Genomic DNA, 144179 nt, shown 5'->3' with positions numbered 1-144179 from the left:
CCTCTTGATAAAAGTGAAAGAGGAGGGTGAAAAAGTTGGCTTAAAGCTCAACATTCAGAAAACGAAGATCACGGCATCTTGTCCCATCACTTCATGGGAAATAGATGGGGAAACAGTGGGAAACAGTGTCAGACTTTATTTTTTGGGGCTCCAAAATCACTGCAGATGGTGATTGCAGCCATGAAATTAAAAGACGCTTACTCCTTGGAAGGAATGTTATGACCAACCTAGACAGCATATTCAGAAGGAGAGACACTACTTTGCCAACAAAGGTCCATTTAGTCAAAGCTATGGTTTTTCCAGTGGTCATGTATGGATGTGAGAGTTGGACTATAAAGAAAGCTGAGCACTGAAGAATTGATGCTTTTGAGGTGTGGTGTTGGAGAAGACTCTTGAGAGTCCCTTGGACTGCAAGGGGATCCAACCAGTCCATTCTAAAGCAATCAGTCCTGGGTGTTCTTTGGAAGGAATGATGCTAAAGCTGAAACTCCAGTACTTTGGCCACCTCATGCGAAGATTGACTCACTGGAAAAACTCTGCTGCTGGGAGGGATTGGGGGCAGGAGGAGAAGGGGACGACAGAGGATGAGATGGCTGGATGGCATCACCGACTCAATGGACATGAGTTTTAGTGAACTACAGGAGTTAATGATGGACAGGGAGGCCTGGCGTGCTGCAATTCATGGGGTCACAAAGTCGCACACGACTGAGCAACTGAACTGAACTGAACTGAACTGAACCGAATTGAAACAGGGGAGCAGAAAGCAGGGCTCAACCTTTGAAAAAATGACATAGTCCAATGATATGACATAAACTGGTGTGAACCAAGTAGGTCCAAGATGGTAGATGAGTCAACTTCCACTAGAACTTGAACTTCAGTACATGCTCATTGTTGTAACACATCCGCAAGCTAAATGACATGCCCACAGGCACCACGATAGTTCTAAGATCAACCATAGAGGTACAAAAGTGGGTGGTGGCCCAATTGCTGGAAGTCCCTACCCCTTCTCACAAATAGCTGGAATACTCCTCCCAATCATTCAGTTCAGTTCAGTTCAGTTGCTCAGTCAAGTCCGACTCTTTGCAACCCCATACACTGCAGCATGCCAGGCCTCCCTGTCCATCACTAACTCCTGGAGATTGCTCAAACTCATGTCCATTGATCAGTGATACCATCCAACCATCTCATCCTCTGCTGTCCCCTTCTCTGCCTGCCTTCAGTCTTGCCCAGCATCAGGGTCTTTTCAAATGAGTCAGCTGTTTGTATCAGGAGGCCAAAGCATTGGAGTTTCAGCTTCAGCATCAGTCCATCCAATGAACACCCAGGACTGATCTCCTTTAGGATGGATTTGGATCTCCTCGCAGTCCAAGGGACTCTCAAGAGTCTTCTCCAACACCACACCTCAAAAGCATCAATTCTTCAGTGCTCAGCTTTCTTTATAGTCCAACTCTCACATCCATACATGACTACTGGAAAAACCATAGCCTTGACTAGACGGGCCTTTGTTGGCAAAGTAATGTCTCTGCTTCTAAATATGCTGTCTAGTTTGGTTGTAGCTTATCTTCCAAGGAGCAAGCATCTTTTAATTTCATGGCTGCAGTCACCATCTGCAGTATTTTGGAGCCTCCAAAAATAAAGTCTGTCACTGTTTCCATTATTTCACCATCTATTTGCCATGAAGTGATGGGACCAGATGCCATGATCTTAGTTTTTTGAATGTTGAATTTTACACCAACTTTTTCACTCTCCTCTTCCACTTTCATCAAGAGGCTTTTTAGTTCTTCTTCAATTTCTGCCATAAGGGTAGTGTCATCTGTATATCTGACGTTATGGACATTTATTTTGGCAATCTTGATTTCAGCTTGTGCTTCATCCAGTCCAGTATTTCTCATGATGTACTCTGCATACAAGTTAAATAAGCAGGGTGACAATATACAGCCTTGATTGTCTCCTTTCCCAATTTGGAACCAGTCTGTTCTATGCTCAGTTCTAACTGTTGTTTCTTGGCATGCATACAGATTTCTCAGGGGGCAGGTCAGGTGATCTGGTATCCCCATCTCTTTAAGAATTTCCACAGTTTACTGTGATCCACACAGTCAAATGCTTTGGCATAGTCAATAAAGCAGAAGTGGATGTTTTCTGGAACTCTCTTGCTTTTTTGATGATCTAATGGATGTTGGCAATTTGATCTGTATAATCATAAGGGACTTGATTTAGGTCATACGCAAATGGTCCACTGGTTTTCCCTATTTCCTTCAATTTAAGTCTGAATTTTGCAATAAGGAGTTCATGATCTGAACTTGTTTTTGCTGACTGTAGCCTATAAAATTACCCACCCCGATAAAAACTGATAACTCCATACCATAGGGCTGCTCTTACCTTCTGAGATGCTCACACTCTGTCTGTGGAGTGTGTTTCTCTTCATACCTATCACTTTGTCTTTCACTGAATTCTTTCTGTAATGAGACATCAAGAACCTCCATCTCAGACTTCCCCAGTGGTACAGTGGATAAGAATCTGCCTGCCAATGCAGGGGACACAGGTTCGATCCCTGGTCCAGGAAGATTCCACATTCTGTGGGCAACTAAATCCCATGGCCAGAACTACTGAGCCCATGTGCCTAAAGCCTGTGCTCTGCAATAGAAGACACCACAGTGAGAAGCCTGCTCACTGCAAACTAAAGAAAGCCTATGCAAAGCAATGAAGACCCAGCAAGACTGAAAACAAACAAACAAAAAAGCAAAAAAACCCTGAGCTTCTTCAAGTCCTGAAAATCAGGTGTGATCTCAGTTAAAAGTCTGTGGGTTCAGTCTGGGTTTCGGCTGGGTTTGAGTCCTAATCTGAGTTGCACGGTTTCATAAGTGTCAGTGTTCCTTTCCTTAGCTTTTCCACAGATGTAGAATTTTAGCTCTGGCTCACACTCTTCAATTAAATGAAAACAAAAATATGACTGTGAATTAAGATTAGTTTGCAGGCAGCATGGTGAAATAGAATGATTTAAAATTTTTTGTGCATAATACAACTCATTTATCAAATAAGATACAAATTGGAAGCTTAACATGTGGAACAAATGCAGGTATTATAAATAGAGCTCCTTTGATAGAGGTATGGAGGGAAGAAAGCCTTTGCCTCCTCTCCTCCAAATAAAAGCAACTCAGCACAGCTTAAATGGTGTGGGGACTCCACATCCCAGTCTTCAGCAAGGTACAGAAACTCCACGGGCTTCTATTGTCTGTCTGTCAGACGAAGGGTTTGACCTGAAACTTCAAAGCCCCTTACTATTCTCAAAGTCTACAATAATGTGACCCTAAAACAACTAACACCAAGTCTAGTAGCTCTTGGTTTCTAGATGTTTACCAGTCACCCAAGAGCTTAAGGAATGAGATCAAAACAGGACTTAAGCTAAACAGACTTTTCCCAAACCTGTAAGGTAAATAGCAAACTCTGGATGAAAATAGCAGGGCTTATATCAAAGCCAGTGAAAACGTCTGAATAAAGGGCATCTGGTTTCCACTGATCTTTCTTATCTTTTAGATAAAAGTACTTAATGGGCCATAAATACAAACAAAGGATCTGCCTCTCCCAAGGAGGAAGGCAGTACAGACCTCCCTTCCAGGTGGCAGCATCTCACAGAAAAGCAGAACAATGGGGCTTCTTCGAAACAAAGAACTGGCTGCTAGTTGGAACCACATGGGACAGGCTAAGTACACACTACGCAAACTCTTAGTTGCAGCATAGGGCATCTAGGCTCCTAACCAGGGGTCAGACTCAGGCCCCCTGCATTAGGAGCATGGTTTTAGCCACCTGACTACCAGGGAAGTTCCTAAATTAAGCATAGGTTAATCTGAATTAATCCTGGCATGTGATAGGTAAAAGATGATATATGATTAACCAATGCTAAGAGTTCTCATCAAGGAAAAAATTCTCTTTTTCTTTGCTTTCTTCTTTTATTGTATCTACATGAGATAGCAGATACTAACTAACTGTGGTTATCTGCTATTCACCTTAAACGTATGCAGTGATATATGTCAGTATCTCAATAAAACTGGGAGAAAATTCAGTGTAAATGAAGAAGTGGAATTCTAGCATTCTTCAGTTCAGTTCAATCGCCCAGTCATGTCTGACTCTTTGCAACCCCATAGACTGCAGCACACCAGGCTTCCCTGTCCATGAACAACTCCTGGAGATTACTCAAACTCATGTCCATCAAGTCGGTGATGCCATCCAACCATCTTATCCTCTGTTGTTCCCTTCTCCACCTGCCTTCAATCCTTCAATTCTTACTATCTGGTAAATCTTACTTATAAGACTCCTGAGGGTTGGGTCTGTATCTATTTCACTTATCTAATACACTGCCTTACTGTAACTAGCACTAAATAAATAGTTGAATAAGTGAATGAAGACACAATTAGTACTTTAAAGATAAATTTTATGAAATGTGAATTATACTTCAAAAAAACCCCACCAAAAACCCTACAATTTAATTTCTAAGGGTGGCATGCCAGAAACACCAGACTTAAGCTCCATGAGGGCAGGGCCCATGTCTGGTTTTTTCACCACAATATCCCTAGTAGCATATGTCTAGCACATTGCTCAGAAATATAGGAATAAATGAATGGATGAGTACATGACTGGAAGACAAATTTTCCACGAATATACCTGAAAATGACATAGACAATTAGCTACCCTTTAGAGGAAACTTCCCCTTCTTTAATCCTTGGATTCTCATGAAATCAAAGATGAATTCACCTGACACTGAAAAGGAGCATTAATCTGATGTGTAGTGTGATATGATGCTTATCCTCACAACTCTGAGTTGAATTTAAACTTTACCATAAAAAGGGGTGAAGTTTAGCCTAAGATGAGTCTGTCTTACACATTCTAAAGTTTGTTTTAGAACACAACTTATATAGCAGCTTTATCTATAAAGAATTCCCTCTGCATGAATCCTGTCATGGCAGTCCTGGGCAATACTAGGAAAATAAGGAGTTTATATTTGACCCTTTCAGAATTTTTTAAACTTTAAAAAGTATTTTAGTGTGACATTTCACACATACAAAAAAATATGTGTTATAAGAATTTGTGTTCTGCTTAAAAACAAGAACATCATCAACATCAAGACTTACTTCCTTTGGGATCATATACTAATTTCTGAAGGAGTCTGGCTTCTGCTGCTGCTGCTGCTGCTGCTGCTGCTGCTGCTGCTGCTGCTAAGTCGCTTCAGTCGTGTCCGACTCTGTGTGACCCCATAGACGGCAGCCCACCAGGGTCCCCCCTCCCTGGGATACTCCAGGCAAGAACATTGGAGTGGGTTGCCATTTCCTTTTCCAATGCATGGAAGTGAGCTACCTAATATTAATGTAGAAGGTTTGAGAAATACATATTTAACTAGGTGCTACTTGATGAAAATAGTTTTACATTTTTACCATCCTTGGGTGCATAAACATTTTCATAGCATTTTTTCTGATAATAAAAGTATATGTATTCAATATAGAAATTTTGGGAAATAGGGAAACATATAAGGAAATAAAAATAGCCAATAATAATCCGACTGTCTCCAGGTAATTGTTCCAGGCAAGAAAACTGGAGTGGGTTGCCATTTCCTTCTCCAATGCATGAAAGTGGAAAGTGAAAGTGAAGTCGCTCAGTCGTGTCTGACCCTCAGTGACCTCATGGACTGTAGCCTTCCAGGCTCCTCTGAGAGGAGTCCATGGGATTCTCCAGGCAAGAATACTGGAGTAGGTTGCCATTACCTTCTCCAGGGGATCTTTCCGACCTAGGAATCGAACCCAGGTCTCCTAAATGAAGGCAGATTCTTTACTTTCTGAGCCACCAGAGAAGCCTGGCCCATGATATGGGTATTGATAATCTAATATTATAATTCAAACAAACTGGCAACAAATTCATAAACTCACAATAAGCTAAGAGTGTTCAGCCAAATTCATGTCAAGTAATCATGTACCTGATGCCATCTACACATTCACAGATACACGTTTATCTGGACTGATGGGCAGACTTTCAACAGTGAAATGATACCAGAATAGAACTAAGGTACAAGGTAACCTTAGCTCCTTCTAATAAACCATGTACCAGACAAGCTGTGTAGGCAAATGTGTCAACTGGGAGAGTAAATGAGCAGATGAGTATTGAATGTAAGACAGACAGGCTTCGAGTGTGTATCATAAATGTCTTTTCTAACAGAATGATGGCAACTAGTACAACAGGTCGTTCTTGTCCCCTTGGGAGAAAAGCCTGTACATACAGATAATTCTTGCACACTGCTTTTTGAATTAACAAATTTTTTTTTTTATGTGAGGACCCTCCACCTAAGAGGAGATCATATCTAGAGACTAAGAAAGATGCTTTTCAAGCTGAGTTAACATTTCCCCTGCGGTTTCAGTCTCAGTTTAAGAGATGTGTGGGTGGAACTTGTGGAGGGTGTCAGGAATTTGAATTACAGCTCAGGAAGAAACAAAAGTGAAAAAATATGGCAAAGGTAGGATCCAAAATATGAGCAGCCAAAAGAAACTCAAATCAGAATCTGAAGTTAAGGTCATAAATCACAGTGCCAAGACTAAAAACACCAACAGTAAGATTCAGACTACAAAGAAATCACAGGAAAACTGGTGTCAAATAGTAAGGTCTGTGTATTTTCCTAAAGAGGGTTAAAGATGTAAACAATTGCCCGTGTGAGTGGATCTGGCAAGCTTAGAGGGAGATGAGGTCACTTCATCTCTTATGAAGTTAAAGGTTCATATTTGATAGTCAACCTTGATAGCTGACTATGTTACGGATGTTATGGATTAAATCAACCAGTGTAGGTATCCAGGAAACAATGTTAAGCAAACAAATAAGTAGGGCTTACATTTGTCTACATTATTATACTGAGGAGGAAGTCTCAAGAATTAATTTTCAGTTGTGATATCGATAGATAGATAAGACTGTATAATTCACTTGAAAGAGGTCTTCCCTTCTAGATTTATCAGAGAGTTACCATTTGTATGCTATAAGCTACTGCCAAAACTCTAAACATAACAGCTCAATCTTGCAAAAGCCACTTGCCCACTAATCATGTATGTGCTTGATAGTTTTGCTGGGTTTGATGTTCCCACTACAGCTTTAGGTTTCAAATTCAGGATTCTGGTCATAGGTTGTTCCTGTGCTTCATGGCTATAAACTGATGTTTCATGTTATGTTGATTACATCAACATAGTCCAAAAGCTGGACTTCAGGAGCAGGGATGGTTAACCAAGAGGTAGATCAACACATTTTTTACATCCCTGTTCTCTCTGATATGAAAGTATTTAATACATAGAGGGCTCTTGTTAAACACTAAGCTTAGTCTAAATAATATCCCTATCAGGCAAGATTTTACTGAAAGCATACGCATAAGCTAAATGTAATACTTTTACCACATTTCAAAATATATCACATTTTGGTTTTATGCCCAGACCAAGTGGGAAGGCTTCTTTCTAACTGACCCTGAGTATGCTGCTGCTGCTAAGTCACTTCAGTCATGTCTGACTCTGTGTGACCCCATAGATGGCAGCCCACCAGGTTCCCCCATCCCTGGGATTCTCCAGGCAAGAACACTGAAGTGGGTTGCTATTTCCTTCTCCAATGCATGAAAGTGAAAAGTGAAAGTGAAGTCGCTCAGTCGTGTCCGACTCTTAGCGACCCCATGGACTGCAGCCCACCAGGCTCCTCCGTCCATGGGATTTTCCAGGCAAGAGTACTGGAGTGGGGTGCCATTGCCTTCTCCGACCTTGAGGATAAGTCTTATAAAAGGTCTCCTCCTGACAAGATGGTTCCCATACTTCAGGCCAAACTAGTCTCAAAATTCCTCTGGTAACAAGAGCTCAGTGGGTTTTTCCCCAGCTTAATCAAGTCCATACTATTTTCTTGCTACACAAAATTACTCCAAGAGTTAATTGAGGCTGAGTTCTCTTAGTACGCCTTGCCCTCCAAATCAGTTCAAGGTCCTTATCAGTTTCTTCCTACTGCTTTGTTCTCTTTTCATTTGGTTTGAGAATTAACAGTAAAGAGACGATAGTCTCAAAAATACAACCTTATATGGCAGAGAGTCATTCACTGTCCTCTTAAAAAGAGAGCATACCTCCCTTACCAATAGCAATCCAGATGTTTCCCGTTTGCTTTTATTTCCTTCATAGTCTAATTCTGATAGACTGTTTTATTTTTTAACATGTGCTTCATTTAAACATTTTTATAGCGTTTGTCAGATGATTGTAATATCTGTTCATTGAAAATACAGTTAAGTAAATTGAAGAAAATAAATTCTCCATGACCTCACTGATCTCAGTGGCAGTGTTTTTCTATATATACGTGTATGCATATGTATATTCACACTAATTTAAAAAGCAATCCTCTGTGCATTCTATTTTTTTGGCCTGCACTTTTCCATGTAAAAATATATTTTCAACATCATTTTTAATGTGATGCATAGGAGTCCATCTCATTGATGTTGTTCAGTTCAGTGGTTGAATATTTATTATTTTAAATTATTTTTAAGCTATTGGATTTAAACAATCTCATAATTACCTCAAGTAAAAGTAAGCTGTAGCCTTATTTTTTTCATTAAAATTCCTGCAAATAGACCCATTGGATAAAAGTGACACATGATTTGAAGCTATTTAATAAACACTGCCAAATTACCCTGCTAAAAATACTATGAACAAATACTTCTCTTTTAGCTTATAAAAGTGCCTTTTCCCTTGAAACCACCACTTCCCCCTTTTAAAACTCTTTTTACCCCCTATTCTTTGCTGATATGCTGGATGAAAGGCAATAGCTCACTCTTTTTTTTTTTTTTGGATTTTTAAAAAAATTTTTTATTTTATTTTACTTTACAATACTGTATTGGTTTTGCCATACATTGACATGAATCTGCCACGGATGTACATGAGCTCCCAATCTTGAACTCCCCTCCCACCACCCTCCCCGTATCATCTCTCTGGGTCATCCCAGTGCACCAGCCCCAAGCATCCTGTATCCTGTATTGAACCTAGACTGGCGATTTGTTTCTTACATGATAGTATACATGTTTCAATGCCATTCTCCCAAATCATCTATAGCTCACCGTTTTAATTTGTGTTTTCCCCTTTTACTAGGAAACACAAATATTTATTTGCCACATATTTGTATATATTGATTTGTCTTTTGTATTCCATCTGAATTGTCTTGCACTGCTTTTGTCCATTTTTCTCTATATAAATATATTTTATGTTATTTCTTATGTAAAATTGATGCTTATATTTTTTATTATTGATTTGAAAAAGTTGGTTATATTAAAATAGTTTACTTTCATATATTTATCAGAACTTTCTCTATAAGAAAGTTTCCCAGGCTAGAAAAATCCAAAATATACATTAGTAAGTGACTAAGTAAATACATTATCATTCATTCATATAATGGAATATACAAGGCAGATGTTAAAAACAGTAAAGTAGCTGTATATGCGTTGACGAGGAACGATGCCCAGATACAGTGCTCAGAGAGAAAGACTGGATGCAAAATATAACTAAGAATGATTCTTGTTTTGAAAAACTTACATATTTAGATACTCACACTATATGTGTATATATGTATTGATGAAAGTCTGGAAATATATAATACACATTATTAAAAGTAGTTACCCATGAAGTGAGGGATTGAAGAAAAGGAGATCCTAATTATCTTATACAACTCTGTATGTTCGATGTTTTTACATTTTACAGTGAATTCACCATGTTTTTACATTTTACACTGAATTAACAATGATACTTTCACAAGTGAAAAATGCTAAAGAAAAATGAAACACATTTTAAGTTTTGGGTAACCATATCTTTTCCTGTATGTTTTTTACCTTTGACATCAGGCCTAAAAAGATCTTTCTTGTGCCATGATTATAAAATTATTTTTCATTTTACCATTTTTATGGCTTTACTTTTTGACATTTACATCTTTAATCAATTACAATTTATTTTGCTGTGGTATGAGTCACAAAGCAACACTAACAAAAATTCATTGGTTTTTAACTTTATCTTAATGTAAATTACTTTGTATCCTTAACAAAATCTTGAGTTAAATATTCTGTTTCACTGATTCCTCTTCCTAGTTGAACACTGATATCACGCTTGGTTTAGTCTTCATAACCTTAAAGAGATTTTAATGTCTGACAGGTAAACAAACATAATCTATGGTCTAAAGTGAAACTATTTACAACATATATAATGAAAAGCAGTAAATATCCCTAACACGTCAAGAATTTCTTTAAGATGCCTTAGCTGCAAGTATCAGAAACTTATCTTAAAAGGCTTTAAAAAGAAGGAATTTTACTGACTCATACAAATGGAAGTCCAGAGGTAGACAGGGCTCTAGGTTCAGCTCAGTCACATGCTGGCTCTATTTGCCTGTGAATTTCTCTGCTTTTCCCCACGTAAGTCGGCTTTGTCTTCAGAGGTCAGCTTCTCTTATTATCACAAGATGGCTTCCAGCACATACTAGGGCATGTTTCCGCCCAAACCCTTCCCTTCAATCCACTGTACCAATTCTGGCAATTTGCCAGCCATGGGCCAAAACAGTGTCCAGGGTTAATACTCTATGATGATGGTTTGAGTAGGAATTACTCCCTGGCCCTTTATCCCCATCCCTACTTATTTCCCTATAGAATTCTCATATCTTGGACACTTAAGGCACAGCTCTTTTTTCATGCAGTGCTTTTGTGAGAATTCTTTTCTCTGAAGAAATCATCTCTTCATGGCTTACTTGATTTGGAACTCTATAGAAAAGAATACAGCTCAGTTTCATGATAGAGCTGCTTTATTTCACTGTGGTATTTTTGTAACACTTTTGTTTTTCTTGCTAAATTTTAGTAATGTGATCTACTGACATCAAGAAAGCTGATGTATTTATTGACAGTTTCCCTTTGTATACTGTGTGTGTTAGTCTCAGTCCTGTCCAACTCTTTGTGACTCTGGAGACTATAGTCCACCAGGCTCTTCTGTCCACGGGATTTCCCAGGCAAGAATACTGGAGTGGGTTGCCATTTCCTTCTCCAGGGGATCTTCCCGACCCAGGGATGGAACCCAGGTCTCCTGTGTTGCAGGCAGATTCTTTACCATCTAAGCCACCAGGGAAGCCCTTGTATACTGTAGTCAATGTTTAAAAACATATTTCTATTTAAAGGCTCAAGTTGAGGGAACATCAATTAATACTGGCCAACATACTACAGTTCTGAGCCATGAACGATTATCAAATGAAATATTCAGCATAACATTTGAAATTTAATTGGGGGTAAGAAAAAAAAACACTTCTTAGACTAACTGAAAATAACAGTGAAAAATTTTAACTGTAGAATATTTCATGCAATTTTGGAATTTTTGTCTGTGCTCAGTGACCTGAAATTAATAAACTGCTATTTAATAATTACCTGCAAGAGAAAAGATAAGTATCTTTATATATTAAAATATTCAGAGAAGGAAATGGCACCCCACTCCAGTACTCTTGCCTGGAAAATCCCATGGATGGAGGAGCCTGGAAGGCTGCAGTCCATGGGGTCGCTGAGGGTCAGACATGACTGAGCGACTTCACTTTCACTTTTCACTTTCATGCATTGGAGAAGGAAATGGCAACCCACTCCAGTGTTCTTGCCTGGAGAATCCCAGGGATGGGGGAGCCTGGTGGGCTGCTGTCTGTGGGGTCACACAGAGTCGGACACGACTGAAACGACTTAGCAACAGCAGTAGCAGCAGCATACTAAAATACTGATACATAAATCCAAATGAAATAAATTAGAATAGTGAGGGAATCCCAGGGACAGAGGAGCCTGTTGGGCTGCCGTCTATGGGGTCGCACAGAGTCGGACACGACTGACGCGACTTAGCAGCAGCAGCAGCAGTGTTGTCAAAAGTACTTTAGGCATAATACTCTTGGACAATATCATGAAGGCAAAAGCTATGTTACAATGAAGTTGAATTTTAGGTTTTTTTGACAGCAGTTTGCATATACTATTCAAATAGGCTTATAACAAATGACCTTCTGAGATGCTGCTGCTGCTGCTGCTGCTAAGTCGCTTCAGTCGTGTCCCACTGACTCTGTGCAACCCCATAGACGGCAGCCCATCAGGCTCCCCCGTCCCTGGGATTCTCCAGGCAAGAATACCGGAGTGGGTTGCCATTTCCTTCTCCGTTCTGAGATGAGAAGGACATATTGAGAACTCTCTTACGAACAAAAATACAATTGTTCAGGATTAATGAATATTCACTTGTTACATAAATTACAACTAATAATATTTTTAATTTAAGTAAGGCGTGGCAGCTCCAGGTGTACAAACCTTGGGATAGATGTGAGTCACCTGAGATAATCTGCTCAAGATCCTTGCTTTCACACAAAACATACCAAACTATCCCCAAATCTTTTGTCAGTTTCTTCTGTCAGTGTTTAGCCACCTCAAATGAGAACGTTCTTTCCTAAGAAAGCAATGATGATAATGTGCCAGGCAGAGTCAGTGAGACCTGAAATCAAATTTAGGCTCAAGGGCCACGCTCCAGACCCTGTGAGCCAGAACTACTAAGCCCGTGTGCCACAACTACTGAAGTCCATGAGCTTAAGGCCTGTGCTCTGCAGCAAGAGGAGCCACAGCAATGAGAAGCCTGAGCATAGCAACTAGAGTAGCTCCCACTAGCCAGCCACAACTATAGAAAGCCCATGAGCAGCAACGAAGACCCAGTACAAATGAAAAAAGACTGCATTAAATGTAAAAAAAAAAAAAAAAAACTCAGGCTAAAGTTATTTAATCTCTCTGAATTCCAGATTGGTGGTAGTTTAGTCCATAAGTCATGTCCAGCTCTTGCGACCCCACAGATTGTTGACCATCAGGCTCCTCTGTCGATGGGATTTTCCAGGCAGGAATACTGGAGTAGATTGCCACTTGCTTCTCCAAGGGAATCTTGGGGAACCCGACCTAGGAATCGGGTCTCTTGCATGGAAGGGCTTCCCTTGTAGCTCAGTTGGTAAAGAATTGCCTGCAATGTGGGAGACCTGAGTTCAATCCCTGGATTGGGAAGATCCCCTGGAGAAGCAAAAGGCTACGCACTCTAGCATTCTGGCCTGGAGAATTCCATGGACTATACAGTTCATGGGGTTGCAAAGAGTTGCATACAACTTTGACTTTTCACTTTCTTTCTCCTGCATTGCAGGTAGATTCTTTACTGTCTGAGCCACCAGGGAAGCCTGAATTCCAGATTCCCTGTCTATAAAATGAAGAAATAACAGTAGCTACTTCATGGGGTACTTATAAGTCTTAACTGGGTTAATGTAAATAAGGCATTTATCAAACCGCCTGGCAGCTATTATAATTAATTATCATCATTTACCAAGATTTTATTCATGTGTAATGCCATCATCAAAAGAAAGTTGCCCTAAACTGATCTTAAATAAATATTCTAGTTTTCTAAAGCTATTCCAATTTTAACCAAAATTGATATTATGCAAATTAATCTTTTCTACATTTAAAAATCCACTTTGATGTAAATTACAAATATATGCAAAGAATTTGACACATGCTCCTACTGAAAAACATTCTTGGAGACCAAAGAGCCATGGAACTCAGTCATAATATCCACATTCTGTTTATCATACATAAAACCCAGTTTAATAGTCTTAGCCACAAATATTTACTTCCTGAAAAAAAAGGGAAGCTATATTTCATCTAGGTTTATGTAATCAATGACTTGCATTGATTGAAAAGAATAAGAATCACAGCACTTTAGAGATTCTCAGCTGAGGACCTAATTCCAGTTGCCTAGGTTCAGTTCAGTTCAGTTCAGTCACTCAGTCGTGTCCAACTCTTTGCGACCCCATGAATCGCAGCACGCCAGGCCTCCCTGTCCATCACTAACTCCCGGAGTTCACTCAGACTCACGTCCATCAAGTCCATGATGCCATCCAGCCATCTCATCCTAGGTCGTCCCCTCCTCCTCCTGCCCCCAATCCCTCCCAGCATCAGAGTCTTTTCCAATGAGTCAACTCTTCGCATGAAGTGGCCAAAGTACTGGAGCTTCAGCTTTAGCATCATTTCTTCCAAAGAAATCCCAGGGTTGATCTCCTTCAGAATGGACTGGTTGGATCTCCTTGCAGTCCATGGGACTCTCAAGAGTCTTCTCCAACACCACAGTTCAAAAGCATCAATTCTTCGGTGCTCAGCCTTCTTCACAGTCCAACTCACCCAAAACTCTTGGCTTATTTCTTTCCAGGACACAGTGCTACACCTCAAATGGAAAGAAATTCTAGGGTGGATTCAATGATTAGTTTAACTGCAAAAGCAAAAGTTATGGGAATCTTGCTTTTATATGGCTTCCATTTCTGGATCTCATCAGAATATAAACTAAAAAAAAAAAAATCATCAGGCTCAACATGTAAGCAAAAATAGTTCTAACACTTCCCCCCTCTTTTCACTTTAATTGGGTAAATTAAAAGTAACTGGCAAGGGAGACGTGGTAGTAGAGGTTAAGAAGACAGGGAAGGCAAGGGATGAAATAATGTTCTCACTATGCCTAAGCTCCTAAGTAATCAGATAATTGGGCAAGCTACCACCAGTCCCAATTCCTGTCTCTCAGAACCTTCTTGAAACTTCCAGCTAAGTGTCCTGTAATCCCCAAAGCATTTTAAAGAACAATTAGGGTGTTCAAAGCTGACTGAGCCCTTGTTAGGAACTGTAAACACCCAGTCCCCAACAACCCCCTTTTCCATTTCCAGCATAATTTTTCTTCTTATATTTACAACTTCTATCATATTATGTATTTTCCTACTTACCTTGTTTATTGTCTGTCTTCCCCCACTTGAATATAAGCTCCTCTTTTGCAGGAATTTTTGTGAGTTTTGTCTTGCTGTATCCTCAGTGCCCAGTACAGTGGAGACATATAGATAGATATTCAGTAAATACTGAATGAATGAACAATTACAGCCCCATTGCTTTTCTTTTACTTACTATGAATGTCAAGTTAGATGGGTTTTCTGGCTGACTTACATACACAATTATGGGTCTTTCTCTAAAAGTAAAATCTTTTTCTAACATTTCAGCTCAAAAACCTTATTTTTAGCACACCAGAACATCATTACTAATAGTGCTGTGATTTTTTAGGTGCCTTCTGAGTAAACCGGTCTGTAAGTCCAGTTCTAAAATAACTTTCATATGCTTAAAAAATTAAAGAACTGAAGAAAATCAGAGTCAAACTGAAAAAGAAAATAAGAATTAATTGAACTTAATCTAAGTAGGTAGAGTTAAAAATGCTTCTTAGTTTCATCCCCAAATAGGATGGAATTTCAGAAGAGTTACCCTAAGATATCAACTCTGTCAATGTTAAGCTAGTTTGAACTCTGCTTAAAAATTCTGGAGATGCTATGACTGGCAAAATGCAGTTTTTAAAAAGGCTTATAAACACTGAATGATGAAAAACAGTAGAGATAAGAGTATATATTAATGAGTCACAACTCCCCTGAAACAACACTGCAGGTGGTTCCTTGTTTATTTTTTATACTTTCCAGAAATCTCAATCCTTTTACATCACTTTCCTGAAATTAAAAAAAAATTTTTGAAAGATGATGCTATCTAAAGAAAAAGCAAGAGCGTATCAAAAAACAAGATTAAGAACTTCTGACAGTATGGTTTCACTTTCTTTTTAACCACAGAAATATTTCAAATTACCTTTCTATAATCTGGCATTCTGACTGCTGCAATTCCAATAGGTTAAAGAATGAAAACAACTTGATTGATTAACATTGCTGACTACCTATAGTTAGAGGATTGATGTTGTAAGGCCTGCTCACTCCTGGCCTACAAAGTTTATAGCTCAGACCACCGTCTTCATCAGGCCACTGCCTCTCCTAGCACCTGAGCTTCTACTCAAGCTAGAGCAAGTGCACAATAAGAATCTTTTGGAAATTGTGAAGCCAGATGATTCTGCCAGGCTTATCATTCCTGTCATCATCGTCAATCACTGTTCAAAATCTAAGTTCTTTTTGTCATGGCTTTTTGCGCTGCCCACATTTTTGCTTCCTTTTCCCACTCCCAACCTCCTGATGGCGGAGAGCGCCTATGGGCGTTAGGGAGCAGCTTCAGATCTCCCAGAAGTTCCTTCAGTTACGCCCATTCTTCCGTATGGGTAAGTGACAGTTTCCTTAACCAGTGATACTCCTAGGTTCCTTCTGTGATAAACATTCTAGGGCCACCACTGCTCTTGCTCTTCCCTTATAAATCTTTCCACTCTGCCTCCTGAGACTTTCTAAGGTAAACAGATTTCTGCTTTGCATCCTTAATCTATTCATTGAGGACTTTCTACCTGGCTCTCTGCTGAGGAGTCTAATTCTTCCCTGAGCATGTTGCTTGCTACTTTCTGTATCAGAGGCTCCTCACTCTACACTATGCAATGTATCTGGAAGTCACAAATTAGGATCTCCGTTCACATCCATTTCTGCTATTCTTCCTTCTTCTTCTTCTTCTTTTTTGGTAAAAATCTTTGCATCTTTGAAAACTAGTCATTCATGACCCACTCTTTAGCCCTGCTTGTCTGCTTTATTTTTCTGGCCTCCTGCTTAAATAAAAAGTGTATCAGGGACTTCCCTGGTGGTCTAGTGGTTAAGACTCTGTGCTTCCAACGCAGGGGGCATGGGTTTGATCCCAGAGGAACTAAGATCCCATATGCTGCACAGCAAGATCAAAAGGAAAAAAAAAAGTACATCAAACTAACTTTAGGTGGTCTTCTAGCACAGGAGTTGGTGAACTTTTCTGTAAAGGATCAGATAGCAAGTAGTTTTGTCTTTGTGGGCCATATGGCCTCTGTCACAACTCGTCAATTCTGCCATTATAGTGCAAAAGCAGCCACAGACAGGAGTAAACAAATAGGCATGCCTGTTCCAACAAAACTTAATTCACAAAAACAGGCATCAGGCTGGATTTGGCCCACGGATTGTAGTATGCCAACCCTTGTCCAAGTATATGTCAGTTACTATGACAGAGGCTTTCCATATATTATATCATGAGAAACCACAATGACAATTCCCCTATAAGGTTAGAGAGTAGACAAGGAAAGTTAAGTGCTTAGCATAGTGACTGGCCTATGGTAGATGACTGATAAATAGTTGTTGCAAATGATAATTAATCTTATAGGACTCTGCAAGATGGATTATTTCATGCAATGGGAAATAAGGCCATTAAATAACTTGCCCAGGGAATAAGTGAAAATACTAGGAACTTATTTACAAAACAGAAATAGACTCACAGAGGGCCCAGAGGCATGTGTGGAGCCTTGGTTCTGCCCACTGAGAGGCCCAAGCAGCTTCTGGGCAGAAAACAGAGAGTGCTGGCAGAGATGACAGGGTCCCACCTCAGCAGAGAGGACCTGGGCCGGTCTGGGCAGGGTTGCAGTGACCCAGCTTACCATCAAAGCTCAGCCCATTCTCTCTGACCAGCCCCTCAAATTTATGCTTTCCATTTCAGGCAAAAAGGTTTTGGTTCTGCCTACCTCTACCCTCACAAAGAGTGTGCCTCCCTGAACTGCCCCCAAATGGGCCAGGGCAGACAGAGGTGGTAGGAGTTCTGGACAGGATGACTGCCCTGGGGCGAGTGGCCATGGATGGGCAAGGAACCTCAAATGCCAGCTCCCCCTTTGCCACTGAGACAGCCCCAGAGGGAGAGGGATCCAGGCTGCTGTCAGCGGGGGCAGTAATGAGCCTTGTTAGCAGTTATTAGCACATCAAAATAGTATTAAAATAGCAAAAACCCTTATGATTAAAGTAAACACAAATATGATTTTTCTTTTGACGTGCTCAAAATACTCTAAGTGTTACTAGAGCACTGTGCAGCTTGCAGGATCTTAGTTCCCTGACCAGAGATTGAACTTGGGACCACGGCAGTGGACGCGCAGAGTCCTAACCACTAGACCACCACAGAATTCATTCCAATAATTCTTGAAGGTAGCAGTCATCAGTAAATAAGCCATTTAGTTGAGAATTAACATGGCATTCAAGTCAGTTAAGACAGAATTTACTAGCTTGCTCTTCACTTTTAGGCATAAGTCAGTTAATGGTTATTGCTATTAGAGAATTGTTTACAATCATATTGAATGCTCTGGACCCAACTCGAAGAACCTTCTTACATAAATGGCGCACAGGGAAGAAATATGGATAGTAAGAGTCCCAGAGACTTCAGACATGCTCAGGCATATTTACAGGATTGGAGAGGGGAGGCCAGCTGGTGTTTACCTGTGCTAGGGTTTCAGCAATTTGAAGGACAGAAAGACAAACAGAAACACAAAGGCTGAAAATTGATGGAGAGAATAGACTCTGAAAAGGGTTGCTTAATTATGTGAACGATTCAGCATCAAATATTTAAGGAAAATTACTACTGCTTTAGGTAAAAAGATAACAAAAGTTTAATGAAGGAAAATAAAGTTCCTATCCTTAAGTAGCTTACATACTGGTAGGGAAGGTAGTAAACACATAGATAGATAGTAAATGTCATTGACCAGAGTATGAGGAATATTTAAAACAGGGCAGGATGGTATAACAAGATGGTATAACCCTGTTCTAAACGGGGTAGACAGAGAATACTGAATTAGCAAACACAGCCATTGTTCCTAGCAGAAATAACTGTTAGTTTTCTGAGAGCTTCTATTTGCAACATTTGTGTCAATTGACATTTTTATCAAACACTTGTGTTAGGTGTGTTTCTGCTTAAAAACACCACATGTAACATCATTGATTCATTAATATTGAACTCATAGTCAACAACACTGTAACTCCTGCTTATCTAACAAATGTTTTCTCTGTAAGGTGTTGGCTTTATCTTTGCCCAGTCCCTCCCAAGTGTTAGCTGTAAGGTTTTTCCTTCTGTACCACCACTGCTCCTGACCGTGTCAAGTCAGCCTGGCCTGTATCCTGAAAAACTAAAAAGGGGTAGTTGTTTACATGGACAATGTGGTTAGGGGTTCGTCTCAGGACACAGGCTTGTACTCCCTAACTCAAGAACCACAGTTATGAGCAGGCTGCTGTCAATGGAAGGACCATACCCTTCAATCACCAGCCACACAGGTAAGGTGACAACTTTACATGACTGCATGTTATGTACCCCTGAATGGCAATCAACGATCTGTAGACACTGGTCCTTGTGTGGCTCCCTGGCACTGTCCCTGAAAATGCTGGACAGTTTCATAGTGCTGACTCCTGCCCCATTTCTCTTCTAGCGTGGCAAATGATGTCCTCCTGAACCTCGGTTCAGCTGATCCACCTGTGAATCTGGTGATTAAGGAAGATATCATTTGGTAAGAGATGAGATGATGGTATCATTCAGTGAAATGAGATAGCTTGAAAAGGAATAGGTCTGGGGTGGGAGGTGATGCAAGACAGGAAGGGAAATAAGAACTGTATCTTGAACATGTACAGTGTGAGATGCCATTTGGACACTGGAGGTAGTTTGACAGTTAAATCTACAGCTTAGGGAAAACTGGAGCTAGAGCAGTAAATTTGGGAGTGAACAACACACAGATAATGCCACCGAGCCGAATGAGATCATTTAAGATGAAGAAGAGCTTAAACCTAGAACACAAAGGGGTTGAAATAATAATTTTCTATTGATCCTTTAAAGAGATGGCTTATAGAATTTAGTTCATTTTCTCCTTTTCTGTGTGAAAGGAACCATAAAACTACAGGGAAATTTGAATTGGTATTAAAGGGTATCAGCATCAGATCCCCAGTCTTTTTTGGGGTGGGTTAAATAGCAAGAAGAGATAAGACAGCCTTCTTCAGCAATCAATGCAAAGAAATAGAGGAAAAGAACAGAATGGGAAAGACTAGAGATCTCTTCAAGAAAATTAGAGATACCAAGGGAACATTTCATGCAAAGATGGGCTCGATAAAGGACAGAAATGGTATGGACCTAACAGAAGCAGAAGATATTAAGAAGAGGTGGCAAGAATACACAGAAAAACTGTACAAAAAAGATCTTCACAACCCAGATAATCATGATGATGTGATCACTAATCTAGAGCCAGACATCTGGGAAAGTGAAGTCAAGTGGGCCTTAGAAAGCATCACTACGAACAAAGCTAGTGGAGGTGATGGCATTCCAGTTGAGCTGTTTCAAATCCTGAAAGATGAGCTGTGAAAGTGCTGCACTCAATATGCCAGCACATTTGGAAAACTCAGCAGTGGCCACAAGACTGGAAAAGGTCAGTTTTCATTCCAATCCCAAAGAAAGGCAATGCCAAAGAATGCTCAAACTACCGCACAATTGCACTTATCTCACATGCTAGTAAAGTAATGCTCAAAATTCTCCAAGCCAGACTTCAGCAATACGTGAACCTGAACTCCCTGATGTTCAAGCTGGTTTTAGAAAAGGCAGAGGAACCAGAGATCAAATTGCCAACATCCACTGGATCATGGAAAAAGCAAGAGAGTTCCAGAAAAGCATCTATTTCTGCTTTCTTGACTATGCCAAAGCCTTTGACTGTGTGGATCACAATAAACTGGAAAATTCTGAAAGAGATGGGAATACCAGAGCACCTGACCTGCCTCTTGAGAAACCTGTATGCAGGTCAGGAAGCAACCGTTAGAACTGGACATGGAACAACAGACTGGTTCCAAATAGGAAGAGGAGTACGTCAAGGCTGTATATTGTCACCCTGCTTATTTAACTTGTATGCAGAGTACATCATGAGAAATGCTGGGCTGGAAGAAACACAAGCTGGAATCAAGAATGCCAGGAGAAGTATCAATAATCTCAGATATGCAGATGACATCACCCTTATGGCAGAAAGTGAAGAGGAGCTAAAAAGCCTCTTGAAAAAGTGAAAGAGGAGAGTGAAAAAGTTGGCTTAAAGCTCAACATTCAGAAAACGAAGATCATGGCATGCGGTCCCATCACTTCATGGGAAATAGATGGGGAAACAGTGGAAACAGTGTCAGACTTTATTTTTTGGGGCTCCAAAATCACTGCAGATGGTGACTGCAGCCATGAAATTAAAAGACACTTACTCCTTGGAAGAAAAGTTATGACCAACCTAGAGAGTATATTCAAAAGCAGAGACATCACTTTGCCGACTAAGGTCCGTCTAGTCAAGGCTATGGTTTTTCCTGTGGTCATGTATGGATGTGAGAGTTGGACTGTGAAGAAGGCTGAGCGCCGAAGAATTGATGCTTTTGAACTGTGGTGTTGGAGAAGACTCTTGAGAGTCCCTTGGACTGCAAGGAGATCCAACCAGTCCATTCTGAAGGAGATCAATCCTGGGATTTCTTTGGAAGGAATGATGCTAAAGCTGAAACTTCAGTATTTTGGCCACCTCATGCGAAGAGTTGACTCACTGGAAAAGACTCTGATGCTGGGAGGGATTGGGGGCAGGAGGAGAAGGGGACGACCGAGGATGAGATGGCTGGATGGCATCACTGACTCGATGGATGTGAGTCTGAGTGAACTCCGGGAGATGGTGATGGACAGGGAGGCCTGGCGTGCTGCGATTCATGGGGTTGCAAAGAGTCAGACACGACTGAGCAACTGAACTGAACTGAACTGAGGGCATGTCAAGCCTTACTTAGCCTATTACACTCAGATTAAACGTATATTGGAGATGATCATTTTTGAGATTTTTAGGTAATCTCTGATTCTTTAAGTATTACAGAGTTTTTGAACTGGATAATGAACCAACTTTGAAGGGAAAATCTAAAAAGAAAGAATCCCTACCCTATATTCTCTGAAGCATGGACAGAGCTAGAAAACAGCTGGGACTGGGAAGTTAACATTCTAGTGCACCAATCAAAAAGGAGTATGGCAAACTCAAACCCTCTGGGCAGGAGTTGTATCCAAGGGACTAGATCCACAAATAGGAAGGGGTGAGAGAAGGTGTAATATCAATATGATAAGGTTCTTGGCCATGAAAAACATTAACAAAATATTTACTAAAGTAAAATATCAATTAAAAAAATTTAGGGCTTCCTTGGTGATCCAGTGGTAAAGAATCCACCTCTCACTGCAGGGGATACAGCTTTGATCCCTGGTTGGGGAACTAAGATTACACATGCCATGGGGCAACTAAGCCCAAATGCTGCCACTACTATGCCCACACTCTAGAGCCTGTGCTCAGCAATAAGAGAAGCCACTGCAATGAGAAGGCCATGTACTGCTGCTAGAGAGAAGCCTCTGCTTCCTGCAACTAGAGAAAGCCCATGTATAGCAATGAAAACCAAGTGTAATCAAAAAAGAAAAAAGACAGAAAAAGTTAAAAAAAAATTTTTTAATGGCAAAAATGACCTTGTGGGTATGGTTTTTAAAAAGTCCTTACAGTTATCCTGAAATACTTACAGGTGAAACACAATGTTGAGTATTTGCTTCAAGATGATCAGAAGAAAGGAGTCAGAAGGGCATACATGATACAAGATTAATTATGAGTTGAGCCAGGCTTCAGCAATACATGAACCATGAACTTCCAGATGTTCAAGCTGGTTTTAGAAAAGGCAGAAGAACCAGAAATCAAATTGCCAACATCTGCTGGATCATTGAAAAAGCAAGAGAGTTCCAGAAAAGCATCTATTTCTGCTTTAATGACTATGCCAAAGCCTTTGACTGTGTGGATCACAATAAACTGTGGAAAATTCTGAAAGAGATGGGAATACCAGAGCACCTGACCTGCCTCTTGAGAAACCTGTATGCAGGTCAGGAAGCAACCGTTAGAACTGGACATGGAACAACAGACTGGTTCCAAATAGGAAAAGGAGTACGTCAAGGCTGTATATTGTCACCCTGTTTATTTAACTTATATATACAGAGTACATCATGAGAAATGCTGGGCTGGAGGAAGCACAAGCTGGAATCAAGAATGCTGGGAGAAATATCAATAACCTCAGATAGGCAAATGACACCACCCTTATGACAGAAAGTGAAGAGGAGCTAAAAAGCCTCTTGATGAAAGTGAAAGAGGAGAGTGAAAAAGTTGGTTTAAAGCTCAACATTCAGAAAACTAAGATCATGGCATCTGGTCCCATCACTTCATGGGAAATAGATGGGGAAACAGTGGCTGACTTTATTTTTTTGGGCTCCAAAATACTGCAGATGGTGACTGAAGCCATGAAATTAAAAGATGCTTACTCCTTGGAAGGAAAGTTATGACCAACCTAGACAGCATATTAAAAAGCAGAGACATTACTTTGTCAACAAAGGTCTGTCTAGTCAAGACTATGGTTTTTTCCAGCGGTCATGTATGGATGTGAGAGCTGGACTATAATGAAAGCTAAGTGCCGAAGAATTGATGCTTTTGAACTGTGGTGTTGGAGAAGACTCTTGAGAGTCCCTTGGACTGCAAGGAGATCCAACCAGTCCATCCTAAAGGAGATGAGTCCTGGGTGTTCATTGGAAGGACTGATGCTGAAGCTGAAACTGCAATACTTTGGCCACCTGATGCAAAGAGCTGACTTATTTGAAAAGACCCTGATGCTGGGAAAGATTGAAGGCAGGAGGAAAAGGGGATGACAGAGGATGAGATGGTTGAATGGCATTACCAACTCAATGAACATGGGTTTGGGTGGACTCCAGGAGTTGATGATGGACAGGGAAGCCTGGTGTGCTGAGGTTCATGGGGTCGCAAAGAGTTGGACACAGCTGAACGACTGAACTGAACTGAACCGATGGGTACAGAGGCTTCATTACACTCCTATTTTTTTTGTATTTTATCGTTTTGTTTTCTATAATAAAATGCTTTTTTAAATTAATCTTTGAAATAAAGAATACATCTATTTTTTTGATCAGTGGTCAGGACAATGGCACCCCACTCCAGTACTCTTGCCTGGAAAATCCCATGGACGGAGGAGCCTGGTAGGCTGCAGTCCATGGGGTTGCTAAGAGTCAGACATGACTGAGTGACGTCACTTTCACTTTTCACTTTCATGCATTGGAGAAGGAAATGGCAACCCACTCCAGTGTTCTTGCCTGGAGAATCCCAGGGATGAGGGAGCCTGGTGGGCTGCCGTCTATGGGGTCACACAGGGTTGGACAAGATTGAAGCGACTTAGCAGCAGCAGCAGCAGCAGCAGCAGGACAATTTGCTATGATGTTAGGAATTATCAGCCATGTTTGGGGAGAGTTGGATAAAGAATGTGCTGAGTAACTCCAAAAGACTCTAGATGAGCCTTTACTGATAAAGTTGAGACAGAGTCTCCAGCCAGATAAGATACTGGAATGGAGAACAAAGAGAAGAGTGTGCTGGAGCTCCCTGTGGAGAGTGGAATACACTGAGTCATTTAGATATCATATGAATAAAGCAGATCTAGTGTTTGCTGATGTCATACTTACTAAAAACTCTTTCTAAAACAATAAACTAAGAGTGCCTACAGTCACCAGGTCTTCAAACACTATGTTTTTGAGAATTCATTATGAGGGGCTGGAACGAAATAATTTGTTAATCTACAAGGTATGGATTATATGAAATCTGGAGCAAGTTATTCTGTTTGGGAAAATAAAGAGCCATGAATTTAGTACTGTTGACCCCTGAACAACATGTGGGTTAGTGGTGCCAATCCCCTTGTGCAGTCCAAAATCTGCATAAAACTTTACAGTCAGCCCTTCATATCTGCAACTCCACAACCGAGGATTCAACCAACTGCAGATCTTATAGTACTGTAGCAAGCACTTACTGGAAAAAATCCCCATATCAATAAATTTGCACAGTTCAAACCCACAGTTCAAACTGCAGTTGACTGCAGTTCCTACTCAACTATGAAATCACCAAAACTGAGTCTGGGAGACTTCTATTAATAAGTAAGTTAAGAATTTCCCCATCTATTAAATGAGGTAATTAGACAATCTCTATAGAGATTTCCTTCAGCTCTTTTCAGCTCTGAAATTCCATGAAACAATTAAAACAACTTTCTTTTTATATAAAATTTCAAAAACACATAAAATGCAGAGAACAACATAAGGAAACCTCAAGTACCAATCATTGCACTTCAACATAACGTCCAATTTTATTTTACCTCAACCCCTACTCACCTTCCTGCTCCCACTATTATTCTGAAGCAAATTCTAGACATCATGAGATATATTTTAATGATTCTCTTGAAGCAAAGATAGTTTATAAACAACATATCACACAAGTCAGTCTCTCCACTTTTCCAAGACGCCTTCTCTTACTGTAACTGTAAACACTGTCATTTAACTTGACATTGCAGAATGCTAAGGATCACATGCTGAACCCAGATAACACTCAGTAAAGGAGGAGTTACCTTTTTTTTTTTTTTTTTTTTGCCCTGCAGGTGTAGCTTAGGGGATCTTAGCTCCCCCAGCAGGGACTGAAGCCAGGCCCTTGGCAGTGAAAGCATGGATTTCCTAACCACAGATCCACCAGGTAAGCCCCTATTATGGAAGGACAAGAAGTTCACAAATTAATTCTCAAGTATTAGTTTCTTTGTAAACTTTTGACCAGATAGTCACTGTCAATGACTGGTTACCACTAGGCTGAAAATGACTCCAACCTAGTATTAAATAAGACATTTTTATTGCTGTGCATTTCTACTGAATCAACTCTTTACTGCTAACATGGTCAGGGAGATAGTTTCTGCACCCCATATAGGCAATAAAGTTGGAAATAAATTGTCAACAGGGCCCTCATGACCAAAGTTTAATCTCATACTTTTCATAAAAAAAAGTAAAAAACAGATTTAATAAGGAGAAAGTAATTTTCAGGAAAATGATCACTGTGTGTGTGAATACTTATTAGAGATGCACAAATTTTGTCAATTAATTCTGACCTGCCACGGAATCTACGAAGTCACTCGCCATTTTTTTTTTTTTTTGTCCAGAAGGTGAAAATGTTCTAATTTGTTTTAAACCATTTGCTTCTTCCTGAATAACTAGCTGCTATTTTTTCATGTATATATAATTGCATATATATAATTATTTCAGGACGTAGTCTAAAACATCTAATTTGTATTAAGGGAACTGATCATGCATGCAGCCGTATATTATATAAGGAGGCTACACTTTAAGGAGGCAGGAGCGGGCTGATTATTTAAATGAGAGATTTCCAAGTTCCGAGTTCTCATCCCCAAATCTCAGCCAAAGCAGCGACACCAAGCGCGATCTAAGACTCTCCAGGGGCGCTGCAGCCGGGAAGGGCTTCCGGAAGCCACAATAGGTGGGGCTCTCTCCTGTCGGTGAGGCCCCCAGTCATACGTGGGAATTCCAACTCCCACCCCGAGAAGGAAGCTTCTTGTCCAGAGACCCGTATCCCTTTCGACAGTGTTCTCAGTGACTTTGAGCGACTTGGCGTCACTTTCTCCGCCTATGAAAAGCCCGAAAGGAGCAGCCGCCACCTGCCCGAGGCCAAGGAAATAAAGCCACACCAAACTGCAAGTCTGAGCCCCGCAGGAAGGGTTGGAAAGCGGTGCCTTGAGCCTCTTCTCCCTGACTAGTTTCTGCTCGGGATCCGCAGGACGGACGCGGAGGAGGTGCTCTCTCAGGATGGCGGCACCGGGACCGGGCACCCCGCGGGGGTCGCGGATAGCGAGGGGAGGAGGGAGCGGTGGCCTTGCGGCCTCGGCCCTCTCCGGGGGCGGGGCTCAGGCGCTGCCCCGCCCCCCGCGCCCTCTTTTCTCCACCCCTCCCCCACGCCCTTTTCTACCGCCCCCGCAGTAGGAAAGGGAGCGGGAGTTCGGGGGAAGGAAAGTGCTGTTCTATGGAAAGAGGCGGAAGGAGGCGGAGGAAAAAAGAAAAAGAGAACAGAAACATGGCCGTCAGCTGTCGGGACGGCAGTGCAGCGCGCAGCTCCTAGGCAACCCGCCGCTAGCACGGCCGGCCTCCGGTGAGCCGAGGCGCCGGCGCGAGCTCGCGCTCCCGGCCGTTACCCCTCGCTGCAGGAGGCGCCCCTGGAGACCCAGCCCGGGAGCCGGCGCAGGCGCAGACCAGGCGGCGGTGGCCGCGGGAGCCAGTCCCCCGCCCTGCTCTGCCGAGAGAGACCAGGCCCGAAGCCGGCGCTTTCATGCCCCAGGAAGGGGCTGTGCCCGGGTGGCGCTGAAGGAAGATCGGGCAGCAGGTGAGTGTGCGGCAGAGGACCTTTGGCGGAGGAACCCTGCGCCGCGCCTCGAACGGCTTCCGGGCCGGGCGGGCGCTGGGCAGGTAGCGACTGGGAGGGCTGAGTTCCGACGGCCGGCCTGCGGGGGGTCGCCCGGGAGGCGGAGAGTGGAGGGGGCTGGCATTCCTGGCCTAGTTTCTCTGCGGTTTGCGGGGGCGGGGAGTCCCCAGGAGCCTGCAGGGTATGATGCCGGGAGAGGCCCCGCCGGGAAGGGCCTCCCCGCGCAGCCGCCCGGGCTTCGGAGAGCCACTGCTGTGGAAGGAAGCGCGAGGGGTCTGGGCCCTGGGGACCGCCAAGGGGACCCCGCGTGGGTGGGGATGGGGGGAAGGGGCGAGGACGAGGGTTCTCGAGGGCTTTGGGGCGGAGTGGGTGGAGAGCCGAGATCGGGGGTCTGGAGAGGGGTTTGGCGCCAGGGCGGGGGGAGAGCTCGGGACCTGGGCAGGTGTCGCCGGTGAATTGAGGACATCTCCTCCGCCTTACCGTGGCGGATCCTCAGGGCTTCTTTGTTGGCGGTGACTTTTAGGAAAGTGACTAAACACAAATAAAACCAACTAATGAGCCCCTAATGCTGACTCTTGTAAAGAGCTGTAACTTTTCTTCATTGAAGATGCTATCATCTGTCTGCCCTCCCATTCTCCCGGTTTTCTGCTTCATAGACATTTCCCTCTGAAAGATGGTGCCTCGTCAGGATAAATAAATGACCCAGTTTTTAAACAGTCCCCCCCCCCCCATTACCTGTTTGTTTAACACTGGAAAATTTAGGTCAGTTACCGAAGTTACTTGTGCAAACGCGAGGAAGAGTCATCTCCAGTAATAAGCCCTCAGCTGTCTGTGTGTTTTGCTTCTGAGAAATTGTCAAGCCTTGTAGTTGGGTAATTGATTTACTGAGCCCGCTTAATTGTGTGGGAACTCGCGTTAAGAAGTTCTCGCTAGACCCTAATTTAAGGTAGGGGTAGGTTTTCCCTTCCGGTCTCTTGGTTTAGAAGATGAAAGGTGTGGTAAGGAGAGAATGTTAGTGCTAAGGCGCTAAGTTTTCAATAAATGTTACATTTGAGGTGATCATGTGTATTAAGCTTTCCGAAATTGAGAGAATTGTATGATTTTTATGTGTACACGTGACACGAGCAAAACTGAAGGAAGACTTCATCTCAGCACTGAAGGATACCTATTCTTTTATCAGTATTACCATGACAAAAAAAAAAACAACCCTCGCTTTTATTTTTCGCCCTGTATTACTGTTGAAAATTTGATAAACTGCTTCTTAGTGTGAGACTGGAATTCAAAACTGAACTTAGATTTGTATTCATGAGGTTAATCTGCTTCTCATTTAAACTTGCTTTGACTCGTTTTTCTAGTAATGTCAAACTCAATCCACACCTTCCCCTCATTGGTATCTCCTGTGGCCATTTTGCTGAATAGTTGATTAGGATTATATTATTTACCGACAATGTGGCAGTTCACTTTGTGCGTAGTACCTCACTTACTTTACTGTTTAGACTTGCATGATGGAAAAGCTATGATGTTAGAAATTTTGATGTTGTAAGGTGGGAGTCATTTACTAGTGTGTAATTTGTAAATGAGTGCATTATGTTGCTGAGAGTAAATATAGTATTTTGTAGTTTAAACTTGAGCTTTCAGCTGGGGAAATTGGCAGTAGAGTTGGTGTGTGGAGACTGATTTTAAAACACAACATGTTTTAAACTACAAGGGACTGCAGTGGTGTGTGTAAGCTGTAACAATTCATAGTGCCAGATTTGGAAGGTTATTTGATTGAGGCAGCTCTGTAAGGAAACATGTTAAGTATCTGCAATAAAAGCTAGTTTGTAGCTATAGACAAGAGATTTTGCATGGTAAATAATAACCCAAGGAGGCATCTTTCCTCTGTCAATTGAGACCAAAACATTTCATGTTTTCACTGGAGTTTCCTGCTAAGACAGATACTGATTTTGCATTGAGTTTGCTGCTCAGTTTGAAAGTTAGGTTTCAGTCTTATTCTTGCGACTTAAATACAGGTTGTAAAGTAAAAAAAGAAAGCTGCTGAGTTAGGGGCAGGTTGTCTCATTTCGTCTTTTTGATTTGCAGATGGAATTTGTTTTAATTTGTATTTCCAATATAATCTATTTTCTGAAACTTAGATATTAAGGGTAAATAAGCTTTTATAGTACATGAATTAAAATTTTGACTTGTGTATGCTGGTACCACAAGTTTTAAAATTGTCAGTTTGACATACTTGCAGTAATAGGACACCTTGTTGGAACTGGAGAATCATTTGAAAGAATTAAAACTTGGGGAATGAGTTTGTATAGTATAGCTGGTACAAAATGGTAAGTCTGTAGCATCAGATTGTAGGAAATTCCAAAATCCAGTAACTTTGTATTTGAAATTTAAAACGTAAATTTTAATTAATAGATTTATTTATTTAGTGTGGGGGGGAAATTAGGCAGTGTTTAGTTTTTAAACTTAAAATTTTTTCTAAATTTATGTTATATGTAATACATATGAGTAAGTAAATGTAATAGAATTCTCTTTGTGTGGTATTTGAAAACTAACATGGTGCTACATATTGCTATATTTTATGGTTTTGTGTAGTAGTAGTCCAGAGTTTACTATCACAGTTTACTATGATAACAGTTTACTGGTTAAAAGCAGTATTCTGTCTTTTTAATATTTTAGTAATTCCATGTTTTGAGTCTTAAAATAATGCTATAATGAAATCTTTTTGCTAGTATGATGGTCCAACCTACATTAAACTTTTGAAAATGTTATCATTCTCTGTACTACCTTTGCAGTGGATCATGAGGGCTCTTACAATACAGTATTTGATTGAGGAATGAAAGCAAGGTGAAAACTGTAGATGTGCATCTGTGACTTGAATTCATTGGGTAGAGATCAAAATATAACTTCACAAGTCTCTGTTACTGATTTGCTGCAAGTTTTTCAATATAATAAAATTCTTAACTCTCATAGTAATATTGTGGGGCATAAATATTTCTAACTGGACCTCATTTCAGCCAAATTTAATATCTGCAAATACATGTTTATAATCATTTGACTTACAGAATAGTTATTTTATGTTTGTTTTTTTTATCTTTGAAATATTTTAAAGGATTCTTTGACTCTCATTTGTCATTGTATATGTGTGGTTCCTTTGTCTCTTAATTTAGGGATGCTTAGATTCTGAAAGCATAAATGTTAGGAGTCTCTGTTTAATTGTAGAAACAAGTCTCTATTAAATAGGTACTGTGCTATCTGCTAGGGATAAAAAGATGAATAACATACAGTCTGCCTGTTAAAGTCTAGCAGGATAAACATCCTAGTCTTGTAGACAAGCATCCACATCATGACAAACCTAGAATAGAGCAAACGGTGCTGTTGTAGCAGAAAGAAATACCTAGGTGCTTTTGGTGTGGATTAAATATAGTTTACATAGAAGACATTTGACTTAAAACTCAAAGATGTGAAAGGCACAAAGTAATGAAAGAATGTGATGGGCTTTATTAAAATGCAAGTAATTTAGTTTTGGGGCACAGGTAATTTTGAAGGGAAGTGGGGAGTAATCTAGAGGGGTAAATAGGGACTATGTCATGAAGAATCTTAAAAGTCAGATAGGAAATTAAGACCATAGACACTGTAGGGAGCAGGGAGTCATTTAATGATATTAAAGTGTTCAGTATCTGGCTCAATAGTGAAGGATGCATTTGGGAAAGCACCTTGAGTGAGGCTGCACATTCATCAGCTAGAAGCTCTTGTAGGCATCTTGTAGGCATCTGCACGAGAATTGAGAACACCAGTGGTAGGGATGAAAGAAAGTGGGTAGAACTGAAAACCGTGCAGACATTTTCCTCTGCTTGAAAAGCCCTACCTCTGTACTTGCCTTCTGGACACCTGTCGCACCAGCCTACTTTTAGATTCCTTCACTCAGAGCCTTTGTATGTACTATTCCATTTACCTGTTACTTTTCTGAGAGGTCTTTTCCATTTCTTTTCCTTTCTTTTTATTTGGCCACACAGCATGGCTTGTGGGATATTAGTTCCCTGATCCGGAGAAGGCAATAGCACCCCACTCCAGTACTCTTGCCTGGAAAATCCCATGGACGGAGGAGCCTGGTAGGCTGCAGTCCATGGGGTCACTGAGAGTTGGACACGACTCAGTGACTTCACTTTCACTTTCACGCATTGGAGAAGGAAATGGCAACCAACTTCAGTGTTCTTGCCTGGAGAATCCCAGGGACGGGGGAGCTTGGTGGGCTGCCATCTGTGGGGTTGCACAGACACAGAGTCGGACACGACTGAAGCAACTTAGCAGCAGCAGTTCCCTGATCAGGCATTGAATCTGGGCTCACGGCCGTGAAAGCGCTCAGTCTTAACCACTGGACTGCCAGGGCATTCTCCTGAAAGGTCTTTTCTGATTACACTGTCTAGTTAGATCAAGAGAGATCAGTTATTATCTTAGCACCTTGTTATTTTATTCTGTAGAGTTCAGTTTTTCTTCCTTCCCCCCTCCCTCCCTTGCTATTAGTCCCTCTTACTAGTTTGGAGGTTATGTGCAGTCTGATTCCTTTCTTTTTTATTTTATTTTTTTTTAAACTGTGGGTCTGTTTCTGGTCTTTTCTGTTCCTTTGGTCTAAATGTCTATCGTTATGCCAATACTGTATTGTCTTCATTGCTGTTTCTTTATAGTAAATCTTGCAATCAGTTAGTATTTATTTTTTTACCTTTTTTTTCCTTATCAAAATTGTTTTGGTTACTTATATCCTTAGCATTTTCTTATAAGTTGTAGAATAAACTTGTCACTGTCTACTGGTACTTTAATATGGCATAACTTTTCTTTATTTAAATATCTTTAGTTTTTTTTCCCAGTGTTTTATGATTTTCATTTTATAGGTCATGCTTATATTTTGTTCAATTTATCCCCAGGTATTTCTTGTTTTTTGATACTATTGTTAATGATACTGTATTTTAAAATTTCTTTTTCCAGTAGTTTGATAGTATATAAAAATGCAATACAAAGTTAACTTTGTAGTCTGTCTTACTAAATTAGCTTAAATTTTTTTTTTTTTGATTCGTTTTTGGCTATGCTGGGTCTTTGTTGCTTTGCGGGGGCTTTTCTCTAATTGCTGTGAGTGGGGGCTTGCTGCTCATTGTGTTGTGTGGGCTTCTCACTGTGGTGGCTTCTCTTGTTGTGGAGCACAGGCTCTAGGCACATGGGCTTCAGTAGTTGGCAGCACACAGGCTCAGTAGTCGTGGCTTGATGACCCTAGAGTGCACAGGCTTCGGTGGTTGTCACGCATGGGCTTAGTTGCTCTGAGGCAGGTGGAATCTTCCTGGACGAGGGATTGAACCCATGTCCCCTGCGTTGGCAGGCAGATTCTCATCCATTGCACTACCAGGGAAGTCCGTAAATTAACTTTTTAGTTCCAGTAGCTTTTGTGTGTATTCCTTAGGCTTTTCTTTTCTTAAAATAATGTTACTTATTTCATTTTTGGCTGTATTGGGTCTTCATTGTTGCACGGGCTTTCCTCCCATTGCAGAGAGTGGGGGCTACTCTTTGTTGCAGTGCGTGGCTTCTCTTGTTGTGGAGCAGGGGCCCTAGGGCATGTGGGTTTCAGTAGTTTCAGTTCCCAGGCTCGAGAGCACAGGCTCAATAGTTATGGTGCACAGGCTTAGTTGCTCCATGGCATGTGAGATCTTCCTGGATCAGGGATCGAACCTGTGTCTCCTGCATTGGCAGGCAGATTCTTTACCACTGAGCCACCAGGGAAGCCCCCTTAGGATTTTCTTAGTACAGAATCATAATGTCTGCAGAGAAAACCAGTTTTGCTTCTTCATTTCTAATCAGTATTCCTTTAGCTTTCTCTTGCCTTATTGTACTAGCTAAATTAGTGATGTTCACTAGAAATAATGTAAGCCATGAGTATAATTTTAAGTTTTCTAGTAGCTCCACACTAAGAAGTAACAAAAACTGTCATTAAATTTAATAACATTTTTTATTCCACTGTGTCCAGAATGTTAACATGTGTAGTAGTTTCCCTAGAGTAGCTATAACAAATAACCACAAACCATGTGATTTAATTAGCAGGTTTATTCTTTCACAGTTTTGGAAAATCTTAAGTCTAAAATCAAGGTGTTGGCAGGAACATGCTCCCTCTCAAGACTCAAGAAAGAATCCTTCCTTGCCTTTTACTACTTTGGTGGTTGTTGGCAAGTCATAGATATTGGACTGTTTGGATTTTCTGTTCTTATGTCAATTTTGTAATTTCTGTCTTTAAAAAATTGTCCTTTTCATCTATGTTGTTGAATTTATTGGCATGAAAGTGTTTATATCTTTCTCTTGTTATTTTTTAAATGTCTAATGATGTGCTTTCATTGTAATGATCATTTCTCATTGGTGATTTTTGCTTCCTGATTTTTTCCTAATTTAGAGGCATTGATATCTATTGCTTGTCCATTTTCAATTTTATGGATTTCTCCTCTTTATTTTTTCCTCTACATACTCTTGATTTGATTTGCTTTTCTTTTTCTAGCATCCTAATGTGGACACTTAGATTACTGATTGAAAACTTTTCCTCTTTTCTAATACAATTAGTAAAATAGGTAAAATTTAGAAATTTTTTCTTTTTATTTTTGATTAAAATTTTTATTCATTTATTTACTTATTTTTTGCTCTGCTGGGTCTTTGTTGCTGTGCATGGGTTTTCTCTAGCTTCGACAAGTGGGGGCTATCCTGTAGTTCGGTGCACAGGCTTCTCATTGCAGTGGCTTCTCTTGTGGAGCTTGAGCTCTAGGGTTTGGGAGATTCTGTAGTGGCAGCTCACAGGCTCAGAGTGCAGGCTCAGCGGTTGTGGCACACGGGGCTTAGTTCCCCTGTGACTTGTGGAATCTTCCCAAATCAGAGATGGAACCCATGTCCCCTACATTGGCAGGTGGATTTCTAACCATTGGACCACCAGAGAAGTCCAAGAATTTCCGTTTAAACACTGCTTTAGCTGCATCTCACAAATTGATTTCGGTTATTTTCATTTGGACTTCCCTGGTGGCGCTAGTGATAAAGAATCTGCCTGCCAGTTCAGGAGACACAAGGGATGTGGGTTCAGTCCCTGGATTGGGAAGAGCTCCTGCAGTAGGAAATGGTACCCCATTCCAGTATTCTTGCCTGGAAAATAGCATAGGCAGATAGCCTGGCAGGCTACAGTCTATACAGCAACAAAGAGTCAAACACAGCTAAGGGACTGAATACACATACATTTTCATTCAGTTCAAAATACTTTCTATTTTCTCTTACAGTTTCTTTTTTGATTCATCGATTTATTGATGACGTAGAAGACTGTTGTTTAGTTTTGAAATTTAATTCCATGTTCTGTGTGTTTTATATGGGCTGCCCTGGTAGCTCAGAGGCAAAGAACCTGCCCGCAATGCAGGAGATATGGGTTCAATTCCTGGGTCAGGAAGACCCCTGGAGGAGGAAATGGCAACCCACCTCAGTATTCTCCCCTGGAAGTTTCATGGACAGAGGAGCTATAGTCCATTAAGTCACAAAGAGCTGGGACACTACTGAGCAATGCCAGTGACTCTGTATGTTTTATAATATTTTCAGATTTATCCAGGATGTTTTATGGACCAGCATATGGTTTATCTTAGTGAATGTTCTGTATGGACTTGAAGCGATTTTGGATTTTGCTGTTGTTGGAGTATTCTATAAATACTAATTGTGTGAAGTTAAGTTGATAGTGTTCTTCAAATTTAAGTATCCTTCTGATTTTTTGTGTACCTGTTGTATGAATTACTGAATGAGGAATGTTGAATCCTCTTTAATTATGAATCTGTTTATTTCTTCTTTAATTTCTGTTAGTTTTTGCTCCATGTACTTTAATGCTCTCTTGGGAGACATGTACATGTTTAGGATTGTTATGTCTTGATGATTTAACTTGTAGTGTTATTATGAAATATTTCTTTTTATCTCTGCTCCCAAGTCTGCCTGTTATTAGTATGGCTACTCTGGCTTTCTTGTGATATGTATTTTTGCTTCCTTGAAAAAATACTTTATTTTTAAGAACAGTTCTACATTTACAGAGAGTTCTCTATATCCCAGACCCAGTTTCCTAAAATCTTATACCAGTATATTGTATTTGTTACAATTAAATGAACCAGTATTGACACATTATTATTCACTAAAGTCTCTAGTTTATTCAGATTTCCCGTTTTTAACTAATGTCCTTTTTTCTGTTCGAGAATTCCGCCCAAATACAACTTTGTTAGATTTAGCTGTGTCTCCAGACTACTTTTGAGCGTAGCAGTTTCTTAGATTTTCCCTGTTGTTGATGGCTATGACAAATTTGCCAAGTACTGGTCAAACATTTTGTAGGATGTCCCTCTATTGGAATTGTTCTGATTTATTTTTTTAAGGTTAGATTGAGGTTATATGTTTTTGTGAGGAAGGTTGCAGAGATAAAGCCCTATTACAACATCTCAAGAGTACATATCAACACGACTTCTTTCATTTTTTAGAGTTAACTTTTTTTTAATATTTTTATTGATTGATTTGGCTGTGCTGGTCTTAATTGTAGCACATGGACTTTGGTCTTCACTGCAGCGTGCATGATCTTTTAGCTGTGGCAGTTTTAGCTGTGGCACGCGAACTCTTGGTTGCTGCATGAGGAATCTAGTTTCCTGACCAGCCACTGAACCTGGGCCCCCTGCACTGGGAGCGTGGGGTCTCTCTCTCAGCCACTAGACCGTCCGGGAAGCACCTTGACGTGTGATTTTGATGTCGGTCATGACTACTTGGCTGATGTAGTGTTTGTCATGTTCTCCACTGTAAAATTAGTCTCTTCCCCACTTCCATTCTGTACTCTTTGAAGAAGTCGCTTAGCTCCTCCCACACATAAGGAGTAGAGGATTACTCACTCTTTGAGGACAGTATTTGCTTGAGTTATTTAGAATTTTTTTGCATTGAGAGAGTAGTCTCTTTTCCTTCATTTATTTATTCATACCAATTTGTATCAGGATGGACTTGGATACTTATTTTATACTTTGGGTTATAATGCAGTCTTACCTTATTTGCTCAAATTGTTCTGACCTTGGCAATTGGGAGCTCTCTTCGTTGACTTTAGTTGACTCCTATGCTCCTATGACACACACCCTTAAGTGTTGGTTTGCTGTTGCTCTTGTCTGTTTATATGTTTGTTAATTCTGGTGCTAAAAAAATGCTCCAGGTTCATTTTGAAACTTTGTTCCAGGTTTACTGGAACTTTGCTCCAGGTTCACTGTGTTTTTTAAAGTTTTTTCTCAAAAATTTTCAACTGAAATATAATTGATTTGTAGTGTTGTATTAGTTCTCGGTGTAGAGCAAAATGATTCAGTAGTGTGTGTGTGTATACACTGTATTCATTCATACATATATATATTCTTTTTCAGATTCTTTTATATAGGTTTTTACAAAATATTGATTATAGTTCCCTGTGCTATACAGTAGATCCGTGTTGGTTATCTATTTTATATATTGTTGTATATAAAGTCCTTTATTTTATATTTAGTAATGTGTATATATCGGGGCTTCCCTCGTAGCTCAGATGGTAAAGAATCTGCTGCAGTGTGTTTGATCCCTGGGTCAGGAATAGCCCCTGGAGAAGGGAACGGCTACCCACTCCAGTATTCTTGCCTAAAGAATTCCATGGACAGGGAGCCCTGGTGAGCTACAGATCATGGGTTTGCAAAGAACCGGACACAACTGAGTGACTAACACTTCATTTCACTTGAATTCAGTGTATATATGCTACTCCCAAACTCCTAATGTATCCCTCCACCCCCTCTGCCACCTTTGGTAACCATAAGTTTATTTTCTGTGTCTGTGCAGGCTCATTCTGTGTAGAGGTTTCCTCTGCTTTATGAAAGTAGAGTGTTCCTATGAAACTTTTCATAAACCAGTACGGTGTAAAACAAAGAAACAGTTACCTTAGGACACATCTTGCTAACGGTTGTGCACAGTAAATTTAGATGAAGCACAGATGCTTTTAGACACAGTTCAAAGCTGTGTCAGCTTGATGCTGATATGCTGAGTGTAGTACTGGAGAGGGAGTTTGGTTAGGCTTTTCTCCCTCCTCTGCTTGGGGTGCCTGCTGCCTTTAAAACTGCTTGCTGCAAAACAAATGCCATCCTATTTTTGCTTTTCACCTCTTTCCATAAAAGTGTGTCTTTTTTAAATTCAGATTTCTTTTGGATTTGCAAAAACCAGGTGCTTATATAGGTCTTTTGTAAAAGTGAAGTGGCATAAAGCAAACTTTTGAAAAGCAAGGGATACCTGTGTTTCCTGTTCCAATCATATAATCAATCATTTCTTCAAGAAGCCTTGGCTCCTTCTGTTGGAAAATAGCGTTAGAAATCAAGATCTAGGTGCTAGGTGTGCCGATTACAGTGGGGTGTCCTTACTTCTAGGCCTTTTTAATTGATTGAGTAAGGAAATATACTTGTGTATATTAACCTATTATATACCTATGTCTGTAACTCTACCTATATGTCACAATCTGTATTTATATTAGACTAGATGAGTTCATAGTGAGCTCCAACTTTAATCCACTCTCTGTAAATTTCTCCTTAGTGAAAAAATGTGGCTCCCACCATCTATCATCCATTTATGTAATTGTTCAGTACCAGTATACATGTATACCAGTATCAGAACTGTTAACTCATAACCCTGTGTGAAACCGTTTTATCAGCTAGAGTGCCTGTTTGCAGTTCCTGTTGCTTTTAGTTTTAAAGACTGTACTCATTTCTAAAGTTACTTTGGCTAGCATCTTGCCCTCCACACCCCCCAGCCCTAACTCCTTCAGTGAAATTGTTTCATACATTTGTAATGTTCTCATGACCTACTCCATATTCCTTCAGAGTATCCCATGAGGTCCTCACTGGATTTAATAATTTTGCATACATTAAAATTCACTCTCTGTGCTCTAAAGTTTTGTGAATTTTGACAAATGCTTAATGTCGGTATCTACCATTACCGTATCAGATTGAGTCGTTTTACATCTGTGAGAATCCCACACTTCAGCTCTTCAGCCCTGTTTGCCAAAACCCCACAGCCCTGGAAACTGCTGATCTCTTTAGTGTTTCTGTAGTTTTGACTTTTCCAGAGTGTCATGTAAAAAGGATCATATAAAAAACAGCCTTTTCAGACTGGCTTCTTTCCCTTTGCAATACGCATTTAAGGTTCCTCCAAGTCTTTTTATGGCCTGATAGCTCATTTATCACTGAATGTATTAGGTTTTTGTTTGATTTGTTTTTTAATCTATTCACCTATTGAAGGACTTTTTCTTGGCTTCTAATTTTTGGTGATTATGACTAAAGCTGCTGTCTACATTGTATGTAGGTTTTATATGGATGTATGTTTTTAAATCAGTTGCTTAAGTACCTAGGAGTGTGATTGCTGGTACAATCACACTCCTTACAAGGAGCTTACAAAGATTGTAAGCTTATGTCTAGCTTTGTAAGAAACTATTAAACTGTCTTTCAGAGTGGCTGTTCCATTTTACTTTCCCATGAGCAATGATTGGGAGTTTCTGTTTGACATCCTTTTCAGCATTCAGTATTGTCAATTTAAAAAAAATTGTTAGCCATTTAAATGAAGTGAAAGTGAAAGTGAAAGTCGCTCAGTCATTTGCGACTCCATGGACTGTAGCCTGCCAGGTTCCTTTGTCCATGGAATTATTCAGGCAAGAATACTTTAATGGGTAGCCTTTCCCTTCTCCTAGGGATCTTCCCAACCCAGGGATTGAACCCAGGTCTCTTTCATTGCAGGCAGTTTCTTTACTGTCTGAGCCACCAGGAAAGCCCATTTTTAATAGGTGTGTATTATTGCATCTCATTATTTCAGCTTGCATTTCTCTAATGGCTAAATATGTTGAGCATTTTTTCAGATTCATATTTGCCATGTGTATGTGTCCTTTGATAACGTGTATGTGCCGATATTTCCTAATTGGATTGTCTGTTTTCTTACTGTTTAGTTCTCTGTTTTTGCTGTATTTTGGATAGTAGCTCTTTATCAGATATGTCTTTTGCAAATATTTTATCTCACTCTGTGGCTTGTCTTTTCATTCTCTTTGTCTTTAGCTGAGCGCAGGTTTTTAGTAAAGTCTACCGTATCTGTTTTTTTCTTGGGTTGTGCTTTTGGTGTTGTATCTAAAAATTCATTGCCAAACCTGAGATCACATAGAGACTTTTGCCTGTATTTTCTTCTACAAGTTTTATAGTATTGCATTTTATATTTGGTCTGTGATTCATTTCAAATTATTCTTATAGAAAGTATAAGGTCTCAGTCTTGTTGCATATGGAAATCTAACTTTTCCACTTGTACTTGTTGAAGCTGTCTTTTCTCCTTTGAATTGTCTTTGCTCCTTTGTCCAGTCAGTCATTTTTTAATGGTATTTTTAATGCATTTGTGTCTTTGTATTTAAAGCATATTTCCTGTAGATAGCTTAGAGTTGAGTCTTACATTTTTATATCTGGTCTAATAATTTCTGCCTTTATTTAGGAGTGTTTAGACCATTTGATAATTTGCTTTTCAAAATAGGCTTTATTGAGATAGAACTTATACACCATAATATTCACCTATTTAAAAGGTTCAATTCAGTTGTTCTAGACTATTTAGAGTTTTACAGCCATTGGCATAATCTTATTTAGGGCATTTTCACCATGTTAGAAAGAAATCTTTGTCCATTCATGGTCACTATCCAGCCCTCCTGTCTCCCCCACCAGCCCTAGGCAACCACTAATCTATTTTTTGTCTCTGTAGATTTTCCTGTTCTAAACATTTTCTATAAATAAAGTCACACAGTATGTGATTTTTTTATGACTGGCTTCATTACAGGGTAATATTTTTGAGGTTCATGTTGTTATATATATATATCAATATTTCCTTTAAAAAAAAATCGTGGTGAGACTTTCCTGGTGATCCAGTGGCTGAGACTCCAGGCTCCCAGTACAGAAGGCTCAGGTTCAATCCCTGGTCCAGGGAACTAGATCCCAACGTGCCACAGCTGAAAAAAAAGATCCTGGGCCGCACAACTAAAGATTCACGTGTGCCACAGGGAAGAGCAGAGATACCGAGTGCCACAACCAAGACTTGACGCGGCCAAATTAGTAAATAAATAAGTAACAATATTTTCTCAAATTATTTAAAAATTGTGTCATATAGCTCCTATAGTGTAAAATTCATCATATTAACAACTTAAAAATCTATTAATACAATGCAGTGGCATTTACTGCATTCTCAGTGATACGCAGCTGTTATCACTGTCCAGTTCCAGAGTGTTTTTATCACTCTGAGAGGAGGCCCTTTTCCCTTTAGGCAGTCACGCCCCATTCCCTTTCCCCCTCCCTCCTCTTCCTGACAACCGCTGGTCTTGCTTTCTCTGTAGATTTGCTTGTTCTGGATATTTATTGTAAATGGAATAGTACACTGTGTGACTTCCATGTCTGCGCTTCTTTCTCTTAGCATAATGCCTTCTAGATTAACCCACGTCACAGCATGAATCATTAATACTTCATTCCTTGTATGGCTGAATAGTACTCCTTTGCATGGAAATTCCACATCATGACTTGATAGACATTTGGGTTGTTTCTGCATTTTGGCTATTTTGAGTAGTGTTGCAATGCATATTTGTATCCAAGTTTTTATATGGACTGTTTTTCAGATTTATTTGTATTTTTTGGAATTGAGGTATAGATGATGTCTAAGTTTCAGGTGTACAGTGTAGTGATTCACAATTTTTAAAAGTTATCCTCCATTTATAGTTATAAAATACTGGATGTGTTCCCTGGACTGTGTAGTATATCCTTGTAGGGTATTTATTTTATACATAGTAGCTTGTACCTTTTAATCCCCAACCCCTATCTTGTCCCTCCCCTCTTCCCTCTTCCTGTTGGTCACAGCTAGTTGTTCTCTCCATCTGTGAGTCTGTTTCTTTTTTGTTACATTCACTAGCTTGTTTTATTTTTTAGATTTTGCATATCATACCACACAGAGTTTGTCTTTATCTAACTTGTTTCGCTAAACCTAATATCCTGAAGTCCATCCCCATTGTTGCAAATGGTGAAACTTCATTCTTACATAGTTAAGGAGTATTAACTACTTTTGTAGTAGTATTGACTACATTTTGTGTATGTATACATGTATCATCCGTTGATGGACATTTAGGTTGCTTCCATATCTTGGCTATCAACAATAATACGGCTGAAAACATTGGGGTGCATATATCTTTTCAAATTAGGGTTTTCCTTTTTCCCCCCCAAGTATTTGCCCTGGAGTGGAATTGCTGGGTTATATGGTAGTTCTATTTTAGCTTTTTGAGGAACTGCCATACTGTTTTCCACAGTGGAGGCACCAATTTACACTGCCACCAACAGTGCAATTCCTCGTTTTCACATCCTTACCAGCACTTGTTATTTGTGTTCTTTTTGAAGCTAGCCATTCCGACAGGTGTGAGGTCATATCTCATTGTGGTTTTGATTTGCATTTCTCTGATGACTAGCATTGTTGAGCATCCTTTCAAGTATTATGGACATACATTTTCATTTGTCTTGGTGTAGACTGCTTAGATTTAGTGAAATTATTGATATGGTTGGGTTTGCATGTATTATCTTGCTATGTTTTTAATGTCCTGTTATTTGTTTCTTTTTGGATTGAGTCTAGTATAGTATTCCATTTATCATGACATTGATTTATTAACTATACATCCTGTTTTTTTTTTAAGTAGTTGGCTTAAAATTTATTACATGCATCTTTAGCTTTCAATAGTTTACCTTCAAACAGTATTATACTACTTCATATACAACCTAGGACTTTTAATTTTGTGTATTTCATTCTCTTCCATTCTTCTTCTTCATCAAAAGAGGATAATACTAGTTACACCTTGTTGGGTTTTTCAGTTCAGTTCAGTCGCTCAGTCATGTCCGACTCTTTGCAACCCCATGAATCGCAGCACGCCAGGCCACCCTGTCCATCACCATCTTCCGGAGTTCACTCAGACTCACATCCATCAAGTCCGTGATGCCATCCAGCCATCTCATCCTCGGTTGTCCCCTTCTCCTCCTGCCCCCAATCTCTCCCAGCATCAGAGTCTTTTCCAATGAATCAACTCTTCTCATGAGGTGTCCAAAGTACTGGAGCTTCAGCTTGAGCATCATTCCTTCCAAAGAAATCCCAGGGTTGATCTCCTTCAGAATGGACTGGTTGGATCTCCTTGCAGTCCAAGGGACTCTCAAGAGTCTTCTCCAACACCACAGTTCAAAGGCATCAATTCTTCGGCGCTCAGCCTTCTTCACAGTCCAACTCTCACATCCATACATGACCACAGGAAAAACCATAGCCTTGACTAGGCAGACCTTAGTCGTCAAAGTAATGTCTCTGCTTTTGAATATACTCTCTAGGTTGGTCATAACTTTTCTTCCAAGGAGTAAGCGTCTTTTAATTTCATGGCTGCAGTCACCATCTGCAGTGATTTGGGAGCCCCAAAAAATAAAGTCTGACACTGTTTCTACTGTTTCCCCATCTATTTGCCATGAAGTGATGGGGCCAGATGCCATGATCTTCGTTTTCTGAATGTTGAGCTTTAAGCCAACTTGAAAAAGAAAACTCTCCTCTTTTCTTTGTTGGGTTTTTAGGAGTATGAAATGAGGTAATGCATGTAAGATATTTTAGAGTATAGCTCATGCTTTTATTTATTTTGAGAATAATAGAAGAAGATGACTGACTTCATATGAAGTTCTTGAATCTGCAGATTGCAAGTTTCTTTTCTAGTTTGCCTCAACCTCCCATTTCCATGATCACACTCAAAGTTATTGGTTCTCAGTTCTGACTGTATATTACGGTTAACTGGGCATCTTAAAAATTTTTGATGTGAGTGTGGCACCCTCAGAAATTCTTATTTCCTTGGTCTGATTTTTTTGTTTTTAAGTATTCTAGCAGACTCCAGTGTATAGTTGGAATAGAGAACCATTGCCCTAGACTTAATCTTCATGGTGTATAACTTAAAATATTTTCAGCATCTAATTCTGACTTCTGTTTCTCTTTTGCTAGCTTGTACTTTAATACCCCGTTTTGCTATTTCTTTGGAGAAGGAAATGGCAACCCACTCCAGTATTCTTCCCTGGAAAATCCCATGGACGAAGGAGCCTGGCAGACTACAGTCCATGGGGTCGCAAAGAGTCGGACACGACTGAGCGACTTCACTTTGATGTTTCTTGGATTCTATCCAGACCACCAGGCCATTGTTCAGACCACTTTTTCACTGTCCCTCATCCCCCTGATAAACAGTAACTTGTTTCCTTACCCAATTACATTGATTCATTGAAAAAATAGAAAAGTTAATGCCTACTAATGTTCTGTACTATTTTGTGAGGTCAAGTTACCATCTCTTGTTTCTTGCTTCCTTCACTGTAAATAGGGTAAAACTTCAGCACTGATAAAACACAGTTCTTTGCAAACCTTGTGTTCCCTTAAACCTGAGCAGCAGAGTGTGACTAGAGAAAACAAACAACAGTGCTGTCTCTCTCTAAACTTACGGCCACAAATGCCACCAGCGTTAGGTAGCCATTTACGCTTCTGCTTGCGTCACTGAACAGAGCACTTAACCTCTTTTTTTCCCTTTACTGTTCTCTCTCTCTCTGCTGCGTTCTTCATCTCTGCTGCATCTCCTCACCCATTTAAGGATTTAGCTTCTGCTGCTACCTTTTGTCTCCCTTGCATCATCCTTCTTTCCTTCTGAATCATATTTGCAAGCATATAAACATGCTGTAACATCTCAAATCTGTCTGTCACATATACACACACCCCTTTTTGTTCATTTATAGCAAAATTTGTTGAAAAGACTTGGTCGTATCGTCTCTATTTTCTTTCTTTGCATTTTCTCTCCAGCTTGCTTGAGGCTGACTCTTCTCCGTCTTCACCAGCTAAACCCCCTTAGGTCAGTGTTCTCAGTCTTAAAGCTGCTCTGCCTCTCATCAACATTTGACACGATTGATCAGTCACTGTTTGTGGAATAATCTCACTTGGTTTTCTGGATGCCATATCATCCTGATTCTTTTCTGATTTATGGCAGTTCCTTCTCAGTCAGTTGTGTTTTCTAGCTTCTTTTCCCTTACCTCAAAAGCTGGAATGCCCTAGGCTTAGGCCTTATACCTTTACTACATCAGTATAGATATCTTACTTAATACTGTGATTGTTAGTATCATCAGTTCGCTGCTGACTGTAGCCTTGATATTTTTATCAAACTCCACACTGTATTGGACTGCCTTCTCTCTTTGTATGTTTTAGTAGGCATCTGAAACTTAACTTGTCTGATACAGAATTTGGGTTTATTTACTCAAACTTACTCTTTTTTCATACTCTCAGTATCTGGCATCAACCATTCACCCACTCAGTTAGGCCACAAACTTGCTGTCCTTAGTTTCTGTTTTGCCTCTTACCTCCAGTTCATCAGTAGCAGTTTTACCTTTAAATTGTATCTCAAATCCTGCCATTTCTTATCACTCCTTTCCATAATATAAGTCATTATTATCTCTTTCTGGACTGCTGAAGTTACCTTCTAACTGCTTTCCCTGCTTCTGCTCTATTCTCCCTCTGTGTAGAGCAGCTGCTGTGATTTTTTAAAAAGACATAAATAATAGCACATCACCCTCATCTGGACACTGCTAGTCACTTCCCAGCACACTTAGAGTAAAATCTAAAGGCTTTACCTAGGGTGCTGTATGATTTCCCCTTTCACTGACCTCCTCTTTCAGTACTCCCTAAGTTCTAGAGCCATCTCCTTCTTGCTTTTCTCAAAGATCAAGGTATTGACCTGCTCTCAGGCTTTTATTTTTTATTTCTTTTTCCTTGCCGTGTTTTCTATCATCATATGATTTACTCTTTCCTATTACTTCAACCTTTGCTCAGATTTTACTTCCTTACTTCTTCAAAGAGATCTTCCTTGATTGTACTATAAAAAGCACTTCAATATAAGTGCTTCGTATAAACACTTCAATATAATTTTCTTACTGTATTTTGCTTTATTTTTTATTCATAGCATGTTTGCTTTCTGAAATTATTTATGAGTCTGTGCTGTTTACTGAATATTTCCCAGCTGTAATGTAAGTGCCATAAATATGTGGCCTTTTGTATTTTCAGTGCTTTAATTCCCCTCATTTAGAACAAGGACTGAGACTCAGTCATAGGTTGTTAATATACCAGCAGCGATTGTTTGGCAATCATAAAAGCTCCTTCCCGTTAGCCACAAAATTGTAAAATAATTATGAATAATCTTAACAAACAATCTGGAGGACATGGATGGAGAAAATCATGAGACTTTACTTACAGGCTTAACAGGAACAAAAAAAGAGCTGAATAAAAAGGAAAGCTATACCATACTCACTTGACTGAAGAACTTAATGTAAGGATGCTTATTTTCCTTAAATCTGAGTTTTAGACCTGTTTCTTACAAAGATCTCTACTTTCTTCCTCCCAAAACTTGAGAAGCTTGGATGAATAAACCTGGAATTTTTTTTTTTTTTTTTCACTTTTCCAACGAGTATTTATTCTTAGTTAAGCCATGATTCAGGATCCCAGGGTGAGGATCACCCCAGGTGCCCCTTCATTGCCCTGAGAAAGGGGGAGGACAGAAGAGGTGAGGAGGAGCCAGTTCAGATCTTCCCAGGAAACGTTCCTTCTGCCTGGCTATCGTCCCAGGCTGACAGCCAGGATATAGGGTGGAGGGACTTGTACACACACGGATATCATTCACACAAGGGGGCATCACCCGCTTTAGCAGGCATTGCCTTCTCATAGCTGTGGAAGTCCAGTTCTGCCAGCAGTTCCTGGTCTGGTTCTGGTTGGAGAAGCGGCTGTTAAAAAGAGCAGGCTGGTAGTTTTCGATTTTGATGTTTTCTGCCATAGTGCTGGCTCCTAAAGATACCCCTGACGCCACTATGTGATCCTCACCAAAGACGCCAGTCAAGTTTTAAAATGGAAAAGTTTTTAAAAAAGGTGAAGAGGGAGTTTATCTACCAGATCAAAGAACATGCAGAACTGTTTACAATTAACTGTGGGTGGTACTAGGTTGGAAGTTGGCTAATGAAACAAAATAGAAGTTAGGTTTTTTTTTAAGGATTATATGGAATTTTAGTATATATGATTTTAGTATTTAGTAAATAGATAAAAGTGAGAAAAGAATGTAAGTTAACCTTTCCATTATAAGTAGATGACAGGATTATAAACGCTGTAGAGCATTTGTAAAACTGTGATACCCTGTAGATATATTTCAGGTGTGTGGAGCTCTTACAGTTTGGGATTTAATTTACTAAGCCTTTAGGTCATTTTCTGTTTCATAAACTATTTCCCTCACTCCTTGACAACTTTAATTTTTTGATCTGATAGTGTGTTTACCTCTCTTAATTTGTTACTATTTCCACTGTGTATGTAGTAGTCAAATGAACTTAATAGAATTTTTTGTAAGCTATCATTAACTAGACTGTGAATGAGACTGAAATGCATTAAGCATATATGTTTTGCTGCTTTGTGAAACCTATTGCTGTTCTTTTTTAAAATGTATACATTTGGCTGTTTTGAGGCTTGGTTGCAGCGCACAGGCTCAGTTGCCCTGTGGCATGTGGAGTTTTCCTAGACCAAGGATTGAACCCATGTCTGCTGCATTGGCAGGAGAACTCTTAACCACTGGACCACCAGGGAAACTCGTATCTATCTTTCTGCATCAGTGCTTTTGTTTTCTTCCAATAAATACCTGGGAGTAGAATTGCTGGATTGTTATGATAGTCTTATTTTTAATTTTTTGAGGAATCTCCATATTGTTTTCCATACCAGTTTCCCATTAAATAGCTGGTCTTTTTATCTTCTTGATTGTTTCCTGTGCAAAAGCTTTTTAGTTTGATGCAGTCCCAATTGTTTATTTTGTTCCCTTGCCTGAGGAGATATAGCTAAAACAGTATTACCAGGACTGTTGTTAAATAGTGTACTGCCTATATTTTATTCTAGAAGTTTTAGGGTTTCAGGTTTTATATTTAAGTCTTTAATGCATTTTGAACTTATTTTTGTGAATGCTGTGAGAAAGTAGTTCAGCTTGTTTCTTTTGCATGTAACTTTGTAGTTTCCCAGTGCCGTTTATTGAAGAGGCTGTGTTTTCTCCAGTGTGTATTCTTGACTCCTTTGTCATAGATTAATTGCCCATAAAGATGGATCAGTTTTGGCCCACTTCCTCTGTTCATCGGGCTGTATATCTGTGCTTGTGCCAGTGCCATGCTGTTTCCATCACTGTAGCTTTGTAGTGTAGTTTGAAATCAGCTCATGTGGTACCTTCAGCTTTGTCCTCCTTTCTCAAGATTGTTTTGGCTATTTGGATTTCTTTGTGTTTCCGTACAAATTTTAGAATTATTTGTTCTAGTTCTGTGAAGTTTGCCATTGGTATTTTGACAGAGACTAGCATGAATCCCTAGATTTCCTTGGATAGTACAACATTAGTTCGTCTAGTCCATGAGCATGGTATTTCTTTCCATCTGTTTGTTTTGTCTTCAGTTTCTCTCATCAGTTTTCCAGATACAGATCTTACATTTCCTTAGTTGGATTTGTTCCTAGATATTTGTTTTTGATGCAACTGTAAATATGTTCTTAATTTCTCTTTCTGATCATTAGTTATTAATGTTTAGAAATGCAACAGTTTCTGTATATTCATTCTGTATTCTGCAGTCTTGCCAAATTCCTTGAGTCCTCGTTGCTTTTTTGTTTGGCTGTGCTGGGTCTTTGTTGCTTTGCGGGCTTTTCTCTAGTTGTGGAGAGTGGGGGCTACTCTTCATTGCAGTGTGTGGGCTTCTCATTGCAGTGGCTTCTCTTGCTGCAGAGCAAGGATTCTAGGGTGCTTGGGCCTCGGTAGTTGCTGCATGTGGGCTCAGTAGTTGTCATTTCTGGATTCTCGACCACAGGCTTAATTGTTGTGGCAAATGCGTTTAGTTGTCCCAAGGCATGTGGGATCTCTCTGGACCAGGGATTGAACCCAGGACTCCTGCACTGGCGGGTGAATTCTTTACCACTGAGCAACCAGGGAAGTGCCCCCGCCCCAACTCCTGCCCCGTCCCTTTGTTTTTTTTTTCTCTTTTAGCCACACTGTGTGGCTTGTGGGATCTTAGTTCCCTAACCAGGGAAACATGTCCTCAGCCATGAAAGGGTGGAGTTCTAACCACTGGACCACCAGGGAATCCCTCTTTAGGATTTTCTGTGTGTAGTAGCATGTCTTCTGCAAACAGTGAGTTTTAATTCTTCCTTTCGAAATTGGATTTCCCGTCTGTTTCTCTGATTTGCTGACTGGAACTTTCAATACTATGTTTAATAAAAATGGTAAGAGGTGGATATCCTTGTCTTCTTCCTGATCTTAGAGGAAACGCTCTCAGCTTTTCGGTATTGAGTATGATTTCTTAATGTGGTGTATTACGTTGATTGGTTTGTGTATCTTGAACCATCCTTGCATCCCAGGAATAAATCCCACTTGATTATGAGGTATGATCCATTTAATGTATTGTTGAATTTGGTTTGCTAATATTTTGTTGAGGATTTTTACGTCTGTGTTTATCAGTGATATTGGCTGCCCTGTATTTGTGTGTGTGTGTGATACTTCCTGGTTTTGGTGTGGGGTGATTCTGGCCTCGTAGAACGAGTTTGGAAGTGCTTATTCTTCTGCAGTTCTTTGGAATAGTTTGAGAAGGTGAATTTGTCCATTTCTTCTAGGTTGTCCATTTTATTGTCATATGATTGTTCATAGTAATCTCTCATGATAATTTGTATTTCTGTGGTATGGGTTGTAATGTCTTCCTTTCATTTCAATGTTATTTATTTGGGCCCTTTTTTTTTCATGATGTGTCTGACTAAATGTTTATCATCAGTTCTGGTTATCTTTTCAAAGAATCAGTTCTTAGTTTCACTGATCTTTTCTATTTTTTTAATAGCCTCTATTTCATTTCTTCTCTGATCTTTATAATTTCTTTTCTTCTACTAACTTTGGGTTTGATTGCTCTTCTTTTTCTCATTCCTTTATTTATTTTTCTTTTTTTTTCCTTGATTCCTTTAGCTATAAGTTTAGGTTATTTACTTGAGATTTTTCTTGTTTTCTGAGGTAGGTTTGTGTCTCTGTAAGCTTCCTTCTTAGAACTGCTTTTCCTACATTATCACAGATTTTTGATTGCTATATTTTAATTTCTTCTTTTTGACATCATATATTTTTTTTGTTTTCTGTAGCCCTTAACAACTTACTGCAGATGTAGACGATTTTACTACATTGGTCTGTTAACCTTCCTACTAGCTTTGTAAGTAGTTGATTTATTACCTTTACATTTGCCTTTATCAATGAGATTTTTCCTTTTGTAACATTTATTTTTCTAGTTGTAACCTTTTATTTTCCACATTAGAGAAGTCTCTTTAACATTTCTTGTAAAAATACTGGGTCTTGAGCCCTTGGTGAAAGTAGCTGGGTCCTGAGGCAGATGGGGTGGGTGTCTTAAGCCGGCTGGGCCACAGGTTGGTAGGGCCTGGGTAGCCGCATGGCTTGAGGTGTCCCAGTACTGGCACTGACAGACTGGTGAGCTGGGACAGGTCCCAGTGCTAATAAGTTAGAGGATTCCAAAATGACATTTGCCAGCCCCAGTGTGTTCATGGTGTATGAGCTCCCCAAATGGTTGCTGCCAGTATCTGTGTCCACAGGGTAAGCTCCAGTTGCCTCCTGCTCTTCCAGAGATTCTCCAAGATTAGCAGGTGCATCTAACCCAGGTTTCTTTCAAATTACTGCTTATGCTCTGGTTCTCAGTGTGAGATTTTGAGTGTACCCTTTTAAGAGTTGAGTCTTTATTTCCTAGAGTCCTTTGACTTTCCTGAAAGTAAGCCCCACTGGCCCTCACAACCAAACACTGTAGGAGCTCATCTTCCTGGTTGCAGTCTCTGGGCTAGGGAGCCTGATGTGGGGCACCCTGGGGAGTTACTTCTGCAGTTGTAATTATCCTGTTTGTGGTTCCCACCTGGAGGTGTGGTTCTCTACCATATCCTGTCTCTACCCCTCTTATTTGTTTCGTTGTTACTTTGTACTTTCAGTTGTAGAACATCTTTTCTGCTAGTTTTCAGGTCTTACCAATGTTACTCTGTAAATAGTTGTAATTTTGGTGTGCCCTTGGGAGGAGGTGGGCTCCCTTGGTGGTTCAGCTGGTAGAGAATACCCCTGCTATGTGGGAAACCAGGGTTCGATCCCTGGGTTGGCAAGATCCCCTGGAGAAGGGAGCAGCTACCCACTCCAGTATTCTGGCCTGGAGAATTCCACGGACTGTACATCCATGGGGTCCTAAAGAGTCAGACATGACGCTACAGCTTTCACTTTAACTTCACTTGAGAGGAGGTAAGCTCAAGGTCTTTCTATTCTGCCATCTTGACCACTTTTTTATCCAGTCGTTTTAGCATCCATTTGGTGATTCTTACTTGAATCTGAATACTGTGATGCTTGTAAAATGGCTTTTAATCATTTCTTATGTGTTTATTACGTTGTATTCTGTTTTGAAGAGTCTTCCTTTGCTTCTTTCACTTTTATTCATTTATTTTATAATATCAGCAGTGTGGACTCGGGGCCTAAAAAAACGTCAGTGTTTTATTAGTCCATTACTGTCACTCATTTTGATGCTAAATTTGTTCCCAGATTGGCCAATGGAAGACTCTTCAAGCAGTTTCAGTCCCCTTTTGATAGAACCCCCCATTAGTCTTTGACCAGGGCTTTTTTCCCTCCATTGTATAAAATGTTCTAGGTGTATCCTGTGTTAGGTTTTTTCTTTTAATATAATTTTTTTAAATTGTGTTTTTTTTTTTTTTTTTAAATAACAATTCCTGCCTTGGAATTGGCCATTTCTCCAAGAAGCTCTAGTATCTCTTGACTGGAAATGTCTCAAAGAAACAAAGATTCAGGTGCTGGGCTTGTTTGTTGCTGGTGGAATGACACAGCTTCTGCATTTTTTTTTTTTTTTTTTAAATAGCAGAGAGGAGGAGGAGATACACTGACTCACACATACGTATTTTAAGTTTTATTGAGCTGTAATTTATACACCACACAGTTCATCTGTTTAAAATATATAATTTACTGATTTTTAGTGTAGTCACAGATTGCTCAGCTGTCACCACAAACAATTTTAGAACATTTTTATTCCCTCAAAGAAGCCCCCTACCCGCTGTCAGTCATTCCCTATCCCCCTCACCCTTGGGCCTGGCAGCCAGCCACCACTTCTGTGGACCTGCCTGTGCTGCATCGTATCAGTGGAGTCTGGCTGTCGGTCTTCTGTGACTGACGTCTTCCGCTTGGCATGTTTTCAGGGTTCATCCATGTCGTGGCGTGTATTAGTGCTTAATTTCTTTTTATTGCTGAACAGTAGTTCATTGTATGAATATACTGCATTTTATTTATCTCTTTATCAGTTGATGGACATTTGGACTGTGACCATTCAATACATGTTCACAAACATGTATTGAAACATTTTTATTTTTGAATTATTTTAGGTTTACAGAAAGGTTGAAAAAATAGCACAGAGAATTCCTGTATTTTTCTATGGCTGACATATATTACCACTGTACATTTTTCAAAACTAAGACATCAATACTGTTACATTGTTGTTAACTGAAATCCAAATTTTATTTTAATTTGACTAATTTTTGCATTAATAAAAGATTTCTGTGATCCAGTTCAAGGGGCACATGCCTTCACTGTATATATATTTTAAAATTGTGAGTTTGTACTGATACCTCTTAATACCATTCTCAATAGAGATTCTTACTTGTCTTATCCCATCCCTTAGTTATAGCTCCCTTTTCTCATAGCAAAAACTCTGGCTTCCAACAATTATGCAATCGTAGAGGACATATCGAATAACTTGAGAATTGCTACAAACATACCAGTATAAAAAAAAACAAGCCTTCTAAGTAAAGGTTAAGATTTATTTTCAGTTCTTCATGTTGTCCAAAATTTACTTGGATTAGTTTTCCTTTTTCATTCTCTTCTATGTGATTACATTATCAGTTTGATATACAGTTAGGTTCATTGGCTCACATAAATTTCAGGATGAAGTTGGGTATCTAACCAGGTCAGTATTTTTAAATGAAATTTAGAAATTGTTCTTTTATAGATATTTAATCTTAGAGTGAATATAGCCTGCTTATGCATTTTATTTGTATAGTGTTTAAGGATTTTTAATTAGTGGCTGATGTTAAAGCTTGGTGATTTAAATAAAAATTTGTATTATTCCAGTGCTCAACTCTGTGCAGTCAGGGTAAAGTTGGAAAGGAACTATCTGGGCTCTCTACAGCCCAGGCAGTCACACTTGGCATGGGAGGTAGATGACACATGGTTTATGGAGGTGTGTGGTGATGGGGGGCAGAATCTGAATTATTTCTGTTTTCTCTTGAAAAAAGACAAGAAGGATTTTACCAAGTCCGTTTGGCAGTAGTTGGATGACTTTGACCAGCAGTGGCTGCCTGTGTTCTCTCTTTAGTTCTGATAGCTTATATCTTCTGTGACTCCTTTAAAGCATTTCTGTTTTCAGCCTTTCTTTATATCCCTTTTTCCTTACAAAACTGTCAGTTGCAGGTGCAACTATGGGGAATTATATTGCTTTGTTTTCTTAAAAAGAAGCAGACTTTATCTGAAATGAGTTACTTTTTTGATTTTGTAATTCCATGATTCAGCCAACATAACTGATGTTGATAATACTTTTTATATGGAATCACTAAGGCCTTAATTATAGCAGATAACTTTGGTAATACTTTAGTTTCATTGTGGTTTAAACAATGTTTGTTTTTCATTCTCTATAGTTTGGAATACCAGGGAACAGATATTTTTGAACCTTTAAAAAATCTTTTTATTTCAGTGACAGGAATTTTGTAAACACATTTAGCCTTGTAAATCTAACCAGTCCATCCTAAAGGAGATAAGTCCTGGGTGTTCATTGGAAGGACTGATGCTAAAGCCGAAACTCCAATACTTTGGCCACCTCATGAGAAGAGTTGACTCATTGGAAAAGACTTTGATGCTAGGAGGGATTGGGGGCAGGAGGAGAAGGGGACGACAGAGGATGAGATGGCTGGATGGCATCACTGACTTGATGGACGTGAGTTTGAGTGAACTCCAGGAGTTGGTGATGGACAGGGAGGCCAGGCGTGCTGTGGTATTCATGGGGTCACAAAGAGTTCGACACAACTGAGCGACTGAACTGAACTGAACTGAACTGAATATTCTGTTGATATTAAGAATATTTATTTATTAAAATGTATGCCATTCTAAATAGTAAAGTGAAATGAAATTAATTCTGAAAGGGTATCTTGCCTATAGTTGGAAAATGAAGTCTAATTATTTAACTGTATAAGTTTCAATAAATATTTTAATACTTTTCAAAAGTTTTTGTTAATACAGACTAATTTTTACCAGAGATAAAGCATATCATTTCATAATGATAAAGGGGTCTGTTCATCAAAAGGACATAGTCATTCTAGATAGTTATGTCTGCAGAGCTTTAAATTACATGAAACAAAAACTGGTAGAACTAAAAGGAGAGACATCAATAGATGTATAATTATAGTCAGATTTCAATAACACTGTGTTAATAATTAAACAAGTAGGCAGAAAATTAGCAAAGATATATAGATTTGAATAACACTAATAACCTTCTTGGCCTTTCTCCAGCAAAAATAGAACATACATTCCACTAAAATGTACATTGTATTTATCAAAGAGACTATATTCTTAGCTTTAAAACTAATCTCAATAGAAATAAAAGACGGCAAGTCATATGTAGTATATCCTCCAAGCATAGTATATTTAAGTTAGAAATCAGTAACCGAAAGATTCTTGGAAAATTTCCAGGTACAAAATTTGGAAACTGAAAAGCATACTGTATGTAGCCCATTGGTCAAAGAAAATAAGAAAGAGAAATTTTAAAATACGTTCAACTGTATAAGAAGACGACATAACTGAGTTCGTGAGATGCCACAAAGATGATATTGGAGAGGAACATTTTCGCTCTGAATTCATACATTAGAAAAGAAAGATCTCAGTGACCTCAGCTCTGACCTTAAGAAACTAGACATAGAGCAAATTAAAGTCTACATAAACAGAGGAAAGAAAGTTATAAAGTAGAGAAAAACCAGTGACACTGAAAGCTGGTTCTTAGAGAAGAACAATAAAATAGACAATTTTCTAGCCAGACTAACCAGGATAAAAAGAAGGCACAGATGTGACTGATATCATAAATGAGAAATGTGGCATCACTACATATTCTACAGATACTAAGAGAATAAGGGGATATTATGAAAAACTTTATGCAAGTAAATTACACAACTTAGATGAAATGGACAAATTCCTGGCCATATGCCCTCTCCCAGTTCTTCATTTATTCATTTATTTATTTTAAGTTTTGGCTGCATTGGGTCTTGCTTGCGGCCTGACGGTTTTGTTGCTCTGCTGTCCCGCGGCTTGTGGGATCTTAGTCCCCAGACCAGGAATTGAACCTGCATCCCCTGCATTGGAAGGAAAATTCTTAACCACTGGACCACTGGGAAGTCACCCCAGTTCTTATGTTAAAATGTAACACCCAGTGTGATGGTATATGGAAGTAGGGCTTTGGGAGGTGTTTTGGTCATGTGGATGCAACCCTCATCAGTGGTTTTAGTGTCTTTCTCAAAGTGACTCCAAGAAGACCCTTTGCTCCTTTCCACCCTGAGAGGTTACAGTGAAAAGACAGCCTTCAGTGACCTAGGAAGCCAGCCATTACTAGACACTGAATCTACCAGTGATCTTAAATTTCCCACCTTCAAGAAATAAATTTTTGTTGTTTATAAGTCACCCAACCTATGATATTCTGGTATAGCAGCCTGAATGGATGAAGATTTGATACAAACTGTGAAAGTTTACTCAAGAAGAAATAGGTAACCTGAATTGCCCTACATGTTAAAAGAAATGAATTTATAGTTTACAGTATACTCTTAAAGTAAACTCTAGACCTGGATGATGGAAAAAATTAACAATTCTATACAAATTCTTGAAAACTGAAAGAGAAAGTTTTCTCAAGTCATTCTGTGAGACTATCACATTCAGTTCAGTTCAGTCACTCAGTCGTGTCCAATTCTTTGTGACCCCATGGACTTCAGCTCACCAGGCCTCCCTGTCCATCACCAACTCTTGGAGTTTACCCAAATTCATGTCCATCGAGTCGGTGATGCCATCCAACCATCTCATTCTCTGTTGTCCCCTTCTCCTCTTGCCCTCAATATTTCCCAGCAGCAGGGTCTTTTCAAATGAGTCAGCTCTTTGCATCAGGTGGCCAAATTATTGGAGTTTCAGCTTCAACATCAGTACTGTCACATTACCTTGATATCAAAATCAGTTAAAGACAGTATAAGGTGGGGGGGGGGGAGAACTATAGACTGGTATCCCTCGTTAACAAATGTAAAATTTCAAACGAAATTTTAGCAAGTAGAATCCAATAATACATGAAAAGGGTAATATATAGATGGAGAATAAGCACATGAAAAGGTGGTCAGCATCACCAGTTATTAGAAAGATGCAAATTACATCTATAGCTAAGTATCACTACAGGCATAATAGAATGTAGTCTAAATTAAAAAGACTGACCTTCTAGAGTGTTGGAAACGATGTGGAACTACTGGAACTCTCAAATACTGATGATAGGAATGTAAAATGATATAGTCATTCTAGAAAACTATTTGGCACTTTTTAAGAATTGCATATACCTACCAGGTGATCCATTCATTCCATCTTAAAATTTGACTAAGGTAAATGAAAGCATATGTCTGTTAGGCTTGTACATGGATTTTCATGGTAGCTTTCTTTATATAAATAAAGCTCCAAGCTGAAAATAACCCATATGTTTATTAATGTAGGTGAATGGATAAGCGTCTTGTGGTATATTCAGACATGGAATTGTTAATTGTTTTAGTTGCTAAGTCGTATCCGACTCTTTTCCACCCCACAGACTGCAGCCTGCAGCCTGCCAGAGGAATACTGCTCAGCAGTAAAAAGGAATGAACTGTTGATTTAAACACTAACGTGGACGAATCTCAGAATAATTGCATAAATGCGTGAAAGAAGCCAGACCAAAAAAGAATACACTGTGTAGTTTGATGTATATCAATTCTAGAAACTAATCTATAATAACACAAAGCAGGTCACTCATTGCCTGGGAAGGGAGGGATGATGAAGGGGTACAAGAGTATTTTGGACGTTGATGAATGTATTCTCTATCTTGATTGTGATATTGTTTCATGGGTGTATGCATTTGTGAAAACTTAGCAAATTGTACACTTTAAATATGTACATTTTATTGTATGTAAATTATACCTTAATAAAGTGTTTTGAAGAAGCACATAAAATCCATAGAAATATTTAAGATCTCAGATACTTTATTTTTAGTGTTGCTGAGTTTAAAAATAATAGAAATCTTGACTCAGCATTCATATTCTCTAGATTTCTACCATGTATTACCTGTGTCTTTTAATATGTATTTTATATAATTTTGTCTTCTTTGGTTATTTTTTTAATGCTGTATCTGGTATTTATATATTAAATAGTTAATGACCCCTAATAACCTCAGATATGTAGTTTGACACCACCCTTATGGCAGAAAGTGAAGAGGAACTAAAATGCCTCTTGATGAAAGTGAAAGAGGAGAGCAAAAAAGTTGGCTTAAAGCTCAGCATTCAGAAAACGAAGATCGTGCCATCTGGTCCCATCACTTCATGGGAAATAGATGGGGAAACAGTGGAAACAGTGTCAGACTTTACTTTTCTGGGCTCCAAAATAACTGCAGATGGTGACTGAAGCCATGAAATTAAAAGATGCTTACTCCTTGGAAGAAAAGTTGTGACCAACCTAGATAGTATATTCAAAAGCAGAGACATTACTTTGCCAACAAAGGTCCGCCTAGTCAAGGCTATGGTTTTTCCAGTGGTCATGTATGAATGTGAGAGTTGGACTGTGAAGAAGGCTGAGCGCCGAAGAATTGATGCTTTTCAGCTATGGTGTTGGAGAAGACTCTTGAGAGTCCCTTGGACTGCAAGGAGATCCAACCAGTCCATACTAAAGGAGGTCAGTCCTGGGTGTTCATTGAAAGGACTGATGCTGAAGCTGAAACTCCAGTACTTTGGCCACCTCATGCGAAGAGTTGACTCATTGGAAAAGACTGATGCTGGGAGAGATGAGGGGCAGGAGAAGAAGGGGACGACAGAGGATGAGATGGCTGGATGGCATCACCGACATGGACATGAGTTTGAGTGAACTCCGGGAGTTGGTGATAGACAGGGAGGCCTGGCATGCTGTGGTTCATAGGGTCTCAAAGAGTCAGACACGACTGAGCAACTGAACTGAACTTAAACATACTCACTTTTGACCCTTAAACACTCTTAGTTTACCCAGTGTTTACTCAAAGTTTTTTACCCATAGGGGCATATTCCTGATTGGGTTAAGAGACTGGCTTAATTATTTTTATTGCTTTTTGTTGTTGTTGCTAAGTCCTGTCCAACTCTTTATGACTTCATGGCTCCTCTGTCCATGAGATTTCCCAGGCAAGAACTCTGGAGTAGGTTGCCATTTCCTTTTCCAGGGAATCCTCCCCACGCAGGGATTGAACCCGTGTCTCTTGCATTGCAGGTGGTTCTTTACCACTGAGCCACCAGGGAAGCCCAATTATATTTATTACTAGTATCTTTATTTTTTTTTGTTAGACCTTGAATAATTCGTGATGAACTCAGTTCATTTGTGTAAATGTAAAGTTTAGCTCTAAGAATTCTGTAACTTAGAATGGTTTTTTAAAATAGTGTGCATTTTGTTCGTGTGTGTTTGTGTGCATTTTGTTCATTTGTGTGTGCGTGCATTAGTTCATACATGTGTGTATGCATTTTGCTGAAAGGAAAGCATCACGGCCCACTTCCGATAGTTTGATTATCCTTAACAGGACCTTAGGCATATGATAGAATCATAGTTGTCTTACAAATGAATTTGGGCTGTAAACTTCTACTTTGTAGGAGGTAAAAACTGATTAAATGCTATATAACAAGCTTCTACAGAATGACAACAGTTTGACTGTAAATCCCACTGGGAAGCGGCTGGTCAATTATTGTTAACTCAGGAGTATTTTAATTTAGTGAGTTAGGGTAAGACATTTCATTTAATCGATGTATTTTTTTTTTCTCTTTCTCTCGCTCTCTTCCAGGAAACCTAGTAGCAGCCATGATAGAAAACAAAGGGCCAAGAGTGGTGGACTACTTTGTTGTGGCAGGTCTCACTGATACATCTACTCTTCTGGATCAAGAAATAAATCGTTTAGATACTAAGTCAACTGGACCTAAAGCTCCAATTACAGACATTGCAGTTATTAACAAATCAGCTGGGGAAACAGTACCTGAAGGTTACACCTGTGTTGAAGCCACTCCATCAGGTCTCCAGGCAAACTTGAACTATGGAAGTCTGAAAAGCCCAGAACTGTTTCTCTGTTACAAGAGAGGGAGAGAGAAACCACCCCTTACTGACATTGGGTATGGTGACTTTCTTTTGCTGTAGTGAAGGGAATACAATTTATTTAAGGTGCACAGGAATAGAAATTTTAAAATCCTTGATGGTTCTGTTATTATTTGTTACTTCAAAGTCAAGTGTAGTAAGATATGTACCTCTCTCCATTCTTACTGAATTTCTCTGCATTGTACTGAGTCATTAGATTATTTCCTTTCAAAACAATATTGAAATGAAGGCATTAGAGCCTGAAATGTGATTTCGTTTGTATTTATCAGGTTAAGTTTACTAAACATAAAAGAACAAAAAGCTGTAGTGAAAGTATATTTTTAAGGAGCTAGTTAGGTTATGTGATGAGGGTTTGTGAAGCCCTGAACTCATTTAACAAAAGCAGGCAGCAGCAGCTAGGATTTAGATCATAATTGTGTTGACCCTATAGATCTATTTCCAGAAAGTTGATATCTAACCAATACTAAGTCATCTTAATCCATGACCATGAGATGGCGTTTTATTTATTGTTGTTGTTAATTATTGCTGAGTCATGTCCGATTCTTTGTGAACCCATGAACTGTAGCCTGCTAGGCTTCTCTGTCCCTGCTATTTCCCGGGTATACTAGAGTGGGTTGCCATTTCTTACTCCAGGGGTTCATCCCAGCCCAGGGATTGAACCTGCATTTCCTGCATTACAGGCTCTGTCCCGCTGAGCCATCAGGGAAAGCCCTTTTTATTTATTAGCTCATCTGTAATGTCTTTAAACAGTTCAGTCGAGGAATTTTTAAAGGGAAAATTTTGAGGAGAATTATGAAAAGTAAGTTTTGTGAAAACATCTGAATATTAGATAAAACTTCTAAGAATTGACCTGAGGATGGTTGGGGTAGTGCCTCTCTTTTGTTTCATGTTTCTTATAATAAGCAATAAAAACAACAATTGTTTGATCTATTTACACTTCTTAAATTGTGTTCTGTTAAAAAAATAGTAGTTAAGAGATTTATAATTCCCAAAGTAATACTTTTAGTTTTGGTTTGTAATTAAGTTTTGGGAAACAACAGGGGAGACCAAAAGATATATATCTATTTTGTTATCAAGGAGAAAAAAGTAGTGTTAACCTGACATAAGTTTACATGTCAATTTTTTTTCTTCCCTTCCATACAGAGTTTTATATGATGGGAAAGAAAGGCTTATTCCAGGATGTGAAGTGATCCAAGCCACACCCTATGGTCGCTGTGCCAATGTCAACAATAGTTCAACTACTTCACAAAGAATCTTTATCACTTATCGAAGGGCTCCTTTAATTCGGCCCCAGAATTCTTTGGCTGTGACTGACATCTGTGTTATTGTAACCAGTAAGGGAGAGACCCCTCCCCATACTTTCTGCAAAGTTGATAAAAACTTAAATTGTGGAATGGTAAGAATAAAGTTTCATTTCTGAAATTTCATATGAAAATTAAGAAAAATTTTTTGGATTCCTCTTTATCATTTGGCTTAATATTTACTCTGTTTATATTTTCATGACTTAAAAAAAAGAAATTTTAGCCTTCTAATTTTCATGGTTCATTATAACTTAAAAAATCCTTAGCTATATAATGTTTTAGAATAAGTTCATCCAGAAAATAGATGTTTTAAGTAAGGGATTCTTTTTTCCTTTGATATGTGCTAATACATCTCACTAAGATACAGATTTTACTAGATTTGGGTTTCAGTGTTGTCTTCAAGGACAACTTCAGGGAGACTGGGTTGAGATACTGCTTATATTTATTTAATTATCTTAGATATTGTAGTTTTCATGCTTATTTTAAAAGGGTTGTAGTGAAAAAGAAAAATATAACATATGCATTAGATTTATAGTTTTTTATGACCCTAAAGTTATGTTTATTTTGAGTTGTGTTTATGTTGAGTTATGTTTATTTTGAAAAATATTTTAAATCAAACTGAAAGCCTAAATGATATAGTCAGAGCTGACCGATGCACCCAAGGCTGTTAGTCAAGAACAGTTTGACACTGAAGATAATGACTTCATAGCATCTAGTGGCCCCAGTCTTCCCTAGTTTGGGCTCAGCATCCACTCCATTTTGTGCTATTTCTTTCAAATAGAGGCAGCCTCTGTATGATTACAGAGTTCTAAACTTTTTGAAACAAACCTCACATCAGTTTAATTTTTGTGGCAATGTTTTTTTATTACTCCTTTTCTTATAGTGTTTTCAGTTTCATGCTTTGTTACATTGTATACTATACAGTCCGTTTGATAAACATGTTTTAAATAGACTTCCCTGAAGAAATAATCAAAATCTTTAGAAGACATTCGACAAAATAAATTGATTTTCACTCTTTTATCTTTTTAAAACCTAATTTATATTTTACAGTGGGGTTCCAGTGTGTTTCTGTGTTATAAGAAGTCTGTGCCTGCTTCTAATGCTATAGCATATAAAGCTGGTAAGTAAATTTGAAAAAAAAAAAAAAGGTTTCTATTACTATAGGAATTGTTACACACTAACATTTGGTTAGAAGAGACAGTGTTTGCTCCCTTATACAGTTTGTGGAATTGATCTATTCATAAATTGAGTTAATTATAACTTTAGCATGTAAAGACATAAGTTTTCTTAAATTCATACTACAGGATATATTAATATTACCCCTTACCAACAAAAATACACTGTTAATTGAACAGAAAATTTTATTCCAAACAAGCGTTTGTGGAATAAACATTCGAATTGTTAGTCTACACTAATAGATTTAATAGTTGCGTGGAAAATGCTTACTCTCTGACCTTTTTATATTTTGACAATCAGAAAGGTGTCAAACTGCATCTTTACTTCTTATATATCTCCTTCTCTTATCTCTGTGTGTCTGATTTGAAACCACATGTTACTTGCCATGAGAGGTGGACTTGCTTCCTTTTTCCCTTGTTGCAAAGAATCAGCTATATGGAAGAGAGGAGGGCCTGAGAACCTTTTCTGCCATGAAGTGTTTGAGAAATCTATCGTCACATTCTTACTGCACAGTAAAGTGTCAAGGGCTGTAAAGATTTAAGTGTGACCTCTTCATCCCACTGGTATGGTGGGATAAAAAGTGAAAATACAGGTATGCTTCAGCTGTAAATAGAAGAGATACTGGAATACTTCTTGGTGAAAAGGAGCAGTGTCATTACTTTTTGTCATGCACAATTTTTGGAATAAGGTTTTACTTCAGGGAAGTCAGGCAGATCCATATATGAGAACTCTTAATTGTCCTCATAAAGACATCCATATTAATGAATCAAACCATTTAATTTATAACATGAAAATAAAGGCAGCAACTGACAGTTAAATTTCAATATCACTTTAAAATGTAATACTGTTAATATTGCTGTAGTGTGTTGATTATATGTGATTTCCTTAAAATTTTTTTTGACGTGTGTCACTTAAACTTACAGAATTAACTTATAGAAACAAGTTTTGTGAAACTGTTCAGGCGTTTGATATAAGACATACATATTAGAATAAAGAGTTTTGGAGACTGAATTTGGACTTAAAAATTCAGCTACTGATTTTCAAATGTTTAACCTAGAAGTGTCTGCATATTAGAGATATTAGAGATACCATGTAGCTGTTTTATTCTGAGGAGGCTTTGTTAGGCTTCTCAGAGTGCCCCCTTCCTCCTGCTTTCTTGATCTCTCATACTTTGTACTTAGTCACAAGAGTTTCTATCTCATTTACTTTTCATCTTGCATTCATTTTACACTGCTGCTCTCTCAAAATAAGTTTAGGGGCTAAGATAATTTCTGCTGCCTTAGCAATACTGTCTCTTCCCTGAGTTTATTATTTTTTTTTTTATAGGAGGCTAACTGAAATAGTTGGTAAATTTCCCTGAATGTCTCCTGCATTCTCTAAGACATTGGCAGTATACAGGAAAAATAAATTAATGGTTCTGTTAAATAGAGTTTTAACTAGTACATTTAATACATTTAGTGTTATAGTGAACTCTAAGTCCATGAGTAAAAATAAATGTTAAATTTGTTATTCTCATTTCTGATATGAGAAAAGTTGATCTTGAAATTTCACACATAAATATTTCACATATAAAATTTGCTATTAAAATATCCTATTATGTTCTACATACTAATAACTTTTAAAATAACTATTTAAAAGTTAAAAAAAAAAGTTGTCAAGTTGCCTGGTAGTCCAGTGGTTAGGACTGTGCATTTGCCCTGCGGTGGGCCTGGGTTCATTCCCTGATCCGGGAACTGAGAATCCCACAAGTTGTGCAGTGCAGCCAAAGAGTGAAAAATAAAGAGAAAAAATAAGGAGTCAATGGATAAATAATCATTATCTTCTTTCTCCAAAAGGTTTAATTTTTAGATATCCAGAAGAGGACTATGAGTCGTTTCCACTCTCAGAATGTGTCCCTCTCTTCTGCCTTCCGATGGGAGCTACTATTGAATGTTGGGATCCCCAAAGCAAATACCCACTTCCAGTTTTCTCAACTTTTGTTCTCACAGCTTCTTCTGCTGAAAAGGTATATGTTTTGCTTTTATTAAACCAATTTTGCCCATGTTTTTAATCCACAGACTGTTTAATATGAGATATCTTATTTGAATGTTAGGATCCTATTCAGACACAATACATTTTTAATTTAAATTTTGTACTATAATGCCCAAAGTGAGAAGTCAACATGAAGATTGGAATCAGGATACTAATACCACTCAATTGTTCTTAGGAGCAAATATAAAGTCTCTGGAGAGATACAGCCAAAACCCAGGACTCAAGATGAGATTCTAGTAAAAGATAGAAGACCTAGGTACCATAGGAAGAATCAATAAGATACAGACCTGGATTATACCTGTAAGATATTGAAATGATAGAATGATAATATCAAAGATATTATAAATGGAATATATAGTTGAAATATTCAAGACCTAAGAGAGAAGCTCAACACATCAAAGAAAGAACAGGATATTTTGAAAAATGAGTAGACAGGTTGAAAAAAGAAGTGTCTAGAAATGCAAAATCGGAGAAGGCGATGGCACCCCACTCCGGTACTCTTGCCTGGAAAATCCCATGGATGGAGGAGCCTGGTGGGCTGCAGTCCATGGGATCGCCAAGAGTCGGACACGACTGAGCGACTTCCCTTTCACTTTTCACTTTCATGCATTGGAGAAGGAAATGGCAACCCACTCCAGTGTTCTTGCCTGGAGAACCCCAGGGACGGGGGAGCCTGGTGGGCTGCTGTCTGTGGGGTCACACAGAGTCGGACACGACTGAAGTGACTTAGCAGAAGCAGCAGAAATGCAAAATATGATCCTTAAAACGAAGAATTTAATCAGTGGCTTAAACAGCAGGTCAGTCATGCATGAAGGAAGAATTAATGAAGTGGAAAATAAGTTACCTCCAATGTGGCACAGGAAAACATAAAAGGAGTTTTAAAGTGTAGAGAATAGGATAAAAAAGACCAATAGATACTTAATAATCCAGAAGGAGAGATAAGAAAGAGAAGAGGCAGCATTTTAAGAGCTAGTGGCTGATTGAGAGTTTTCCAGGGTTGATGAAAAATTGAGTTTTCAGGTTAAAGATGTACTCTGAATCTTAAGGAGGAAAAAAAAAATACATATATACAAATACATATATATATATGTAGAACCACTTACTTTCATGTTCTAGTAAAACCATGGAATACCAAAGACAAAAACCATCCAGAAAGGAAAGACATAGCACTAGCCACGAAAGAAAAGGTGAATAATAGGACCTTATCAAAGTTAAGGACACCTGTTTGTTCAAAGGTACCTTTAAGAAGGTGAAAATGGAAAAAAAAGGGTGGAAAAGGAGAAGGTCATGTGATACAATATGTCTTCCACAAGGGTCTTGTATTCAGAATATTTAAAGAACTTCTATGTTGTCAACAGTATAAGAGATAACTCTGTGGCCCAACAGTTATACACCTGAGCATATCCCAGGAGAAATGAGTGTATATATTCTCCAAAGCACATGGATATTTGTAGGTTCCAAAAACTCAAAACATGTATAAATAGTAATAATGACAAAAATAATCATTTAAAATAAAAAAGAAATGGCAAAAAAATTAGGAAATAAAAAGTGAATAAAACTGCAGATCTCGTGGAAATTTAAAAGTTGAAACCTTTCATAGGATATTTGATAGAATACTCAATTTTATTGAAAAGTGTAACTGACAGAGGCTGACTTTCGTGAAGCAAACACAAATGCATCTCTGTCCATGAGCAGCCTTCATGCTTTCAACCACTGTAAGATGGTAGCTAGGGTTAAGTGTCCAGCACAGTGTCTGGAACATAGTAAAATACTCAGTGAATGAAGGCCAATACTGCATTGACTGGATTGTTTACAAGTAAGCTAACTTTCTAGCTTAATAATCATTTATAGTTTATTACTTTGAAAGCAGTAAATAAAAATGAATTTTTAAAGATCTTCAAACAGTTGAGTTACCAAATATACCTTGACTAGTAGAGAACAACAGAGCCTCTTTGAGATACTTTTGTCATATTGCTTGTTAAAAACCCTTGAGATGCCTTTGAAATAATTGTATCCGATAGTGTTGTTTGTATCTGTAAATTAAAGAGTAAATATGATGTAATTCACACAGACATAAATATGACATATATACACATGTATATACATACACACACATATATATATAGTGTTAGAAGATTTATAAAAGTGTCATTTATCTATTCTCAGTTACAAGACTTATAAAAGTATCACTTATCATTTTCAGAACTTTTTCATCACTTGAAACAGAAGCTTCTTCTAATCCTACCGTATGTCCCTCTTTTCTACTATCTGTCTCTACCAGTTTGTCTATTCTAGGTAGCATATCTAAATGGAATCATATAATATTTGTCTTCATGTGTCTAGCTTGTTTCACTTAGCATAATGTTGTCAAGGTTTGTCTATGTTGCAATATTTTTCAGAATTTGATTCCTTGTTAGGGATGAATAATACATAAGAGTATATGACATTATTCAAATCGGTGTATCTTTCCTTTTCCCCTTTGCTTTTTGCTTCCCTTCTTTTCATGAATATGTACAGTCAGCCCACCGTATCTGTGGATACCAAACCTGTGGATCTGGAGGGCTGATTGTACTACTCATACACTTTGTATAAGGAACTTGAGCATTCATGGATCTTGGTATCCTCTGGGGGTTCTGGAGGCAACCACCCTTAAATACTGAAGGACGACTATACCACATTTTGTATATCTGTTCATTTGTTGGTGGACATTTGGGTTGTTTCCATTTTTTTTGGTTATTGTGAATAATGCTGCTATGAACATTGGTGTACAAATATTTGAGTCCCTGCTTTCTATTGTTTTGAGTATATACATAGGTGAATCATGGTAATTGTTTAACTTTTGGAGGAGCTGCCAACTGTTTTCCACCATAGCTGCAACCATTTTATATTCCCATCAGCAGTGCTTGAGTTTTTTTTTTTTTATTTATCTGTCATACGTACTCTAAGCAAATATTTCTTTTGGAATCGAGAAAGAGAGAAATTAAGTTTTAAAAAACACTCAAATTTTACCATGAAATTGTTTTACTCTGTAGGTATATGGAGCTGCAATCCAGTTTTATGAGCCTTACTCTCGAGAACTTCTAACAGAAAAACAGCTTATGCAGCTGGGCCTGTTGACACCTGTGGAGAGAAAAATGGTCTCTAAATCCATCAATTCAAACAAATGCATTTGTTTACTCTCGCACTGGCCTTTTTTTGAAGCTTTTAGAAAATTTCTCATGTTTATCTACAAACTTTCTGTGTCTGGACCACATCCTCTTCCCATTGAGAAGTATGTATAATGATTTGAAGGGTGTCTGATGGAAAAATTGGATGTATATATGTACATTTCATTGTTCACCTAACTTTGCATAGAGTTGAAAGGGAAGGAGAATCACAGTCATCCTACTTTTTACTTGCTCGCTTCTTCACAGAATCCCTGACTTCAAATTTAAAACTGAGGAGTGGTGGTGAGAACAATCACATAAAAGTGTGAGAATTCTTTTGAGAATTCATCTAAGGAAGAAAGATACACGTTGCACTGTGTGTGTTCTTCCTGCTCATTCTCGAATAACCAAGAGAAAAATAGCTGTTGATGCACATATACCCCAACCAATCCAAAAGACCATTTCAAGTTAAAACATCTCTAAACTGATGTAGAAATTAAGGGTGAGGTAGTTGAGACTTCCCTGATGGCTCAGATGGTAAAAGCGTCTGCCTACAATGTGAGAGACCCAGGTTTGATCCCTGGGTTGGGAAGATCCCCTGGAGAAGGAAATGGCAACCCACTCCAGTACTCTTGCCTGGAAAATCCCATGGATGGAGGAGCCTGGTAGGCTACAGTCCACGGGGTCGAAAAGAGTCGGACAGGACTGAGTGACTTCACTTTCACTTCCTTTGATTGATACTAAAGTAAGGTTTTGGTTTTAGTGTTGACTGACCTCTACATGTTTTCCCTTCAATTTGTAATTCTCTTTGTCATGGAAATGTTTTGTGAGCCAGAAAAATAGATGTGGAGTCACTGTCTTTTTAAAGTCACATCTTTTCTGACTTCTAATGGCACACTGACTTTTGTTTATTAAGTTTTAGGTAAGTGGCTTTGTCAAATCCAGAATGATAAATTATATTTAAGATCTGTTAAAATCCATGAAGTATTTTAGAAAAGTAATTGTCTTTATTTCTAAAATTTTTTCTAGGCACATTTCACATTTTATGCAAAACATCCCTTTTCCTTCACCTCAAAGACCAAGAATCCTGGTACAGGTAATAAAAAAAGAATATGTTTGAGGGGAGCGCTGCATGTGTTCACTCCAGTCATTGCAGTGTGGACTCTATGGCCCTTGGGTTTGAGGTGGAGCAAGATGCATCCATTAAGTCCTTGAATTCTTATATTTTGCATGTTTAGCGAATACTCTTTAGTACTGTTTTTTTGAACTTAGGGTATACAGAATTATAATAATTATAATACTTGTTCATGACATCATCATTGATCCATTTGTGGCCTAAATTTATGTAGCTGATTTTAATAACATGAAACCCAGAATTATGTTGAGGGCAAGTTTTTAATATCAGAGTGACTTAGTAAATATTAAATGTGAAATCAGTATGGTTGGAGGGCATAAGTAAAGTTGTCTGTAATAGTGCTCTTCAAACTGTCTTTGTTAAAGGACCAGTTTCTTTTTTATTTCCAGGCGATGGCAGACCTATATAAGCATATAGCTTGTGACATAAACAGTCAGTATAGACTTGAACAGGTCTATACTCTGTCCAAAGACATGAGTTCACTGATAATGTAATTGGATATGAGAGCAATGTCAAATTGCCATAAAAGTTTCTAAATCAGTTTCTCTATATATACTATTTCTTCCTAGACCGATGAACAGTTTGTAGACTGGCACTTTAAGTCTGATCTATAGAGGCAAGCTATTTAAACATTTTTTCTAAGATAATTACCAACCTTATATAGGATAGTCAGGTATTAATCTTGAATGTATTTTAGTTCAGCAAGTGTTAATACATATTAAGTAGTTGCCAAATATAGAGTTAGTACATAAAAGGCTTTTAAAAAGCAGTTACTTTTTAAAAATAGATGTATTTTAATTGACTAACTGAATCAAAATTCATTTGATTTGATCATTTAATTATAAAGAACTATATACTTCTAAGTAAATACAGCTGTTGTTTTATATTTTAGTACATGGTTCCAAAACTGTATCAGTCTGCATATTAAACAGTTTTCCATTTTACCCTTGATATAAATATTTAGGTTTCAAAACTGGCTTTGTTAATTTATCATATTTTTTCTTTTTTTAAGCTGTCAGTCCACGATGCATTAATATTATCACAACCAGTTTCTACACCTTTACCACTAAGGTAATTAATGGTATATAAAATAATAGATTTATTCACTTGGGTCAGAATACTTTAAAATATTTTAAGAGCATAATAGAGCTGTGCTATTTTTACCAACTGAGAATAGCCTTAATGTTTCTAAGTTTGATAGCTGGTTGGATGGCAGAGGTCATTCACCATTTTAAAAATGAAACACTTAAAGAGAGTTGAAAGATCACATGTAGGGAGTATTTCCGTCTTCTTCTCATCTCCCCTCCCCATATCCAGTTTATTACTAAATATTTCAGGTAAACTGACTTTACCTTCTAAACTGTCTTGAATCTATTAGGTTCTCTTCTTCTGCATTGCTAGTCCAGGCTTCGCATGGTCTTTTACCTGAACTGTTTCATTATGAACCTCTTAATTGGCACCTTTTTGCTCTTGTTTTTCAGTTTTTTATTCACACTGCAGTGTGTCTTTTTGAGAATGCTAGTTTAATATTGTTGGAGAATGCAAATATTTTTATTTGGGGCATAATCTCTTACTGTATTCACCCCTTTCTTTCCTATGCTTTAGTCACAATATGTTTATTTCAATTCCTTGAACATGGCAGATGGTTTTTCTTGCCTCAGGAACTTTGCAAATGTTGTCTCCCCACCAACCCCTACCTTCTTTCTTTTGAGCTGCCATCTATGGGGTCGCACAGAGTCGGACACGACTGAAGTGACTTAGCAGCAAACAGCTGTTCTTTAGGAAGATCTTTCCTGATAAATGCCCCTTTGTTTCTGAAGGATGAGTTTGAATCATTCTGTTACACCATCTCGTTAACTTTGCTAGTTTTTAGTGATGAAAACTTAATCAGGCCCTAAATCAGGACTTGAGGTTAATATTATATTCTCAACTTATTAATATTCAGAAAATAATTTAATAAGCAAATCTTAATACCTTTTGGCGAAATAGTTCATAATCTTTTCTCTCCTTTTCTAGTGGAGCTAACTTCAGCACCTTGTTAATGAATCTGGGTCCTGAGAATTGTGCAACACTCCTGCTCTTTGTTTTACTTGAGAGTAAGATTTTGCTGCATTCTCTGAGGCCAGCTGTGTTGACTGGAGTAGCTGAAGCTGTTGTAGCTGTAAGTATAGAATTTTCTTTTTAGTACAGAATTTTTGAGAGAATTTTTACTCTGAAGGGAAATTTCCTTCAATGAAAGCAACTCTGAAATTACCACTGTTTAACATAAATGTAATAGAATGGCAAAGAGATAATATAAAGAAAAAAAGTAATTTGTATTGAGAGAAAATTTCAGTTTCTAATTTTTCATATCTTGGAGTTCTTCAGAGAAGCTATATGTTTACATAAAAATAGAACTTGTGAATGAAGCTTACTGTATTAAATGAGAAGCTTTAGTCAGTTTCAGCTGCCCTAAAATTTTGGGCATGACTAACTTCTCCCGATTTGAACTGTTAATCACTGTGGGCCAGTAACGTACAGGAAAATCTAGGTGATTGTAAAATTGAATAATGTATAGATGCTTTGCTATTGTGAAAAGCATAAATAAAAATATAAGTCCTCTCCTGTTTTAAAACCTCTTGATGGCATCCCATTGCAATTAGAAAGAGGTCTGATCATTAGGGCTTTATAGGTCCATAATGTTGAATTTTGGATGTTTCATTTCTCTATCTTCCATTATTTGTTTAATTTAGAATGGTTGACTCTTCTCTCTTCCCTTCCCCATTTTACTGTCATGCAGGTAAAGATCTAGGTCTCTTTTTCACTCCTATGTCCTCAGCACTTATTATAGTTAAATAGCATGGAGTAAACACTTAGTAAATACTTGTTGAATCGACAAATGGGGTATGTCTCCAAGATCTTAATCTGGTCAAAGAAATGCTGCTAGGACTGAAAACACTAATAACTATTTGAGATGGTTCACGGGGGAGCAAAGATCCTTGTTATATACTAATTATTCCAAACCTCCCAGTTGCATGTGAAAGCAAAAGTAGTTATAACATGAAAATATTTGTTAATAAACTGACTAGTTTTAGAAAGTTCCCACTCAGACATTCCTTCCTATAAAACTTTAGGGATTATCTGCTGCCCTGTCTCTGAATCTTTGTAGTTTAGTCTCTTGCAACATGAACTTGGAAATCTTATTAAAGTGCAAGATTGCTTGAAATTTATGTAACTGATGTTGCTTGCAAGACTATTGATAAATGAGGATTTGATAGTAAGGCAACTTATCATTTAAAGAGAAGAAAATTGAAAAGAATGGCGATAGGATAAATTATGCAAAAGGAGAATAATTTTAATATCAAAGAATATTGAAGAGTTAATGGAGCCCTATAGCAAGAATTGGTGGAACCAGTGAGTATTTTTGTGAAATTGACTGTATTTTTGATTGTGCTGAAAAAGTCAAAGATAAAGATGTTGTATTTTGTTGTTCAGTAGTTTTATTCTGAAATTTCTTACATAGTTGGAGGTGTAACGTACCTTTTGTTGAATGGAAGATAGTCAGTTTTCACTGGAGGAAATCTGGAGTCCTTGCAAGGTCCTTTGCAAGCACTTCTGTCCCTCTGCTCTCTGATCCCCTTTTCAACTTCTCTCCCCTTTGCTCACTCTGCTCCAGCTGTGCTGGCCTGTGCTACCCCTGGAGCATATTAGGCAGTCCTCACACCATACGGTCTTTGCCCTGGCTGTTCCTTTTCTTCAAAGTGCTCTTCTAGATATCCCCTTGACTAAATCCCTTACCACCTTCAAGTTTTAGCCCAGTGTCTTTTTCTTAATGAGGCCTACCCGGTTTGGCCTGTTTAATAATACAGCCTGCTTTCCCTCTTTCTTCTCTACTGTTCTAAACTCTGGGACCTTTCACTTGGCCTGGCTGTTTTTGTTTTCTTTTCCTCATAGCACTTAGCACTCTCTCACATGGCACATAGTCTGTTTATTATGTCTTCTTTTTGTTTTCTCTCTTCCTGCTAGACCGGGTGTTTGAGTCAAATCCTGGCTGCCGTTTGTTTTCCGTGAATACGTTTTACTGGAACATAGGCCGTTTATTTATATATTTCCTCTGTTTTCATACATGAAGGCAGAGTTAATTTGTGACAGATGCATTATGGTTTGCAAGCCATAAAATACTCTGTATATTTTACAGAAAAAGTTTGCTGACTCTTCTGCTGTACTCTAAACTTCATGAGGGCATTGGATCTTTGTTTTATACACTGTTATAGCCCCATCATGTAGAACAGTTTTTGGTACATGTTAAGTGCTCAATTGCCAGAAAGCAAGTAAATGATTGAAGACAAAATTCCAATTCTGTGTAACCATCTGGAATAACTGGCAGAGGTAGTAAATGCTGTAGGTAATTATTTGGGGTGAATAATGATGGGTAAGGTGACAATTGAACTAGACCTTGAAAGATTACAAAGATTTTTATAATAGAGGAAAGATTTTGTCATCAGTGATTAAAATTTTAATATTAGTTGAAGTGGATCATTTTATGTTTATTTGGGCAGTTAGGAAAACTTTTTGTTGAAATTTTTAGTTGACTATTATTATTCCCAAGATAATTGTTTAAATTTTTTGTTTTGTTTAGCTCTTGGTGTTCTTAGTTGAATTTTAATCAGAGGTTATCTTGAAATTTAATAGACGGATGAAATGCATCAGTTAAAAGTCATGAATTTGTTTTATAAAATTTCCATCAATTTTTCCCCTTCTCTCCCTTTCTCCTTAAAATAGGAATGTGGATTTCCTATAGACATGAGAATTAACGTTCAAAGAGCTGTTAGCATTTTAATTGTGCTTATGGTCATTGTCATGCCTAAAGGTTTTAATCACAGTGGTTCATAGGATTAACCTGTAATGTTGTATAGTCATTTATATTTTGGAATGAAGTTTAAAGTGAAAGAAACTAGACTTTAGCTGCTTTTTAACGTCCCTGTCAGTACTGTTAGTTAATTACGTAATTCTCAATGCAATAAAAGTTGGTTAATTTCTTAAAACTTTTTTCCCAGATGATCTTTCCGTTTCAGTGGCAGTGCCCGTATATTCCCCTGTGTCCTCTTTCACTGGCGGCAGTGCTCAGTGCACCTTTACCGTTTATAGTTGGAGTTGACTCAAGGTATTTTGATCTTCATGACCCACCACAAGATGTTGTTTGCATTGACTTGGATACAAACATGTTATATCTGTAAGTTGATTCTTTTTATGTTATCTCCCTTTATATTTTTCTCCACATGTAATTGTAGCTCTTTGAAAGCATACACAAATTGGCTACTTTTAAAAGTTGTTAGTAAGTCTTCAATTCAGTGATTCACAGTCAGGACAGGTAACAGAATCCTGGAATGTTATGTGGTTTGAAAAAGATTCAGTGTGTTCAGTATTATAATAGTTTATATTGGATAACAATGTTAACAGTAGGCAGGAGATGTTTATGTTTATCAGAAGATAATATGGATTCTTAAAAAGAAAAAGGATAAACCCTGCTTTCAGAGCTCAAGAGATATGATATGTAGGTTTAATTCAGAATCCATGTGTAAGTCACAACATAGTGACCTTAGTCACAATATAGGGTAATATTATGCTGTTGCCTTAGTTCAAGATTTGAATTTTACAGGGATTGTAGAGAAATTGATACTAAAAATCAATCACAGTTTGTGTTTACAGAGGTGATAAATTTGTATGGCAGTGGTAACTGAGGGTTCAGAGAGTAGAGTACCACACTTGTAAGAGCAGCGTCATCCATCCAGTTCTAGATGGGTGTTTAGGTGCTCCCTCCACACGCCATTGCCCAACAATAACAACAGCAAAGTGGGAAAGAGCAGTACATAGTGAAAGTTCCCTAGTGTAAATGTCAAATTCCAGATCCTGGAGTGCTTTTATTCTTTCCTGTTTGATATTGGTAGAAAATGAATAGAGGAAGAATTCGGGATGAGACTTCAGTGGTCACAGCAGTAGAACTGGTTGGGGAAATAGGCTTGCATGAACCTGAAGAATAACTTAAGGAAGGAAGAAAACGTTTGATGTACCTTTAAAAATAATTTTGAAATGAATCTACCATTGTATTTCGAAAACTGTAATTGTGGTATTGTTGTAGGTCCATACTATGTTTGTTTATTGAGCTTTCAATACTTTTAAGAATTGAAGTATAGTTGATTTACAATATTACACTATTTTCAGGTGTATAGCATAGTGATATAGTATTTTTATAGCTTATATTCCAATAAAAGTTACTAAAAGCTAATGGCTATAATTCCTTGTGCAATACAGCAGTGGTCCCCAACCTTGGTGGTACCAGGGACCAGTTTCTTGGAAGATAATTTTTCCATGGACTGGGGGTGGGTGGAATGGTTAGGGGATGATTTGAGCAACATTACATTTATTGTACACTTTATTTCTAATCTAATACTGCCATTAAAGTACCTGTCTATGGCCCAGAAGTTGAGGACCCCTGCTATACAGTATATCCTTGTTGCTTATTTATTTTGTATATAGTAGTTTGTGTCTTTTAATCCTATACCCTTATCTTGCCCCTCTCCCCTTTCTTCTCTCTACTGGTAACCGTTAGTTTGTTTTATATAAATGTGAGTGTGTTTTGCTGTGTTCATTTTTTTGTTTGTTTTGTATTTTAGATTCTACATATAAATGATATCACATAGTATTTATCTTTGTCTGACTTATTTTACTAGGCATAATATTCTCTAGACCATCCATGATGCTGCAAATGGCAGATTTTCACTTTTTTTACCAGTCTGTTCAGTTCACTCACTCAGTTGTGTCCGACTCTGCGACCCCATGAACTGCAGCATGCCAGGCTTTCCTGTGCATCACCAACTCCTGGAGCTTGCTTAAACTCATTGTCCATTGAGTCCATGATGCTATTCAACTGTCTCATCTTCTGTCGTCCCCTTCTCCTCCTGCCTTTAATCATTCCCAGCATCAGGGTCTTTTCCAATGAGTCAGTTCTTTGCATCAGTTGGCCAAACTATTAGAGCTTCAGCTTAAGCATCAGTCTGAATATTCAGGACTGATTTCCATTAGGATGGACTGGTTTGGATCTCCTTGCAGTCCAAAGGACTCTCAAGAGTCTTCTCCAACACCACAGTTCAAAAACATCAATTCTTCGGTGCTCAGCTTTCTTTATATTTTCTCACATCCATACATGACTACTGGAAAAACCATAGCTTTGACTAGACGAACCTTTGTTTGTAAAGTAATGTCTCTGCTTTTTAATATGCTGTCTAGGTTGGTTATCACTTTTCTTCCAAGGAGCAAGCGTCTTTTAATTTCATGGCTGCAGTGACCATCTGCAGTGATTTTGGAGACCCCCAAAATAAAGTCTGTTACTGTTTCCATTGTTTCCCCATCTATTTGCCATGAAGTGATGGGACCCGATGCCATGATCTTAGTTTTCTGAATGTTGAGTTTTAAGCCAACTTTTTCACTCGTCTTTCACTTTTATCAAGAGGCTCTTTAGTTCTTTGCTTTCTGCCATAAGGGTGGTGTCATCTGCGTATCTGAGGTTATTGATATTTCTCCTGGCAATCTTGATTCCAGCTTGTGCTTCATCCAGTCCAGCATTTCTCATGATGTACTCTGCATATAAGTTAAATAAGCAGGGACACAATATACAGCCTTGACATACCCCTTACCCTTTTTGGAACCAGTCTGTTAATAATTTTTATTCATTTATCTGTTGATGGACACGGGTTGCTTCCGTGTTTTGGCAGTTGTAAATAGTGCTGCTATGAATAATGGGGTGCATATATCTTTTCAAATTAGTGTTTTCTTTTTTTCTGGACATATACCCAGGAGTGGAATTGCTGGGTCATATGGTAATTCTATTTTTAGTTTTCTGAGGAACCTCCATACTTTTTTCCATAGTGCCACTACCAATTTACATTTCCACCAACAGTATGTGAGTGTTCTCTTTTCTCCACATCATCGCCAACATTTGTTGTTTATCTTCTTATTGATGATAGCCATTCTGACAGATATGAGGTGACATCTCAAAATTGTTTTGACTTTCATTTCTGTAGTAATTAGTGATATTGAGCATCTTTTCATGTGCCTGTTAGCCATCTGTAAGTCTTTGGAAAAATGTCTCTTGAGTTCTTTCTGCCCAATTTTTTTATTGTATTGTTTGCTTTTTTGATAATAAGATGTATGAGCTGATAGTGAGTTGTATTGTTTGCTTTTTTGATACTGAGTTTTAGGAGATGTTTTGGGTGTTAATTCCTTGTTGGTCACTTTTGGGTGTTAATTCCTTGTTGGTCAAGTCATTTGCAGGTATTTTCTTCTGTTCCATAGGTTATCATTTTGATTTGTTGATGATTTCCTTTGCTGTTCAAAAGCTTTTAAGTTTAATTAGTTCTCATTTGTTTATTTTTGCATTTATTTGGCCTTAGGGGAGTGATCCAAAAGATACTGCTATGACTTATGTCAAAGAGTGTCTTGCCTTTGTTCTCTTTGTCTTAGAGTTTTATGGTTTCAGGTCATATGTTTAGGCCTTTAATCCATTTTGAATTTGTTTGGATATTTGGTGTGAGGGAATGTTCTAATCTCATTTGTTTTACCTGTAGCCCTCCAGTTTTCCCAGCACCAATTGTTGAAAAAACTGTCTTTTCTTCATTGTAAATCTTGCTTCCTTTATCATAGATTAATAGATTGTAGGTGCATGGGTTTATTTCTGGGCTTGCTGTGTAGTTCAGTTGATGTATGTGTCTGGTGTTTTGCCAGACATAAAATGTGCTGTTGCTGTGTTTTGTTTTGTTTTTTGCTGTTGCTGTTTTGATCACTGTAACTTTGTAGTACAGTGAAAATCGGGGATGTGATGCTTTCAGCTTTGTTCTTTCTCCTCAGGATTGCTTTGGTAATTTGAGGTTTTTTGTGGTGGTTTATGAATTTTAGGATTAGTTGTTCTATTTCTGTGAAGAATGTCATGAGTATTTTGATAGGGGTTGTATTAAATCTGTAGATTACTTTGAGTAATATGACTATTTTAGTGATATTAATTTTTGCAGTTCAAGAAGAGCAAGGGATATCTTTCCATTTCTTTGTGTCATCTCCACTTTCCTTCCATGACTTTTCAGAGTGTAGGTCTTTCATATTCTTGGTTAAGTTTATTTCTGGATATTTTATTCTTTTTGATACAGCTTTAAGTGGAATTTATTTAAAAAACTTTCTGGTAATTCATTATTGCTGTATAGAAAGCAACAGATTTCTGTCTATTAATCTTGTATACTGCAAACTTGCTGAATTCATTTATTAGTTCTAGTAGTTTTTGTGTGGAGACTTTAGGATTTTCTTCAAAAAATTGTTTTTTAATTGAAGTGTTGTTGACTTACAGTGTTGTGCCAGTTTCTGCTGTACAATGTAATGACTCAGTGATACACATACATACATTCTTTTTTAATACTCTTTTCTGCTATGGTATATCACAGGATACTGAATACAGTTCCCTGTGCTGTACATTAGGGTTTGTTTATCCATTCTGAATGTAATAGTTTGCATCGTCCATCCCCAAACTCCCAGTCCATCTGTCTCCCTCCCCTGTTCCCCTTTGTCCACCACCAGTCTATTCTCTGTGTCTGTGAATCTCTTCCTGTTTTATAGGTAAGTTCATCTGTGTTGTACTTCTAGGGTTTTCTATATAAAGTATCATGTCATCTATAAAGAGTAACAGTTTGACATCTTCCCTTCCAATTTGGATGCTTAATTTAACAGGAAGGATGTCAGCTTTTCACCATTGAATATGATGTTAGCTGTGAATTGTCATATATGGCCTTTATTATGTTGAGATTTGTTCCCTCTGTAGCCACTTTATTGAGAGTTTTTATGATGGTGGTTGAATTTTTTCAGTTGCTTTTACAATGTCGGTTGAGATGATCGTGTGGTTTTCCTCTTTCTTTTTGTTACTGTGGTGTGTCACGTTGATTGATTTCTTTATATTTAACCATCCTTGTGTTGCTAGAGTAAGTCCAACTTGATTGTGGTGTATGATCCTTTTTATATATTGTTGGATTAGATTAGCTAATATTTTGATGAGAATTTTCGCAATTATATTCAAAGATATTGGCCTGTAATTGTCTTTTTTGTAGTGCCTTTGTCTGGATTTGATAACAGAGTATTGGTGGCCTTGTGATGAATTTGGGAGTGTTTCATCCTCTTTAATAATTTGAAGTACTCTTAGAAAGAGAAGTTTCGTAGAATTTCCCCAAGGAACTGCCTGGTCCTGGACTTTGTTTTCTGGAAATTTTTTAAAATTGCAAATTCAATTTTAGTACTAGTGATTGGTCTGTTCAAAATGTCTTTTTCTTTTGCTGCCTTTAGAATTTGCTGTTTACCTTTAACTTCTGCCATTTTAAGTATGGTTATCTCTTGCTGTGGGTCTGTTTGGGTTCATCTTGTTTGGGATCCTCTGTGCTTCCTTTATCTGGATATGTTTCTTTTCTCAGGTTTGGGGAGTTTTTAGCTATAATCTCCTTAAATACAATTTTGATCCCCTTTTCTGTTTTCTGGTACCCCTCCCTATAAGGTGAATTTTGGTACATTTAATGTTATTCTTGAGAGCTCTTAAACTGTTTCCATTTTGAAAATTTTGTTTTTCTTTTACCTCTTGTTAGTCCCAGCAGTTCTCCAAACAGGCTTGTCTCCCTTGCGTAGGATTCCTGGACTGCGGTGCCCAGCATTTGGCTCTCGCTGCTCCCTCCTCTGGGTGGGTGTCCACTTTATAATCTTCTCTTTCCTCTGAGTCCCCTCCATGGACACAGGTCCGAACTCACATCACTTTTATTTCCTTCCATGTGTATCTGTCTTATCGCCTTGGTGGTACAGTAGCTCACCGGTCAGTTTTCAGTTAGTTTTTCATGAGGATTGCTCCGCGTGTCAGTGTGTCTTCTGGTGTGTGGATGGGAGGAAGTGAGCGCCATATCCTCTTAGTCCACCTTCTTGATCGATCTCTACTGTGGACATTTAGATTTACCTATTGCCTGGAAACAATGAGCTACTTGGCAAGCACTAAATATTTCTCATAGTACACATTTTGTTATTTTTTAGTAACTATCCCTGAAAAAGTTACTTCAAGGTTGGATATATTGTGGTGCTTTGGAAATTATTTTGAAGTTGTAGCTCAAAGATTTACCCCATTTTATTTGCTATTCTGAATAAAATAATACAGAGATTGTTAATTTTGCCGAGGTTTAAATAACTTCTATATAATTTCTATAGATCAAAACACTATTTCTAAAATAGTTTTGAATGTTTAATTATACAATTATGAAATGTTCTAGGTACCAAAGAATTATGGAGAATAATGTAAATAATTTGCATGAATCTTCCACTAAGAGTCCAGATTCCACCAATATACACTATATTTATACTAGTATAAATGATATTTTGTTCTGCATGCTTTCAAAGTTTTTACGTTTGTACAGTTTTCTGATTTGCTGTTTTCGTTAGCATTTTCTATGAGCATTTCTATGTTGATACATGTAGCTCTACTTTGTTTTCAATATTTACCAGTGTTGATGGCTATTTAGATTGCAGTTAAATTTTAAAGTATGGCCAGAGCCTCTCTGATCATTATTATGCATATTTCTTTGAATTTATGGTTAATATACTCAAAAATATCCCTGAAATATATACCTAAAAATTTAAGATTCTAGCATTGATGTTCATAAGTGATATTGGCCTGATATATAGCATTAGCTCCAGCTCATGGTTGGCACATAGTGCTTTCATCTTTGTAGAGTTTGTTACTATTTGTAACGTACAGACTGTATGTTACTGACTCTGATATTTGTTGAGATTTGCTTCTAATAGGTACTTTTAAGTCTCAAGTCAGTTAAGTTTAACACTTATTATAATTCTAAAATGTAACTTTGAAACAATATTTGTGTTGTGTTCATGACTCCAGTTAATGAAAGTCTGTGTTGGAGGGTTGGAATGAGATGACCAAATTTGGCTGAGGTTGATTGAAATGAAAAGAGAACTTCTTGGAAATCACTTAAGAATTTAAGTGGTCATTTAAGATCGCAGATTCTTAAATTGTAACGTCAGTATAAATATCCTTTCCGTTTTCTTTTTTAGTTTGACATAAGAATTTTGTTTAAGTAAAGACAGATTATAGCAGACTTTATTAATTATGTTGTTGTTTAATAGATCAGATGAAAAGAAGAACATGAACTGGAAGCAGCTTCCCAAAAAGCCATGCAAAAATCTGATTAGCACCTTGAAGAAATTGTATCCCCAGCTATTCTCAGGTAAATGTGAGGAAAAAAGAAGGAATTTTTTTTTTAACTTTTCATATTATATTGGAGTATAGCTGATTAACAATACTGTGACAGTTTCAGGTGAACAGCAGAGGGACTCAGCCATACATATACATGTATCATTCTCCCCCAAATTCTCTTTCCATTCAGGCTGCCACATAACTTTGAGCAGATTTCCCTGTGCTATACAATAGGTCCTTGTTCGTTATCCATTTTAAATATAGTAGTGTGTACATGTCGATCCCAAACTCCCTAACTATAAGAAGGGATATTTTTAATGAAAGAATGTATATTAAAAAATTCTTTTTAAATTGAAATGTAGTTTTGCTGTGTTTAATGGGAGTCTCATTGCAAAACAAATTCCAGTAGTGAGAAATTACTGTTGTGGTTCCTGGTGTCTGAGCGTGCTTTCTGTGCCTTCCTGTGAGCCTCTGACAGTGATCCCTTCACATTAATGTGGAGAGGATTTTCAAGAAACCATGGGCTTTATTTTGACAGTTCCCTTTATTTTTGAGTTATTATATATGTATAACATTATGTATTAATGTCATTCATTTCTCTTTCTTCATTTGTCAGTTCACCGAAAAACTCAAGAAGGTTCAGCAATTGAGATGACTCCAATTGAAGCAGATTTCTCTTGGCAAAAGAAGATGACACAACTTGAGATGGAAATTCAAGAGGCATTTTTGCGCTTTATGGCATCGATTTTAAAGGGCTACAGAACATATCTCAGACCGATCACAGAAGCTCCTTCAAATAAAGCTACAGCTGCTGATTCATTGTTTGACCGACAGGGTGAGTAGCATTGAAAATATAAATACTTTTTATTGAAATGAAAAAATTTTCTATTTGGTAGTACTACCAAGAAATATTTACTGTATAAGTTCTTAGAAGTTTTATATTAAAATATGGTGATCTTCTGTGTATTTGTAATCTAGTTCTATGAATAGAATTTCTTTTAACTTTTATATCTAATTTTTTTTCCTGAGAAATTTGAAATTGGAGGTGTTTAATTATGAAATGTCAAAGATGTTGCTTGTATTTATAGTAGTCTGTGATCAGTTATCTCAGTAGAATGAAGCTGGTCATTTGCTTTTAGGTGTTTTCTCAGCTTTGTAAAATTTTTGACCTTATACATTCTTGGCTTTACAGTATTCTCTAACAAATAGTTTTTGGAATAAAGCCACCAGTGTTAAAAATTTTTTGAAAAGTACAGCCTTGTTCCAGAGGAAAATACCATACTCATTCTCTTTAGTATTTGTAGTTATAGGAAATTACAAAGATTTGTGTTGATATTCAGCAGTTCTTATGTATATAGTGGAAAACTTACAAATACATCAGTATTCATAATGATAATTATTTTACATATCTATATTTTGGCCCTGCAGTTATTATTTTTTTAATCTGTATTTTCCCAATAATCCTTTTATCTTTTCTTATTTCTGGTTTAGGATGACTTATTTCTCAAATATTTAGTTACCACTTACTAAGTTCAATTAGTTATTATTTAGGGATATAGAGGAGTACAAAATCTATCTCTTTGGGATACCCAATGGAAAATAATTTAACATGTTTTAAGAAATAGAACAAATACTCCAGAAAAAGATTTTACATAATCATTCAGTGAGAAGGCATAAACATTCAGAAAAAGGAAACATTCTTAAAGATACTCATCATAAAGTCTTTGGAAGACTTCATGGAAAGAAGAGCATGACTTTAAAGAATGGATATAATTGCTATGATCAACCTAGACAGCATATTAAAAAGCAGAGACGTTACTTTACCAGCAAAGGTCCGTCTAGTCAAAGTTACGGTTTTTCCAGTGGTCATGTATGGATGTGAGAGTTGGACTGTGAAGAAAGCTGAGTGCCGAAGAATTGATGCTTTTGATCTGTGCTACTGGAGAAGACTCTTGTGCGTCCCTTGGACTGCAAGGAGATCCAACCAGTCCATCCTAAAGGAGACCAATCCTGGGTGTTCATTGGAAGGAATGATGCTAAGGCTGAAACTCCAATACTTTGGCCACCTCATGCGAAGAGTTGACTCATTGGAAAAGACCCTGATACTGGGATGGATTGGGGGCAGGAGGAGAAGGGGACGACAGAGGATGAGATGGCTGGATGGCATCACCGACGCGACGCACATGAGTTTGGGTGAACTCTGGGAGTTGGTAATGGACAGGGAGGCCTGGCATGCTGTGACTCATGGGGTCACAAAGAGTCAGACATGATTGAGCAACTGAACTGAACTGAGCTGAACCATTTTTAGTACTCCTAAGATTGATCCATGGGTTCAGGTGTTATCAGACTCATTTATTCATTATAATTTCCCCATCAGCCTTTCATTTAATTATATTAGTAGACTTTGCTGATCATTGCCTAGATCCATTAGAAGAAAAGACTTCTTATTACTGCTTGGAAAGAATTATTTATTTCTGTTTTATTGGAGCTTTTCTCAACTAAGTAGTATTTCAAGGTGATCTAGTAAGGACAACAGCATGTACAGTGCCCTGAAGCATAACAGAAAGGCTGGAGGAAAAACTGACCTTCAAAGGCATACTTGAAATGGTGGATGAAAGCCAGATCATGTTGGCTCTTTTAGGAACAATGAAGGATTTCAGTGTTTATTCTAAGAGTAATCGAAAGTCAGTGAGGGATATTTAAGTAGGTAATAGGATCAGGTTTATGTTTGTAAAACAGACAGACAAAAAAACCTCTTCGACTTCTCTGCAGAGATTCAATTGGAGGCACCCAAAGTATGGCTCTACTTATTAGTTGATTAGTGCATTGGTTCAAATGAAGTGACCTGGATTATTTGATAGCATGAATGGAAAAGTGATTTTTAGGATGTAAATTGGATAGAGCTTGGTAATTGAATATGGGATGTATGAGGGAGATGTCAAGAACAACTTGGAGCTTCATGTCTTTAACAACCAAGTGGATGGTTTATTGTTTATTTAAGTGCCCTTTATTGAGAAGAAAAATGGCAGAAAGGGAAAGGATCTACTTATTTGTTAAGGAATAGTTTTTCATTTTATTTATTTTATTGACGTATAATTGATGTGCAGCATTTATATGTTACAGGTGTACAACACAGCCTACTAATTCACAATACTTGCAGGCTATACTCTGTTTATGGGGGCTTCCCAGGTGGCACTAGTGGTAAAGAACCCACCTGCTAGTGCAGGAGATGTGAGAGATGCAGGTTCAGTCCCTGGGTTGGGAGGATTCCCTGGAGGAGGGGATAGCAACCCACTCCAGCTTCTTGGTTAGAGAATCCTGTGGACAGAGGAGCTTGGCAGGCAGTAGAGTAGCACAGAGTTGGACATGATTGAAGCAACTTAGCGCGCACACACGCCCTCCATTTATAGCTGTTATAAAATACTGACTATATTCCCTGTGCTGTGTGTCCTCACAGCCTATTTATCTTATGCATGATAGTTTGTACTTCTTAATCCCCTACCCCTATCTAACCTCTCCCTGCTTCCCTCTCCCCAATGGTAGCCACTAGTTTGTTTTCTATATCTGTGAATCTGTTCTTTTTCTTTATATTTACTAATTTGTTTTATTTTTTAGATTCCATATATAAGTGATAATATAGAGTATTTTTCTGTGTTTGACTTGTTTCACTAAGAATTAAACTCATCTGTGTTGTTGAAAATGGCAGAATTTCATTCTTCTTTATGAATGAGTAATAGTCCATTGTGTGTGTGTGTGTGTGTGTGTGTATCACAGCTTCTTTATCCATCCATCTGTTGACTAGTTAGGTTACTTCCTTGCCTTGACTATTATAAATAGTGCAGCTATGAATATTGGGGTGCATATATCTTTGTGAATTTGTGGTTTTGTTTTTTCTGGATATGTATCCTGGAGTGCAGAATTGCTGGATCATATGGTAATTCTATTTTTAGTTTTCTGAGGAACCTCCATACTGTTTTCCACAGCGGTGCCATCAATTTACATTTCCACCGACAGTGTATGAGGGTTCGCTTTTCTCCACCTCCTCGCTAACATTTGTTATTTTTGTCCTTTTTGATGATAGCCATTCTGAAAGGTGTGAGATGATGTCTCATTGTGGTTTTGATTTGCATTTCTTTAATGATTAATGATATTGAGCATCTTTTTATGTTCTTATTGGCCCTCTGAATGTCCTCTTTGAAAAAATGTTTGAGGAAAGATTTTTTAAATGAGAGAGACTTGAGTATACTGGTTACTAGCTAATAGAATCTTCCAGAGAACACTGAAAGAGCTGTATCCCAGGCTCATGGTGGGCTTGGTCTTAAATAGGAGGGGAGGGTCATACTTACTATAAAACATGGTAAGGAATAAACGAAAGCAGAAAGAGTAATAGATTTTATAGTGAGATAATATAGTTCTGATATGCACATGACACCACCGTTATGGCAGAAAGTGAAGAGAAACTAAAAAGCCTCTTGATGAAAGTGAAAAAGTTGGCTTAAAGCTCAACATTCAGGAAACGAAGATCATGGCATCCAGTCCCATCACTTCATGGGAAATAGATGGGGAAACAGTGGAAACAATGTCAGACTTTATTTTTTGGGGCTCCAAAATCACTGCAGATGGTAATTGTAGCCATGAAATTAAAAGACGCTTACTCCTTGGAAGAAGAGTTATGACCAACCTAGATAGCATATTGAAAAGCAGAGACATTACTTTGCTGACTAAGGTCCGTCTAGTCAAGGCTGTGGTTTTTCGTGTGGTCATGTATGGATGTGAGAGTTGGACTGTGAAGAAAGCTGAGCACCGAAGAATTGCTGCTTTTGAACTGTGGTGTTGGAGAAGTCCCTTGGACTGCAAGGAGATCCAGCCAGTCCATTCTGAAGGAGATCAGCCCTGGGATTTCTTTGGAGGGAATGATGCTGAAGCTGAAACTCTAGTACTTTGGCCACCTCATGCAAAAAGTTGACTCATTGGAAAAGGCTCTGATGCTGGGAGGGATTGGGAGCAGGAGGAGAAGGGGACGACAGAGGATGAGATGGCTGGATGGCATCACTGACTTGATGGACATGAGTCTAAGTGAACTCCGGGAGATGGTGATGGACAGGGAGGCCTGGCGTGCTGCTATTCATGGGGTCGCAAAGAGTTGGACACGACTGAGCAACTGAACTGAACTGAACTGAATGTTCTCAGTTAATGATTTTCATTTTCTCTGCAAGTTATCACCATTCAGGGATGAGGGGGAGAACATGGAGGGAGAACATTTAAACACTGAAAATAACTGTGAAAACACGAGTAAAGGAAAGTTCAGACTCCAGAAGTATAGTGTGATTACTGGTCAGGGATAAAGGTGTAAGTTAAGTGGTTTTAATTCACCTAGTTACATAACTCCACCCCCTACCCACCCAACTAGCGCTCAGCCACACGGGTGCAGATCCAGAGAAAGCAGACAATGTATTGCTCCAGAGCTAGGTTATACTAGGTGAGTTTGACAAAGAAGACAAAAGGGCATAAAAATTGAGAGTGTTGACAAAATAATTAAAATGGACATGGAATCAATGTTAGCTAAAGACGTGAAAATAGGACGGTGTATGTAGAATGTAAAAGGGTGAATGGATTGCAGATTGTCCCTCACAAAAGGCTTGGTAGGAAGAATTTAAGCATACCAGATAGACAGGAGTAACAGAGAGTAATTTGTAAATTAGAGATTTGTGAGGCAAAGCTGTTTATAGTGCTACGAGGAAAAGTCCAGGGAGTATGAAACTATGTATAGAAGTTGGTGATTGAGGTGGAGTTGGGAGAAGGCAGTGGCACCCCACTCCAGTACTCTTGCCTGGAGAATCCCATGGACCGAGGAGCCTGGTGGGCTGCAGTCCATGGGGTCGCTGGGAGTCAGATGCGACTTCACTTTCGCTTTCACTTTTATGCATTGGAGAAGGAAGTGGCAACCCACTCCAGTGTTCTTGCCTGGAGAATCCCAGGGACGGGGGAGCCTGGTGGGCTGCCATCTATGGGGTCGCACAGAGTCGGGCACGACCGAAGCGACTTAGCAGCAGCAGCAGCAGCAGACCATAGACTGTTGAAAGTTAGGGAATTAAAAACTCTGAAATGTTGAATGGTTGGTGTTTATGGGTGTTGAAGAATGATGATGGGAGGAGTTGGAGAGAAGACTTTGAATTAGGTGCCCTGCTCTTCAGTGGATGAAGGAAAGAGTGTTTCTAAAGTCAATAGCTGTCTACAGTTAGTTGAGGAATGGATAAAATAAGAGCCAGAAGAGCAGAAGTGTTTATAAGATGATACAGAAGTAATTGTCTGGTAGCATTGCCGAGAAAAGATTTGACCCTTTCTGCTTGAGAGTATGTAGAGTATCAGAAATTTTCTACTTGAAATCTGTAGGGCTAGAGACTCCTTTTAGGAGATTCAGATTTCAGTGCAAAGGTTAATTGTGTAAGTTAAGAGTTTTCATGGTTGAATTAGGCATAAGGGACTATTGTCCTTTTATATATGTCTGTATATAAAGATAAAATAATATATATAAAACTTTAAAAATAATACATCTAGTTCTGCTTTGAAATCTGAATTTGATTCTAATTTTTTTTTTTTCAGGATTTTTAAAAAGTCGAGATCGTGCCTATACAAAATTCTACACCCTTTTATCCAAAACACAGATTTTTATTCGTTTCATTGAAGAATGTAGTTTTGTAAGTGATAAAGATACTGGATTGGCCTTTTTTGATGACTGCATAGAAAAGGTAAAAGTTTGTCCTGTAAATCAATATTAAAGAAAAGCTTTAATAATTTGTTTATCTTTATAATCATTATTGTTTTATTAGCCCAAATGATCTGAGGAAAGCATTAAAGTTCTGGTGTGTGTGTGTGTGTTTGTTCACACAAGTACACATGCAAATTTTCAGTGCTACACTTAATGTAAGAATTGTTTTCCTTTGTGGTGTCTAATACTACCAAACAGCTAATTTTTCTCTTTGAATCTCACTTTCGTTTTGTATCAAGTACTAAGAACATCACTGAAACTCCTGAATCTTTTTTTTTTTAACATGACATCTGCCTGCAATGTGGAGACCCGGGTTCGATTCCTGGGTCAGGAAGATCCCCTGGAGAAGGAAATGGCAATCCACTCCAGCACTCTTGCCTGGAAAATCCCATGGATGGAGGAGCCTGATAGGCTACAGTCCATGGGGTTGGAAAGAGTCGGACACGACTGAGCGACTTCACTTTCACTTTCAAGATAAGATTTAGTAGTTTATTAAAAAAAGTTTAGTTTGGGGAATTCCCTGGTGGTCCAGTGATTAGGACACCTCGCTTTCATTGCCAAGGGCCCAGGTTCAGTCAGTATTCAGGGAACTAAAATTCCAGAAGCCACACAGGGCAGCTATAAAGAAACCCCCAAAAAACACCCCCCCCCCCAAAACCAACCCCCCCCCCAGGATTGTGGGTAAAATCCTGTGGGTTTTTTTTTGTTAGTTTGTTTTAGTGTCTTTCCAGATACTTTTGCTTTTATATTTCTTTTGTCCTGATGGAAACTATTTGGAAATATGTTAAGGCTCTACTCACTCATAAAAAGTGACTTTTAAAAATTTATTTATTTTTGCCTGTGATGAAGGGCAGCATGAGGCATTCATGCTGCATGCAGGCTTTTTCTGGTTGCTGAGTGCAGGAGCCACTCTGTAGTTGCCATGCAAGGGCTTGTGTTTGCAGTGGCTTCTTGTGTTGCGGAGTATGGACTCTAGGGTGCGAGGGGCTTAGTACTTACAGTACTCAGGCTCAGTAGTTGTAGTGCATGGGCTTAGTTGCCCTGTGGCATGTGGAACCTTCCCAGACCAGTGATCAAACCCGTGTTCTGTGCATTGACAGGCAGATTCTTAACCACTGGACCACCATGGTAGTCCTATGTTGATTTCTGACAGTGACAACTCACGTATTTTTTCTCATTTTTCGTAGAGCTCTTATTTTTGCTAGGTGGGTTGTAGGACTTACTGTTTATACAAACTGTATTTATAAAATTAGAGATTGTATCAAAAAAAGGTAGAATATTATGACATTGTAATTTTATTTTATTTTAATTCTATTGTTTATTCTTTTTGTAATTTTATAGGCTCCTAATGATTTGTGTATCTTAGAAGACTTGCAAAATTTTCTCCCATTACATCAGTGTGATCTGAAACTCTAGGAATATGATTTAAGCTTTTTAACATTTTTGTTTACTTAAATATTGATAGTCCAATAGCATTCAGTTAGAGAAGCTTGCATGTTGTCAGTCACCACTCTAGTATGCTTGTCTGGAAAATTCCGTGGACTGAAGAGCCTGCAGACTACAGTCTATGAGGTCGCAAAGAGTTGGACATGACTGAGCAACTAAGCTCAATCAGTAATGCAGAAGTTTGTTAATAATGAAATTTTTGGTTCGAGAAGTCAGGTTCTTGTGATTGCCTGTCTTTTCCTTCTAAAGAGGGATATATGAACAAACTAGTCAAAAGAAAAATATTATACAAGTATGGGGTCTACCAAATACATTGTGAAGTGTTTCATATCTGTCTGGTATTAAAAAAGAATAGTTTTTAAAATTAGAATTTCAGGTAGTCTCTATTAAATTCACAGTAGACATTTTCACTGAGAATTCTTTTTTTTCCTAGTTGTTTCCTGATAAAGGCACAGAGAAAACAGATAAGGTATATTTTTTTCTTAAATACAAGTCTCAACATTTTAGAATCAGGTCTTGCTGATATGCAGATTAATTGAAGAAAATAATTGTTTTTAGGTTGACTTTGATTCGGCAGAAGATACCAAATTGATAGAGCTAGATGATTCACAGAAAAGTGAGCACACGGTATTCATAATGCCACCTGAGCCGCCTCCTGATGATGGAAAGGATCTGTCACCCAAGTACAGGTACCAGGAATGGTTCTCAAGTTGTTTGGGTACAATTTAATAGTTTGATTGTTTGCAACTATTAGTAGATATGTATATTGTAAAGGTCATTTTCAAAATGTATTCTGTGAACTGGTGGAGATGAATATTCTATGGAGATACCACCAGGGATTGTAATTTAAGAACCCGACTGCCCTGTTTGAAGGGAAGCCAGATGCTGATCACTATTAACCTAAACATTTACCACATTTTAATCTTTAAAATTTTCACTTCTGAAGAAGAAAAATATTTGTGAGGATCCCCTCCTTTTGGGGTGTTTTGTTGTCAGTGAAAAAGTGTGAAATTCTTACGCATTAGTAAGCTATCACTTAAAAGTAGAGGGCCAGGAATCACTCTTTATTAAAATAAACTTAGAGAATTTGGATGGGAATCTTTTAAGAAATTAAAAATTTTGTTTATTATTATGATCATGGTAATACTTTAATACATTCAGAAAACCACACAAAAATAATTCATACGTCATTTTAGCACTAATACTTAATGTCTGTTAACAATTGTATGTATATATTTTTGTCTTTTTTGTACATATGTTTGAACTTACTTAAAACAAATATTAGTTCATCTTGCACATATTTGTTGTTATGTGTGTTTACCTTTAATGGTCTGAACATTTTTCCATGCAAATGAATGTTTTTGTGCCATGTCATTTTGAATAACTACATTGCATGCAATTAAACTAGTTTCCTATGGAATTTATTTGTAGTTTTCTACTGTCTATATCTTTGTGTGTACACACAGTTATTTTCTTCGGCTATATTCATAAAAGAATTTCTAGGGCAATGGGAATATAAAAGAACTGTTTCTAAAAATAAAATTAATATATAATCTCACTAGGACTCCATAAGAATGAAGACTGTATGCCTGAGATTGAGTGATTTAAATAAGTGCTCTTTTGATTGCATGTCAATTATAGAAAGAGAGCTCTTTTTTTACTTTGACTTTAATCACTATATATTGGAATACAGGGAAGTATATCAAATAGGAAAGGTAATATATTTCAGAAGAAAAATTGGCCAGTGGAAATAAGTTAGGCCATTTCTGAGAAGAAAACCCAATAGTCAATGATATGAAAGTGTGTTAAGCTTTTCTAGTATTTAAGGAAATGCAGATCAAATGATGAGTAGAAGCATTTTTATTCTATCAGCTTGAGGATATGAGTATAACCTTTCTGGAAATAATTTGACAGTGATTATAATAATTTTTATTTTTTTGATAGACATTTACCATAGAAAACTCTTATAGGGTCTTATTCTAAGAAATTAAGCAAAATATTCACAAAGATAAATGTACAAAGTTGAGAAATAACCTACAAATGTCCAAACAGTAAAGAATTTGTTAAATTATGGCACATCCCTAATATAAAAATATTATGGCATTTTTCCTTTTATATGAATACAAGGTACTTTTGTAAAGAAAAACAAAATTACAAAGTATATATACTAAATGTTTTAATATAAATTATCATTGAATACATGTGTTCCATTGAAAGAGTTATTCTTCAGTCAAAATATCAGGGTTTTCTATGTTGTAGGCATTGGTTGAAAATAACATATAGGATGGGGAGGAGCCAAAGTTTCCATGTAGATAGTCTATCTTATAATTACATCATCTTACATATTTGAAAAAGAAATGTGTATACAAGGATTTTGGAGAATAATGTTGGTTACATTTGAGGTTTAGAAATATTCACCTAAATTCTGAAATAATATGAAGAGTTAATGTATTTTAAATCAGCAGTTCTATTTTTGCTTTTTATTTTAGTTACAAATACTTTCCAAGACTGGACCTTAAGCTTTTTGACAGACCACAGGAGTTGAAACTTTGTTTTAGTAGACACCCTACTGGGAGTAGCATTACAAACAGTCCAGCTCTCATGGCTAAGAGAACTAAACAGGTCAGATATTCTTTATCTAATTTAAAATGTAAACTATGTATATGTGATATGTAGCTCATAGTTTAGACTTATCACCCACAGGAATTATTTGAAGATCCACTATGGTTGTTAATTAAAATTGATTTCTTGCAACCCTACTTATAATTTGAGGGTGAAGGTTTTGAATGCTTATGTTTATGTTCTAAGAGAAGCTTGGGAACTAAATACAGTTTAGAAAACCTTATTGAAATATAATTCACATGCCGTACAATTCACTCTTTTGAGTATACTCTCTGGCTTTCAGTACATTCACAGGGTTGTGCAGCTACCACTACAGCCAATTATAGAACATTTTCATCACCCTAAAAAGAAAGCCCACATCCCTAAGCTGTTAACCCCCCTAGTTCCTCCATCTTCTATAGCCCCAGGCAATCATTAATCTGTTTTCTGTCTCTCTAGTTTTGCCTATTCTGGGCATTTCATAAAAATGGAATTGTAGTTTGTGGTCTTTTGTGACTGGCTTCTTTCACTTAGCATAATGTTTTTAAGGTTCATCAGTGTTGCAGAATGTATCAGTATTTCACGTATTTTTATTGCTGACTAATATTCCATTGTGTGGAATATTTTATTTATCCATTCATGTACATGTGGTTGGTTCTTTCTTTTTGGCTATTATGCATAGTAGTTTGTGTGGTTATGTTTTCATTTCTTTGGGTATATGCCTAAGTAGAATTGCTGTGTCATATAGTTACACTGTGTTTAACCTTCTGAGAAATTGTCAGACTATTTTCCAAAGTGGGCGTACTATTTAAAATTCCCACCAGCAGTGGGAATTTCACCACATTCTTGTTACTGTCTGTCTTTTTGGGTTTAGCCATCTAGTGCATATGAAGTGGTATCTCATTGTGATTTTAATTTTTCCTCATGGTTAGTATAAATATATTTTATACTGAATATTACATTATAAAGGGAGTTAACTTAGGACAACTTCGACATCTTGCTTTAATACTATATTTGATTTAGGTATAAAGAGTTAAACTATGGTTAGGTGCAAGTTAAAATCAAACATCCTTTATATATATATACACATGTATATACTGATATTTGGGGGGTCTCCAAAACATGGAAAATTTCAGAATGAAATTCTTAATTCAGGTTTTACCAGTTCGAGTGCAGTCCCTCAAATCCTAGAGGTAACTTGAGGTGGTCTTTAATCTCATATAGTACACAGTTCTCTCAGTGTGTCTGAGGGGAATTTTTTTTAGTATATATACTTTTATCAGCTTAATAAAAGGCAAGTTTTTAAAATGGGAGAATTTTGCTACTAAGTCTCTAGATCTCACTTGCTCCAGAACTAACTTTGCAGGCACATCTCTTGGAAATAGAGCTCATAACAGTATGTTTATTTAGAACACATCCAGCAAGAGGGGTCTGTAATGCAAGGCTGACAGAGTCAGTCTGATGTGTGGAGGGCTCTTTAGTTTCTGAGTGTCTGTAGAGTTCGATAAAGCTCAGCAGATTTGATGCCTTTTCTGTCTTCCACATAAGTCGGAATGAAAATCAGAAGTAGAAAATATACCTATCAAACTATTAGGTAGGGACGTCAGTGATCTTTCTCAGAATATGTTGCCTGCAAAGAAATAGATGATTTGAAAGAATCTGTGACAAAATTAACACAGAAGGTAGAATAGAAATCTTGGGGAGTAACTCAGCACTCAGAACATCTTAAACTTTTTAGTTGGGAGAAGAGTGAGAAGGCTCTGACTTTTCAAGAATGATATTATAGAACTCATAAGCTATGAATGGCTAAATCCCTTTCATTCATCAAACATTTGAGTGCCATATATGTGAAGAGCACTTAATTACCCATTATATTATTCTAATATGAATGATGTCCACTTTTAAGGAATTTCTAGTCTCTTTGACACATGCTTGCCAAAAAAATAGTTAAAACAGTATAAAGTGCTCCTTTATAAAAAGAACCATGTGGCACTAAGTAGGAAGCCATTCACAAAAGCAAAAATATGAAATGCTTGATTTCAGAGTCAAATTTTACATTAAGTTCTTCTCTCCCTTTTACTTTTCACTTTTCCTATCATCCTAATAAATTTTACTGAATGTCATAATTTTTTATTTATTCTTTTTCTAGGAGATAAAAACAGCTCATAAGCTGGCGAAGAGATGTTACACAAATCCGCCACAATGGGCCAAGTGTCTCTTCAGTCATTGTTACAGCCTATGGTTTATTTGTCTCCCAGCCTATGTTAGAGTTTCTCATCCTAAGGTTAGAGCACTTCAGCAGGCATATGATGTGCTTATTAAGATGAGGAAAACAGATGTGGATCCCCTAGATGAGGCAAGTATAACACTGAGTTGTTGTTACTAAGATAAATTCTATTTGTGTTTTTAAGAAAATTTAGGTCTCAGTTGCTTTCAGTAACCTCAGGTATTTTCATTAAACTGTTACCCTGTTTCATAGAGCTAATACCTATTGTTTATTTTAAAATACATTTATTTAAAAGTTATTGCTTTGAAATTCAGTGAGGATTGACTTACTTGGACCAGATTATTTATCCTTGATAAATAGAAAAAAATATTGATTTAATTTTATTTTTGAGATAACTTTACTAAGAAGCAAATAGGCTTTTAATAAGTGGCTTTCCACTTAGGACCTGTGTCCTAGGTGGATTACATAACCTATCTGCGATTCAGATATTATGTATCTGAAGCTGGAGGTCTGAGTTGCTCAGCCTTGGCACTGTTGACATTTTGGCCCACATAATTATTTATTGTGAGGTCCTTTCCTATACATCTAGAATGTTTAGCAGTATCCTTGCCTCCACCCAGTAGATGCCAGTAGCTCCATGTAATCAGAAATATCTGCAGTATAATAATACTTAGTTCCTTTCCTCAGATGGCTAATGTCCATGTGTCTAGACGAGTACCTGATAGTGCTCAGTCAACAGTGTGCTGCACCTCTGCAGGCTCAGAACCATCCTCAGAGATAGGCGGCGGTATTACGCAACAGACAGCTGAAGAAACTGAGTTACTGATTTAGTTCTCCTCTTTGCTGTTTTCCCCTTTAAAAATTATTTTTGTGTTAAAATAACTGTAAATGATATTAGAACCAGATTGGAATTTAAAATATAGTTGGAATAAAAATTCAGAGTAATGGGTATTTGGGAAGAAGGAGACAGCACAAGATTTGAAGAGAAATATAATTCAAGAAGGGCACATGATAGAGTAATTTTTATGTTTAATTTTTTTCCTCTTTTAAAATAAAAAAGATCTGAGTCTAGTAAAGCATGTACCTTATTAAGATCCACACTAAACTTGTTTTTCTCGAAGTATTATCTGTATGTTATAAAAAACTCTTCAAATACAAAGATAGAGTTACAGAACAAATACTGACATATCCATTCTCACATTCGATTGCATATCCTCTCATCTGATGTTTATGAAACTGTTTGGAAATTTAAAGTGTTTGATCAGTATTAGTGTTTTGTACCTCATATGTTTTAAAAATTTATTCTGATAGAGTTAGTTTTTGTATCTAAGATATATTTTAGGATATATTTCAACTTTGTGAAAGCACATCGTATTTTTAAAGTGCTTTAAAATATGCTCCATGAGAGAGCTAGTATTAATTGTTACTGCACTGTAAAGTCAAAGCACATTACTTGGTTAAGTTTCTTTGGTAAGTTCATAAGACAAATTTCCTGAAAAGTTGTTTCTCTATATGTATGTATTAAGGTTCTACGGTAGTTACAAGTAAGTAATTACATTTTCTTGTTTTCTCACATGCAGCAGATACAACTAGTAAGCTAAAAAATGTTTTTAATTATCTTCCCAATAAACATTCTGATAGGAGGCTTAAAATTTGGAGGTTAATTTGTTGTATTCCTACTTCTAACAAGTTATATTGACAGATTTGTAGTCACCTAAAATAATTACATCTCTACAACTGGAAGAAAGAAGTGTTTATTTTAAAACTTTAAGGATGTGTATTTGCTTGGCATATTTGATGCATTTTATTTATTGATACATAGGATTGCACATTAAAATTTTCACAATATTTTTGTGTAATTATTTCCTTTGGTATTCCCAGCAACGCTTTGAGGCAATTATATATTATAATGTTACATTTTACAAAGAAAGAAAATTTGAAAGTTAGATGAATGACATATATAAGGCCACCTAGCAAGTAAGTGGTTTTGATTTTTAGGTTTATACTCCATTAGAAACGACTGTCTCATTCATATGCTTAATGTTTGTTTTAATTTGACAGCTTTGTGATCTACATGTTATGTTTGTAAAACTTGTAATAATGTAGACTTTTAAATAAAACTCATAGAAACAACCCAGAAATAGCATATGCCACGTAGGCTAAATTAAAGTTAAAATGCATAACATGTTTTGCTTTTAATACCATTTATTGAATTTTTAATGGAAATGAAATGTTTGTGTCAAGCTCACTCTTACAGGCTGGTCTGATTTGGAAGGTCCAGGACAGCTTAACTCAAATACCAGCCTAGGTACCTTGGCAGGGTGATCTGGAAAACCAGGCCCAGATGGACCGCTCTTCCTCCATGTAGTCTCAGACTCCTCCATGTGATACTTGGGCTTTCCCTGGGATAGCTTAGCACTGCAAGAGCATGTGTTTCAAGAGAGAAGTAGAAACTGACTTTTCTTAAGGCTTAAACCAGGAAACTGGTACAGTTGTCACTTCAGGCAGATCCTATTGGTCATGCAATCTCAGAGGCTTTCCCCTTCAATTCAAGGAGAAGGGACAGAGCCCTCTCAATGGGAGGAGTAGTAAAGAGTTTGTAGCCATCTGTTATCTACCATAGATATCCAAAAGGTATCATGTTGTAGGCAACAACATACTGCAATTAAAAAATTATACCCCTGACATTTTTACTGTTTCTTTAGTTTGGTGTCTGTCTCTTATACAAGTAAGCCTGGAAGTTTGAAGGAATACTTTGTTGACTTCAGAATAAATTTTTGAGAATGGTTTTGGGAAATCCAGGTTAATCCCAGTTTGACACAGAAAGTAATTTATTTCTTCATGACTCATAGAATCTTAGAGTTGAATAGAACTTGAAGATATTTTAGTAAAACTTCAACATAAAACCTGAGATGTTGGAAGTCTGTTACATATGGGACCTTGTCTGTGCTTGAGCTGGCTCTGTTAGACAGTGTGTTTTATGCCGAGTTACTGTGAGATCCTAAACTTTTAGGAGTTGCCAGTTGGATTGTCCTCTTATGATCAATTCTACCCCTCTTCACTAAACATACATTCTCAGAAAAGCCTTTGCTAATAATATTACAGTGTTTTCAACTTTCTTCTTTTTTTAAGACATGGGTTTATAGAATTCTTTGTTATGTAGGCATCCTAGAGATGCTGCTTTTAATTCCTTTAGCATAAAATATAAAACATGATTTAGGAAAGAACCATTTTAATCATGTGTGATTTTAAAAATGAATTCCTTCTCAAATTATGGAAAATAATAGTTGGTCTCTTTGTGTAAATTTTGTTACTGAAACCAATGGTGTGTGTGCCCATAGGTCTTATATGGAAAAGTTAATAGTGCTGGTACTTCCATTAATGAATAGGTTTTTAGAATAGTTTACCAAGACTCTCAAATCACAACAAAGGACAGAAGAGTAATAACTATTGCTTGATAACTTTGACAGGAATTGAGTGAAGTCATTTAAAAACCTTTACAAGTCACAGACTAATATGCTAATGCTCTGATGTAATTTTTTGTTAGGTTTGCTATCGAGTAGTGATGCAACTTTGTGGACTTTGGGGTCATCCTGTTTTAGCAGTGAGAGTTTTATTTGAAATGAAAACTGCTAAAATAAAGCCAAATGCTATTACTTATGGCTATTATAATAAGGTAAGTAGGATTGACATTAGGCAATATATGCTGTTTATTAAGACTGATAAATTTTGATACATTTTATTATTTAGTAAACTTAGAGGTTTGGGGGTAGAATTCTTTTTGTATATATTATATGTGTGTGCATTTAAAAATTCAGTATTCCTAATAATTATTATTTAACCGTTATTTTACCTTTAGGTAGTTTTGGAGAGCCCGTGGCCTAGCAGTACCCGCAGTGGTATCTTCTTGTGGACGAAGGTACGGAATGTGGTACGTGGCTTGGCACAGTTTAGGCAGCCACTTAAAAATACCGTGCAAAAGTCACAGGTCTCCTCAATATCAGGTAATACATGTGATTGGAAAGATAACTTTTCTTGCTGAACCATAAGTTTTATAGGCATATGAATTTTTAATTATATGAGGCAGAAAAGAGAGGTGAAATTCTAGTTGATATTTTCATATACTACTAAAGATAGAGGTTGCTTTAGCCCAAAATTATTTTCTTCTCTCACAGATTTAGAAAGTATTCTGCAACTTTAAAAGAACTGTGAGTCACTCATGTTTAGTTTCAGAGATTACCAGTGCATGAGTTACTGAATTGCTGTTGTGCTTGTCTTCAGCTCCCCAGAACGCCACAGGTGGAAGTGATGGGGACACGGTGAGCCACGGTAGCGTGGATAGTTCTAATGATGCTAACAGTGGGGAGCACACAGTCTTCGTCAGAGATTTAATCAGGCTTGATTCCACTGACAATCACTCTAGCACAGGTACTAAAATCTGGATTCACTAACCCTTCACTTAACTCTCACGTTAAGTCTTCCATTTTTCAAAAAAGCTTTTACCTTCCTCTTTCAAGCTTATGCAGTACGAGTACCTTAAAAATACCATGTATAAATAAGGGGAGAAGGTACACCTCTGACTGCAGATCATGTCTCTTTATTTCCTGTAGTATAAAATTAACTTCGGAGTGCTGTACAAAAGGCTCTCAATGGTACTTTGTGTTTGTTCATCATTAGTTTGTGCAAGTATATGATATAATTGTTAGGAATTATATAATCGGCCTTTTAAGTATTGTGAGCTAAGAAAGTTGACTGCTAGTAGTACAGATTGCAAGTCCTTTTTTTCATTAAGTGGATAATAGTTATTAAATATTTGAATTATGAATATTAAAAAGGAACGAAAAGAAGTCACACACCGTGAGAAAAAAGTATTCTTTGCTTGGTCATTACCTTAAATGACACTTTTTAAAATCTTCAAAACTGCTGAAGTTTTGTAGTTTTACATACAAAACCATGGGCATTCAAAGCTCTAGCCTCTGAAGTTAGAAATAAGCTTAATTAAAGTAGCATATTTTACATGTGTGTTACACATCCTTCTTGTGTTTTTTCTTTTTGTTGTTAATTGTTAGTATCTCAAGCTTTTCTTTTTAAAGAACTCTGAGTCTTAATTCCTGTGCTTCATCTGATGAACTTGTCTCAATGACTGAAGTTTCCTTTTCTCTGCTCTTTGTTGCTCTGCTTTATGCTCTGTGCTGTTTCTGGGTGCTGCATTTGTCCTTGGCTGTTATGGTGTGGGGTGCAGACAGACTTGTATGACGTGAAGCTATGGATACACGTGTGCATTAATTCTACCCTTGAATGTTAACCACTTCAGGTAATTTCCCATTTATTAGGTTAAACTTTGCTGACATGCATGGGTGGGGGAAAGGCCTTTGGTTTTAAGTACCTTTACAAGAAGAAAGCAATTTTAGTTTTCTTGGCTTTTTCTTCTGTATAATCATATATGTACTACTGAAAATGCCCAAGTAACCTTATGATTAACTTGCAAAGCATATTTGTTACCTTATTTGAAAATATGCTATGCCTGTCTACATTTCTTATTTTGAGGGTGATTTGTAGCATCATTGTGTCAAATAGTTTTATGGGCATTAAAGATTTAAGTATTCTAGCTGTTGAGGTAGGTTTTGGTTGCTAAAACTAAACTGCTGATTCTTGTGCTAGAAACTACTCCCATGATTACAGAAGCAGGTATAAGTCAACATAAAATTATAAGTTACAATATAATTTACAATGTTTGTAAATTTCTTTCAACATGTAGGAATTTTCATGAGATTATAATTTGAAAACTTATTTTATTTCCTCGTATATCTTTTCCAAGTACTTACAGAATAAACTGATTTCATTTGTGAAAAACCAAGAAAATAATTTGTGGTATGAAACCATTTCACTGCTTACAATAATTATTATTATTATAGTAAGCACTCTCCTTCTCTCTCTAGATTATAAAGTTGGTCTCCTTTAAGGGGGAAAAAAGATCTAGTAATACTGGGAAACTGCATGAAGATTCTTTATTTCCCAGTTGGGGAGGAAACTTCAGATCCCTTTTTCATATATTTCTTTCCAGTTACATTTCAAATGACTGAAGCTCTAGTATTGAATTTACTATGATTATGTCTCTGTAGAGTTTCTGGTGATGTCATCTGATACTTTTGGAAACCTCCAGCCCAGATGCTCAAGTTACTCTTTTCATGAAGGATTATCTCATAGCATCTTTCCATTTGGTACCTAATACTGAGTCAGTTAGCTTATTGAAGGCATATCTGAGTTTAATCAGTTTACTCAGTTCCCAGTCCAGTGTCCGTTTCGTGGCACCATAATGTTTTACCAGACTTTCTGAGGGGCCAATAAAAAAATGACTGAATGTAGTCATTCTTAATAGCAGTATTTTTCATAAATTTTTTAAAAAAAATTTGAAGTACAATAGACTTAATTGTGTTAATTTCAGATGTACAGTGATTTAGTTATATATATATATATATATTCTTTTTCAGGTTCTTTTCCCTTATAGGTTATTTAAAAATATTGAGTATAGTTCCCTGTGCTATACAGTGGGTCCTTGTTGGTGATCTAAATAGCAAGTTTTTAAAGTTTGATTCTTTCGTTATTGGCAAACCCATAGTTTCATTGGTACTTTAAAGAGTGACAGAAAGTGAAAAAAAATTAAAAATAAAAAGTGGTAGACACTTGATAATGTTTCCCTAGTAACTTGCCTTTATTTCCTTAAATTTATTTTATTTCCTTAAAATGATGGAACATTAAAGCCAAAGTAGACTTTTAAAAAACTATTTTGAAATCATTTTAAGCTTATTAAATGTTTCAAGAGTACTACAAAGAACTCTTGAACATCTTTTATCTAACTTCATTCACTTTCAGGTTAACACATTTATCATTTTCTTTCTGTATGCATACACACATTTTTCCCCATTATGTGAGAGCAGATTGCATACGTTTTGCCCTCTTACCTCTTCATACTACAGTAGTGTTTGCTCTTATAGGACTGCAGTATGGTTTGCCAATTCAGGGAAACATTTATGTACCACTTTAATGTATAGTTGTTATCCCAGTGTGGTCAGTTGTAATGTCCTTTATGGTACTTAACTCCTTCTCTTTAGTCACCTTTAACCAGCATAGTTCCTCACCATTTCTTTGTCTTTCATGACCTCGACCTTTTTGAAGAGTAAGTCAAGTCATTTTGTGAAACGCTGCCAAATTTGAGTTTGTCTGATGGTTCCCTGTGATTAAATTAGATTATGCATTCATGACTCTTCTACAGAAATATAGAAATGCTGTTATAGCCTTCTGAGATGGTCACATCTCAGAGGCCACAGTTCTGTCTGTTCCTTATTGGTGGTGCTGATTTTGGTTGCTTGGTGTCACTGTTTGGTTTCTGTTAGTTACTATTAGCCCTCCTGCAGATAATAAGCCACTTGTGAAGAGATACTCTGAGAGTATGCAATAATATCTGCTTTTTCATCACACATTCCCTTGTAAGTTTAGCATCCATTGATGATTCTTGCCTGGACCAGTCTTTACTACTGTGATGGTTGTAAGGTAGTGAATGTCCTTTAGGAATGTCCTCTCGTGTTTTCTAGCACTTGCTTTCTTACATAACAAAGTGTTCCTGGCTCATTCTTGTACCTTCCCTGCCTGAGCTCTGGAATCAGCCATTTCCTCAAGGATCTCAGCTTCCTTTTAATGAGCAATAGATTTTAGAAACCAAGATCTGGGCCCTAGATATGCTGCTCCCTCCAGGGTGGTGGTCTAGACTTTTTCAGCAGAGCTAGAAAAATTTTTATGTTATTTTAGAAATATTTTTAATTGCAACTCAGTTACACAAGTTTTTCTTTGCCTTTCTGCATATCATTTTTTTTCTTTTGTAAAAAATCTCTCTTCTTCCGTAGTAAGAATCTTGGTTCCCAACATCATCACATTTACTCAATTGCTCAGTCTTCCAGTACACATAATATAGTTTCAGCCCTGCTACACACATTTCTCTGTGAGGAACAAACCGAAGGAGTTCAGAATTTGACTGCTATCCTTCAGGCTTAGGGTGTATACTCAATGTGTTAAAAGTTACTTAGATTCGTCCTCTCCCATCCTTTAAGTGTGGTTATGTCACAACAATTGATTTTTTTTGTTTCTGTGTACATTCAGTTTTAGTTGCACCCCACCCTCAGTTTTGCTGATTTAATTTTTGAATATGTAGAAATTACGTTTCCAAAAATAAAAAAGCAATATGATGACCGTAGTTAGAGCAGTTTCCTCCCTATCCCTTCCATTCTGTTTTCCCCCACCTTTTGTTGGTGACGAGTTGTTTTATGGTTTATTATTCTTGCATTTCTTTTTGTAGAAGTAAACAGGTATATGTTTTATTTCCACTTCTGTCTTAACACAAAAGGTAGCGTTTTATAAATACACTCCAAAAGAAACTTTCAAAGCATCCAAATCTATTAATTTATACATGAGGAAATTAAGATTCATTGCTTTCAAGTATGTAATGGTTTTTAGTTTCGAAATTCCTTTCTGCTGTTCTTTGCTTCTTATCTTTGTTGTAAAATGTTTTGTGTGCTTTGTGAGCTTTTGTCTCTTCTTTCTTTTTAGAAGTTGAATTGCTTAAGTTGGTGGAATTTCCTGTTGACATTTTATAGCTGGACTGTAAATATATGAAAACATATGTCAGCCTTTATTCTTTTTAACAGGTGGTCAGTCTGACCAAGGCTATGGGTCTAAGGATGAACTTTTAAAGGATGATGCAGAAATTCATGTGCCTGAAGAACAAATGTCAGGAGACTTAATAACTAAAACAGAAGGTTAAGTACTGATATTGACTTAGCTTTACTTAGTGAGTTACCTCTATTATTTAAAAGTCTTATTTGATAATTTTGGTGATAGTGTTCAGAAATGTAAAGTCTGGGCTTATGTTATGTACTGTTATCTATGGGTTTCCCAGGTGGCGCTAGTGGTAAAGAACCTGCCTGCCAATGCAGGAGACCAGAGAAGCACATTCGATCTCTGGGTCAGGAAGATCTCCTGGGAGAAGGGCATGGCAACCCATTCCAGTATTCTTGCCTGGAGAATTGCATGGACAAAGGACCCTGGCGGGCTACAGTCCATAGGGTTGCACTGAGTTGGACATGACTGAAATGACTTAGTACAAACTCTCTGTCATATATGATAGATTTTTGGTAGTCTCTGAATTTTAGAAATTAAGAGATTTTTAGAGACTCTGTAGGTCAGCCCTCAGTTTTGTAGGAAAGTGCAACCCATCGTGGTATTCATTTGCCAGTGTAAAGTAACTATTTCGTGACAGAACCAGAACAAAACTTTGAGTCATCAAACTTGTATTCCAGTGTACCTTGTATCTTAAAATGCTCTTTCACTAGAAGTCCTTCACATATCTGAGTTGACATTTTTCATTCGTAAGTTCCAATATAGTCTGTGTAGTTTTTCTTCTTTTAGGGTACTCACTGAGATAGAACTGTTTCTAGTAATCACTTTAAGAAAATATGGAGGAATATTTGGCTTTATAGTAACACAGTGTTCTTCTTGTCCTCTTACACAAAAGTTCCCTTTCTTAAATGGTGTCACTTATTTTATGCTCCAGAATTATACAGAAGCAGGCCCCTCTCCTACTTGAGAAGTGATGAGGAATGTGACGAAAGGCCAGTCTTAATTGATTCACTCAGCAATGTTCAAGTTAGAATTATGAATGCTAAAATAAAGCATTTATTTCAGTCAATACTGGCAACATTTATGGCATAAAATAAATCAGAATAAATCAGTAATAAAATAATCATGTATTCATCTCCACATAGAAAAAAAAAGTCCATAAGATATATTTAAAAGTACTGTTTCTGTTCAGTACTGGCGAAAATAGGAATGATAACGTCCAAATATTTTTTCCCAGAGGTGTGCAATGTCTCTGCTGTTGTGGCCAAACATTCTCAACCTAGTGCAGAGCCCCAGAGTCCCGCTGAACCTCCTGCGTGGGGCAGCAGTATTGTGAAAGTTCCATCTGGTATATTTGATATCAACAGCAGAAAAAGTAGCACTGGTAAGTCTTTACATTTAAGTTATTAAATAATTTTCTTTTAATTAATTTATTATTTTTTGGTTGCACTGGGTCTTTGTTGCTACATGCAGACTTTTCTCTAGCTGTGGCAAGCTGGACACTACTCTCTAGTTGTATGCAGGCTTCTTATTGTTGTAGCTTCTCTTGTTGCTAAGAACAAGCTCTAGGATGCGGGCCTCAGTAGTTGCAGCACATGGGCTCAGTAGTTGCACTTCCTGGGCTCTAAAGTGTGGGCTCAATAGTTGCAGTACATGGATTTAGTTGCCTCTCGGCATGTGGAATCTTCCCGCACCAGGTATCAAACCCGTGTCTCCTGCGTTGCAAGGCAGATTTTTAACCACTGGACCACCAGGGAAGTCCAACACTTTTGTTATTAAGTGTTTAAGACATACTTCTGTAGGTCCATGTGTGTCTTTAGTGACATTATAAATTGCTAACTTAATTGTAATGAACATGCTCAAGAGTCAGAAGTAATAAGCTGAATCCCGTAAATGGGCTAAAGAGGAAATTAAAATAGTTGTTTAAAAATACTTCATGTTTAAAAGGAAGAGTATTAAATGTGTTTAGATGTTATTTGGAAAAGCTTTTTTAAAAAATAAGACTGCAGTCATGTATTCTGTAATTTTTTAAATTTTTCTTCATTTATGGCTGCACTGGGTCTTCACTGCTGTGTGCAGCTTTTCCCTAGTTGCGGTGAGCCGAAGCTGCTCTCCACTTGTGATGTGTGGGCGTCTTCTTGTAGCAGCTTCTCTTGTTGCAGAGTCTTCTCTAGGACTCATAGGCTTTCAAACACGGGTTCAATAGTGGTGCATGAATTTGGTTGCTCTGCAGTATGTGGGATCTTCTCAGACCAGAGATCAAACCTGTCTCTCCTGCTTTGGCAGGTGGATTCTTAACCCTGGACTACCCGGGAAGTCCTGGAATACTTTTCTTATTGTCGTGCCTGTTCTGAGTTCTGTCCTCCTTTCTTATGGTTGATAATGAGAGAGGAACTGTGGGGTAGGCCTCATACTTATCCTGAACAGAGAGGCAATTATGTGGTCAAATTCCAATAGGCTTGTGCGTAGCAGGGTAATTCCTATACCTGAAAGGAAACAGAAGAAAAAGATTCATATCACTTAGATTCTACACAAAAATACCAGCGGGTCTTTAATTTTTGCCCAATTATTATAGGTACCCTGAGCGACTTCTTATTTATGATTGAGTCATACAGTCATAGTGTTAGTTGCTTAGTTGTGTCCGACTCTTTGCAATCACATGGACTGTAGCCCACGAGGTTCCTCTGTCCCTGGAATTCTCCAGGTAAGAGTATTGGAGTTGGTTGCCACTCCCTTCTCCAGGGGATTAGTATTTGTAATGAGTAACTCTATTGCGTGTAACTCCCATAAATATACTACTTTCAATTATGTTGTAGCCCTCCCAAATACCCTTAAGGCAAACATTTAAGTGTATGATTTTAAAAGACAATGAGATTGGCCTGTGTTATTTGCACTTTGTAGTAGCTACAGTTCACTTCCCTAAAGTCAATTGTCTTATCTGTAAGTATATCTGTTTGTGACTTCATAGAAGTTAAATTTGCTCAGCTTTTTAACCTGGAAATACTTCTCATTCCTAAAGTTTTTTTTTTTTTTTTAATTGTGATACCAATTTCTGTTATTTTGAAGGGGGTGGGGGGTTTTGTTCAAGAGATAGAGCTAAATGTTTTTTTGGAAAAGTAATTGATGTATATATTTATAACCCTATTTTTCCAGTGTATTGATAACAGATTAAAAAGAAAAAGGAGGGCAGAGTTTTCGTCATCAAATGTTTAGAATCTTCTCAGAATATTGAAATGGACATAGTTTGGGGACTGGTGTTTTTTTTTTCTCTTTTTATTGATCTTATTTCCATGTTACATTTTGATGTAGAAAGAGTTACTCTATTAAGAAAGGAGGAAATGGAATGAGGCTTTTGCCAGTATGTCAAACATTTTAATTTATTTTAAGTATGTCAAACATATTTTAACATATTTTAAGTCAGAGTCAATTTAAAATTCAACAAAACGTGCCACTAAACTCCCAGAAATAAGAACCAGTAAATTTGCAAAGATCTTTTCTAAAATATTGGTAAAATTTTTTTGAAGCAGGTACAAACTTCAGAGTTACAAAACAGGCTAATTTAATTCCCCTAAAAGCTTTAAAAAATATCTCTAAATGCTTATTATTAGTTCTCTTTAGTTGATTGATTATGATTATTAGATACCAATTTGGAATATTAAAAAAATCTTTAAATCGATTTGAAAGATTAAAAAAGAAGACTTTATCAAAAACAACTTTTGTCCCAAACTCTAAGGTTTTTAAAAAACCAATGAGAATCTTAAATATGAATGCTTAGACTTAAATTCTAATCCCAGTGAGTCTGTGGTAAAGAATCCATGTGCAATGCAGGAGACCCTGGTTTGATCCCTGGGTCGGGAAGATCCCCTGGAGGAGGGCATGCTGCCTAGAGAATCCCATGGACAGAGGAGCCTGGCAGGGCTACAGTTCATAGGGTCACGCATGACTAAAGCGACTCAGCATGCACGCAGTGATGCAACTAGAGATAGTTTTTGGTCTTGGCGTGGAAAAAATTGCATGGTAGCAAGGAGTTAATGACTGCCTGCATCTCCTAAAGCTGGGGGAGGTTCCTATAGACACTTAATGGAACATGATTGATCTCTGTGAAGGCTGGGATTATGTCTGTTTTATTCTCCATTGTATTAGCACTTCATGTAGTGGGTGCTAGTAGGCATTCAGATACTTCTTGAGGAATAAACTTAACAGAAAAAATTTTGGCTATTCAGATTTTATTAGGCTTCTTATCGTTTGCTGATTCTAAGCACTCCATTCTAGATCCTTTTATTCAGTACTTTGGAGAAGTAAGACTTTGGCTATAGCAAATACGTAATCTGTGACTATGAATTTGCTTTGTGCAAAGTAGATTTCTGGTAAATACTTGTTAAATTAGGTATATGAAATCTAGGATAGAAGAGATTATTTCTTTTTCTGTCTGTTTAGCTGCTACATCGTGTCTAACTCTGCGACCCCATGGACTGTGGTGCACCCTGTCCTTCACTATCTCCTGGAATTTACTCAGACTCAAGTCCATTGAGTCGGTGATGCCATCTAATCATCTCACCCTTTATCACCCCTTCCTTCTTCTGCCCTCAGTCTCTCCCAGCATCAGGATCTTTTCCAGTGAGTCAGCTCTTCTCATCAGCTAGCCAAAGTATTGGGGCTTCAGCTTCAGCTTCAGCCTCAGTCCTTCCAATGAATATTCAGGGTTGATGTCTTTAGGATTGATGGTTTGATCTCCTTGCTGTTCAAGGGATTCTCGAGAGAATTCTCCAGCACCACAAATAGAAAGCATCAATTCCTTGGCATTCAGCCTTCCTTATGGTTCAACTCTCATATCTGTACATGACTACTAGAAATAGTTTGCTTTGACTATATGGATCTTTGTTGGCAAAGTGATGTCTCTGCTTTTTAATATGCTCTCTAGGTTTGTCAAAGCTTTTCTTCCAAAGAGCAGGCGTTTTTAAATTTTGTGGCTGCAGTCACCATCCGCAGTGATTTTAGAGCCCAAGAAAATAAAGTCTGTGGCTATTTCCATTGTTTCTCCATCTATTTGCCATGAAATGGTGGGACGAGATGCCATGATCTTTGTTTTTTGAATGTTGAGTTTTAAGCCAGCTTTTTCACTCTCCTCTTTCATCCTCATTAAGAGGCTCTTTAGTTCCTCTTCACTTTCTGCCATTCAAGTGGTATCATCTGCATACCTAAAGTTGTTGGTATTTCTCCTGGCAGTCTTGATTCCAGCTTGTGATTCATCCATCCTGGCATTTCGTATGATGTACTCTGCATGTAAGTTAAATAAGCAGGGTGACAACATACAGCCTTGACGTACTCCTTTCCCAACTTTGAACCATTCCTTTGTTCCATGTCTGATTCGAACTATTGATTCTTGACCTGCATACAGCTCTGCTGTTTCTTTTTAGGTCTGCTGTTTAACACAATGTATTTCTTAAGTTGAATGTAAAACTCTTAAAATATAAAACATGTTTATAGATTATATTTATTAATAGGTGTGATATCTGTCAGTGAACAATACAGGTTTATACAGTATATATTGCATGATCTTTTCTTAAAATGTGTATGTATACGTATAGAGGATAAAAGACATATTAGACATTAAAATGTTCTTAAAACACAGGGTCAAGCAATGCTTTTGGACTTTTTCTGTATACCATCTAACCTTTCTGAATCTTTTACTCTATGTTCTCACTTTCAAAAATCAGAAAAAAACATTTTTTTAATAAAAGTTACATCAGAAAATAGATGTATTTTTAATATTGTATTTTCTCTTTTTAGGTAGTACATCAAATGTATTATTTTCTAGTCAAGATCCAGTTGAAGATGGCGTCTTTGGTGAAGTTATTAATCTTAAGAAGAATGGGGACAGAGGAGAAAAAAGACAAAAGCATTTTCCAGAGAGAAGCTGTAGTTTTAGTTCTGAAAGTCGAGCAGGAATGTTACTTAAGAAGAGCAGTTTGGATTTGAATTCGAGTGAAGTGGCTATCATGATGGGAGCAGACGCCAAGATTCTCACAGCACTGACAAGCCCTAAGACTTCTCCACTCCATAATGCGAGAGCCCACAGCTTTGGGAGTATTAGCTGCCATCCCGCTGACACTAGGACTCGTGTGTCTGAAAGCACTTGGGATTCGGAGCACCGATCATCGGTGTTAGAGATGCTTGAGGAAAGCCAAGAGTTGATGGAACCTGGGGTTGATGAAAATGTAGCTAAAGCTACTGTGACAAAGGATACGTGTGACAGTCTACAAAATGATAGTGATCGGTCCAGAGACTCGAAAACAGGATCCAGAGATCTAGCAAATAAGAGAAATAGCTTGTATGGTGTTGCTAAAGCTGTTGAGAGGGAAGATGTTGAAACTGGCCTAGATCCTTTGTCGCTTTTAGCTACTGAATGTATAGGAGAAAAAACTGATTCAGAAGAGAAGCTGTTTTCTCCAGTTATTGCACGTAATCTGGCTGATGAAATCGAAAGCTATATGAATCTAAAGAGTCCCTTAGGTAGCAAGTCCACTAGTATGGAACTACATGGAGAGGGAAGCAGAGAGTCTGGTGCTTCCGGTGCATTTGTTCCCTCTTTAGAGAGGAGATCAAGCCTCCCTTTAGATCATGGTCCACCAGCACAGGACAGCCCTGAAAGTGAACAGGGCTCCCCTGCAGTGTCCCGGTCTAAAACTCTGACGGGGCGTCTCAAGCAACAGACTCCCTCCAGGAGTCCTAAGGAGCGTTCAACTTCTTTATCAGCACTGGTCCGTTCTTCACCGCACGGCTCGTTGGGTTCTGTGGTCAATTCTTTGTCAGGGCTAAAGCTGGACAATATCCTCTCAGGACCCAAGATGGATGTGCTAAAATCTGGCATGAAACAAGCAGCAACAGTAGCCAGTAAGATGTGGGTAGCTGTATCGTCTGCCTATAGCTACTCAGATGATGAGGTGAGAGTGCTTTATGTGTGCCATCTCCCTGATGTTGCAGTGTTTGGAGTATTTTTTTAATATATGAATTATTATTTAGATTTTTCTGGTAATTTTGTTTTTTAATATCTTCAAACATGCATGTCCTACTTCTTTCTTGAAATGACTTAAGTATACATGTAAGGAATTTAATAATGAAGAAATAGAATATCAGGACTACTTTATAATTCCACAGCTCAGTCTAAGCTAACACATTGTCTATTTAGTTGCAAGAATTAATGATTAATGTTTGATCTGATAATAATGCCATGTTGTATTTGCATATCACTTCACTTTTTTTAAGTGGAGGATAATTGCTTTATAATGTTGCGGTGGTCTCTGACGTACATCATTGTGAGTCACTGTGTTTTTTTATATGTATATTTGGGCTTCCCTGATAGCTCAGTTGGCAAAGAATGTGCCTGCAATGCAGGAGAGCCTGGTTCGATTCCTGGGTCGGAAAGATCCACTGAAGAAGGGATAGGCTACCCACTCCAGTGTTCTTGGGCTTCCTTTGTGACTCAGCTGGTAAACAGCCGCCTGCAGTGCAGAAGACCTGGGTTTTATCCTTGGGTTGGGAAGATCCCCTGGAGCAGGGAAAGGCTACCCACTCCAGTATTCTGGCCTGGAGAATTCCCTGGATCACATACAGTCCATGGGGTTGCAAAGAGTTGGACACGACTGAGTGACTTTCACTTCACATATATATGTGTATGTTATATATAGCTAGCAAGAAGCTGCTAGATGACACAGGGAGCCCAGCCTGGCAATTTAGGACAACCTAGAAGTGTGGACGGGAGTGGGGCGAGGGTCAAGATGGAGGGGATATATATATATAGTTACATATACTATATATAAGTTATATATGTATAATTATGTAATTTACATATAAATTTTATGTATTTATATATTTTATATATATATCTCCCTTCCATCTTGAGCCTCCCCCTGCTCCCTGCCACACCTCTGGGCTGTCAGAGTTCCAGGCCGGCTCCCTATGTCACTTAGCAGCTTCCTGCTAGTTACACCTTACACATGAGAGCGGATGTATGTCAGTGCTACTTTCTCAATTTGCCCCACCCTCTCCTTCCCCCACTGTGTCCACCAGTCTGTTCTACATATGTCACTTCACTTTTTAAATACCTTTAACCGCTGTTATTTCTTTAAGATACAAAAGTCACTCTACAGCTCAGTTTATAGATTTCATACTGCATAAGTAGAGCTGCTGACTTCTTATTGAAGTTAAGTTGATTTTACGATACTGCATTAGTTGATTTTATAATACTGTATTAGTCTTAGGTGTACAGCATAGTGCACATTATATTCTATTACAGGTTATTACAAGATATTGGGTATAATTCCCTGTTACAGACAGTAAATTCTTTTTGTTGTTTTTCTTTTAATTTTTGCATACTTTATAGACTGTTACATTTTTTTATAGTATCATAACACATTTACAGGAGACTTGGAAAATTATAAAACAAAGTTATATATAGTTCCACTGTATAATACAATTATTTTTAGGTAGATAAATTAAGATTTTTATATAGAGTTTCAGTATCAAACTTTAATCAAAAATTAATAGAATGAATAGAAAAGTAGAAGGGAAGAGCAGATCTGAAAAGCACTCTGAACCAATGGAAGATAATTACGATTTCTACGGTTTTCACACAACAACACGATACAGATTCTTTTCAAGTTTCCATAGACTGTAAGCCAGGAGACCCTGGAACATATCCAGCAACATAAAACAAGGTGCAAACATTTCATGGTCTAATGTAATTGAAGGCATACAGAATCTGTCCTCTTTCAGTTCAGTTGCTTAGTCGTGTTCTACTCTTTGCGACCTCATGAACTTCAGGACGCCAAGCCTCCCTGTCCATCACCAGTTCCTGGACTCCACCCAAACCCATGTCCATTGAGTCGGTGATGCCATCCAAACATCTCATCCTCTGTCGTCCCCTTCTCCTCCTGCCTTCAGTCTTTCCCAGCATCAGGGTCTTTTCAGATGAGTCAGCTCTTCACATCAGGTGGCCAAAGTATTGGAGTTTCATCTTCAGCATCAGTCCTTCCAATGAACACCCAGGACTGATCTCCTTTAGGATGGACTTGTTGGCTCTCCTTGCAGTCCAAGGAACTCTCAAGAGTCTTCTCCAACACCGCAGTTCAAAAGCATCAATTCTTCGGCGCTCAGCTTTCTTTATAGTCCAACTCTCACATCCATACATGACCACTGGAAAAACCATAGCCTTGACTAGATGGACCTTTATTGGCAAAGTAGTATCTCTGGTTTTTAATATGCTGTCTAGGTAGGTCATAACTTTTCTTCCAAGGAGTAAGCGTCTTTTAATTTCATGGCTGTAGTCACCATCTTCAGTGATTTTGGAGCCCAGAAAAGTAAAGTCAGCCACTGTTTCCACTGTTTCCCCATCTATTTCCCATGAAGTGATGAGACCAGATGCCATGATCTCAGTTTTCTGAATGTTGAGCTTTAAGCCAACTTTTTCAGTCTCCTCTTTCACTTTCATCAAGAGGCTCTTTAGTTCTTCTTCACTTTCTGCCATAAGGGTGGTGTCGTCTGCATATCTGAGGTTATGGATATTTCTCCCAGCAATCTTGATTCCAGCTTGTGCTTCCTCCAGCCCAGCATTTCTCATGATGTACTCTGCATATAAGTTAAATAAGCAGGGTGACAATATACAGCCTTGATGTACTCCTTTTCCTATTTGGAACCAGTCTGTTGTTCCATGTCCAGTTCTAACTGTTGCCTCCTAACCTGCATACAGATTTCTCAAGAGGCAGGTCAAGTGGTCTGGTACTCCCATCTCTTCAAGAATTTTCCACAGTTTATTGTGATCCACACAGTCAAAGGCTTTGGCATAGTCAATAAAGCAGAAATAGATGTTTTTCTGAAACTTTCTTGCCTTTTCAATGACCCATCGGAGGTTGGCAATTTGATCTCTGGTTCTTCTGCCTTTTCTAAAACCAGCTTGAACATCTGGAAGTTCATGGTTCACATATTGCAGAAGTTTGGCTTGGAGAGTTTTGAGCATTACTTTACTAGCGTGTGAGATGAGTACAATTGTGCGATAGTTTGAGCATTCTTTGGCATTACCTTTCTTTGGGATTGGAATGAAAACTGACCTTTTCCAGTTCTGTGGCCACAGTTGAGTTCTCCAAATTTGCTGGCATATTGAGTGCAGCACTTTCACAGCATCATCTTTCAGGATTTGAAAGAGCTCAGTTGGAATTCCATCACCTCCGTTAGCTTTGTTCGTACTGATGCTTCCTAAGGCTCACTTGACTTCACATTCCAGGATGTCTGGCTCTAAGTGAGTGTGAGCGATCACACCATCATGATTATCTGGGTCGTGAAGATCTTTTTTGTATAGTTCTTCTGTGTATTCTTGCCATCTCTTCTTAATATCTTCTGCTTCTGTTAGGTCCATGCCATTTCTGTCCTTTATTGAGCCCATATTTGTATAAAATGTTCCCTTGGTAACTCTAATTTTCTTGAAGAGATCTCTAGTCTTTCCCATTCTATTGTTTTCCTCTGTTTCTTTGCATTGATTGCTGAGGAAGGCTTTCTTATCTCTCCTTGCTATTCTCTTACCATTATGGAATTATGTTAGAAATCAATATCAAAAGGTATTTGAAAATACCTACATATTTTCAAGTGCAATGTGACATTTACCCAGAGAGATCTTTGGCTTAGCCATTGAAATCCTCATTAAAGTTAAAAGACTGAAAAAATACAGAGTGATTGCAGAGAAAAAAGCATTTAAATGAGAGTATTAGTATCAAAATGAGAAATCTCAAAGATACTTTAAAAACGTATGTAATTGGAAATTAAATGTCCGCTTTTAAATGATGGGTGTATCAAAGAAGCTATAATAAGGAAAATTAGAAAATATTTGTAACATAATAATAAAAGAGAGTTTACCAGACTGTTGCATGTAGCTGAAGCTGTTCCATGCAACTAAATACAACATGGAATTTTGAATAAAGTGTGAAAACAAATAATAGACACTAGCATAAAATTTTGTGAAATTTGAACAAAATCTGTAGTTTTGTTAATACTGTATCATGTTAATTCCCTTAGTTTTTTTAAACCACACTATTTCTTAGACAGTAAATTCTTGTTGCTTATCTATTTTATGTAAAGTAGTTTGTATGTGTTAAATCCATGACCCTGATTTGTCCCTGTCCCCTTACTCTTTGGTAACCGCAAGTTTGTTTTCTGTTTCTGTGAGTCTGTTTCTGTTTTGTATATACATTCATTCGTGTTACTTACAGATTCCACATATGAATGATATCATACAGCGTTGCTCTTTCTCTTACTTATTTCACTACCCATAATACGCAGTCCATCCATGTTGCTGCAGATGGCAATTTTTCACTTATTCTAAATGACTGAGTAATATTCCATTGTGTGTGTGTGTGTTTATCACATCTGCATGATCCTGTCATCTGTCGATAAGCACTTGGGTTGCTTCCATGTCTTGGCTATTTTATATAGTGCTGCTATGAGCTTTGGGGTGCCTTTCTCTTTTTGAATTAGTGTTTCTGTTTTTTCTGGATGTATACCCAGAAGTAGTTTTATAATAAGGAAGGCATATACATCTTCTTTAAAGCAAAAATTAAAAAGGAAACTGCTTAGTGAAATGTTTTCTATCTTGAAGCATCAGCAATCACTTAAAGCATTACAGTCACTGTAATCAACAATTACAGTGTTCAGAACTTTGTTCATGTTTTACTCCTCTAATAATGATGGTTGTTTTCAGAATAATCATATTGCCAACAAAAATTCTCACAATTATCTGATTTTAATGTACTCATATTACGCACATTTTTCAGATAACATAATTAAAAAGGAAGTTGAGTCATTTCTGTAGGATCACAGTATGTAATGGGGAACCAAGATCACAGTCTGGCTCTCTTGACTCTTAAGCCCCTACTCTGTACTGGGGTCTCTGATTACATTGGACGCAGCGAGCTCCTAGAGTTCTTTCATTTTATAGTTTGAATATTGGGATAAACCCCACAGTCCTAATATACACTAGGGTTGCAGCATGATCTTGAGGCATAGGTCATTGCTTGAATGTCTTAAGAGTATGGAAGAGAAATTCCAAATAATAGAAAGAGGTCAAGGTTTCAGAACATATGGTGATGATTTAAGAATTATAGATGAATTTAATTCTGAAAGGATAGAGTGAATATATTCTCATTGGAGAAGATCTTATGTATGTATGTGGGATTTTATTTTTTCCAATTAAAGGAGGAAACAAATAGAGATTACAGTTTCCCAGCTGGCCTTGAAGACCATATTTTGGGAGAGAATATATCACCTAATATGAGTATCTCAGGGTTGGTCCCCAGTGAACTTACCCAGAGCAACACCAGCCTCGGCAGTAGTAGCAGCAGTGGAGATGTAGGAAAACTGCATTATTCACCAGGTAAGGGCTAGGGTTGTCCTCTCTTCTGATTTATATGCCCATAATTCTTATCCCTGTACCATACACACAGTAGGCCCCATTTGTCAAGATGATCGGATAGATTTGTGTATAGCCATACCATATTAACCACTGTCATTTTATAAGATCTTAAAGTACTGTGTGGAATCAAACTGTGGCTTCCCTGGTGGCTGAGTGGTAAAGAATCTGCCTGCGGTGCCGGAGATGTGGGTTCAATTCCTGGGTTGGGAAGATCCCTTAGAAAAGGAAATGGCAACCCACTCCAGCATTTTTGCCTGGGAAATCCACTGAGTTTATTTTTATTTATGTATATTTGTGGATTACATCATTAGTTCTCAAACTTAGTGTATCTCAAAATCACCTGGGATATTTGTTTATAAGTATATACAAATATCCAAGCCCTGGGCTAAAACTTTTGAGACTTAATCTGTGGAATGGGACTTTAAGAATATATATGTTTGACCAGCTTTCCAGGTGAATCAGTTATTTACTAGAGTTTGAGAATTTCTTTGCTATGTTTCTGAAATCTCCTAGTTCTGTGTTATTTTTTTAATTATAATTTTATTCACTATTTCCAACTTTTTATTATGAAAAATTTCCAATACTTTAAAAAGTTGAAAGAATCATATAGTGAACAATCATATATTTTCCACCTAGATTTAATTAACTATTGTTAAATGTACATAAGTACATTTTGATACTAAACCATTTGAAAATAAATTGTAGACTTCATGGTATTTCCCCCTAAATATGCATTTCCAAAGAATAAGGACATTTTCATACATAAGGTGTGTTATGTTTCTCTCTAGGTGAACTTCCATTTCCAAGAGGCATAAAAGGGCAGGAATTTGAGAAGTCAGATCATGGTTCTTCTCCAAACACCAGCATGTCCAGCATCTATCAGAACTGTGCAATGGAGGTAAAAGTTCTACATTCAGCCCATAATACAGTGGCAGTAAACGTATTTTTATTTCAGAGTGGCATTTTAACAGAATTCTATGATACCTTTATGGACAGAATAATAAAATAAGTCATTTTGTTGAATTTCCTTGGTGTCTTATGTAAAGAAGGCAATAAGCTAGTAGTTTTACCTATAAAGTACTTGTTCTGTTATTAATTTTAAATGTGACCACAGAATAAATACAATTCTATGTTTGTCTCAAGAGGATGGACTGTTAAGAGTATGAAGACTGTTAAGACCACTGTTCACTGTAGTGGTTTTCAGTGTGGGTGTTCTTCTGCTCTTAGGTTTTGATGTCAAGCTGTTCACAGTGCAGAGTTTGTGGAGCTTTAGTTTATGATGAAGAAATTATGGCTGGATGGACAGCAGATGATTCAAATTTGAATACAGCCTGTCCCTTCTGTAAAAGCAACTTCTTGCCTCTTCTCAATATAGAATTTAAAGACTTGAGAGGCTCTGCAAGGTTAGTATTGTAAAAGCTCCCTTAGAGAGGTAAGTACCCTCTAAAAGGCGGAAGAGTGGAGTAGTCATGGGTGCTCCAGGTGTTCCTTTCCTTGCCCCCCTTCATTTTCAGTGTTTGAGAGAAAATACTAATATTGTAGGAGGCTGTTCTTCCATGTTATTTAACAAATGATTGTTATTAATAGTTAATTTTTGGAGCTAAACTTTATAGGTTATATAAGTATATCAGTTATTATAAATTTTAAATTCTAACATTAGTTATTAATTTAATATTTCTGCCTTAATGACCTTGATTACGTGCTCTGGAGCATCCCCCCCACCACCACCACCAAAAAAAAAAAGGATGAAAGGGACTTTAACTCTTCTCTTAACTTGTTGCCCCTTTATAGTGGTGCTCTGTAATGTGAAATGACTAATTCTAGGCATTAGAAAAGAGATTAACTGATCTATAATCAGTCATTAAGTAATTGAGAGTTTGGTAACTGTTTGCTGACCTAAGTACTTATAATTTTTTTTTTCTTCTTATGGTGATTGTAAATGGTATTGTTCTCTCAGTTCCCCTTTCTGCTAGCTTATTAGTATATAGAAATGCAACAGGTTTTTATTGGCTTTATGCCCTGCAACTTCACTAATTCATTACTAATAGTTTTTTGGTGGATTCTTTAGGGTTTTCTAGATATAAAATCATGTCACCTGCAAACAATGAGTTTTACTTATTCCTTTCTAAATTGGATGGCTTTTTTTCCTCTTTTTTGCCTAGTTTCTGTGGCTAGGAGTTCTGTGTTATGTTTCAGCTTTTCACCTTTGATAATGATGTTAGCTAGGGGCTTGTCATATATAACCTTTATTATGTTGAGGTATACTCCTTCTATATCCACTTTGTGGAGAGTTTTTATTATAAATGGATGACTGGTTTTGTCAGCTGCTTTTTCTGCACCCGTTGAGATGATCATATTTTTTATCCTTCATTTTGTTAATGTATGTATCACATTGATTGATTTGCAGATGTTGAACCATCCTTGCATCCCATGGACAAATCCCACTTGATCATGGTATATGATCCTTTTAATGTATTGTTGCATTTGGTTTGCTGGTATTTGGTTGAGGATTTTTGCATCTTTGTACATCAGAGATACCAACCTATGGTTTTCTTACTTTGTGTGGTCTTTATCTGATTTTGGCATCTGGGTGATGTTGGCCTTGTAAAATGAGTTAGAAAGTATTCCCTCCTCTTGACTTGTTCAGTACAGTTTGAAAACAATAGGTATTAAATCTATAGATGTTTGGTAGAATTCATTTGTGACACTGCCTGGTCCTGGCCATTTGTTTTTTAGAGGCTTTTTGATTACTGCTTCAGACTGTGCTAACAATGAATCAGTTCAAATCTTCTCTTCATGATTCAGTCTTGGAAGGTTGTACAAGTCCAAGAATTTGTACATTTCTTCTAGGTTATCCTGTTTGTTGGTATATAGCAGGTTTTTAAAATATTCTTATAATCCTTTGTATTCCTCTGGTGCCCTTTGTTATTTTCTTTTTGTTTCTGATTGTATTTATCAGGGCCTTCTCTTAGTCTAGCTAAAGATTTGTCTGTTGTGTTTATCTTTTTAAGAAGCAGCTTTTACTTCCACTGATACTTTCTGTTGTCATTTTAGTCTCACCCATTGGTGGCTCAGAGGTTAAAGCGTCTGCCTCCAATGCGGGAGACCCGGGTTCGATCCCTGGGTCGGGAAGATGCCCTGGAGAAGGAAATGGTAACCCACTCCAGCATTCTTGCCTGGAGAATCCCATGGACGGAGAAGCCTGGTAGGCTGTAGTCCACGGGGTCCCAAAGAGTCGGACATGACTGAGCAACTTCATTTTCCCTTTCATTTATTTCCACTCTGATCTTTACCATTTATTTCTTTCCTTCTACTGACTTTGGGGTTTGTTTGTTCTTCTTCTTACATTATTTTTGGCTGTGCCCTGTGATTTGTGGGATCTTAGTTCCCTGACTAGGCATCCAACTTGGGGCCCTGGCAGTGAATGCACGGAGTCTTGACCATTGGACCACCAGGGAACTCCCTGTTCTTTTTCTGGTTCCTTTATGTGTAAGGTTAAGTTGTTTATTTCAGATTTCTCTTGTTTCTGGAAGCAGGCCTGTATTGCTCTAGACTTCCCTCTTAGTACCGTTTTTGCAGCATCTCATAGATTTTTGGTATGTCATATTTTCATTTGTCTTCAGGTAGATTTTTGTTTCTCTTTTGATTTCTTCATTAAACCAGTGTTTCAGTAGCATATTGTTCATTGGCCACATATTTGTGATTTTTTTCAGCTTTCTTATAGTTGATTTCCAGTTCCGTACCACTGTGATTAGAAAAGATAACTTCATATGATTTCAGTATTAAGTTTTATTTACTTATTGAGCATTGTTTTCTGTCTCAGCATATGGTGTATCCTTGAGAAAGTTCCGTGTATACTTGAGAAGAATGTGTATTCTATTGCATTTGGATGGAATGTTCTATATAAATTTATCAAATTCTTCTGATCTTAGGTTTCATTTAAGGTTGCTTTCCTCTTTGTCTGGATGATCTATCCATTGATGTAAATGGGGTATTAGAAAGTCTCTTACTATGTTAGTCAGTTTCTCGCTTTAGATCTGGTACTTTTTAATGTATTTTGGTGTTGCTAGATATTAATAATATGGTGCATATATATTAATAGTATGTCTTCTTGATGAATATTGTTTATCATTCAGTTCAGTTCAGTCGCTCAGTCGTGTCCAACTCTTTGTGACCCCATGAATTGCAGCACGCCAGGCCTCCCTGTCCATCATCAACTCCTGGAGTTCACTCAGACTCACGTCCATCGAGTCCATGATGCCATTCAGCCATCTCATCCTCAGTCGTCCCCTTCTCCTCCTGCCCCCAATCCCTCCCAGCATCAGAGTCTTTTCCAATGAGTCAGCTCTTCGCATGAGGTGGCCAAAGAACTGGAGTTTCAGCTTTAGCATCATTCCCTCCAAAGAAATCCCAGGGCTGATCTCCTTCAGAATGGACTGGTTGGATCTCCTTGCAGTCCAAGGGACTCTCAAGAGTGATCTCCTTGCAGTCCAAGGGACTCTCAAGAGTCTCCTCCAACACCACAGTTCAAAAGCATCAATTCTTCGGCGCTCAGCCCTCTTCACAGTCCAGCTCTTACATCCATACATGACTACTGGAAAAACCATAGCCTTGACTAGACGGACCTTAGTCAGCAAAGTAATGTCTCTGCTTTTGAATATGCTATCTAGGTGGGTCATAACTTTTCTTCCAAGGAGTAAGCGTCTTTTAATTTCATGGCTGCAGTCACCATCTGCAGTGATTTTGGAGCCCACAAAAACAAAGTCTGACACTGTTTCCACTGTTTCCCTATCTATTTCCCATGAAGTGATGGGACCAGATGCCATGATCTTCGTTTTCTGAATGTTGAGCTTTAAGCCAACTTTTTCAGTCTCCTCTTTCACTTTCATCAAGAAGCTTTTTAGTTCCTCTTCACTTTTCTGCCATAAGGGTGGTGTCATCTGCATATCTGAGGTTAATAAATGATAAATATTTATCATTATTTACTATCCATTTTTGTCCTTTATTGCCTTTTTTGGTTTGAAGTCTGTTTTGTCTGATAAGGGTAGGGCTCTACCCACTTTCTTTTGGCAGCAGTTTTCTTGGAGTATCATATTCTTTTCCTTCACACGTAGTCTACATTTGTCCTTGGAGTTGAGGTGAGTCTTCTAGAGACAGCAAGTCATGGGGTGTTGTCTTATGTGGGAGTTTTGCTTTTCTTTTATAATTATTTTTATACAATTTTTATTTTCCATTTACAGTTACTACAGAATATTGACTGTATTCCTCATGTTGTACAATACATCCTTGAGCCTATCTTATACCTAGTCATCCCAGATACTCTTTGCTTTATAGAGTATTCTGTCTGTTGCGTAATTTCATTTCTGAGATTGAACTGCCTGAATTTCCTTTTAGCTTAACTGAGTTTCTTTATTACAGCTATTTTGCATTATCTTAATCAGTTAGATTGCAATATTTATAGCTTTAAGTTTGGGTTCTGGGGGAGTGTAATTTTTTGTGTGTGTGGGGAGGATACATGTTGCTCTGGTGCTTCATGATGCTTGATGAGTTCTTCCCCTTGCCAACATATTTGAAGTACTGAACACCTTTCTGCTTGATTCTGACAATTCAACTGGTCAAAAAATAGAGGCCTCTTGTTTTCCAGTAGGTGGTGGTATATTAACAGCACAAGTCTTTGGATCCTCTTACCTGAACTGCCTCTATTATATTTGAGTTTGCACTTTCCACACTCCACTGCCTCTGTCAGAGGTGTGGCCTTGTGACCTCGTTATTGCTTTTTGGGCCTTGGGGTCATTGGTGCTTCGCTGCTGCCAGTGTTGCTGGGGTCTTACGACCTGGTGTGTTGGGATGATGAGCTCTTCCCCCTTGTCTGGAATCCCCTGGGTTGCAGGCTCTGCCACTGCTGGTAGTGGTCATCTGATTTTCTAAGGTTCGTGGGCTCCACTGGCGTGGGAAGGTGGGGCAGGGGGCCAGAGTTGTGAGTTCCTCAGTGGCCAGAGGGATGAGGTCCAAAGCCCCTTTGCCACTCAGTTACCTGTCGTGACAGGCGCTGCTGCCTCTGGGAAGCTGGCGTTGTGTGCACTTGCCTCCACTGCTGCTGGGCTTTCTGAGGCTGCAGACGCAGCTTGCCAGAGCAGAAAGCCAAGACTGGAGGCTGTGCTTGTGCTTCTCCTTCAGTTTCGCCTCCGCTGTGTGTTCTAGTCCGTCCACCTTTAGATGTACAGGTGTGTGGGAGAGGTACCTTTGTTGCATTGTTGATGTTTTACTGCTTGTAAATTGAAGGGGCAAGATAAAGGTAGCTTTCCACTGTGCCACTTTGCAGATGTCACTTGCTTTTACTCATTTTTGTATTTAGTTTTCTTTTTCTTGTTGATCTGTCTTGACTATTCTTTTTTTTTTTTTCTTGGCTGCACCATGCCACTTGTGGGATCTTAGTTCCCTGACCAGGGATGGAACCCAGGCCCTAGGCAGTGAGAGTTCAGTTCAGTTCAGTCACTCAGTCGTGTCCGACTCTTTGTGACCCCATGAATCACAGCACGCCAGGCCTCCCTGTCCATCACCAACTCCCAAAGTTCACTCAGATTCACGTCCATTGAGTCAGTGATACCATCCAGCCATCTCATCCTCTGTTGTCCCCTTCTCCTGCCCCCAATCCCTCCCAGCATCAGAGTCTTTTCCAGTGAGTCAACTCTTTGCATGAGGTGGCCAAGTACTGGAGTTTCGGCTTCAGCATCATTCCCTCCAAAGAAATCCCAGGGCTGATCTAGAAGTACAGAGTCCCAACTACTAGACTGGTAGGGAATTCCTGTCTTGAATATTCTTGATGTTAATTCCTTGAAGAGAAATGACCAGTTTTGATGTTATTATCGTGCATTAGTTTTCCACCTTATGATTTGTGCATTTGAAATCTTTTTAAACAAGATTCCGAAGATTCCCATCTGTAGTACATGAAAATCTCTTCCTAATGTTCTTCTGTTACCTTTATATTTTCCCTGTGGTATTTAGGTTTTAAATACATCTGTAGTCTACGTTTGTATATGATCATAGAGATCCAGGCTTATTTTTCTCCATATAATGAGCCAGTTTTACATCCTTCCTTCATCAATATTATATGTAGTATCACCTTTATCATATATCAAGTTCCTATGTATACCTCACTCTGGTTTTGTGTTCTGTCAATACTGTATTATTTTTATTACTATATTTATGTTATGTCTGGTTGGTAGGGTAAGTTCCCCCTTTGGAAATTTCTTATAGTTATTTGGTTATGCATATAAAACTTTAGAGTAACTTTGAGTCCTCCCCCACAGAAAAAGTCCACCTTAAGTTTTCATGGGATTCAAATAGATTTGTAGCTTAATTCTGAGGAAATGGACATCTTTAGTATTATTCTCCTATGAGCGTGGTATGTATCTCCCTGTTTTAGATCTTCTTTTAATAGAGTTTTAAATTATTCTCCATAAATTGTGTACTTTTTGGTTAATTGTGTTTCTTAAGCTTTTGTGGAATATAAACCAGCATTATTAATCTTCCTCCCCAGTATGTCATTATGGGAAATTCCTACTTACGGCCAAGTTTAATTAAAGATTTTTTTTTATAGTATACCCAAATATCCACCCCTATATTCTTAGTTAATTTACATTGCTTGCTTTATCACCTATCTATTCTTCCATCCTTCCACCAGTCCATCTTATATTTTTATTTGTTTAAAATAAGATGTAGATAGCGGGGAGGGGGTTGGAATTCCCTGGCAGTCCAGTGGTTAGGGCTCTGTGCTTTGCAGGAGACATAGGTTCAGCCCTGGTCAGGGAACTAAAATCCTTGCATGCTTCTCAGTATGGCCTATTAGTAATAATAATATGTAGTAATATTATATTATTAATAATAAAAATACCTTTCCCCCAAGGACTTGAGCATTCATATCATTAACTAGAGTTCAGTATTTATTTACAGTTTTTTTTCATTTAAGGTAAATTTGATTTCTGCAAATCAAGATACAGAACATTATTATGACTTCAAAAAGCACTCTTTATGTCCCTTGCAAGGCAAAGCTCTCACCCCATCCCCACCCAGAAGGAGAAAGAAAGAGAGAAGATGAAAATAAATTACTGAATTAATAGAGGGGAGAGAGAATGACTAAAGACAAAAATGGAGATTCTTAAGCGGGGGGGAGGGTATTATAAATATTTATAGGTTAATACATGTTAAAATGCTATTCTTTATTTTTTTTAACTAAAAAAATTAAATATTTTGCTTTCCAACTTCCTTCATAGCTTTCTTTAGTTTTTCTCAAAAACTGAAGGGATCTTGTATTGAACTGTAGTGACCTGCTCTGGATCTTTTCATTTGAAAAGTTTCAGACAAGAGAAGAAGAGAGAATGAGAGCAAGAGTGTGTGTATGTGTGTGTTTGAAATAGGCAGTATTTCTATGGATTTGTATAATTCATTAGTGAGTATTTTACTATACAGTGATTGTAAATATGATGACATTTGGAGGATTCTAGGATTTTTATAGACTTTTTTATACTTTCTTTTTTTTTTGGACGGGTCCATATTTAGCTTTTTCTTGAAACCAAGTACCTCTGGTGACAGTTTACAAAGTGGCAGCATTCCATTGGCAAGTGAACCTTTGGAGCACAAACCCATATCCAGTTCAGCAGAACCTGACCTGATCAACTTTATGGATTTGCCAAAACATAACCAGACCATTACTGAAGAAACAAGCTCTGCAGTTGAATCAAGGTAGCATAGAATTCAGAGAACTCTCCATAAAAAATTGGGTGCCCCTGTAAAAATTTCATCTTTGAATACAACCTGGCTGACATAGACATAAGTTCTGGCATTTTTAATAATGTAACTTTAGAGACTATCCACTCCTGTATTCTGGCCTGGAGAAGTCCATGGGATTGCAAAGAGTCAGACACGACTGAGCGGTTTTCACATTGTTTAAATATCTAATGAATGAATCTAATGATAAACCATTTTTAATACTGTTTAATGTTTTACAGTGGTCTTTTCCAAAAATGAACTTCCCAACAGTAAAAGGTATTTTCCCTTTCAGTGTAGTCATTGCCAGTTTCCAGATATATACTCTCTTTACAGTGAAGTATACCTTTAACTCTTAAATATTGATTCAAATATTTATTGAGAGCCTGTTGTATGCTCAGCATTATGCTAAACACTAAAAATAAAAATGTAAATAAAATCTGACCTCTGTTCTTAGGTGGGTCATGGCCTGAAAGTGAAAGTCATTCAGTCTTGTCCGACTCTTTGCAGCCCCATAACTACACAGTCCATGGAATTCTCCAGGCCAGACTACTGGAGTGGGTAGCCTTTCCCTTCTTCAGGGGATCTTCCTAACCCAGGGATCAAACCTAGGTCTTCCGCATTGCAGGCAGATTCTTTACCAGCTGAGCCACAAGGGAAACCCGGGTCATGGCCTAGTAGAGATTAAATACTTGACAGTGAATCTACATTACTTACTTGGATGCATTATACATACTTCCAGGTGATTTTGTTTAATAAAGGTAAAATAATGTTTGAATAGAGCACATGAATGGGCACTTAGTCTTTTAAAAATAATACGATAACACTTAACCATATACCCTCTTCCTACCCTTCATCAGATCATCCACTTCATCCTGTTTTTCTGACAGATTTTACAGAAATACCTAAAGAAAAGTTAATTCCTATAAGGCAGTACTGACTCTTCTCAGATATATTCAGTACATTCAAAATTTATTGTAGAAAATACTCTAGCTCTACAGATTTAGATTGTTTAAACCAATCTAACCACAGCATTTCTTCTTCATTTTTTTAAGTGATGAAATAATGAAAGCCAGCGGAGATGTCCAAACTATGAAAGTTTCACCTGTGCCTAATAGTTTATCAAAACGAAATGTGTCTTTGACTAGAAGTCACAGTGTTGGAGGTCCCTTGCAAAATATGGACTTTTCCCAGCGACCGTTTCATGGCATTTCAACAGTTAGTCTTCCAAACAGTCTGCAGGAATTTGTGGTATGTAACAACATTATAATTATGCTGTGTGTTCATGTAAGTATTTATTAAAATAGCATCTTCTTCTGTAATAGGTTTTTTTAATCACGTGAAAAGTGATACATTTTCATAAGCAGGCTAAGAACTTTCAGATTTCAAAAGTGTACATAAATAAACAGAGGAGTATAGTGAGTCCCTCTGTGGCACCATCCAGCTTCAGTGATTTTCAGCTTACAACATTTTTCTGTCACGTATGCCCTCATTCAGTTCCTCTGTAGATCCATCTGAAGCAAGTTTCAAACGTAGACTCCATTTGTCAGTATTTCAGTGTTTATCTCTAAGAGATAAGGACTCTTAAAAACGTAATGCCGTTGGTTCAGTCATTAGGATTCCGCACTCCCGATGCAAGGGGTGCAGGTCGGTCCCTGGTCAGGTAGTTACCGTCTCACTTGCCACACGGTGCGGCCAAAGGTCAAACAAACAAAAAAGTGCCATTATCAGACCCGGGAAATAACCAGTGCTATCAGGGTCATTCAGTCTTCGTTTGAATCTCTAGTGGTTTCAACAGTGTCAAGTATGTGTGCTTTGCAGCTTGAGGAACCAGGATCAAATAATGCTTTGTGGCTGGTGATCTGCTTTCTGGTCTTTTTAAATCTATAGACTCCTTTTTCCCTTGCAGTTTATTTGTTGAATACAACCCTGTAAGTTGGTAATTGCAGCCTGAAGCTTGATCAGATTCAGGTTTTTTGTTCTGTTTTGTTCATTTGTTTATTTTTACAAGGCAACTTCATCAGTAGTGGTATGTCTTGAGGGACGTGAACTATCTCTGTGGGGGTTAGCAGCTGTTAACCCCTTAGTGCCTAGATAAGTTATCCGTTTGGAGCTATAAAGTGACAATAGTCTAATTCTGTCATCTTCTTTATTATATGAAATATATTTATAAAGAGAAACTTATCCTATGGCTTTTGTCTGATTTTTTTCCAAAGATGCAGTTTATGTTGGAAAAGCAAGATAAATGTTTGATTTTCTTTTTTCCTTTTATTTATCAAACTTCACAGTGACAAGTTGGGTTCCTAGCATTCTCCAAGGCGATACATTATCTGGGGGCATAGGGTTTCATTATGATCTCATGGGTTTAAACATTCATGTTTACATCCACTGCTGCTGTTACCCTTATTGATGCTTATTTTATTTCTTTTTTGGTCAGCTAGAAGCCTCTACCTGTTAGTGCCTTATTCCTTTTGACACAACTCTAGTAGCTTTTGTGAGTCTTCCCTGATCACTCAGTTGGTAAAGAAGCCGCTGGCAATGCAGGAGACCCCGGCTTGATTTCTAGGTTGGGAAGACCAACTGGAGAAGGGATAGGCTACCCACTCCAGTATTCTTGGGCTTCCCTGGTGGCTCAGCTGGTAAAGAATGTGCCTGCCCTGCGGGAGATCTGGGTTTGATCCCTGGGTTGGGAAGATCCCCTGGAGAAGGGAAAGGCTACTCCCTCCAGTATTCTGGCCTGGCTAATTCCATGAACTAGTCCACGGGGTTGCTCAGTCGTGTCTGACCCTATGAGACCCGTGGGCTGTAGCCCACCAAGCTCCTCCGTCCATGGGATTCTCCAGGCAAGAATACTGGAGTGGTTGCCATTTCCTTCTCCAGGGGATCTTCCCGACCCAGGGATTGAACCCAGGTCTACCACATTGCAGGCATACACTTTAACCTTTGCACCACCAGGGAAGCTTTCACCTTTGTATAAGTTCTTTAAAAGTTTCCTTGCTTTCTTGTATTACAAGATGTTTGATGCTCAGGTGTTACATATTTCCTTCTTCAGACCTCAAATCAGTCATTTCTTTAAGAAACATTCCTGTTAGAAAAAAACAGTATTTGGAGATCTCAATCTGGGCACCATGGGTGCTTATTAATATTGGTCATAAACACTTTATTCTAATTGTGCACAACTTACAAAGTCTAAGGTTGGGTTTCTTTTTCATTATTTCATTTGATTTATAAAATTGCTCTTTAGTTTTAATTGCAAATGTATAAACAAGTTAGATATATCTTAAAGACTCATCAAGAAATACTAACACAAAAAATGGCCTCATCTGTTGAGAGTTTTACATGGAAGATAAAGTCAGATTTTTTTGGTATCATTATGAAACATCAGAAACGCAAATATTTCTTGTAAAAAGTTGAAAAGGAAAAATCAGTCATACATAGGGCATTGCTCTTAATGTGATAAGAGAAACTCATGTTTAAAATAGGGCCTACTATATGGATTAATAATTTTTGTTCATAATCATTTAACTTAAGGGTATTTATGATTAAGTGCTTTTTCTTCTCTTATGTTTTCTTCAGGGTGTTCTACATGTACTCATGGCCCTGAAATAAGTTTGAAAGGACAGAAAAGTGTGCTGTCATTGAGACATACTCTGAAACATACATAATAAAATTGATCATATTTTCTTTCTATATTTCTGTTTTTAAGGATCCTTTAGGAAAAAGACCCAACCCTCCCCCTGTTTCTGTGCCTTACTTGAGTCCTCTAGTGCTTCGCAAAGAACTTGAATCTTTGCTAGAAAATGAAGGCGATCAGGTGATTCACACGTCCTCATTCATCAATCAACATCCAATAATTTTCTGGAACCTCGTTTGGTATTTCAGGCGTCTGGATCTTCCTAGTAACTTGCCAGGACTTATCCTCACTTCTGAACATTGTAATGGAGGCGTACAGGTAGGGAACCAACTTCTATGCTTACACTGTATTCATGTTGGTTAGGGAGTGTTAAGTCATAGGTTATTTCTCTCTCATTTAAAAATTTAGATAGGTGGTCCAGGGATGGTATAATGCTAGAGACTTGAGAGCCTTCTATCTTTTTTGCTTGCAGTGTGGCCTCCATTTCCAAGTTTTACACCCCGTCTAGGATAGCTGTACTCTACTTCCAAGCTACCACATCCATATTCCAGCCAGCAGTAAGAAGAAAAATGGATGGGGAATATATTCTTTCTTTAGGGATAGTTCCTAGATGTGCATATAATGTTTTCATATGTATTTGTTTGGCCTAAATTTAGTTATATGATCATATCTAGTGGCAGGAGTAGCTAGAAGAGTAGTTTTTATTCTGAAATATAATATTCCCAGCTGTGACGGGTGTTTGGGGGAGAATGGATACATGTATATGTATGGTTGAGTCACTTTGCTGTCCACCTGAAACTGTCACAACATTGTTAATCAACTACACTCCAATAGAAAATTAAAAAAAAAATTTTTAAGATATTCCCAGCTGAAATTCTCACAACTTTATTTTAAAGGATTTGTATTAGCCACATTTTTTCAGTTTTATTTAAAAACTAGTGAAGTTATTTTGCTAGGTCACATACTGAATAAGTGATGGGGGGCTAAGACCACAGTCTGGCTCTCTGACTCTGCTTGAGCTGACATCCTTGACTCCCAGGGAGACAGTAAGCTTATGATACTGAATACTGAGAGATACCCCCCACCCCAACGTACATCAGAGGCACAATAAACTTTTAGAGTCTTGTAAACTGTTTTGACTGATTTATGTACTAGTCAGTACAGTGAGATAGTAGTAACTGTTGTACTTTCTCGTACCTTAAAAGTTGTGAATCACATTCACGTGACTGCTGTGCCAGTTACCAAGTTGTCACTCAGTCCTCGAAAGTCAGAATGAGAATCTTGCACCTCAGAAAATAATAACATTTGTACTTAGATACAAATAAAAATTACAATTTTCCTTCAGTTTTAGGTCTAGAATTTTATGTTTTTTACAAACCCTTATGTCGAGGCCTGACTTTTAGTAGATCACAGTGAGGGAGCTGCTCTGCTGGGTACTAAATCTCGACTCAGAAGCAAGTCATCTGAGTGGTTTAGCACCAGATTCCTCAGGAACGTGCAATGCGTGACCGGGAAGGGGGCGGGGCGGCTGCCTTTCCAGCTGTGCCCTGTGTCCCAGGAGGAAGGGCTCTCCACTATGCCGCGCTCCAGGTCTAGAATTTTAAAAAGGACTCATCTGTTTTATATAATCAAGCTTTGCTAGGTCCACTGGTAATTACTATTATGCTTAGTTACTACTGTGCTTAGGGTACTAATACTTTCTATTGATCTTTTTTAGCTTCCCCTGTCATCTCTGTCCCAGGATAGCAAACTTGTTTATATTCAGCTGTTATGGGATAATATCAACCTTCATCAGGAACCAGGAGAACCTCTGTATGTCGCATGGAGAAATTTTAGTAAGTAAAGACATAAAAGACTCAAACTGGAAACAACCAAATATCCATCCACAAGTGACTACATAAGCAAATTACTATACAGTCCATCCACACAGTAGAATACTGTTTAGCAATAAATAAAAATGGATGCCTGAGGGAGAAATAGAATTGAGGAGATGAGATTAATTATTTTGCTTTGTTTTTAAAATCTTTCATTCACTTTTAGTATCTCCTCAGGCTTTTTTCCATTTTATTTCAAATTTATTTGTTGTACCAACCTGTTTATCAGATGTCCAGTTGATCTGAAGAGTGGCTTTTTTGTGTGATTCTTACAGTCTATCTGTCAGATATTAATTTGGTGAGGTGTGTGGACAGTAAATTCTGTATAGCAGATGTGTTTGTGTAGATGATAATTTCAATTATATGGGTACAAGCTTTTGGCTTGTACAAAGATTTTGGCTTTATTTACAGTTTTTTATATATAGAACATATTTTTACAAGGGGTTTAAAAGGTTATCCAGTATTCAGAAGCTTTGTGAGTCCATAAGAAACCACAGACAAGCCAATAGGTCAATGAGTAAATGCTATCAGTAGGCAGTTCATGGAAGAAACATTAAAATGCTCTGTTCTGTAAATATACAGTATACAAAGCTGTCGGTACCATGATGCTTCACAAAAGATTATAATAATGAAAAACTTAATACCTAACAAGAGAGTTGTAATAAACCCACATTATGAAATGGTGGCAAACAAGAAAAGGAAGGAGTTATTTCCATATAGGTTCCTGAAAGGATGGATGCCCATTATATTAAGTGGAAAAAAGGCAAGTTGTAGAACAGTATATGATCTTCTTTGCAAGAGAACAAAACCAACTATTTTCTTACCATTCACTTATTTTCGGCTGTCCTGGGTCTCCACTGCTGCACAGGCGTTTCTCTGGTTGTGGCGAGTGGTGGGCTGCTCTCTGGCTGTGGTGCAGGGGCTGCTCATTCGGTGGCTTCCCTTGGTGCGGAGCACAGGCGCAGTAGTTGGGGCACATGGGCTCAATTGCTCTGCAACATGTGGGATCCTCCCGGACCAGGGATTGAACCCACGTCTCCTGCATTGGCAGGCAGATTCTTCACCACTGAGCCGCCAGGGAAGCCGCTGTATGTTTTTAATGTATGCATAGAAAAAGGTCTAAAACTATATATATCCCAAGCTGTTAGCAGTACCTGCTCAGAAGAGAAAAGGGATTGTATTTTTTCCTACAGTCTTTTATTATCGTTATTACTTAACGTTTTACTTAAGCTAGAAGAGAAGAGAAGAATCTGACATTTTCCCTTGAAATATGTCAATCACAAAATTATGACTAAATATATATCTATTTTTGTCTTTTTGTTGTTTTTCCAGTTATGATATTTGAACACTTTTTAAGCAGGAGCAGAATAGCCTTGAAAAAAATAGAATTATAACCTCAATTTCTTTAGTTGTTTCCCCTCATATCTTGAAATAGACAAGTGTTTTAGAATGTTCTATAATTTGTGGTAGGAACAAAATTTAGAATTCCCAAGAATAGCTTTCTTTACTTGGTTTCATTAAATGAAGAACTGGCACATAATAAGATTATAAGACATAATAGAATTGAGTAGTGACTTTTGGAAAAGCAGTATGGGGAGCTGCACAGTCCCAATTCCCAGCGAAACAACATAATTGGTGAAAGTTATTAAAGACAAAAAAAAAAGGTATCTGTGTGTGTCTATGACTATAGAGGAAAATGAAGAAACATTTATCTAAGAAAATACATATTAAATTGCAGTAAAAACAGTGATTTCTGTAGCACTTGGGCTACAACTTGCTGCTTGCCACCAGCCCCCAGTTAAGGGGCTACAGCATCTCCCTGGGAAAGACAGGTTGTCAGCAGTTCTCATCCACCCAGTTCTACCAGCTCTATAGCACAGAGGTTCGGTTCCAGGACATGAGGAGGCTCACTTCCTCCACTCAGCCCCCATTCATTGCCTGTTTCAGCAACCTTTGAATACTGGGGCTCTGATTGTTCTCACGGCATCTTGCTCATAAGGGAGAGGTTTTATGCCGTTTGAGGCAAGCTGAAGAATCGGAGGCAACTGCATCACTCCAGTGCCCCACTTAAAAAGTAGAGGAGTCATTCTAAGAGAAGGCCACAGTTCCCAGCCCCGGCTCCAGAGCAGTGGCCGAGAGACAGGCCATAAGAACAGAGAGCTCAAAAATTCTCCCCAAAGGAAATGATCTTATTTGGGACAGACTGGAGACGTTCAAGCCTAAAAGCAGTCTTGGAAAAAGTGGAGATTTTGGTGAGAGGGCCAGTATTACCCTGATACGTAAACCAAAGGTATCACAGGAAACAAAAATGAAAAATCCATATCACTTATGAATAGAGACATAAGGATCCTCAGCAAAATACTATAAACCAAAGCCAGCAATTTAAACATCATGACCAGTGCTGTTACCCCAGACATGCTGTGTTGATTTGAAAATCACTTACTATAATACAGCATATCAATCAGAATAAAGGACAAAATCCACATGATATCTGAGTGGGCACAAATAAAGCATTTCACAAAATCTGTTGTCCGTTGTTAAAAACACTCAACAAGCTAGGAATAGAAAGAAACCTCCTCAGCCTGATTATGAATATCTGAAAATCCACAACTGGTCTCATACTTAGTGAAGAAGGACTAAATACTTTCCCTCTAAACACAGGAACAAAACAGAGATGTCTGTTTTCATTATTTCTTTTCAACATTGTACTGGAGGTTCTTGTTAGAGCAATTAGATGGGAAAATAAAAGGCATCTAAATTAGAAATGAAAAACTATCCCTATTTGCAGGTTCTGTGATCTTATATATGGAAAATCTTAAATTAGAAAATCCTAAGGAATACACAAACACACACAGAAAAAGACAAATGGATAAGTTCAGCAGAGTTACAGGATATATGATCATATATAGAAATCAACTGTATTTCTATATAATTTCAACTAATCCAAAAATTAAGAAAATAACTCCATTTATAATAGCATTAAAAATAATAAAATACTTAGGGATAAATTCAATAAAAGAAGTTAAAGTAAAAACACCTAAATAAATAGAAAGAAATCCCATGTTCATGGACTAGAAAAGTTAATATTGTTGAGATGGCAGTACTCCCAAATTGATCTATAGATTTAGTATAATCTATATCAAAATTCCAGGTAGCTTTTAATAGAAATTGGCAAGCCTATCCTAAAATTCATATGGGTTTCAAGGGACCTAGAATAGTCAAAATAAGTCATAGGACTCATATTTCTTGATTTGAAAACTTCCTGCAAAGCTACAGTAGTCAAAAAATTGGAAAACTGGCATAGGATAGATATATCGGTCAATGGAATAAAGTTGAGTTTCCAGAAATAAACCCACACATGTATAGTTCATTGCCTTTCAACAAGAGTGCAAGGACCATTCAGTGGGGAATGAATAGTCACAATTGGAACAACATGCAGGAAAGATAAAGGTGGATTTCTTCCTCACATCATACATAAAAATGAACTCAAAATGGATCATATACCTAAATGTAGGAGCTAAAACTATAAAACTCTTTAAAGAAAACATTGGCGTATATATTTTCACGACCTTTTATAGGACCAGGCCTTCTTAAATACAACCCCAAGAAGTGACAAAAGAAAAAGTAGATAAATGGGACTTAAAAACATCTGTGCTGAAAAATCAACCATTAAAAAGTGAAATGTCAGCCCACAGAGCTGGGGGAGATATTTGCAAAGTATCTTAAGGATTTGTATTCAGAATATATAAACAAGTCTCAAAACTCATCACAAAGAAGATAACTCACCTAAAAACTGGGCAGAAGATCTGTCTTAATTAGTTTGGGCTGCTGTTACAAAATAGCACAAACTGAGTGCTAAATAGCTTACTAAAAAGTGTACTTATTTTACTTTATTAGCTTATAAAAATTTTTATTTCTCACAGTTCTGGAGGCTTGGAAGTCCAATGCCAGGTTGCTGGCATGGTCAGTGAGGGCCCTCTTCTGGATGGCAGACTTATTATGCCCTCAGGCAGTACAAGGGATAAGGGATCTCGCCGGTGCCCCCTTTTTAAGGGGTGCTAAACTAATCATTCATGAGGACTTTGCCCTCATGATCTTACCACCCACTGATGGTCTCACCTCCCAATACCATTTAGTAAGCATTCCTTTTCAACGTATGAATTTTGGGGTGACACAGACATTGAGATCCTAGCAGGATCCTGAATTGACAGATATCTCTTAAAAAGACATGTAAATGGCCAGAAATGAAAGGATGCTTGTTAACACTAAACATCAAGGACATGTAAGTCAAAACCACAAAGAGATACCACTTCATACTCACTAGATTGGCTTTAACCAAAAGGGCAGATACTAAGTTGTGGTGAGGGTATAGAGAAATTGGAACCCCAGTTCATTGCTAATTGGGATAAAAAATAGTTCTGTTGCGTTGGTATAAAGAGTTTCACAGTTCCTCAAAATGGTAAACACTTAACCGTATGACACAGCAGTTGCACTCTTAGGTATACACCCAAGAGAAATAAAGGCGCACATCCACATTAAAACTTGTATACTGTTTTCAGCAATATTTTTCTTACACTCCAAATAATGGATGCAATCTAAATGTTCATATTAACTGATAAGTGGATAAAGTATGGTATATCCATACAATGGAATATTATGCGGGAATAAAAAGTAGTGAATGCTGATATATTACAAAATGAATTAATTTTAAAATATTACAGAAGAAGCCAGACACTAGAGTATGATTGCATTTATATGAAACAATCAGAACAGGCAAATCTGTAGAGACAAAATTAGATTAGTGGTTGCCTAGGGCTGGAGGGGGTGGGAAGACAAGAGAAGTAACTGGTAATAGGTAGATTTCTTTTGAAAGTGATAAAAATGTTCTGAAATTGGTGATGGTTGCACAACTCCATGAATAAAGGAGCAGTAGTGAAGTTGCATATTATCTTTGAGTTGAATGCCCTAAAATCATAGCATACAATGAAAATCAAATTTGTTCAGCAGTAGAAAAACTAGGATTGAAACCCATAGAGGGCTTCCCTTGGTGGCTCACTGGTAGAGGATCTGCCTGCCAATGCAGGAGACACAGGTTCAGTCCTTGGTCTGGGAAGATACCACGTGCCACGGAACAGCGAAGCCGGTGCGCCACAAATACTGAGCCTGTGCTCTAGAGCCCGGGAACAAACACTGCTGAGCCCATGCGCTGCAACTGCTGAAGCCCGCACACTCAAGAGCCGGTGCTCCATGTCAAGAGAAGCCCGTGCACCATTGCTACAGAGTAGCCCATCCTCGCCGCAACTGGAAGAAAGCCCCAGCAGCAGCAGAGACCCAGTACAGCCAAACATAAACCCAGAGCAGCCAGCATTTCCTCTTGTAACAGAGAACTTTGCTTTTCTTTGGTTCAACACAAAGGAAATATTACTAGTTACCTTTATTAAGGTGCTGGGTTGTATGCAAATTAAATAGCTTGCTTTATGACAGATGCTCAAAAAGAGGCTGACTGGGCAACTTCTGGATACACAGTTCCCTCTCAGCTGGTGCAGGTATAATAAAACTGTATGGCTGCTGGGGTTACATCCAGTATTAAAGTTTACCCTTTTTCTGGGCCAAACTTAATTGTTGATTTGGTGTATTTTTAATGTTAACTGTGATTCAGTTCAAATATGCCACTGAAGCACTTTTATAATATATGAAATTGGTATAAGTATTTTTTCTTAATAATTCAGGAATTTACTCTTATATCAGTCAGGATTATACTCTACTGTATTTAATAGAAAATGACAGAATCTTAAATAGGTAAAGATTATTCTCTCACATGAAGAATTTATGTAGACACTCCAAGACTGGTACGCAACTTCTCTGTCATCAGGGGCCTAGACGCCTTATGCTTTGTCTGCTTTTCCATCTGTAAAGATTCATGGTCATAGGATGGCTGCGGGAGTACAGGCTGTCACATCCCAGCCTCAAGCACAAAGCCCTTAAGTTCAGTAAAAGGAAAAAGGGACAGGCCTCTCCTATCTGAAGAAAGCTAGAAAAACATTTTTTAGCTGGTTACATTGCTGCATAATTGTGAAGGTGAAAAGAAATAACTTCTTTAATAGATTGAATAAGTTTATTCTTTATTACTGTGTTCATCTCGTTAGATTCTGAAAAGAAGTCGTCTCTCCTGTCAGAGGAACAACAAGCAACAAGCACCTTAGTAGAAATCATCAGGCAGAGCATTCAACAGAATGATGTTCTTAAACCTATCAACCTGCTTTCACAACAGATGAAGGGAGATGGGAAAAGGCAAAGGTAACAATCCAGTACTTTTCACTTGATGTCACTGGAAATAACTTCATGATTTTAAAAAAATTACTTTCAAAACTATCTCCACATACTCATTGTGGAACATCAGATTCTTTTTTAAAGTGCTGCCCAAGTATATACATTCATACTTCAGCACAAACATAAAAATGTCTGAGAAATAGATTAAATTTTATTAGGTGATGCATTCATATCTAAAATATACTCAGTCTTCGGGAAACACTTCTATTCACTGGAAGCCTATAAATACGTTTAACATCGATGTTAAACATATCTACTGCTTGTTCAGTCCATGTCACACAGTTTATCTTGTGGGATGTAAAAAAATATGAGTAGAAACAACTTAAGAAAATAATGGAAGCAATGAATCACGAAGTATATGGAGCTATCCTGATCCTCTATTTATTATCTGCTAACTTATTTGGATCAGCACTCACCCCAGTCTCAGCCTAAGTGAATTTTGTGATATGCTTCAGAAAAGGGGACATAGTATCTTCATTCAAACATAAACAGTGTTTCCAGGTGCTCTTCAAGTTTGTAGTCACTGCATCTTTGAAGACAGTCTCAGAAGTAATAGGATAAGAATTCATGATAGAAATCGATAGATTTTTTATAATTTTAGCAGTTGATATGGAGATTATCTCCTTCACAGGCTAAAGAGTAGCTAGTTACAAGTATCTGATTTAAGGGCAGGGAAAGGATATGAGAAATTATATAATAGCTTCTGAAGCTTTTAAAGAAAGCTGCATGGAGCATCATCAGAATCAGCATTACAATTTTTTTTTCTATATAAATAAATACTCAGAAGTCAGTTCCTAAATTCCCCCCCTTTTTAACAACTGAGTCATGAGTTTGATTTTTAAAGTTTCATTTGTCTCACTTTTATGTTCACAAATCAGATAAAGGTGATTTTTCCTTTACTCTTGGGTTACATTACTAGTAAGACACCACACAACCTGTTTGTATCCAAGGGTTTAGACCCCTAACTTACTTTGAAATTAATTTACTTTGTCATGTAGCAAAAAATTGCAAGTATGAATTAGAAATTAGAATTGAAAGTTATCTATTACATTACTAAATATCAATAACTTTAAGTTCAGCCATTTTTGTTTTGAATATGAAGCTTTATGCCCATTAACTGTAAACTTAATTTGAAAAAGAAGTTTGCAGGAAATGGCAAAGAAAGTATCTGTGGACCCTCTAGCCAGCTTTTCCCAAAGGTGACACCCAACAACTGTAGTCAAAACTGTGGCACTGACATGAACACACAGAACCTAAAGTACAGTTGACTTACAGTGCTGTTAGTTTCAGGCATTTTTTTCACCATTTAAAAAATCTTAGCATATTTTTCTGCTCTTTGCCCATTCACTTCAAAATATTTTGTTTTATAGGAGTTTATACAGAGAAATCCTCTTCTTATCATTAGTATCTCTTGGAAGAGAGAATATTGATATTGGTAAGTTGGTCAGATGGGGACTACTAAAGGTGGTTTAGTCTTATTCTCATAAGTAATTTAAAAAATTCTAACTGGTATGGGTAAATACTCCATTTGCCTTTTAAAAGATTTCTATCTTTAAATGTGCAGTTTATGTATATAAAATGATTTGACTACCACTTCTAAGTGCATAGCTTTCGTCTTATGAACAAATTCCAACTACATTTTTAAAAATATCTTTCAGAGGCTTTTGACAATGAGTATGGACTTGCATACAACAGTCTGTCTCCAGAGATTCTTGAAAAGTTGCAGAAAATTGATGCTCCACCAAGTATCAGTGTGGAATGGTGCAGGAAGTGTTTCGGAGCGCCTCTCATTTAAATATAACGTTGACTAGATTTTTGACACAGTGCTGGGGGAATAGACTCAATCTGGAGACATTCAAGGTTTTTTCATATTACAAATTGGCGAAAACAGAAATGAACTTACTCTTGGGACAGTATTTATGATGAAATCATACTGAATCATCTCAGTGTAAAAACGCCATTAAAATGCCCCAAGGTTTATTGAAGATTTACAATTTCTGAGCTGTTTATATCTGCTGAAAATTGGTATCACATTTCTCAGTATTTCTTGTAGTTTGATAATGGAAAGCCATATTCACTCTTGGCATTTTGTTTGAAGCTATTGAGTTTGGGAAACAGCAAGTTAATGTAAACTTGCCTAACCCCCAAACAAATGAAATCTCAATTAAAACAGCAACTATTTGTGCATTGTGTATATATGTGTGGCTGTCTATTCAGCCATATTATATTTATTAAAATTCTTAGATTTCATGTTGCAATAGTTCTTTGAAAGGGGTTTCCAACTAGTAAAATGACTACTACTAAATTCAAATGTAGTCATTTAAGTTCAAAATTACCTGAAAGTCTGATGAAAACTGCCATGCCTTTGACTTTAAAATTAATATATTTTTACCCTTCATGTTATATATTAGCTCCCTTAATGGGTTATATTTTGAATACCCAGTTCCTTCACCTTCTTCCCAGTACCATGTTAATTTGCAACAGCTTTAAAATGGAATAAATGAGCCAAATAGCTTAAATGAAATTAGATCAGCTTCATAATTTACAAAATTAAAATTCTTGTGTATGTCTTTGGGTCTGAAATTGTTCAGGCACATAAATTGTCACCATTGTTCACTTTTAAAAACCTGTGGAATAACTTGCACTGCACAGAATTCTATTCTTGTATATTTAGATTGTATGCTTATTTGTGCATTTGTAAATATGGTTTTTTTAGGATGAATCAATTAAGTCTTAAAACATTAAAGCTTATTAAGCTTGTTGCTTGTAGGTTTAAGAAAATCATGACCTCACATGCCTCACTGACATTCATGCCTTTCATTAAACCATCCCTTAACGATAGTAAATTTGTCTTCCTTACCTTTGCATGCATGGTTTGAAAAACCAATGATTGTGTGTGCTTCCTTTTACAGTAATTATGCAGATGACTGAATCACAGTTGATAACTATTTCCAGATGGTACAGTTAACATCACACACTGTTACTATACCAATCTTCCAAGATTTCAGGGTTATTAAGACGTATGCGGAATCCTTGATTCAACTTATGGTTAAAGTGCTGAGTGAAAGAACTTTAGAATTCTCATTGCCTTAAAAATGGATCTTTTGCACTGTCTCAGAGTATATATTTTTTGCAATTTAAAACTTGGTACTAGTTTTAATACTTTTAACACTGCCGCAACAGAAAGTTTGGAATTACCTTGCATATTAAAAAAATTGAGGTTGAATAAAGTGAAAACTTCACAAATTTGCTGTTCTCGTCTCTTACATTTTTAAGGCTCCTGAAATGTGCACAGTAATTCAAGTTCCTGTCTTCAGAATTACAGTATCATGTTTTCCCACTTTTCTGTGGTTTTCAATAATTTGAACTAAATTACTTAACAAAGCACTTCCCACTAAAAATTACTCTGATGATGTATTCCTAAATCTTATACATTTAGGAATATTATGAATTTTACAGTAACTTTTACTATTAATCTAAAAAGCATTCATTATAAAGCTTAGCCTATTTAGAAATAAGACTGATTTGTATTAAAGTTGCTTAAAGGCCTTTTCTAGCACCTACCACTGGGCAATAGAAATTTATAGCAAAAACAAAGACAAAACATCAAATCATTGAGACTTATCTTTCAAAATCTGCCAGGTTAGCATTTCCTTACTCTGGTTTTAGATTAACTGCATCGGCTGCATTTTGCAATGTTAAAGTTTTAAATCTACCAGATTTCATGAGCTAGAATGGTCAAGGGCCACCTTATTTGTCCACATTAAATCAGGGTGGTTCTTGTGTTTTATGCATTAGAATCAACCAGCTACTGGGTTAGAATTCTGGATTTATACCAGACCCGCCTGCCTTGTGGTCTGTTACCTTTTAGAACTCTAACTTCTGTCAATCGCCAATTGAAGTTTTGTAACTCTTAAGAGCTAATGGTCCTATACAGCAGAAACTAACAACACTGTAAATCACCTGCACTCCAATTTAAAAAAGACTTGTGTGGGGATCCCTTCTATGAATCTTGTCCCAAACTACCCAATCATCATCCACTTTTTAACCAGATCCTTGGGTGATTCTTCTGCATACTCTTAACTGAAGCACTTCCTCAGTCTCTACATGCCAAAGCCACTTTTCAAGACCCTCTCGTCTGTTAAGCATTTGAATAAAGGTTGTAACTGCAGCTACTGTAGAAAGCAGACATGGTACATACAGGATTTGTGAATTCCCTGATGGCCCAGTGGTTAGGAGTGTGCTCTGAATGCCACAGGTCTGGGTTCAATCCCTAATCGGGAAGCTAAGATCCTACATCCCGTAAACCACACAGTACAAGGTATACTTTCTGTGCACATCCTTCATAGATGCAAGTGTCTAAAAACAGGTACAGTCAAGTCCCTTGCAGAGTGTGAAATATAATAAAAATGTAAATAAATTCACTTGAGTTGAAAAGGTTTCTGTTAATGTATTAAATCTGCACTGTTTTTAAAAGCTTTGTAAAAACTATTCTAGAAATGGTATCCATTAACTGTGTTTTTCACAAGTTATTCTTTTTACATATGACAATTTCCATCTTCACAAGGGCACTTTTCATATATCGTGTAGAAACTGCATTCCTTAAAATAAAGTCTGTCAAAGATTAATAGTTCTAAGTCATTTATTTCCCCTATCTTGTCCCATGCCTTGCTGAAAAGTCAGTCAGTCAATGTAAGAATTCTGAGACACCCACTAAAGGAACTCTGTTCTGGCCATGGCTTCCACTATCATATGTGGTCTGGTTCTGAATCTGAAGGCCTGTCACTTTCAAGGATCTCCTGCAGACCTATTCCACTGCTAGATTATGCAGGACCTCCTTTTCCATGTTTGTGGACCTTCATTTATCTATCTGATCACCAATTAAAAGTCAAGAAGGGAGAGCTGGTGTCTGGTCTGCTTTATTTGTCACTCTCAGAACACCTCATTTTTGACTGGACTCAGACTTGGAAGTAGAAGCTCTCAGGGAGGACAGCCTCCGTCTCTTGGCGATCTGCTCCTGCCGTTTTTCTTTGGCCTCCTGAACAAAACAAAAAACAAAGTGCAGTTAGAGCTCATCTGGATTAAAAAACGAAAATCCCATAACTCCTATTTCCCCCTGAGATTTACCTTCATTCTCTTGGCCAAAAGTTTAGCATATTCTGCAGCCTCTTCTTTATTTTTCTTAGTACGCTGTTTCTTCAGAGCAATACGCCGGCGTTTGTGTTGCAGAACTCGGGGAGTCACGAGACGCTGAATCTTGGGTGCTTTAGTCCTAGGTTTCTTACCTAAAAATTTAGATGACTCAATCACTTCCACACCCTTGCTCAAGAGGACCCACATTTATATTTTTAAAAATCAGAGATTCAAACTTAGTAGCACATTTAATCCTAACGGCTCACTAAATACCAATAGTTTGGATATCAAGTTCAAGTTCAAACAAATTTATGTTACTTAGCTGAAAAGATGGAAGTCCTATCTTAATTTTTACTACTCACTTTAATATCCCTTCCATAATTACATTGTCTTAGTGAGATATTATGTATCTATACTATAAAACATGTGAACATTACTTTAAAACAGTATTTAATTTGTTATGAAAACTAAGTAAAGCATTAGCTGCATCACTGTCCCACCCGCCATGCTTTGAAGTCCCAACTGGTAGTCAAATTTCTATTTTCCAAGACAGGAAGGACCTGTTTATCTGCTTATGAGGAGTAAAACCATCAACATTCATTAAATTTTTTTTGCAATGCTGTGCTGCTTGTAGGAGCTTAGTTCCCCAACCAGGATTTGAACCTGGGCCACCACAGTAAAAGCAGAGTCCTAACCACTGGACCACCAACAAATTCCTAGGAGTATCTTCATTGAGCCTGTCTGGATTATAAAGGTTCACAGCAGGAACCTTTTCAGATGTAATGGTTTTAGTTTGTAGACCCCTGTGAGATCAATAAACACTCCATATAAATATAGTCTAAGACTAAATGATCAACTGTCCAGGTTCTGCTAAATGATAAAGGAGTTATAAAGAAACAAGAACCATCTTATAAATACTATGAGCTACTCTTGCCTGGAAAATCCCATGGACGGAGGAGCCTGAGTCCATAGGGTCGCTAAGAGTCGGACTGAGCAACTTCACTGTCACGCATTGGAGAAGGAAATGGCAACCCACTCCCGTGTTCTTGCCTGGAGAATACCACAGACGGGGGAGCCCGGTGGGCTGCCGTCTATGGGGTTGCACAGAGTCGGACACGACTGATGTGACTTAGCAGCAGCACTTACTAATGTTATTTCCAGAGATGCGACTACAATTGTGTATTTATACCATATCTTCAGCACTTAATAGAACCTGGCACAGAGAAGGTTTCCAAATATTTAGCATGAGTGACCAATAAGCACTCACCACATGCCAGGTATTAATTAACTTATTTAAGCCCACAGTCCTGGAAACCAATACCCCAATTTTTTTCCGATTTGTCAGGAAAACTCAACCTGAAACTAGCATGTTATTTATGATGATGTGTTATGTTGACTAACAATATACCTGCTTAAAATGTAAAACACCAAGTTTTCTTAAAAAAACTAAGAACTGAGTTCCCATATGATCCAACAATCTCACTCCAAGGCATATATCCAGACATGACTGTAATTCAGAAAGATACATGCTCCCCTATGTCCATAGCAGCACTATTCACAATAGCCAAGACGGGAATACAACCTCAGTGTCCACCAACAGATGAATGGATATCATGCATATATACAGTGGAATACTAAACTACAAAAAATGACAGTGTCATCTGCAGGAACATGGATGAACCTAGAGATGATCACAGCGAATGAAGCCACAGTTAAGACAAATACCGTATCACTTAAACACGTGGATTCTAAAATACAACACAAACTTTACAAAACAGACTCACTGACACAGAGAACAGACTGGTGGCTGCCAAGGGAGGGTGGGTGTGGAGGGATGGATTTGGAGTTAGGGATTCTCAGATGCAAATTATTACACATGGAATAAAGTCCTACTCATATCATAGCACAGGGAATATATTCAATACCCTGAGATAAATCAACGGAAAAGATTTTACATATATCTGAATCACTTTGCTGTACAACAAAATTAACTTATAACATTTTTATAGTAAGTCAACTGTACTTCAACGTAAGTTTTATGTATGTTCCCTGGTATTTTGAATGGTTTTCTAATTCGCAAAACTATCGCTATCCACATTCAGAAGTTAAGGCAATTTACGTTAATGAAGGCATCAATTTTGGTAAACAAAAAATTAAAACCACTGATATGTTAAGAAAGCAAGTGTGTGGGCATGAGAGCATATTCAATCACAATCCCAGACTTTTCTCTTAACCCCAAAGCAATGAACTTAACTGCTATTATCTTTGAATGAACTCATACAGTGACTCAAAAGCAAATTTTCAAGAAAAATTCTAACACTATAAGGCACTGGTTATAATGAGGATTAATTCCAATTGCATCATCTTGACCCTTTTCCACACTAATTTCCTAAAAATGCATATTCTAGGTAAATAGTAGGCAGAGGTTGGCTTCCAACATGCATACAGAATGGTACAACCAATGAAATTCAGAAATCTCTGTATTGCATAATCCCTCATACCGTCTTTGTTTAGGGGCTTTCGCACAACATACTGGCGGACATCATCTTCTTTAGAGAGATTGAAAAGCTTGCGGATTCTGCTAGCTCTTTTGGGACCCAGGCGACGAGGCACTGTAGTATCAGTGAGTCCAGGAATATCCTTCTCCCCTAAAAGAAAAAAGTGAACAGATGTTTTTAATTCAACAACTTCGTTACAAACAAGAACCCTAAACTGTTCAGGCATTACCAAAGCCACTTAGTCCACTTTCAAAGACAATCAGCTTTAAGTCAGTGTTGACAAAAATAAACTCCAGAATAAAAGGCTCACCTTTTTTCACGATGACCAAATTGAGAACACTCAGATTGGCATCCACAATGCAACCCCGCACAGATTTGCGCTTTCTCTCTCCAGTCCTCCTTGGTCTGTAACAGGAATGCCCCTTACTCAGAAGCAGGCGAACTCGGCCATGGGTCAAGACACCCTGCTTCATGGGGAAACCCTGCTTGTCGTTCCCGCCACTGATTCGGACCACATAACCCTGCAAAAGAACACGATGACACATTAAAAACAAAGCACTGTGGCCTCTAAGTACACCCTTAATTCTACTTAGTACCGTTCATTAGGACTGATTTGACATTTTAAATCCTTTCCTCTGGTCACTAAATTTTGTCTATACTAACAGTTTCCCAAGTTAGACTGGCAAAATCCTTTCAACGAAGTCATATTTCTAGCCTTTATTTTACCAGAGTTGTTAACTCCTGGGGTAGAAAGAGTATGTTATGAAACCAAAGTATCAAGGAACCATAAATCAGAAACAATCTTCTTGGCACTTTTGAAGATCCCTTTGGAGGCCTTTAGCTTGCAGGTCAAGAACGATATATTTTTCATTTGATCTACATAAGCATAACCCTGCCAAGTGATAGCGCCACCTTATAAAGTGACATTTGGAACTAACAACCCGAGTGTGAACCCCATTACATTTACCAATTACCAACAGCGTTTACCACCTCTCTTAAATAGAGCTAACAATTCAACGCGACAGTTCAACTTGTAACAATTCAACTTTTACCTTCCATTCTTCACCCAAGGCGTCAGCAGCAACTTCTGTGGCCATACGCTTCTCGTAGAAGGTACGAAGTTTTCGTTCATCGTCCACTTCAATGAGCTTCTGGCAGCCAGTGGCCGGGAAAGAGATGTTCAGCTAAAAATTACAGACAAGGGGGAAAAGAACTTCATGAAAATCGCAGAACCACTAGAAACGTTATCCCATAGCAAAAAGCCTTTCCTGTCACCCGCACACAACAGAAAATTTGATTATATTCACTAAAGGACACGTGCAAGGCGCCACAAACACGGCACTAAAACTAGGACCCATCTTGCAAGGCTTGCGGAATGCCGCCACGGAGAATTACTGTCCATAGCCGTTCACGCTCTCAGATCAAGGAGCCTGACCTACGTGCCGTCAGCCCGGCCGCCTCTATCCTGCCTGGGGGTCAAGACGCCACCATGGCGCTCCCAGACCGGCGTAGCTCCAGCTGCAATCGCTCGCCATCCGCTCTCCCATGGAGCTCCGGCCCCAGAAGAGCGATCCTTCTGCTGCCTTAGACCCTTCTCCATCCAGGGCCAGGATTTTCGAGCCCAACGACACATCATAGGACTTGCTCCACGTTCCACAAGCCTATCCGGACACCCGTCACCAAGTCCTACCTTCATTCTGAAGCGGCCGACAGCCTCCGAGGCGCCACGAAAAAGAGACCCAACTTCCGCTTAGCCCAGGTCACATAGGCTTTTCCAGTTCTCGCGAGATGTGCAGACGCCTGGTATAGTGGAAGTGAGTATTGGTAGGCAGTACTTCCGGGGTGGGGCTAATCAGCGATTGGGAAATAAAGAGTCGGTGGGCGGTGCGTACGAGAAGGCACAGGTTTAGTACGGAAGATTAGTTTTTCTACTGTGTTCTTTCCTGTATGATTCTGGGTTAGGGAGCAGTTCTGGTCCCGGACACGGCTTCTGATGATACCAAGGAAGGAGGCGGGATCGGAGTTCGACTGTCCTGCGCTCTCCTGTACCTC

At 37.9% G+C, this 144179-nt stretch overlaps 2 protein-coding genes and 2 pseudogenes across 3 annotated transcripts; 2 read left to right on the top strand and 2 right to left on the bottom strand.

Moving 5' to 3' along the window:
- Nucleotides 19835-20525, top strand: LOC108636651 (annotated as a pseudogene).
- On the top strand, nt 26491-139121 carry DENND4C (DENN domain containing 4C). Of its 2 annotated transcripts, XM_018051918.1 has the most exons (33): nt 26491-27068; nt 58376-58697; nt 59824-60076; nt 61032-61101; nt 62993-63162; nt 66221-66459; nt 67364-67430; nt 68482-68540; nt 69486-69630; nt 72506-72681; nt 79653-79753; nt 80339-80557; nt 86326-86471; nt 88371-88406; nt 88496-88626; nt 90427-90559; nt 92688-92894; nt 96313-96441; nt 96625-96769; nt 97047-97193; nt 101465-101575; nt 102673-102819; nt 107226-108379; nt 113676-113853; nt 114681-114790; nt 115120-115295; nt 122452-122634; nt 123714-123909; nt 126365-126610; nt 128010-128127; nt 134313-134463; nt 135867-135931; nt 136155-139121. In XM_018051918.1, exons 2-33 carry the CDS (start codon nt 58393-58395, stop codon nt 136289-136291), a joined length of 5850 nt encoding a protein of 1949 aa, XP_017907407.1. In that variant the 5' UTR covers nt 26491-27068; nt 58376-58392; the 3' UTR covers nt 136292-139121. The 2 variants fall into 2 exon arrangements, with proteins under 2 accessions (XP_017907407.1, XP_017907408.1); XM_018051919.1 differs by lacking the exon at nt 97047-97193.
- On the bottom strand, nt 45663-46122 carry LOC102184341 (annotated as a pseudogene).
- RPS6 (ribosomal protein S6) lies at nt 139395-143945 on the bottom strand. The gene is made up of 6 exons (XM_005683632.3): nt 143818-143945; nt 143180-143311; nt 142438-142648; nt 142131-142277; nt 139624-139781; nt 139395-139534 (listed from the first exon to the last, which is right to left on the bottom strand). The coding sequence occupies exons 1-6, from the start codon at nt 143821-143823 to the stop codon at nt 139439-139441; spliced, it is 750 nt and encodes a 249-aa protein (XP_005683689.2). The 5' UTR covers nt 143824-143945; the 3' UTR covers nt 139395-139438.

This window comes from Capra hircus, chromosome 8, assembly GCF_001704415.2.
Source record: "Capra hircus breed San Clemente chromosome 8, ASM170441v1, whole genome shotgun sequence".
Lineage (NCBI taxonomy): Eukaryota > Metazoa > Chordata > Mammalia > Artiodactyla > Bovidae > Capra > Capra hircus.
This window is presented reverse-complemented; position numbering and strand designations above follow the sequence as displayed.

Bases quoted from the DNA above. Each gene is read 5' to 3' on its own strand.
- DENND4C (XM_018051918.1), top strand. From the start codon at position 58,393: ATGATAGAAAACAAAGGGCCAAGAGTGGTGGACTACTTTGTTGTGGCA. The intron at 102,820-107,225 runs GTAAGTCTTTAC...TTCTCTTTTTAG, and splicing joins CAGCAGAAAAAGTAGCACTG to GTAGTACATCAAATGTATTA. The intron at 122,635-123,713 runs GTAGCATAGAAT...CATTTTTTTAAG, and splicing joins AGCTCTGCAGTTGAATCAAG to TGATGAAATAATGAAAGCCA.
- RPS6 (XM_005683632.3), bottom strand. The intron at 142,649-143,179 runs GTAAAAGTTGAA...GTTCTTTTGCAG, and splicing joins CCTTGGGTGAAGAATGGAAG to GGTTATGTGGTCCGAATCAG. The intron at 142,278-142,437 runs GTGAGCCTTTTA...TTTTTCTTTTAG, and splicing joins TTTGGTCATCGTGAAAAAAG to GGGAGAAGGATATTCCTGGA.